Genomic DNA, 124,955 nt, shown 5'->3' with positions numbered 1-124,955 from the left:
TTTTTCCAATTGTTTCTTTTTCCTATGAGAGACATATGCTAACGCCTAAAGTTTAAGGTGTGTCAGTGATCACATGGGTAAAGCAGAAGCAGGACGAGCCAGTGGTGGGTGGGTACCAGGCATTTAGCTCTATGCTTTTTGTACATTTTATTTTTGGGGGGATCGCCAGAATACCCCTTTAAGTCGATGAGTGCCCTTCAATTTTTTTGTTTGTTAATCCTTCCTATTGAATAGAAAGCATCAGCGTAGTGACATATTTGTGGGCTATCAGCTGCGACTTTCCAAGGAGTTGGGCTTTCTGGTTTAAAAGAGTGGGCCGATTGCTGTGCCTTTTTGTGCGTTGATGTAATAAAACACATCACTTATTCAGTGACTTAGATAGATTCTTTAGATCAATAGCTGATTGATTATTATTATTATTATTATTATTATTATTTTCATAATGTAACAGTTGTTTTTTTTTTTTTTAGCTTTTTTTGTCTCCTTTTAATATTAATTAGAACAGCCATAGACATTTACAATTCTATTATAAGCTTTTACGTTTTTAGAAGTCCTCCAGAGTGTGCTGGATGTGTCTTTTTCATCTCTAAGAAGCCGCAGATGATTATTACAGTTTCCTCCATTGGAATCATCCCTCTCCTGTGTTGCCTTTGATGAGGATGTGACCCCTTCCCAGCAAAGTGCGACCAGCAGATGTGACACCATTGGGCGACAATGACAGAGATGACAAGAGGTGATGTATCTTACTTAACACAGGGGCTCCTTGCTGTCTTTTTTGTTTGTCAGTGTTCCCGTTCCTCCCCCTACTAATGTAGATAACAGATTATCTCCGTTTCTAGCTCTTCTTTACCCCTAGGAATGTAATTCTGGGCTTTATAGGGTGACAGCTGTCCCTTTCTCAGACCACCCAGCCTGTGTGCACATTTGTTATGGTCACCTGTTTTCATCGTCCCCCATGCAGAATGTGTCCCTGTATCTATATTGTGTTTGATGTCTGTTTATTTTTAGTTATATGAGATTCCCTGGCGAGTGATCTGAGATGCTATAGATTCCTATTCTAAGCATTATATTATATTTTTCTATTATTCATATATAAGTATGCTAAACCATATAAATATCATTGTGTGCAGTTAAGCTGGTCATACACATAAGACTAACGTCAGCTCAGCTGAACGTTGATATTGGTGGGATCTGATGACCATTTGATGTTCGGCTGAGGATCATTCGTTAATTCTAGGAGAAAAAAGGATTTGGGCATATTGACTTTCAACATTCAATCCCAATCCTTTATTTTTAAGGTACATAAGCAACCCCTGGGGCAGTGTACTCATACTCATTCTATAGGCGGATTATAATGAGAGCAATCTGGGCAACCGTCCGGGGCCCTGAGTTCAGGGCGGCCCAGTGAGATTGCCCCCATTATAATGCCGCAATCAGTTAATACTCGGCTTGTCCCGCTGCATAGTTACATTATGGAGTGGGAGAAGTAACAGTGCCGCACGCCACAGCACTGTGCTCTGGCCCTTTAACTGTGAGCGTTCCCGATGAATGCTCACAGTAAAACTATGCGACAGTGGTGCCCTGACTGGCAGAAAGATGAGTCATTGGCTCTGTACTCTGCCAGTCAGAGTAGGGAGAGGAAGAAGAAGAAAATACGGTGGCCTGCTGGCTCTGAAGCCAGGTGAGCATGTGTGTTTGTTGTTTTTGTGATTGGAGGAGAACTTACAGTGGGATTTTCCTGGGGGGGGGGGGTCATTGCCTATAGGGGGTATCACTTATAGGGAGAATAATGCCTTTGAAGAGGAAGGGCTGAATAGATAACCTTCAAGGGCATCACCTACATGGTGATTGCTTACAGGATGGGGGTCCACAGAGGAATTGGAAGAATGCAGAGGGGCTATTACCTACAGGAAAGGGGGCATGTAACAGAGAGATTGGCGGGGGGGTTGCTACTATAGGGAGATTATCTACACTGGGGATACAATTTACCAGGGGACATAGCTCCATGTGAGATTGCCATGGGGGGGGGGGGGCATGTTGGCAGTACCACCTATTTGAATGCGCAGTAGGACCAACTAGTATATAGAGGCTATTTGGAGATACAATAAGGTCTAACTACTATATGGATGCACAGAGGGGGCTGTACTATTCAGGTGAATAAAGGTAACTATACTATACAGAGACACAAAGAAGGCCTATAATATACAGAGACACAGAGTACACCTATAATATATGGGGTGGCCTGACTGCTATTTTGGAGCCACATATTGGGCATACCTGCTTATATGGGGGGATCAGAGGGGAAATTGTTACTATGTGAAGCAATACACATAGGGAGTTTGTATAAAGATGAGGATGATGCTGCAGTGAGGAACCTAAAATGGTTGGGGGGGTTGGTTGGGGGGGCAATTTCTGATCTGCCCGGGCCCATGGTACCCTTAATCCGCCCCTAATTCATTCAGCAGGTTTGCTTTGATGGATGGAGAGATAAGTAGCTGTTGTCCATGCCTGGCCCTGCAACTTTAGTAAGTATAATTTACAGTTGAATAAGTCAGGGTCTGAGTGCAGATGGGGTCCACCCTGATTTCTTAAGGAACTCCGATCTGTGATTCCTGTCCCCCTAACAGATCTGTATAACCAATGTTATACCCATCCACAAGAAGGGTAGTAGAGAAGATCCCAGTAACTACAGGCCAGTTATCATAGTAATATTGATGTTAATGCTTCTGAATAAGAAGATAATGGATCACAACTTGATAAATCCAAACCAGCATGGTTTTACTGCAGGCAGGTCATGTCAGACTAATCTCATGGATTTCTTTGATTATGTCACAAAAGTGCTGGATGAAGGTGGTGCCGTGGATATCGCCTATCTGGACTTCGGCAAAGCCTTTGCTACAGTTCCCCATAAAGAGCTGATAGAGACGTTAGAGAAAATTGGATGTAATCCCTGGATAGTTCAGTGGATTTGTGGTTGGCTGAAGGATAGATATCAGAGGGTTGTTAGTAATGGTGTATATTCCGAGCAGAGACTGGTTACAAGTGGTGGCCGTAAGGGTCTATTCTGGGTCCTATTCTTTTTAATATGTTTGTAAGTGACATAGAAGAAGGGTTGGTAGGTAAGGTTTGTCTGTTTGCTGATGACACAAAAGTGTGCAATAGGGTTGATATTCCTGGAGGTTCCTCATCATTAGGAATGTTCCAGGCAGATTGCCTCCTATTCCCCACCTGTGGCAGCCCGGCACATGGGCTGGATCGTTAAGGACCTGTGCAATGTTCAGCATGGAGAAAATGTTTCAGTGGAATTTCTAATGCTGAAGAGGGTGGGGAGGAGGGTGGTGGTGGTGGTGGTGCAAAGTTAGGGCACATATACTCCCGTTTGGCACGGCTTCAAGTTTAAAAGTATTTTTTTAGGACAATAACTGCATCACCTTCCAAACGGACAATTGGACAGATCTTGGATTAAAAGCAGTTATGGGAAGGTACAAGTGGTTTGGGGGGGTCAGATTGGGGGTACAGAGTCACTTTAAAGTATCCAGCGCTAGAAAAACATGGCCACTTTCTTCCAGAGACAGCACGACTCTCTACTCCAGTTCAGGTGTGGTTAAGCTCCATTCACTTTAACAAAAATGAGTTTTAAAACCTGCACCCAAACTGAAGACAAGAGTTGTGCTGTCTCTGGAAGAAGGTAGCCATGTTTTTCGAAACAGTCTTTTACACAGGCCAATTGTGACACTGATCAGCTGAGGATGGGGAAAACGCCTGATCCTCTGCTAATTGGGTCATTAGAGCAGGCTTTAAGGGTCTGTCCACACGTACAGACTGGCAGCGTAAATCTCGCTGCGAGTCTGTCAGGTCCTGGCAGGTCCCTTTCACTACATACTTGCAGCGGGATTGGCTGGGCGGGAGAGCAGGACCCCATGCAGTGAGGACAGGTAATGTATATACAGACACAGCCGGGCGCTAGCCGATGGGGTTAAGGGGCCGGCAGAATTACATACACGCAGCGGTCGTTCAGAAAGCGACCTGCCAGGACCTGACAGACTCGCAGCGAGATTTACGCAGCGAGTCTGTACGTGTGGACAGATCCTTAAATTTATCGTTGTTGGGCACACATCGTCCTCAATAAACAGCCTGATAACGATAAAAGAAAACTGACAGCACAGATTTGTATATATACAGTGGTACCTTGGTTTAAGAGTAACTTGGTTTAAGAGTGTTTTGGTTTAAGAGCTCACAGTTTTTCAAAATTGTGACTTGGTTCAAGAGCATCGCCTTGGTTTAAGAGCTCCCTGTACTGGGTGGGAGCGCGAGTGGGGGAGGGGCATGGTCTGCATAGCGGGGTCTACAGCACTGTACTCTGACCCAGGAAGTCTTACCTCACCTTCCAAATCATGGCAGATCCACTTCAGGCTGGGGCTTGCATCAGGGGACAGGACTGTGGAGGTCATCTCTTCATAGCTATAACCCCCCTCTCCCCGGACAGAGAGTGCTGCATGTATGTGCCCACATCTGTCCTGCTCATTCCTTCATGCTTCCTGCAGTCTCTGTCAGCCCTTGTGTTTCCCATCCTCTCCATTACTGTACAGTAACTTATAATATCACATATTCTGCTGTTTCTGAATGTTTGTTTCATTAGATTTACATGTTATTCTGAATAATAAATCATTATTTTGGGGGTGGGGAACCAATTGTCTGCATTTCTATGATTTCTTATGGGAAAATGTGCTTTGTTTTAAGAGTGGATTTGGATTACAAGCGCCGTCCCGGAACAAATTATGCTTGTAATCCAAGGCACCACTGTATATATATATATATATATATATATATATATATATATATATATATACAGTATATACACTGTCAGTTTAAAGATCACAAGCTAAATGATTTACAGAATGATCCTCCAGAATGATTTACAGGTGGAGAAGGCAGAGCCTGAAGATACAACTGAAGATACAGCCGGCAGACTAAAGGAGATGTGCCAGCTCACAAGACCGTGGTGTCCTGGCCGTGATTGGCTGAGCAGCCTGTCACTTTGGAAAATGGCTCAGAAATTGCAGAAATGCAGAATGGCTCACCTGCAGCTGCAGGGGAATGGGAAGAAGCTAGAACACCGGGGGGGGGGGGGGGCGTGGAGGTAATGTATAAACATTATTATTTTCTGTACACACTCATCAGCCGTCGGCTGCACATCGCTATTACACGTGCAGACAATGATTTTAGGTCAAAACCAAAAATCACAATCAACCAAAGATTGTTGTCTTTATTACACGTAGTGATTTGGCAGATTATCACTCTGTGATTGACTGTAATTTGCTGTTATCTGATGCTATGAATAGGGTTTTTTTGACTTCCCCTGGATCAACTTAGTAGGGTTTCTCTAGGTTGAACCTGATGGATGGACTCTTGTCTTCTTTCAAACTCATTAATTATGTTACTATGTAAGGCCCCATTCACACTACGGAATCGGTGCTGAGATTCCGTGCGGAAACCCTTACGTGCGGACTTGCCACCGAATCCTGCCTTCAATCTCTTTCAACAGGGGATCGCTCAAGCCCTCCCATTGAAAAACATTGAAGGCAGGATTCGGTGCTGATTCCCTGCGGTGGGGGTTTCAGGCCTCACCTTGCAGGTTTTGGGGATGTACCATACAATTTATAGTTAAACAGAAAACTGGATATGGCTTGATTCATACTTGGTATTTAGTTACTACCTGGTTTTCTTTGGCGGTTCCACTTTGGCTAAAATTAGTGACCAATATATTAGGTGTGAACCCAGCCTGAATAAAGAGCTTATGTTTAACACATCAAAATAGGGCAGGACAAATCTGATTAGTGCAACACTTCTGAATACTTCTTCACATGGGCGCTATCTACCATTATTGCTTCTTCCATGTTCCTACAGATAATCGAATAGTGAAAAGTTCCAAGGCAATCTGCGAGCCTATGTTTATGTGTAAACAAAGGGTTAACATGTGCATGTAATGTTGCCCTGGGATGGGGCAGGAAATAAATTTCATATCCAGTGGGACCTGCTCCATACATACAGAGCCCAAGGGCCTGTCTCATAAGATACAGCTGTGGGACATGACTGGAAGTTTATCTTACATGTTTCCAATAGAAATGAACCCTGTGACGTCCCTCAAAGCCAGGTATGGAGAAATCATGTAAATCTGGATCTCTAAACTATAACATGCGGTTTGTAACTGTATCTTGTTAGCTTCCAACAGAAAATTATGGAAGGATTTTGGAAATTACCATGCAACCTGATCGTGATTGTGGTGGATCTGGATACTGTTAGACCAATAGAAGGTCTTTAGAAAAGTTTTAGGTATTTGGGGCCTCTTGCAGAACGACTTTTATTAGTGCGGTTAGGTGAAAGGCGGCAGGTGTGTGTAACACAAGTATAAGTCGTGGTTGTGGTCATGTGTGAGAGGGAGGAGGAGCAGCGCAGAATTGGGTAAACGCGGGGGCTCGAGCTTATGAGGGGATCCAAGGAAGCAATGAATAATAAAGAGTTGTGGGGATCTCTAGGGGAAAAAGTTGTGACACAGGTCTCTAGGGGTGTGTAAGGGGTGGGGACCCAGATGGGGGTGAACAGCTGGACATGAAAGAGCTGTGTGTCTGTGTTTAAGTAAAACCAGGTGTGGGGGGGATTTTTACTGGAAAGTAGGGAGGGATTGGCAGAAACTCAGGAATTTGGAGAGAGGGAGAAAAAGAGAGAGCGAGAGATAGAAGTAGTGGGAGCTAGAACACACAGGGTGGGACTTGGTCACTAGACGTGAGAAGTTAGAGCGTGTAAGACTGTGTGAGAAAGGGGGAAAGGAGAAAGAGACAACTCCTGGCAGAGTGCGAGAGAAGGAGGGGAGACAGGCGCACAAAGAGGAAGTGGACAAGGGAGACATTTAGTGCAGGAGAGAAGAGCGAAGAGGGGGGAGTGTCGGTGTAAGGAGAGAAGGAGAAAGTGTGCAAGTCAACTGGCTGTGCTCATTCATCATAAAGAACTGTAAGTACGCACGTCTCCCTGTCTACATGATGTACATTATATATACTTGTTCAGTGTAATAAATTATATCTATTCTATCTGTCGGTCTTCTTCAGCAGAGAAGCTCATAAAATATCCCCCAACAGCTTCCACGTAGAGAAGGTGAAAGGGACTTCACCTTTAACAGAATTTAGTAAAGGCTTCATTTATAGGTCCAAAGATTTTCTATGTAATGTTATCTCACTACTAACAATACGCTGGCTGGGGTGTAAGGGATTGAATTATACCTGAAATTACTGTGGTGTTAAATCATACCTAAGGCAGAAAGTAGAGTCCGTAACATGATGGGTTTAGCTCAACTACAGTTAGAAGAACTTTTAGGCTATGGTCACTCAACAACTTTTTATGTGAAATAACAACCATTGTTTGATCACGACGGCCATAAATAAGGTTCGTGAACTTTATTGACAGCCGTCATTGGAAAATAAAGTCCATTATTTTGCATAAAAAGATGTTGTGTGAACATAGCCTTATAAAAATGTCATAAACCTTATGCAGAATTCGATTACCTTGAGAAATTTGTGTCAACCGTGACGGAAAACTGTAAATCTTCAGAATCAAGTATTTTGTGTTAATCTTTTTATATATGGATGAACTAAGAGTCCTCATGCATTGTTCTGTATAAGTTTCCTACCTCCCTACATGAGGATCATTGGTGATAGAGTCCATTATACTGAACATGGTGCACATGCGGGTCCAGTCAGTTTTTCGTGATTGGTAAGGTGTCAGATGTTAAGTCTAACAAGAAGGTGAAAGTCCTGGCAAGTGGCCAAAGTCTCCCTAGTAGGAACTGTTGTAGTAGCTGCTCACTCCCTTCCCTATTTCTTCTTATCGAATGGACCTCTTCTTCTTCTTGAAGACATTGATTCAGATAAAGTTTATTCCCAAATAATGGTTGTTAAACTGAAAGTATGAACAGGGCCAAGACAAACAAATGTTTTTACTCAGCAACTTTACAAGTATCTCAAAATCTCTTGGAGGAGCAGAAACACCCAACACGTGGAATAGTTTTTTGTTTTTTTTAGGGGTTTCAGAGTCGATTTCATTATAAATGGCAAGTAATGGTTCTCTCAGCTAATATTCACCTGTTCTTGTTCTTACAGAGGATGTATTTCTTATTACTACTTTGTGTCCTCCTGGTTCCCAGCATCCAACAAGAAAATGAAGAGGCAAACATCTTCACGGTAATCTTTCGTCATATATACATATATAATGAAGTTGTATAACATAGGTAATGGCATAACATTGCATTCCCCTGACATAAGCTATAGGGGGGAGGGCTGGGTCTGGACAAGATCCATTGGTACTGAAGACAGAGATTTTAGAATGAACCCCTCACCCTTGCTTACTGATCTTCAGCATGGTGGTTGTTACATGGACTGAAATTAATAATTGCACTAAAGGAAAGCTCCCAGCAGACCATGTAACCTACAGCATTATCGCCTACTGGGACGCAGCATCGAACTGGTCGTGCAAAAGTATCTAATAGCAGAGCTCTATTTTTTCTTAGTCCACAATTTACACCCTCTTAGTGGTACCATTAGGAGCAATCTAGCTCTCATCCTGTCCATGGTTAAGGATTTGCCAGTCTTTGTTGAAATTAGGCTTCTTTGAACTCCTGGCACCCTTACTGATCAGCAGCTTAAAGGGGCCACAGTGGATGTACTACAGTGTTAGGGTCCTATTACACTGAGCGATTTTTAACCATTAACGACTAACGATAAACGATCGCAAACGAGATTGTTTATCGTTAACCTGGAATCGTTCACCATATTACACAGAACGATAATCGTTAGTTACAATCGTAATTGCGATCGTTACTATGATCGTTTATTCCTTCTGATCCCAGAAAAACAATGAACAATGTGCTATTACACTGAACGATTAGTGAAAAAACGTGGAACTTGAGCAAATGAACGTGGAATTAAAGCGAACAATTAACGATAATTTTAGGTTCAGATCTAAATAAACAATCACCGACATACAAACAATTTCTCGATCGTTGCCTGCAATTACACAGAACGAGTATCATTTAAATTCGAACGATTTAACAATTTTTCGCATGATAATTGCCCCGTGTAATAGGGCCCTTAATCAGCACTCATTCCTACCAATAGTAGTGGCAGTCCCTTACACTGCCATCACTTATAGTAGGTAGAAGCACTGGTTAACATTAAAATGAATGTTTAGCTGGTCAGAATGTTCACGTGTATTGGGGGGATTGGGAAAGATTTTGAAAGTGTATGGCCACCATTATCTCAGTTAGAATGATATGAATAATTTTGAATTGGTCAGATTTGGGTTTAGGCAGGAGATCTGCTCTATCCTAACAAACAATAGAATAATGCTGATTGTGTACAGAGTGTAAATTCTGCATACAGCGATGTTGTACATATAAGAAGGCATGATATTACAGGGTCATTCTGACATGGGACGATCTACATATCAAGTATTGGTTTAACTGATTACAATACGGATCAGTCAGGGATAATAGAACCAGTCTCACTTTAATAGAACCAATCTCATTCTATGTAAAAGTAGATTTTACCATGTTATTCTATCCTAAGATTAAAGTTGGCCAGATGAGATGATCAGGACAGAATCTGGTTAGCAGAGAGCTGAGTGCTTGTACTGCTTAGATGTCCTTGTAATACTCTGTCCTTTGAATATCATTCTATCATTAAAAAAGTAAAGACTGTGTACAGCTCCTGAGGTATATGGGAATCTGAATGCTTGCTTGCTTTAAGACAGCTTGATGTCTACTTCTCTATAGACAGCATACAAACCAATAATATATATTATGACGCAGGCAGAAGATAAACATAGTAAAAAAGTTATCCCTTGAAACCCTGACTACACATGGGATATAATCAAGGCCAAATAAAAGTTTACAGGCAGGTCCTAAACATGTGAATCACTTCCTGTTTCTACCGTGTAGCTATATACTTGTATAAAGTTATGTCAACAGCGTAGTCAGGAAACGTGTAGACTCAGTGGAGTACTGAGCTTCTGGACTTAGACCTGTCCTTAATATGAGATCATGAACAACATGAAACCGGTAACATTTCTAAAGCTAGGTACCCTTGTGGTGTATTGATGTCTTACCATATCTAGTGAGATGGACCTGCAGTTTGCGTGTTCTGTCTGCAGACCCTGTAAGTCTTGTGTCAGTCCTGAACTTTTCCAAACAACAAGCAAAATAACACAAATTCATTTTTTTTTTTTTACTTTTTAATTAACTAAACCCAGTGCTCAACCTTATTTATGGAATCTAAGATGTATATATGTGCCCCAGACCCAGCATTTGCTGGAGATACTTGGATTGGCTGACCCCTCTAACCACAGCTATATAGGTACAACATGGTGGTTAATGGAGAATCACATACAAGGGAGGAAGAGGAGAACAAGTTACCACTAGAGGGAGTTTCTGGCGCTATATACATTTACTGACATCCTATAAAATTAGGACTAGTGAGTGTGTCCACCACAGAAATGTGGAGAGGGACTGATGTGGGTGATGACAATCCGTGAAGAGCGCCCTGGAACATTCTGGAGCTATATAAACAACAGGAAACATAGAAGGCGGCTTCCCACCACAATCACTAATGGTATATCTGCTGGAAAAGTGATAGATGTCTGATCATTGGGGGTTTGCCAGGATATTTAGTAGCATAAATGTGTCAGTATAAGATCTTTCCAGAGGTTCCCACCTGGGTGTACCCTGGATGTTTTGGAATCCCTTACACATATTTCACAGTAAAGAGCATTGTACTACTGAGCCACCCCTATTATATTTCCCATCCATTGTCTTGTCTATCACGTCAGGCCTCAGTCCTTCCTGTTTTTCCTTCCTTAAGACAAGTTCAGGTGACCATGAGATAAGAGCTGTAGGAATATTACTGTTGTTTCCCTCTAAAATGAAAATCGTACCTTATATTTCAGTAAAGATTATTATCAACTTTTCTCAATGTATTAAAGAGAAGTGATTTGGGTCCCACCACTCCGATATCTCCTGCTGTCGTGTTGTTTCCTCCCTGACAGCTGCCGCCTGGAAATAAATGGGAATTCTCAGTTCCAAGGGTGTATGTGGGCCTCATGGAGACATTCCTAACCCTCGTATATTAATCCAGGTGGTTTTAGAAGGCACAGGGTTATGTCGATAAAATGAACAAGCTGGGGCAGGCAAATGTTGTCATGTGTTATCATGACTGGCTAGTCAAAGTCGCCTCTAAAATGACTGCCTATGGTTGCAACCTATGGTTCACAGTTAATGTATAGAGAGCAGCTATGGAGCTGAAACTGCTGCTCTAAGACACCTTTAGAGAACCCTAAATGTACGATGACAACCCAACAATGCAGTAAAAAATTATCTTCAGGTGCCAAAATTTATAGAAAGTATATAGGGAAATTGGAAATTTATCGCAGAAAAATCAAGAGTAGACGAGGGTTCACAAAACTGCATATGAAACAGTAACATATTATGCCGATTGGATGTTTAGCTTAAAGAGGAATGGATAAGGGGGTTAAATAGAAAAAAAACCAATACATATCTCTTGCCCCTCTGCCATTAACACTGCCACATATAACTGTCTATATAACTGTGTTTAGGAAGAAACACTTTCCTGTGTCTGCGTTGGCACAAGGACCTGAGCCAACAGAGCCACAAGGATTGTGGGGTAATAAAACATAATCTCTCTTAATTTCTCTTAAGCTACTAAGCTTCTCTTAACTAGTCTCTACAGTTTGCTACAGGTGCTCTGCCTTCTCATAGTATAGTGTTCATAGCCTATGCGATTCCCCCTAGAAAATGACCTTTTGTGACCATCCACACCCTATGTGAGCTGTCCTCCAAGGAATCTTTCCCCTCTGTCTACACTCTCAGCTGGTGTGAAACTCCCTCCCTGATGCCATATCTAACACTGATAACTCATTTTACATTTAGAAAACAAATAAACAATAAAAAAAATTCTATACAAAGATGTCAATAGCCCTTAATATAAAAACACAAAGACAAAAGGCCACTGGCGTCTGTCAAGTACATGGACTTTTAGATTTTGTAACTTACACTTTTCTTCTTTAACCTTTAGGAATGCACAGATGGATATGAGTGGGATGCAGAAAGGCAGCATTGTAAAGGTACTGTATAGGGTCTCCCTATAGTGTGTATGTGATATTGAGTCATATACAACATTTTGACATCTTTGAATATTTTGCAGATATAAATGAGTGTTTGACCATTCCTGATGCCTGCAAGGGTGAAATGAAATGTATCAATCATTATGGGGGCTACTTGTGCCTCCCCCGCTCGGCCTCTGTGATTAGCGACACCAATACAGACCCTGGGACTGCAGGGGCACCAAACACAGGGCTTGGAACTGATCAAAGGAACAACCCTTGTCCAAGTGGTTACCAGCCGGATGCTCAAGGATTAGGCACTTGTGTAGGTAAGTGATGTACGTCTGCTTCACATATTAGGATAATGTGAATTCTAGGCAACGCTAGTTAGAGTAGTCTATAGATCTCAGTGTGTTCAGTCAGGTATTAGCAAACTGAATGGTGTGCCAATATTCATCCCAGATCAATTGATTTTGATGAAACAAACAGTCCAATAGGGACCTGCTGAGAACTAGAAAGAGAATATCTGAACGGTGAACCACCAGAACAGTAGCAGAGACTAGTTCAGTGGTGCTCAGTGTAAAAGTAGGAATTTCGGCCAATCTTGATAGTAAAAAAAGTTCTAGGCACTCACCTTTAAATTTGTATCAAGATAGCGACTGTCCGGTCTGTTCCGGATGGCTGACATATGCTAAATGTAATGTCATATTAGATGTGAACATAGCCTGTAACAGTGGGAGGTGCTCTACACAGAAGAAGCAGGAGACACTTATAACAGTATGGATGGTGGGGCTTCTGATCCGAATGCAATCTTAAGAAAGTACTCCCAAGTCTCCATTTATTGTCTATGTGCTGCTGATAGCATAAAGTGCTCTCATAGCCAGTGACTGTGTGCACATAGGACTGGTGCTCTATTACCCCATTATTATATACTGACAAGGGAAATAGTGTCAGAGGAACTAGACAGCAGAGACTGACAGGTAGCGGTAGCATATAGGACATATAGCGGCATTAGTACTCTGCTTCTGTCCTTCCCAGATATAAATGAGTGTGAATATGAAATGGACGACTGCCTGCCCAGCCAAGAGTGTGTGAACATACAAGGCGGATTCCATTGTAAGTGCCCAGAAGGCTACAGGAAGATTGGAAATGAATGTGTAGGTGAGTATAAGACTGGGTGTGTTACTGCTCCATCATAGTCCTCTAGTCACTGCCATGTCCTTTGCATCCAGTGTCGGACTGGCCCAACGGTGGGCCCCGAGCCTTAGAACCTGCACTAACCCTGACTGACATGTAGTTTCTCACTGGTTCTTAATTGGTGGGCCCCCAGGTTCCTTCCCTCTGGTGGGTCCCAGATACCCCAGTCCGACATTGTCTGCATCTGCAGCTTATTGCACCTTTTTCTAATTGTTGTTTACTTCTCCTTCAAGTTAGGTTCATATTGTAGTTGATTCCGACCCTCTTTCCTCATACAGCATTCAGGCATCTGTGCATATTCTATAGATATTCTATTGCTATCAATCTATACAGCACTTCTATACAGCATGCCATGCTGACCCTACTACTGTTAGTTAACTTCATGGTCAAACGTGAAGATAGTACATAACATCATCTATGGACACCAGGCTATTTATGCCATTTCATATAGCCTTTTAATGTTGCGGGAAATGACAGTAGTGGAGGAAGGGACATGACTGTGAGCTTCAATCGCTGCATTGAATTCTGGAAAATATATATAACACATGGCTGAAAGTAAGGTAAACTCTGGCTGCTCAGCCCTAATCTACATAAAGAGTGGAAGAATTGTAGATTGGATGATTCTACAATGTAATTTGAAGTTTTATTTTGGCTACAGTCTCACATTAGTGGGGTGAACTATAGGGCTGCACTTTCTGTGATATCTGGCTAAAGTGGTAAGAAATGTCACCAGCGAATCTGTTACATGTCAGACAGAAACAGCGCCTGACAAGCCCCATTGACTTTAATGGCATCTGTCAGGTTTCCCATATAATATCCGGCGTTTTACTGGCCCAGTGCAGGATATTGGGCTGTTTTGTCTGATATGTTTGACAGGAGCCTCCAACACAGATGTGAATCCAGACTAAACATAAACCCTCCCGTTTTTCATGAATCAGCAAGGTGTTCTCTTTTTTTGGATTATTAACAAATTGTTCAGTGTTTTCTTCTATAGAAGTATATTGATGAATGCTTATTCTTCTCTATTATTCCAGACATTGATGAATGCCGGTACAGATACTGCCAGCATCGCTGTGTTAACTCTCCCGGATCTTTCACCTGTCAGTGTGAGCCAGGATTCCAGCTGGCGTCCAACAACCGCTCCTGTGTAGGTAAGGACCCCAGAACAGGATATTGGATCTTTATAGGATATGACCCTAGGCTTCAGGTGGGCTAGCACATGACCCCCTCCAAGCCCTCTTCCACATTTTATAGGCGTTACAAGTCCACCCATAGAGATGGTGGAGTATATATTATACTTGCCTTTTAGAGAACAATGCCTCCATCTAAACCAGATTTCTTTGTGATTAATTCCAACTTTCTTATTGTGTATTGGCCTCTTCTTTGCTAATACTCCCCAGTAGGGATGGTCCGAACCTGCTTCGGTTCGGGTTCATATGAACCCGAACGCTCGGCTGTCTGCCCGCTCCGTGCAGCGGGTGGATACAGCGGGAGGACCGCCTGGAAAACTTGGATACAGGCTATGGTTATGGCTGTATCCCAGTTTTCCAGGCGGTCCTCCCGCTGTATCCACCCTCTCCACGGAGCAAGCAGACAGCGGGAATCATTGGCGAGAGTTCAGGTTCGTACAAATCCGAACCGAAGCAGGTTCAGACCATCCCTATTCCCCAGTCATGTTTCAAGGCTCTTTAAGAGGTGGTACTAGAGAGTGTGTGCTGTTCCTTCTGCAGGACAACTAGTTATTCCAGGTCCTATAGAATGAGGCCTACTCTTTGCATTTGCTGTCCACTCTTGCACATAGTAAGGCAGCCTAAGTGGGGAATTCTCCTATATAACATCCATATGCCTTCATAGGACATATGGATATGATAGAGGCTGTGAACTGATGATAAAATACCATGGCTAATTATAATAGCCATACTAGTAATGATAATAATTCAGAGATCAAGGAGGGACGTTTATCAAGACTGGCGTACAAGTACGCCAGTTTTAAAGACCCGCCCCTTTCCCTGGCCGGATTCACTAAGAGGTGTACACTTCCCCCCCTTGCCGCACCCCTTCCCCCCACCCTTCAGGCAAGGGATGGTTACAGCTAGCATATGCTAGGAAGAAAGAAAGAAAGAATCTGCGCCTTCTACCTGGGGCGCAACATATGAAAATCTCCCCCACATGAAGATGAGCCTCGGACTTGAGCAGCTGAAAAAGAGCTCAGCGCCAGGAAAAGTCCTCATAATGGGCCTTAGGGGGATCTGTAAGAGGAAGATTGTGAAACCTGCAGATAATGAGAGGTATAATAACGTAATAAATACATAAATAGTTAACTGGGGAACCGAAAAACTTGTTTAACCACTTAATTGTTCAGATCAAAGTAAAGAGAAGAGTTTAATAAGAATATCTTAGTAGAATATATAGGATGCTTATTACATTTAACCACATGTTTTCACCTACAGATGTCAACGAGTGCTCTATGGGTGCACCATGCCAACAGCGATGCTATAACACTTATGGCACCTTTCTCTGCCGCTGTAATCAGGGCTATGAGTTGGACAATGACAGGTATACCTGCAATGGTACGTAATACAGTTTTATGTAATAGATACCATTCATTATGTACGGAGGTATAGCCCAGGGGCAGCAAAACTCATCCAGCCCTCAACCTCGATAATTTATGTATACAACTGCAGAGGTGCATCCTAATAAGTTATACACAGGTTCTGCAGAGCTTATAAGTGATTACAGTGCAGTCACTTCCCATCTACTGATTGGAGTCGCCCACTTTCTCTTTTCTTCTCCATAGACGTCTTTGATTCCTTCCTTTTTTTAACACCCCTTTATCTTTTCCACATCCTCTACACCAACCTCCCGTGTTGCCTCTTTAACAGTACCATCCTGCTTTTTCCCCTCAATACTGTACCTGCTACTTCTAATGCCAGATGATGCCCTAGATTGTTATAGTGGTATTCTTACTAGTATGACTGTAATGTATAACTAAACAGCCAACTGGGTGTTACCAGCTGGGGCGTGTCCCTGCACTTTTTGACACTATCCAATAAGACCTGACGGCTCTAGACACGCCCCTATCCCAGTTGGTTATTAAGGGTATGTTCACACTGAGCAAATACGGCAGAATTCCGCCGTGCTCAGTGTCCCGCTGAGAGCGAATGAGAGGGCGCACGCTCCTCCGCTGCAGCTGACATGTTACTTCTTTGAGCGGAGAGCCCGTGCTCTCCCATTGAGATGATATGACACACTGAGGCAAGCGTAATTCCGCAGTGGAGAGTTCCGCTGCAGAAATTACGCCTATTTTACTCAGTGTGAACATACCCTAAGTCATACATTTCTAATATTACATTGGTTGGGTTCAACTCCTTGTATCATCTCTGATCAGCAGATTGAAGAGGCCCAGGTGCTATTGCTAGTGCTACAGCTTCTATATGTCCTGTGTCTGGTGTTGAAGCTTATCACAGCTTCCAGTCAAATACATGGGACTGAACCAGGGGCGAAGCTAGAAATGGCTGGGCCCTATAGCAAACATTTGATTGGGGTCCCCCTCCCTTCCTGACTGACCACTAAGCCATCAAGTCTAGTCATAATTGCAAGTGCTCGTCAGGCGTGCTTGCAGTTAAAGGGATATTTGCAGAACCTGGAAGGCCCCTTGACTACCTGGTGCTGCAAATGATGACAGCTCAGTGGGCCCAGTGTATTGCAGGAGCAGGGAACGAGGCCCCCTGATGCGGTGGGCCCTATAGCCACCGCTATGGCTGCTACAGTGATAGTTAACTATAGTGAACTATATGCAGGACCCGGAACAGCTTTTATAAAATGTACAAGGCTGTGTCTGGTAATATAGAGGCTGCAATACTCACAAAGGCGCCATGTTTGTTTTAATCAGCTGTTGCTGGGAGTTGGATACACAGTTTGGTAATAATGGCCAATACAAAGCATAGGCCACCAATACTAAAGTCCTGGAAATCCCCTTTAAGATGGCCTTACACATGTGAATGTTAATTTAAAAAGCTTTCTCTCCCAATCCCTCCAAACTTTACACAGTAAACTGTTCCCATTGCGGTATCTGGCTACTCCTCTAGTGTGTATAGGGGCCTGTAAGGTATGTTCCCCCAGCATTCTCCCCAATCCATATACATACAAGCACTTGTAAGCAGATCAGCCTGAAAGTACAGCTAATTCACTTGTCACGTGAATACTTACAAACTCCAGTCTGTTCTCTTTGACATTACTAAGAAACTATCATTGTCTTTCCTCTAGACATCGATGAGTGCAGTTACTCCAGCTATTTGTGCCAGTATCAATGTGTGAATGAACCCGGGCGCTTCTCCTGCATTTGTCCAGATGGATACCAGTTGTTGGGCACTCGTCTGTGTCAAGGTGAGGCCAGCCATTGTAGACTTTACTTTAATATTGTTTGACAAAATATGTGTTTTACAATTCAAATGCATTATATTTCATGATACCACTTATTTTCATTGTTTCATTATTTTACATTGTTGAAATCTCTTCTTCTGTATGGATAAGCATTTCCAAATGGTGGGGACAGTTATGGACAGCTTTAGTGATGGGAAGACAATGACATGACTAATGACTATCATTTTTATATCACGTTAGGCTTAAAAGAGGTACTCCAGCGGGAAAAAAAAATTCTATCAAATTATCTGGTATCAGAATGTTATATGGATTTGTAATTTACTTGTATTTAAAAATCTTAACTCTTCCAGTACTTATAAGCTGCTGTATGTCCTGCAGGAAGTGGTGTATTCTTTCCAGTCTGACACAGTGTTCTCTGCTGCCATCTCTGTCCGTGAGAGTAACTGTCCAGAGCAGTAGCAAATCGCCATAGAAAACCTTTCCTGTTCTGGGCAGTTCCTGTCACAGACAGAGGTGGCAGCAGAGAGCACTGTGTCAGACTAGAAAGAAAACATTACTTCCTGTAGATGATAAGTATCGGAAGATTTGAGATTTTTAAATAGAATTAAAGTACAAATCTATATAACTTTCTGACACCAGTAGATTTGATTGAAAATTATTTGCACCAGAGTTCCCCTTTAAACCGCTAATATAAGAGATGTGAGTATATAAGAAAGACTCATATGTGTAACATACACTAGCAATAACCCTCTTGGCAGATCTAGAGGTATCTGTCTCAAACAAATGTAGAAACCCACAGGGTGTAAAGGCCAAACAAGTCTAATAGCCGTCAAATCAGAGATATTGGAAATAATGGTTTACTTGTTTTGGAGCTAAAACAGCCCTGATGTAATATGTGTATACACCAAGCAACTGTGGGGAACTTTATCTCCATCTTCCTTGTCCTCACGTATAGAATTCCACAGGCCCACTGTGTATTTCTATTAACTGAAGATACTATCTTTGCTGTGTCTAGTCAGATGTTTGGATTTGTCTGATTTTTATCAGAAAGCTGCAATGGATCCTGTCTGTTTGCTGTGCACCTTTTGCATTCCTACTGCCCACTCCGTACACAGAATGATACCGGCACAAGACAGAACAAACACCTTTTTGTGTATTTCTGAGAGTGGCAAATTTCATGTTGAACTTTAGTCAGAATAAAAACACCACCAGCACATAGCTTTACTAGGTTCATTTTAAAAACATTCATCCATATTTATGCATTTTGGACATATTTTGTCCTTATAAATGCACACCATATACACACTGGGGCAAGAAAAAGCTCCAGCTAACATAAATGTACAGTCTTATAACATGAACTGATACTTTTATTCACATACTGTATATTTAGGTGTTCGTGTAACTGGTGGTTCTCAGAACTGGAGATGCACTGTATGGACAAAAGTATTTTTCTGTCTACAGAGCTGTTTAAGGACTTGTTTTTTGCTGGGTGGAATTTAGTATTTATTGATACCATGTTTTTTTTGAGAGGCAACAAGTACATCAAAGACATTCCAAGAAACTAACAAATGATAGGAAGGCGGGGGGTGCGGGAACATAATAAACAATGTATACTTACCAATCCCATGCCCTGTAGTGCCACTCTCATCTCACCGATAGCTACTTGCCTCCTGCAGCTACTTTAGCAGCAATGTCACACACCCGGCTGATGAGTCGGGTATGTGACATGTATGTGGATGTTGCTTTGACACATACCACCTACCTAAACATTGTACAAACTAGAGAAACCCCCCAAAAAGTCCTATCTATGGACGCCTCACCCTTCAACTTCTAAGGGTACTATTACACCAACAGATCTGACGACAGATTATCTGCCAAAGATTTGAAGCCAAACCCAGGAACGGACTATAAACAGAGAACAGGTCATAAAGGAAAGACCGGATTTCTCCTCTTTTTAAATCCACTCCTGGGTTTGGCTTCAAATCTTTGGCAGATAATCTGTCGTCAGATCTGTTGGTGTAATAGTACCCTAAGACTATGGGATCTGCTGCTAATGTCTTGGTTCTAGATACCATGGGACACCTTTTAGAGGTCTTGTGAAGTCCACGCCTTGCCAGGTTAATATCACATGGGGCACTTTATATTAGGCAGGTTGTTTTAACCACTTCCCAACCACTTGACGTAAATATATATCATAAGTATGGTTAAAGAGTATGGAGTGGACAGAGGAACTCCGCTTTCTCTGGATGCCTGCTATGTTATATATTGTTGATGCCTGCTTTGTTATATATCTGACACCTGCAGCCAGGATCGGAGATAACTCAGATATTAGTGTTTAAAACAGGGGTACATACATGTCTGAACAATTATAATACTATAATGTTATTCATCATTCACATTGAAATTTGTAAATGAAAAACCTTTTGCCCCCCCCCCCCCCAAAAAAAAAAAAAAACGAGCCTCCACACAGCCTTATACATACATACATACACAAAGTTATAGGGGTCAGCATACAGCAATATGTGTTAAATGGAGGATATTAAAAAGTACAACTTGTCTCGCAAAAAACAAGCCCACATATGATGATAGAAAAATCAAAAAGTTAAAGTGTACGTGTCTTTAGAGAAAAACTTTTCCCGTCACAGAGACATGTCAACAGTTTGTCAGTTTCTGACCGCTGGGACTATGACTTATCCCTCATTGTCCCTGGAATGAATAGATCACACATGCTTAGTCAGTCTGATTTTTATGGGGCTGACAAAAATTGCTAAGTTCGGAACTCGGCAATTTACCACAAAATAAACTTCATAAAAGTGACCGCCCAGAATTCTGCTCCAACAGTTTGAACTGATTGCAGACGTGCAATATAGAAGAATTATACACTGAACCCTCTGCTGGTGGCCTCCATAGGTGATGTGACACACCACATGAACTGTCAGAGCTGTCAGATGTCTAGATGCTGTGACTCCAGAAATAAACCTTCACTATTTTAGAGCCTTCACCATGAAATGCTCTATAAATAGAGTTTTTACCCTCTAATTTGACAAAAAAGCAAATATTGCTGTAAGCGCTGCTCTCTGCTGAATTGTGGTTTCTCTGGCTGCTGCATTTTCCAAGCTTGCCAGAGCAAGCCTCGCGCAGATCTGCATGAGTGAGCACGGTCAAGTCATAACAGAGTGCAAAGTAACATTACTGATGTGGGAGATTGCAGGAAGCCTCACATCATGGGGCCTGCTTCTTGTGGGATAGGCCTGTCAGTTTGAGAAGACTAAAGTAGTGAAGTATAACATAATGGGCTAGAGCAGAACATAGGCAGAAAGTCACTAGAAAGCATAACACCTGGAGTTAAGGAGAAAGTCACTCTGTGGTAATGAACAAACAGGAAAACTATAAAGGGAAAAGATTAAGAGGCATATAATAACATATGTAGATATCACTGTGTATAGAATGGTTACTGGTTTCAGTGGGAGCTAATAAATCTGCCTGCAATAAGTTTCTGAGCTCCCCCTAGTGGTTGTAGTATGCAGACAGAATTTCTTCTTTTAAAGGCACATTACACATTTTCCTTTTTGCCCATATGATGCTAACACACCAGTAATATAGAAGCAGTGTAATCTGTTTCATTTCAGCTTATAGATCAGATCTGAGGTTACCTTTGGTCTCTATGCTGCCTATCCTGCAGGTTTGTTGTGGCACCATGTTCTTTCCATTTGATGATAATGGATTTAATGGTGCTCTAGGCAATCATTAGTACAACATATGTTATATTGTATAGACAGGATGCCTCCTGTATAGCTGACTTCCTGTGAACTACAGGAACACATCTTTACCTATTAGATCCTCCTGGAAACACTCTGACCCTCCCCACCCAGCTCTGCCCTCCTTGTTGTTTGTATATCTCCATTTCTAAAGAGCTGTTTAAGATATCCTTTTTGCCCCAAGACACTAAAGGACATTTATTACGACCGGCATACTTATACGCTGGTCTTAAATCAAGCCCGTCCCCATTCACACCACCAAGAGTGCACGGCTCTTAGGTAAATCTGGTGGGACCTGCGCCTGCACCACGGTGCATGCAGAAATCTACACCTGCTCAAGCTCTGCCACTATTTACGCCTGCTAGGTAAACCCACCATGCCATGCCCACCCATTAGAATCACTGGGCATACTCCATAGAGAAGACTGATTTTTTTTAGCAAACTGAATGGCCCGCTCACCAGTTGCATGGGTGGGGACACACGTGTCAAGGCAGGGAAGAGGTGTGGCCTAATTTATGCATACGTTTTTTGTTTTTGTTTTTTTACAAAATCTGTGCCTTTTCCATGGTCACACTACTTGTCTGTTCTGTATGCAAATTCTTCAGTGTGTCCTTTAAGATGCAACTTGACAACCTTTTCCTGCTTTTAGGAGCTGACAAACCAGAAAAAAAAAGTTATGTTACCCTTTTAGGATAGTCTCTGGCTTGGTTTGTTGGATCTCCAGTCATGTTCTAAGGCTTTTTAAAAGAGCCAAACATTGACTCGAAGGAAAGTTAATGCCAATAGATGGCACTAGAGAGCTACTTTACATATCCTTCTTGGTATTAGGACTCACACTAACCACCCCTAGATGTCAGGGACATTCACAATTCATCCTTAGATCATAGTTCCCTGTTTCTACTACCTTCTTATCTGGCAGTAGATGTGGGATTTATACTGGCCACTGATCATTTACTGACTATAAAAAGAGGCTCACAAGAATACCATAATCTAGACCAGACAGTCAGAAATACAGCGTATAGACCTTTACTTTGGACTGTAATTTCATGTTAAAAGCGCAATAGCTGTTGCTGAAAGCTTCATACAGAGACGGATCAGAATGACATGTTTCAGCCACAGACAATTCCAATAATCCGACATGATTATATCTCTAATATTTTGTTATTGGCTTTGTTTCTGACGTGCGTTTGATTTTAACCTCTTGAATTTATCAACAGATATCAATGAATGTGAGACAGGAACAGACACCTGCACAGACGAACAGACCTGTGTCAACTTCCATGGAGGGTACCGCTGTGTGGAAAAGAACCTTTGTGTTGAGCCCTATATACAAGTGTCTGAGAAGTGAGTCTTTGCAATAAGACAATTATGATATCTAGAGAACTAAAGGCTCATAGATCAGTCTCTGCCCAAAAAAGTATCATAAATTTGCATTAACCAATAGTACAAGCAAATATACTTTCATTCATTATGAAATGACAGCTGAATTACATCCTATCTTTACAAAACTGACCTTCAAGTCACTCAGAGTGATCTCATGCTGCCCATACAAGTCTATGGAGAGAGGAGGGGTGAGGAGAGAGTTATGGGGGGGGGGGGGGGGGGGGGGAGTTCAGAGAGCAAATGCAGAAAGGCACAGACCTTCTGTGTGTGGGTGCACTGGTGAAAAGTTCTGTATACAAGTTTATATAATGGAAAGAAATAGTGTTACTTTGCCTGTCCATGCATATATGACAGCTTATCCTGAAGAGTTACCTGCAACTTGCAGCTTTAAAGGGAATCTGCCAGCACCCAGACCCTACCTGAGGTGCTGACAGTGTGCTGTAGCTGGCAGTCCCCTAGTGAGCATGGTGACTTTTGGTAATTTGGAGTGCAGTGCATTATGCACACTCACGTCTCCTACTGTAATGAAGAGTCAAAGGGGAGTTTTGGCTCCTCTTGTAACTTTTATTGTTCACAGCACTAAAAGTAACGTTTTGGTCCAGCTGGACCTTCCTCAGACACTGAATACTGTGCTGGGTCAGAAACTGCTATGCAGAGTTGCGGTCCTGAGCGGTGCTCCATACCTTGCCCGTGGGGTGCTGTTTATGGGCGTGACATAGCAGGCCTGCTCAGCCATTCAGTGACAGAGGCCCGACACCACTACATACGCTAAATGGCTGAGAAGGCCTGTTCCATAAACTTGAAAGTGGTAGCACAACAAGGGACAATAACCCCAAAACAGCTGTCTGCAGATGGGTCATTTTTTTCTTTGGAGAGATTTTTGGCTTGGCAAAAAAAAAAAAAAGCTGGGACTCACCTCTACAGATTATGCCGCAATCTCAGGTTCTAAAGGTCCTATAGTTTGTGTCCTACCCATGCCAGCCAATAGAGCTAAGATGCAACTCTAGCCACAAATAAAGGACAAGTGTGGCCTGTTGATGGAACCCAGGCACGCTCTTACTTCAGACATGGTGACATGCACATCTGCAGACAATATCTGATTCAATATGGTACCATTCATTCAAGAAAACTTTTTCGTTTCATTTATTCATTGGGTCCATGTGATTTTTATATTGCAGCCGCTGTATGTGCCCAGGCAGCAACCCACTATGCCGTGATGAGCCTGGTTCAATAGTGTATCGGTACATGAGCATCACATCAGACAGGAGTGTTCCCTCTGAGATATTCCAAATCCAGGCAACCAGTGTGTATCCTGGAGCGTACAATACCTTCCAGATCCGCACAGGAAATGAACAGGGTGATTTCTACATACGGGTAAGTGACACATTAAAGATGATGAAATACATGCCAAGGCTATGTTCACACATTGTTTGTCGAGATTTGCAGCATTTGCAGCTTTTTCTAATGTAATCGAAATGGTAAAACACTGAATAGTTTGCACTTGACCAATTAGGCAGATTTATTCTTCAGGGTCCTAGGAAAGCAGGGTGCAAACCACATAGAGGTGTATATAGAGATAAATCCTTCTTGCTCCTGGCAATTTAACCTTTCAGGATCACAGGAAAGCCAAGTAACTGGTAACTATCTATGCAGAGCAGGGGTGGGGAACCTCCGGCCCGCGGGCCGCATCCGGCCCCTGAGACCTCCCGATGCGGCCCGCGGCTCCCCTGTGATGCGCGCCGCTCTGGAGGAGGAAGGAGTTAAAGGAGTACATTGGCCCCGCCCCTTGATGCCCATTGGTTGGCCGACGTAAAGGGGGTGGGGTCAAGACCTTTCGGCCAGCCTGTTCCAATGGCCGACGAGTAGGTGGGTCCAACTGTGGTGTTGTGGGCGGGGCTAAGTGGCGCTAATGCCACAAGGCCACGCCCACTTAACATAATCTGTAGTTGATAAAAAATTACTTTTTACTTGAACAAGCACCATGACATATGATATAAAATAAGGTATGAAAACCACTAAATTTACCCTTTACACCTGTGTAGAGATGTCAGAATGCAAAAGGGAGGTGACAGTTTCACTTTAAACCCTTTAACGACCGGCCATGTGCTTTACTACAGAGTTATTATACACTCTTGTGACTAAGCAAGTAGCTTATAGTTAGGGCATTAAGAACACTAAGGGGGAGATTTATCAAAGGGTGTAAAATTTAGACTGGTGCAAACTGCCCACAGCAACTAATCACAGCTCAGCTTTCCTTTCAGCGCTGCCTAAAGCAGAGATGTTATTGGTTGCTGTGATCAGTTTGCACCAGTCAAAATTTTACACCCTTTGATTAATCTCCCCCTAAGAGACTACACAGGTATTTGTGTGGAAGTGACATGCCAAAGACTGGCCCAGTCACCAGCCCATACCTCCCAACTTGGTTCACTACACAAACAAAACCTGCACACGTCCTACAAGGGCTCTGTAACTAGGGAGAGAAAAATACACCAAGGATAAGGATTATGTTCATGCACTTTGTTTTATCTGATGAAGAGGACGTATGTCTTCGAAAGTATATATTATTTTACTATATTACTATAACACAGCACTCTGGGACTTTTATTGCATTGTATGCCAAACACGGCAAAGTTTCGATCCCCTCCCTGCACTTGCCCTGGTGGTTGGGTGCTGACGCCTATCACTCATTCATCCCAATTAGAGATGAGCGTTCGGCATTTGATTAGCGGTGGCTGCTGAACTTGGATAACGCCCTAAGGCTATGTGGAAATCATGGATATAGTCATTGGCTGTATCCATGTTTTCCAGACAACCTTAGAGATTTATCCAACTTTAGCAGCCACTGCTAATCAAATGCCGAGCGCTCAGGTTCGGATTGGACTCGAGTGTGCTCGAGGTTCGCTCATCTCTAATCCCAATGTTTCCCCCCTCAGCAATCTGGCGGTTGGTGGCCTGTGAACTGGTCATGCATGCAGGTCCCTTGCGCTCGGCTGCTCCCATAATTCCTATAGAAGTTCCTTAAGAGATTTGTTGATATTAGAGATGAGCGAACCTGCCGAGGTTCGGGTTCGTATTAACCTGAACTCTCGGCGTCTGATTCCCTCTTCACGGAGGCTACAGACTGCGGGAATCAGACGCTAAGAGTTCAGGTTCATACGAACCCAAACCTCGACAGGTTCGCTCATCTCTAGTTGATATATATCCTACCTCCAGCTGGACAAGTCAGTGGTCAGATAATCCCGGTATCTATCAGACTACACTGTTGTCACAGCTATTTCTCTCTATGAACTTGTGCACTTGATGCTGTACCTGGGATTGTATATAAAGTAACATCTGACATGCAGCGTTACCTGTAATGCAGGGTCTATGCACACAGATTTGGGGAGTATATGTGATACATGGTAGCACAAAACTTGTTGATAAGAATAAGTAGTTATTTGATCCCCATTAATGTGAGTAAAACTGTTTTTTCTTACAGCAAATAAACAATATCAGTGCGATGCTGGTCCTGGCCCGTCCTGTCAAAGGTCCCCAGGAGTTTCAACTGGATCTGGAAATGCTGACCTCCAACTCCCTCCTCAGCTACCGCTCCAGCTCTGTGCTGAGACTCACCGTTTTCGTGGGGGCACATCCCTTCTAGACAGCAAGTTTCATTGCCTTACGGGCTATTAACATTTCTTGTCGAGTCCTTTCCATTCATTGTTATTTTATTTTTTATTAAAGTCTATCTTTGTTTTGAAAGAGACAGTGTCTTTCAGTGCAAGGCAATGCCGCAAGTCTCTAGCACTGAAAAGGTGAATAAAGTCCTTGTCTGAAATATAGGATAGCATCAAAGACAGGGCCAGGCTCTCTGTGTAATATAGTGTGACTACCTGACTACACAGTTATACGATCAGGCTTAGCAAAAAGTGACTCTGGTCCAAAATGGCCATATATTAACATCTGTGTTATGGCTGCAGGTCCGGGAACTGCACCTGCTGTGGTTCTACTGAACTGAAAGTAATTGATTAGCTTAGATCTGGGGGTCCTCCATACAGACGACAAAATGCAGGTGTATTATTATGAACATCTGTCGTCAGCCTTAGAGGTGCCAATGGGGACAGACTGCGGTGCACTGGTATTTTAGGATATATGGAAGGGGGTCAGTAGCTGTGTAGTTTCTTGCTTATGTCCTAACTGTAGTATTTATATAAAGAATTTAGTGCTAATGGTAAATGCGCTATTACCGCAATTCACCAGACATATAAACTCTTGAGGAACTAGTTAGTCAAATATTTTTTTTTTTAAATAAAAATGTGTATTTTGCCTTTTTACAAGCTGTTAGTAAATTATAAGATTTCCGAAGGTTCAAGTTTAACTTGTTCAGAGTAAAACGTAAAAACCAATGTGCTGGAAGAGTGCTTGGGTGATGGTCCTTCCTTCCACGGTCAGTGCACAGCCTCTACAATGGGTGTGGATTTATGGTGTATAAACATTGTTTACCGTAGCTGTCTATCTGTATATTACCCCTGTCCTTGTAAATTACTCCTCTTTGTAATACTTTTGCATTGTTACAAATAGTAACGTTCAACAATAAACAGAAAACAACAAAGAAACAGAAATCCACTGTGGTTCGTGATTGTCATTGGGGAATATGCGGGTCATGTTCTGGATTTACCTCATAGCTGTATGCCTGGGGAGGGGGATGAACAAAAACACGTACGTATCTCTCTGGCACCTGCCAGTATTATACCCTGTCAGTGGCTAATGTGCGGACGCTTCTGGGTTTGGGGATGTGAATTAGAAGGCCTACAATCAGCAGCCCTGGCGGTGTCCTGTCCTGATTGATTGGCTACTAACACCTGGCACTAGGGATGGCCCGAACCTGCTTCGCTTCAGGTTTGTACGAACCCGAACTCTCGGAAATGATTCCCGCTGTCTGTCCGCTCTGTGGAGAGGGTGGATACAGCGGGAGGACCGCCTGGAAAACTGGGATACAGCCATAACCATAGGCTGTATCCCAGTTTTCCAGGTGGTCCTCCCGCTGTATCCACCCGCTGCACGGAGCGGGCAGACAGTGGGAATCTGATGCCGAGCGTTCGGGTTCATACGAACCTGAACCGAAGCAGGTTCGGGCCATCCCTACCTGGCACCACTAATAAATCACTGCCACACACAGTGAACTCAGACAGCCCCATACATTGTGTAGTGGCCATGCCGGGTTACTGCAGCTCAGCTTCAAGTGACGGTAAGCCGAGGTGCAATAACCCAACCTGGCCACTAGACAATTTATGGCGCTGTCTGCTTCTGTTCATTGTGTGGTTGCAGGTGCTGCAGAACTAAACAGGTGTGCTGGGTATCAGTCCTCCACAGATGAGACATTGATGGCTTATACCTGATGACTATGCAGGAACTACCACCAACCTATATGACATATGTGTACGTCAAATGTTGTGAAGGGGTTAAATGATACCACTGCATATGCCTGCAACTTCCACTGCATACTTATTTATATAATCAAACTAACTATATAGGTATATGATAAAGGCTATGTGCAGTTTTACAACTATTGTTTATTGCTTCAGTATGTTCAAAAGTTGCAGCTTTGCAGACATGCAAAGCAAGTCAGACCCTGCGGTCATATGTTGCTCACCTCTCTTCTATGTTTGTAGTCTGCAGGATCTTTCCCCAACAGGTATATGGCATATACTGTATAAGCAATATCGTTTCACTGACACGTTTGTGTGAAATTAGAACACAGATACACACATCATTTTATGCAAAACATTTTATACACAAGAAGACGAGACAACTGATCAGTTCACAATATGAGCTGTTAGAAAATTTGCACTATTAAAGTGGTAAATAAAAGCAGCAGTGATATAACCCAAGTCTGAGAAAATGAGGTAGATTGAAGTTACAGTCCAGATGGCTGCAATACACTACACAATTCCACTTAGCAATAGGAATGGAAAGTTGTAGTGAAGTGATCATACTAAGCAATGACACCAAGCCCCAGATCTTTGCAGGTTACCTATAATAGGCTACAGTCAGACAAATCAATGGAAACATTTCCATCCCAGGATCTGGAACCATTTACAATACATACATATAAACCTTAAAATAGCGGCCAAATATTGGCTCAATGATGAATCTTTTGTCAGTAAATCCATGTGAACGCGCACATCAAGGCAGATATTCTATAAAGTCATGCTACATTTAGCTAGCCTGTTCCATAGCTGTGAACTGGATGAGCGTCAGGTTCAAATGATAGATGCTGCACCAAAAAAGTAATAAAGATCTGACAATTACATATTTTGGTTATGTTCCCTCTTCTGGAACATAGCAGGGAAAGGTGGTGGTCTCATAATATAGCGGCCACTAATAACGATCATTGTCACTATTAGCAGGTCGTCTATATTACAAAACTGCCACCTTTCTACGCAATGTTCCTGAAGTGGGAACATAGCCTTATAATTTTAATGACCACATGGAAAGGTTTGCTGCCTTGCTTGTATTGATCATGATCAGGTCTGTGATCCAAACAAGTTTCGGCATCTATGATCATCTCTAATCCATTTACATAATCTTCAGGGAAGCAGACTAGCTGCATTACATTAGCAGGTTGGAGGTTCACCAGTATCAACATTCATCAGGACAAGGCTTCCTTGCTGCAGTAAAGCTGAGATATAGTTTTGCTTAGGACTGGGCCAAGGTTTCTGTAGGAACATTAATAAATTAAAAGATATTATAGCTGAGCTGTTAATTCACCCAACTGCAGAGCTGAAAATATGATGTCTGCACATGGAAGAGGTTTCTGCAGTAAGCAGACACGTTCTTCTCTGCTTCACATTAAAAGAACGCTAAGGCTGGATTCACACGCTGCGTGTTCACTCCATGAGGCACGGACAGTGAATTCCTGTAATGAAGAGCTTCCCTGTCTGGAAAAATGTATCAATATCATGCCGGGAGCGGAGAAACTGGTTGAATTTCCACGGCTCTGTCACTACAGTGTCACAGAGATTTAAACAGTTTCCCCGCTCCCAGCATGATATTGATACATCATGCTGTGCAGGGAAACACTCCAGTGTTCGTAATGTCTGTGCTTCACGGAGCGAACACATGTGAATCCAGCCTAAGGCCTTGCTCACATTCTACAGCATAGATTTATTTTTTTATTCAATGTGTACTTGGAATAAAGAAAAGCAGTGGCATGTCACTTCTTTGACAGGTAACCAGCAGATTCTGCGTTGGGCAGATAGGTTGCTGGCTGGATCCCAATGAATGATGAATGAGGCTAACCCTTGTCTGAAACAGAACCCCCCTTTCTTGTGTGAGGACCTAGAAACCAAGATAACATTACACAAGAAAGCTGCAAACTGTAGAACACAGGGGTTAATCTGCTGACTTGTTCCATCTTCAGCAGGTGACAGGTTACTCAGAAGGCAGCCTTAGAATGTGTTCATACTGTACTGAAGAACGTCATCAGAAATATACAGGCCTGGGGACAAGTTAGCTATTCTCTATCCCTGCACATCTGTAACTTACGTCAATAAAGAATACATTTAGCGAAATGGTGAGTACTGCCACTGACTTTGGATTGGACTGTGTAAGCTCTGCAACGACTTACTAGTCTTTCAACAGCCCACTCCTACTTGTTTCACAGGTGACAGATAAATCGCTATATACATAGGCACTAGTGACATAGTAGTGACATGTCACCCACTTGTGCCCATGTGAATATTATTAGTGTGTTTACAGTGCCCATAAAGCAGGACATACCTCTGCAGCTTCCCACATTTCACATTGGACAAAAGCTTCTCCTTCTCCTCGGTGGATGTACAACATTCATATGCAGAAAGCAAGCTGTTGGTAAAAGAAAGTCAGAAGGATCACCGAGCCTGCATCACATGAACTAGTGTGCAATGAAGTGATAAAAAAAACCTCTCTATCTATATACTGTGCAGATTAGTTGCCTAGTTTGCCAGTATAAAAGCCTAGTTCTGTAAACAGCTGAAATGTTAGGCTATATTCACACAGACGCAATTCGCGGCAAACTAGTGCTAACTGATGATAATTAAACACTATGGGGGGGATTTATGAAGACTGGCGTACAAGTATGCCGGGCTTATATTAGGCCCCGCCCCCTTTTCCCCGGCAGGGCGCACTCCTCTTAGTGAATCCGGCCAGCTGGGTGCCCGAACCTGCGCCCGGCGTACTAAATCTACACCTGATTCCAGCAGGTGTAGATTTGGATCATGATTTACATCTGCGAGCGTAAATCATGATAAATGAGGCGCGGGATAAATGGCGGTGCTTAGGGGGGCCTCCTCCCCGCCTTGTCGCGGCCCCCAAGCACCGCAAGCCCGCCCATCAGGCGAGTAGGGCATACGCCAGGGTGAAAGGGCGAATCTACACCTTCTCGCTGGCGTACGCCTCAGGTGTACATTTCATAAATGTCCCCCTATGTGTTAACTTAGCCTAATCCAATGAATAGCTTAAAGTGTAGAAAAGAAAAACATGTTGGTAGGGCAAAAATTCTTAATTTTAAAAGGGCCAATTTTCCTGGGTTAAGGGCTGAACTTCAGGGCATAGACTGGGAGCGGCTGCTGTCACATACTGATACTGATAATAAATGGGAAATCTTCAAATCCACATTAAATAACTGTACTGCCAAATATATTCCTATGGGTAACAAATATAAACGGTTAAAATCCAATCCCACATGGCTTACAACCGAGGTTAGAAGGGGCAAAAAGGGGCATTCAAAAAATACAAATCAGAGGGGTCAGCTCCCGGCGTGAGCCCTCTCTGCAGCGCGCGGTCCCCGGTTGCTATGTGCAGCCAGGGACCGCGTGTATTAGCCGGCGCGGCCGATCGCCGTGGCCGGCTAATTAACGATTCAAATGCAGCTGTCAAAGCTGACAGCTGCATTTGAACAGTGAATGTGGCCCCTCTCCCTGGTGTCTAGTGGGGGATCTTCCCCCGCGCGATGCGATCGCGGCGGGTAGATCCGTTGTACTCAGCCGGCCGGGGCTCAGCGTCGCTCCGACGCTGTTCCCGGCTCGGTAATCTATTTAGATGGTCTGCAGCAGACCATTATAATAGAGCACCGATCTGATGGATTATTGCTCTATTATATACACAGGATTGATCTCAATGGGAGATCAGTTCTGTGTATATAGAAGTCCCCCAGGGGGCTTCATATTACTGTAAGGGAAAGTAAAAAAAAGTGTTTTTATTAATAAAAAATCCCCTCCACTAATAAAAGTCTGAATCACCCCCCTTTTCCCATTTTACAAATAAATAAATAAATAAACATGTTTGCTATCGCCGCGTGCGTAATCGCCCGAACTATTAATTAATCACATTACTGATCTCGCATGGTAAATGGCGTAAGCGCAAAAAAATCCCAAAGTGCAAAATTGCGCATTTTCGGTCGCATCAAATCCAGAAAAATTGTAATAAAAAGCGATCAAAAAGTCGCATATGCGCAATCAAGGTACCGATAGAAAGTAAACATCATGGCGCAAAAAATGACACCTCACTAAGCCCCATAGGCCAAAGGATAAAAGCGCTATAAGCCTGGGAATGGAGCGATTTTAAGGAACGTATATTTGTTAACAATGGTTTTAATTTTTTAAAGGCCATTAGATAAGTTATACATGTTATATATCGTTTTAATCGTAACGACTTTAGGAGCATATATAACAAGTAAGTTTTTCCATAAGACACACGGCGTAAAGATGAAGCCCCCCCAAAGAACAATAATTGCGTTTTTTTTTTTTCAATTTCACTGCATATATAATTTTTTTCTGGTTTCGCAGCATATTTTATGGAAAAATTCAGCCTTTCATTGCGAAGTACAATTAGTGACGCAAAAAAAAGGGCTAATGTGGGTCTGTAGGTGTAAAAATGCAAGTGCTATGGCCTTTTAAGCACAAGGAGGAAAAAACGAAAACACAAAAAAGAAAGTTAGCCCGGTCCTTAAAGGGTTAAACATTACAAAGTAGTCAACAAAACCTGTAACAATGTAATAAAAGCAGCAAAAATTCACAATGAAAGGCAGGTAGCCATAGATAGCAAAAGAAACCCCCCAAAATTTTTCAAATATATTAATGCACAAAAACCAAAGGTCAGAGCATGTAGGACCCCTAAATATCAGTTATAAGGCACCAAGCATAGCCTACGTAGCTCTGTGCAACACTACCAAGGTTTGCTGATCTCTCTCCAGCAGCAATTAATAGGTCTATATTTTCTTTAATTCATTGTACAGATTTTGCCTTTATTACAAGGTGTCAGGTACAGCTGTAACTACTCACAGTCCTCCAAGACAACACTAATATGCTACTATATTTGCAGCTTTACCATTTTACTAAACTAAATAAAGAATGGAAACGTTCACACAAAGGTAAGAGAGTTCAGTAAAGACATAGTTTGGGGGAGGGGGGGCTGTTCACTACCTTGCTGGGGTACTGTATTTTTCAAGGACAGCTGCCGCCTTCTCACCACTAACCCCACTTATCTGCATCAGCTGTCGTGCAAACACTTCTCTCACAGTTTGTGCCTGTAATTGATATAAAGGAATGAGCAGGTCAAACAAGGAGGAATAAGTGGAAATGCAGCTTAATAAGATACTCTGGTTATTACTTGTAATCTTGAGACCTATTTATACAAGTCTTTTGGTCTAACAGATAAAGAGGTACAAGAATTTTAAAATACATAATATTTTTGTGCACAAGAGCCCATGTTCACTAGAAAGAAATAAACAAACTACAATATGCAGCAATGGCATCTTAGGACACAAATATCAGTGCTACAGATTTCCCCCTGGCACTGGCCTTAACTAAAATTAGTCCATGGATATTCCATATCATGGATGAAAAAAAGACTCACAAACCTAAGACTTATTTATTGTTTGTCTAAACACAAAGCACCAATATTTAGCACTTTTTAGGGCAAATCAAGCTTAATAAATCTGGGCCGGTGTTCTCAGTAAGACCTAATTCCCATGTCCCGTGCACAGTTGGTTAATACAGAAGATGTGCTATGGAACAGAGTGAAGCTCTGAATTAGTTTAAATCTTTCTGCTACTGTACTGACACAGCCACGTGGCTCTATCACTACTGTAACATGAAAATTTAAACGGATTCGGAGCTCCCGGCATCATAATGAATCGTGATTGCAGGAGCTCAATACTCTGCTCCGTATCTTCTGTGGACAGAACGTGAGAATGTCCCCTAAGGTGGTGATACACTTGTGTGCAGCTTGCAGGGCTTTACCTTATTCTTCATAGCTCCCTCATTGAAATCCTTGAACTCTATAAGGATACAACTCTGGTCATCATGCTGAAAGGTACGGTCACATTTATTGGCTTCCTCCTTGGTGCAGCTCAGCAAAGTCTTGTTCTGTAAGAATTCCAGTTAAATATATTTATTTTTTTATTGATGGGTGCCTCAAATATATATCGCAATTTATTTATTTTAGTGTCCTTTTAAATACCAGCAGTTCACATAGGATTATATGTACTATGTTTCTTTGGAATAATAGCTGTAGGCCTATTTCTCAGAGTATTAGCATATATTCAAACATCTGAAATATGGATGAAATGGCATCAGTATGGCATTAATATTGCATCTGTACTTCTGTACAGCAATGTCTTAGTTTGCAAAAATGGATATAATACTGATGCAAAATATGCTCATGTTACAAAGGGCCTAGTTAAGGGTAGGCAGAAAAAAACACATGTACAAAAGGTTTTCAATTAGATGGCTAAAGAGTCCATTTAAGTAGGGAGTCTTCGATCCCTCCATATAAGATGTTTCCACACAGTATTTTTGGTCAGTATTTTGCAACCAAAACCATGAGTGGAGTGAAAACACAGAAAAGCTACGTTCACACACTGTTGAAAATGAGTGGATGGCCGCTGATAATGGCAAATTGCTGTTCTTTTAACATAATGGACGTTGTTTTAAAATAACAGCAATTATTTGCATTAAATAACGGCCATCCACTCAATTTCAACAGTGTGTGAACATAGCCTTTCTGTGTTTTCTATCCACTCCTGGTTTTGGTTGCAAAATACTGAGCAAAAATAGCCTAACAATCAGTTTCATGGGCCAAAGGCAGAGAAGTAAATAGATAGTATTGAATCTTAACCCTTACAGAGTACATTGCCTGCAAATGCCGGGTCATTATGGTCAGGTATGCTGCAGACTCCCGTACATCTTTGGTTCGCTTGACAAAGAATCCATCTACAACCTAAAACAATGATAAATGATGGTCCATTACTGTGATTATCTTCGATAAGTAAGCAGCTGCTGAGTGTTAGATACAAGTGCTATTAATGATAGTGCGGAGATATGTAACATATGGAGACACAGTACTGTGTGTTTATTATACACTCACCGGCCACTTTATTAGGTACACCTGTCCAACTGCACGTTACCACTTAATTTCTAATCAGCCAATTACATGGCGGCAACTCAGTGCATTTAGGCATGTAGACATGGTCAAGACAATCTCCTGCAGTTCAAACCGAGCATCAGTATGGGGAAGAAAGGTGATTTGAGTGCCTTTGAACGTGGCATGGTTGTTGGTGCCAGAAGGGCTGGTCTGAGTATTTCAGAAACTGCTGATCTACTGGGATTTTCACTCACAACCATCTAGGGTTTACAGAGAATGGTCCGAAAAAGAAATAACTTCCAGTGAGCGGCAGTTCTGTGGGCGGAAATGCCTTGTTGATGCCAGAGGTCAGAGGAGAATGGGCAGACTGGTTCGAGCTGATAGAAAGGCAACAGTGACTCAAATAGCCAACCGTTACAACCAAGGTAGGCAGAAGAGCATCTCTGAACGCACAGTACGTCCAACTTTGAGGCAGATGGGCTACAGCAGCAGAAGACCACACCGGGTGCCACTCCTTTCAGCTAAGAACAGGAAACTGAGGCTACAATTTGCACAAGCTCATCGAAATTGGACAGTAGAAGATTGGAAAAACGTTGCCTGGTCTGATGAGTCTCGATTTCTGCTGCGACATTCAGATGGTAGGGTCAGAATTTGGAGTCAACAACATGAAAGCATGGATCCATCCTGCCTTGTATCAACGGTTCAGGCTGGTGGTGGTGGTGTCATGGTGTGGGGAATATTTTCTCGGCACTCTTTGGGCCCCTTGGTACCAATTGAGCATCGTTGCAACGCCACAGCCTACCTGAGTATTGTTGATGACCATATCCATCCCTTTATGACCACAATGTACCCAACATCTGATGGCTACTTTCAGCAGGATAATGTTTCTTGAACATGACAATGAGTTCACTGTACTCCAATGGCCTCCACAGTCACCAGATCTCAATCCAATAGAGCGTCTTTGGGATGTGGTGGAAAGGGAGATTTGCATCATGGATGTGCAGCCGACAAATCTGCGGCAACTGTGTGATGCCATCATGTCAATATGTACCAAAATCTGTGAGGAATGCTTCCAGCACCTTGTTGAATCTATGCCACGAAGAATTGAAACAGTTCTGAAGGCAAAAGGGGGTCCAACCCGTTACTAGCATGGTGTACCTAATAAAGTGGCCGGTGAGTGTAGATAACCTGTGCCCAGTGTTTAACAGTAGAAGTTGTTATCATTTGTTACAAGCAAACCTCTCAAGCATTTGTGAATTTCGGCTAGTAAGCCGCAGCCTGACAATCCTAATAGTTGGAATATTGACATTAGCATAATAATACATATGAGAAACAAATCAGATACTGTACTGTTTGCATTACCTGTGTATTCACTATGGCTTGCTGCAAGGTGCTTTCAGGGATACTTAGGTGTTGTGCTGACCCATAATCCTCTACCAGATAGATTGGGCGACGCAGACCACACCTTTTCAGCCGGAACTACAAAACATGAAAACAAGTATACCTACTAGATTACTTACTGTTGGATTACAACTATATACCTACTGGGTAATAACATGCCGCTATGAACATTTCAGTACAGTCCCATGGAAACAAACACTTCTTAGATGGAGAAGCACCTACAATAGTTATTCAAATGTTTATTAGTTTAGGTCCCCTTACACATTACTGAAATTCTAGCCGACCCCCCTGATTTAACAGGACTACCTAAATATCTCTTGTGCATGCAGCAGGGCTGTGGAGTTGGAGTCGGAAAAAAATGTACCGACTTCGACTCCAGCTTTAAAAAAAATCTTTGAGTTTTGATATGAATATATATTATGAGCAACATTCTAATAGGACACTGGCCCTATTAGATAAGGGTGGTCAAAGAAAAGTTGTCGGTTACTATTTGGCAGTTTGTTTCTGAGCTGGAAGAGTCCATTGTGTGGGGGGAGATCTGTGCTGTTCTCTTCCTGGATGCTGGATGACTGTATATGAGCTGCAGTGTAATATGAAGATATCCTGTGTAATATAGAGGAAGAGGAGAAGACAGAAGTAGTGTAGCAGAGGAGAAGACAGAAGTAGTGTAGCAGTAACCTCAGTCCTGTTCTATGGCTGCAGCTGTGTGTGTGTATGCTATGGCTGCAGCAGGCTGTTTGTGTGTGTGTGTGTGTGTGTGTGCGTGCGCTATGGCTGCAGCAGGCTGTGTGTGTGTGTTATGGCTGCAGCAGGCTGTGTGTGTGCGCAATGGCTGCAGCAGGCTGTGTGTGTGTATGTTATGGCTGCGACAGGCTGTGTGTGTGTGTGCTATGGCTGCAGCAGGCTTGTGGGGGGCGAGATCTGTGCTGTTCACATCCTGGATGCTGGATGACTGTATATGAGCAGCAGTGTAATATGAAGATATCCTGTTTAATAAAGAGGAGAAGGAGGAGAAGACATAAGTAGTGTAGCAGTAACCTCAGTCCTGTTCTATGGCTGCAGCTGTGTGTGTATGCTATGGCTGCAGCAGGCTGTGTGTGTGTGCTATGGCTGCAGCAGGCTGTATGTGTGTGTGTATGCTATGGCTGCAGCAGGCTGTGTATGTGTGTGCACTATGGCTGCAGCAAGCTTTGTGTGTGTGTGTGTGTGTGTGTGTGTGTGCGTGCTATGGCTGCAGCAGGCTGTGTAAGTGTGTATGCTATGGCTGTAGAAGGCTGTGTATATGTGTGTGTGTGTGTGTGTGTGTATATATACTATGGCTTCAGCAGGGTGTGTGTGTGTGTGTGTGTGTGTGTGTGTGTGTGCGCGTGCCCGCGCTATGGTGTGCCCCCACACCCACAGTGACCCCTCTATATCACTATGACGGACCTCTATATTACAGGTATTTGGCATTGTTAGCAGTGTTTCTGTGTGTATGGTAAATATTTAGTTAGAAACATAGAAGATTGTAAGCAGAAAAGACCACCTGCTCCATCTAGTCTAGTTGTGAGTAGTTCAGGACATGGAGGCTGGAGACTGGCTGCATCCACTGCACACACAGGAGAATCTGCTTTATATCTTTTCTCATTCCTTTAGAAATCGCCCCAGGATCATGTAGGGAGAAGCTGCTGAGCCAGTGTGATAAATAACTCTCCTGGTATATGACTGGCCATTTATGAAGGAGCAGGAGTTGGGGAGTCAGACCTGATAAAATTCAGGAGTCAGAGTCGGAGTTGGAGTCAGAGCTGCGGCTTACCAACTCCACAGCCCTGGTATGTAGGCCCTCGGCAGAGGTCAGCGAGAGAGGAAGATCAGGAGATTGAGAGGGTCCAATGTATTCATTGTGGTTAAAAGATGTACTAAGGGATCAGGATGCCGCTGAAATATCTGGTCACAGCAACTGCGTTTTGTTACAACCTCTCTAACTTTATAGTCCTACCTGCAATGCTTTCTTCATACATAACTGTGCTGCTGCTGTATATATTACAACAAATGAGCCATTCAATAAAAAAGGGTGGAGGTAGACAAACTAAATCATGAACCTAGAAGCAGGCAAGGTAGTTTTCCTACTGCCGTATAGAAGCCAAAGCCAGAAAGAATCTGATGACCTAACACCTAGTCTGAGGGAGGGGGCTTCTCCCGTAAAAACAAAACAAAACAAAACAAAAAAACCCCCACAAAAAAACAGCACGCCAGTGGAAACAAACCAAGAAAATCTCTGACATACTGACATATTATACATTGATAGAACTGAAGAACCAAAGTGAAATTTCTCAATAGTAGTTATGTCTAACATTTGATAGAAAAACATACATTCATCAGGGTTTTTCAAGGTGCCGTAGCGATGTGTCTCCATACCTAGCAGAATCGTGCAAACTAAATCCATAATACAACTTGCCTTTTGTTCTCTAAAGCGGCCATCTATAATACTTCCACAAAGGTCGTCCATTCTCTTTCTCTCAATGACATAATCCAGCGCTAGCTCTCGCGCTTGTGGAATTCGTAGCTGTCCTGTAAAAAAATATATATATTTGTAATCCCCATATACAATGCAGATATAGCTCGACCAACTTAAATAGAGGAGCAATACAGTTCAATATTAAAGCATATTTGTCAGCAAAAGAAAACATGTCAATAATTTTGAAGTTCGGGATGAGGGGACTGAGAGGGGAGCAGCGCACACTTTCCTGCTGTCAATCATCTCTGTCCAGCAGCCCCATAGACTTACATTGGAGCCACCTAGATAGAGAATGCTGTGAAATGAACTGCCGAGCACTTTGCCTAGCTAATTCTCCTGACTGAGTGAGATGCCCACCAATTAAAACTCTTTACATGTCCCTGTGACAATGCCCATTTAAAACCAATCCAGTGTTGGTATCAACCCCCAATTTTTTTTTCTCAATACATACATACATACATATATACACATATATATATATATATATATATATATATATATATATATATATATATATATATATATATATATATATATATTATATATATATATATTATATATATATTTTTTTTTTTCACATTTTCATCACCAGAGACCACTAACCTGGCACTGGTTGCACTTTCTCTTGTGCTACCCACATAAAGTCTCCAATGTGTAGCTTGCGTACATCAAAGCTGACTCCATTTCTCTTCAGTTCTGAAACCAGTTCTTGTTTTCTATGCGCTGCACCCCTGAAAAAGTGGATAGGGAATGACTTTTGCTGTTAACTATAACTGCAAGTTAAAGACCATATGTCACAATATTACATTCCCTCTAGGCAACCTGAAAAGGAGCCCTTTGAGTAAACTAGTTATACCTACTACCCCTATACCAGTACAGGCCTGAAGAGGGAGACAAGACACAGACAATGAGAGAGCAACAAAGAAAGACTGGTGTCAAGCATTGCCACTGCACTAGGTATAACTCATTGCTCATTTTAAGGGGTGTCCCCATATGATATTTATGGGATATCCAAAACATGTGGGTGGGTGGGTCCACCTCTAGGACCCCACATATCCCTTGACCTCCTGATCCCTACTCCAGCTATGTGCAGGTTTTTTCATTAACGTTTATGGGAGCTGCACAATGCTCACGTGCCATAAACTACAACGCAGGTGGTCTTAACTTACATTTAAAACTTACATTTACTTTTTACTCCTTGCTGTATGGCTCAAATCAGATAAAACAAGATATATTTCTGGTTAGCCAGATAAGTAGAGCAGAGTTAAGTCACTGAGGCTTATCATTATAACTCGTAGCAAATATACACAGTATAAATGTTCTCAAGGCCTTACCCTGTGGTTTCAATGAAGTCAACACAAAGTATCACATTGAACTGCCCTGGACGCAGAGTAAAATCCGGCACATGGTTATATGAGCTAAGATCTTGTCTTTTGCTGACTGATGAGAAGGTATGGGGGACAGGTTTATGTGGGGGAGCTCTGCAACCAAAAAGGAAGATCTCATAAGACTTGGTAGACAGAATAGGAAAACACATTGGCAGAGTTTAGGGGGGCGGTTATGGAGGGTGGCTCTTGGTCCTTAGAGCCTGGGGGACTGATGGGTCCTTCTGTAACATAAGATGACACAGAGATCATGAAACAGTACAGTGGGCAGCCAAGAAACTTCCTGTTACGCCTCTGGAAGTACCGATAGTGTCCTTCATACAGAATTGAACTACAATCTGCAGCACGTTTACCAATTTTCAAGACGAGTACATTTATGGATAGACTACAAACTGATTTACATGAATGTAACAGAGGATTGAAGAAATCAGGCGATACATTTCAGAGGCTAAGTATTTTTGATTGTACACAGGCCGATATTAAAGGAGCAAGCGAGTGCCGACCTGTCAGATCAGCATTCGCTTGCTCCTTGTTCCCTGCTTGCTGTTGTTGCTATTACACGTGCCGACAGCGAGCGGGGAGGAGGAGGTGGGGATTGTGGGGAGCTGCCTGGACGATCCTTGATGGATTGTGGCCCGGGTGGCCCATAGGAGATAGCGGCCGTCTGCTGCTGCCACTTCTATTACATGGGGCAACGGTCAGCAGACTGTTGCTATTATCACTGTTTTTTTCAACATGTTAACACTACCTATTACACCAAGCGATTATCGCTCATAACGGCCGATAATCGTCCAAATATGGCCAATAATCGCTTGGTGTAATAGGGCCTTTAGTCTCTGCCCTGTTTACCCACATAGAGGCTTGCTGTGGGACACTACATATACATAATCACATACACTACATTGGAAGATCTACAGGAAAATGTTCCCTTGATTTTACTGTGACTGGGACAGGTACACTTATAGTGGTATGGATGTGTATGAGGTCTTGCACCTGTTTTGTAGGCAGTGTGAGGCGCCATTTGCAGCTGGGGCCTTCAGAGCACTGCGGACAATGATTTGTAGCAGTCTGGGTAGTTACCGAAAGAGGAGGGGGGACTGTTTTATTTTCGGCAACCACCCAACCTGCGACAAATCATTGTCTGCACTGCTCTAAAGACCCCAACCGAAAAATTTCACATTTCTCCAGAGAGAACTACATAAATCATAATGGGATATTTCAAGATACAAATGGAAAGAAAGAAATGGGCATTTAAACTACAAAAATGATACAAAAATGTCAAACTTTGCAACATGGGCTCAATATTCATGCCAGCTTCATGTAGGCCTGTGTGTGACCTGTTCTAGCTATGAAAAACATTTATTACCATTTCATAGCAAACAGATCACAGCAAGAGCTTAAAATTCCCCCTGTCACAGCTCAAAAGCTTTAGTTTGTTGACCTGTTGTAAATAGCAGACCCTTCTCTTATTTTTAAAGTTTCTAAAGTCTTTTGATGATCTGTCTAGTGTGTATATACGTCTGTGAATTCAGTTTTTGTATAACATCGTGTCTGATGAAGGGGGATAGGCTCCCGAAAGCTCTTAATAAAATACACTTATGGGGGGCGTGACCAACTATGGCCGTGTGAGGACGCTTCAGCCTGAGCTCCTCCAGACCCAGACTGCAATCCACAGGCATCGGCCTTCTTCACCATGGGGAAGACCGCCAAAAAGAACAGGGGACACTCTCTGACCCGCTCTACACCCCCTCAGGGGGATATCGGGGCGTATTTTGCCCGCCCGGAGACGCCGGCACCCAAAGCAGGCACGGAGCTGCAGGACGCTGAAGATGGCCGCCGCCATGCGGCCGAGACGCCCGACCACCCCACAGCAGCCCGCACAAGGTCATCTGTGGCCGCACTGGAGCCCCGTCACCTACCGAGGTCCTCCGCTGGCACCGGCACATCCCTGCAGCTGCCGGAGACGACTGCCGCGGTCGCCTTGCAGCTGCACACGCGGCCCGGCGGGACCTCCGTCGGCCATCTTGACTCTGAGCCGAGCGGCGTGCAGAGGACCCGGAACGAGCCGGAGGAGCGGCGGCAGCAAGAGGACACTGATCAGAGTGCCCAGCAGGTACCCCCTCCCGCATCGGAGGCCCCGCACTGTGCCCCCCTATCTGTGGCACTACCACAGCGCCGCTCCCAGGCCGACCCCCCCATTGGGCCTACTACCACTACTGCGGCCTTGCCGCCTACAGCCGCACCAGGCCTCAACCCCCTAACAGCACCATGGGACGGCGGTGCGGTGCATAATCCGTGGTTTGCGCCCCCACCACCTGCCCAAGTTCAGATGGGGGACCCCCTGCTCCTGCCCCAACCTTTGCAGGGGGGGGCTTTCTCCGGCCTCCTCATCCCACTGGTCCACGGGATCCTCCTGGAGCAGCTCGCCTCCCCATACCACGGCAGCTGTGACCCACACGGTGGCCCTTATCCATGCACCGGCCACTGCTGTCTCACCTCACGGCCGAATGTTATCACCTAGGAGGCTGCCGGACATTCCCCCCTCCCTGGAGGGCACCCCCCCTATTTTCAGGGTTTGCTCCCCATCTGCGACCTCTGGGGCCCCTGACTTGCCATTTCCACTGACTGCCAGCCGCCCTTCCGTAGTGGATGACAATAGGCCGGTATCCCTGGCGGATCTCAGGGCTCTTACCCAGTCCCTTCCTACTAAAACCGACATTTCCACCCTGGCCAAGCAATTGCTAGATGAATGTAAACATGAATTTGCGCAATTTCGTGCTGAACTCTCCACGGTCTCATCTAAAGTAGATGTATTGGAAACTGCGCAGGAGACTACCTCCACAACCCTGCTAGCCCTCCAGCATGATGTGCAATTACACTCTGATCAGCTGTTTGTCCTGCAACAACACATGGACGATATTGAGAACCGCAACAGGCGCAATAATCTCAGGATCCGAGGCCTCCCAGAATCTGTGCCTCCCTCTGATTTATTTGCAGTGCTGTCTACCATCTTCAATGACCTCCTGGAGCAACCACCTAACACGCACATCGAGATAGACAGGGCGCACAGGGCACTACGGCCCCCTAGCCGAGACAGCCAAAGACCTAGGGATGTCATATGCCGCGTCCACTTTTACTCTACTAAAGAAGAGATCCTTCTGAGAGCCCGACGCCGACGCAATGTTTCCTACAGGGGGGCGCAACTGCTTATCCTACAGGACCTCTCTCGACACACCTTGGCCCAAAGGGCCGTTCTTCGCCCGGTGTTGGACATTCTACGTGACCGCAATATCCCCTTCCGCTGGGGATTTCCCTTTGCCCTCATTGTGCGCTTGAATGGCCGGTCCCTCACCCTGCGCGCACCAGAAGACATCCCGGGATTTCTGAGAGATTTAAACATCACGAACATCTCTATGCCTGAGTGGCCCTCACTACTGACCTCCTCTAGGAGCACCAAAAGGCCTTTCTCGCCCCGATCTCCCAACTCGACGCCCGTGGGGCCCCGACCTGCCAGGCGAGAGGGCCCTCGACCTGCCCCGGCTTCTCCCGCCCACTCCCCAACCCACGCTGACTCTCGAGCCCGCCTTCCCTGAGCCATGGACAGCATCTTGTCTCTAGCCCTATAGTTACCCCCGTTATTGTTTAATCAGTTTCTATGATTTTCAGCCGAGTTATGCCTGTAATTTGTTTGCATTTCATCATCTGGGTCTAGGAGGGAGCCTTAGGTCTATGCCTTTACATACTTAGCTGTCGCTTCCCCCCAATAGATGGGAAACCCAGCCTGGCTAGTTCTGGGACTGGTAGTACTCAGTTTGAGGTTCTTAGAGTATACGCTGCAGTTTTGCCTTTACTGCTGTTGTTGTCTTTGTGTGCATCCCTGTTTGTCTGTGTCTCCCCCTCCCTAATTTTCTCTGTCTCATTTCACAACCCAGTCCCGGACATTCCCAGGAGATCTTCGGCTGTGCCTACCTGCATCCTTCCTGAATGGCGGATTTACATGTAGCAACATACAACGCGAGGGGATTGAACACGCCCCAGAAAAGATCACAGGTTCTCCACCATTTCCACCGCCGGAAGGTACATATACTCTGCTTACAGGAGACACACTTCAAAACAGGCCATGCACCCACGATCCGCGATAGACATTATACACAATGGTTCTTCGCCAATAACCCTGACTCTAGAACCAAGGGTGTGGCCATAGCTATACACAAGTCCCTACCATGTCAAATATTATCCTGCACAGTGGACCCCACGGCGCGATATCTAATACTCACCCTATCCATTAGTGGCCATATCTTTACCATAATTAATGCTTATGCCCCGAACCAAGACCAAATTGCTTTTCTCCTGAATCTAATTGATCTATCCCTCCCCTTAGTCAGGGGGACCGTGCTCTTCTGCGGAGACTTTAATCTCACGTTAGACCCGTCCTTAGACAATTCCACAGGCCGCTCTAGTTTCTCGTATCCAGCGATTAAAAAAGTTAAGAAAGCCCTGCTCCAATTACAACTTTATGATGCTTGGCGTTTAATGCATGCTGTGGACAGAGACTACACCTTTTTTTCTAACCCACATGGGACATACAGCCGTATTGACCATATCCTCGTTCAACACAGTGCATTGCCGTGGTTGGCGACTGCCTCCATAGGCAACATACTATGGTCAGATCACGCCCCTGTCTTCTGCTCCCTTACCCTACCGTTCCTATCGAAAACCGCGGGGTCATGGCGTTTAAATGAGTCTTTGCTTCTGGATACAGTATGTTTGGCTGAGCTGAAGCAAACTATAGCGCATTTTCGCACTGACCATGCTGCAGACACAACCTCCCCCATTATTCAATGGGAGGCGCTTAAATGTGTGCTCCGGGGAGTGTTTATAAAGCACGGCTCCAGGCTCAAAAAAGCGAAGGCCATCTCCCTGCAAAAAGCACTTGCCAAAGTTTCTTCCCTGGAGCTGGCCCATAAGCGTGCCCTGTCCCTACCCATATTGCGGGACTTGCAGGTTGCCCGTTCAGAAGTTAGACGCCTCCTTGAAGCGTCCTGGGGGCGACTTCTCCAAACTTGCCGTAGTAAGTTTTATGAGTACGGCAATAAGTGTGGACGCATGTTGGCCAGAGCCTTGAAGAATCGGATGGCACAAATGCACATCGGATGCATCAGGAATCCAGCACACCACCTCACACATCATAGCGCGGAAATAGCATCCACCTTTCATGCATATTATTCCTCCCTGTATCATCTTCCAACCACTCGGGTCACGACTCCTGGGCCCTTCTCTCCTCCACCCCTCGCAACACGTCTCCCCGATGAGATCATCAGAGACTTGGAGGAACCGTTTACGGCGCATGAACTCGCCTATGTGATTTCTCAATTACCCGGAGGGAAGAGCCCAGGACCAGATGGCCTGACTGCTCAGTTCTATAAAGCCCTCTCGGAATTCCTCTCCCCTATACTGCTCCTAGCCTTTAATTCTATCTCGGATTCTGTCCCTTTCCCACCCCATGCCACCACCGCACACATCACTCTCATCCCAAAACCGGGCAAAGACCCCCAGCTCTGTGGCAGTTATCGCCCAATTTCCCTGCTGAATGTGGACTTAAAAATTTATTCTAAGCTACTAGCCAATAGATTGAATGCCCACCTGCCCTCCCTCATCCACCCTGACCAAGTGGGCTTTGTGCCAGGGCGGGAGGCCCGCGACAACACCCTTAAAACTCTGGATATTATCCACTATGCGCGAACGCGCCACATTCCTTTAATGATCCTTTCCCTAGATGCCGAAAAGGCTTTCGATAGGATCTCGTGGCCCTCCCTGACACAAACCCTGCAACAGATTGGAATCGGCCCCTCCTTTCTCACTAAAATATTGGCCTTATACCAGAATCCCTCGGCTCAATTGAAGGTGAATGGGACTTTTTCAGCCCCCTTCTCCATTTTTAATGGCACCAGGCAAGGTTGTCCTTTATCCCCCCTCCTGTACGCCTTAATCATGGAAAATTTATTGGCTCTGATCCGTTCCGACCCAGACATCACGGGTATCCGCATCGGGAACCGGGAGTATAAATGCTCAGCCTTTGCAGATGACCTTCTTGTCTATATTACTAATCCGCATGTAGCCCTCCCTGCCCTGATGGCTCGGTTGGAACAGTTTGGAACCTGGTCCAACTTTAAAATCAATCTCTCTAAATCAGAAGCCCTGAACGTGTCCCTGGACCCCGCATTGGCTGATACCATCCAATCCAACTTCCCATTTGCGTGGCCTAAATCTGGCATCACATACCTGGGTATCCGCATTCCCCCCACTCTCTCTCAACTGTTTGAGGTAAATTTCCTCCCTTTGCTAACCCGCTTTACCAAGGATCTTGACACCTGGAACAAGAAGGAGTTTTCTTGGTTCGGGAGAATCAATATCCTGAAAATGACTCTGATGCCTCGGCTTCTGTATTTGCTGCAGACCATCCCCATCCACATCCCCATTTCCTTTTGGAAACGGGTTCACCGCTGCTTCACCTCTTTCGTGTGGTCCGGAGGACGGCCAAGGATTAGGCGAGAGACCTTATCTCGCTCTAAGGATGCGGGTGGGGTTGGGCTGCCAGATTGCCGCTTGTACTACCTGGCGTGTGTACATGCTCGTATACTGGACATGGTCCACCACCCCAATTCTAAATTATGGGTTCAACCAGCGCAGGCACAGTGTCCCAGACCTCTCTCCACCCTCCCTTGGACCTGGTCACCTTCCCTGCGAGACGACACTGCCTTATCCTACATCACTCGACATACATTGGCCTCTCTACATTTGGCGGGCAAATCCCACCCCTTGCTCCGGAAACTCGGACCGTTGACCCCTATAACACACAACCCACAGTTTGCACCGGGACTCTCCTCATCCTTCTTAGGGCTCCCAGCCGACAAGGTCCTCCGTTTTCACCAGGTACTTAAACAAGGCGCCTTATTACCCCTATCTGTACTCCTGGATACGACCCTGCCTACAGTAAAGAACTTGTTTGAATATGCTCAATTGCAACATTTCTACTCCACTACTAAACGTACTCACACCTTGCACCAGGAGTTGACAGATTTCGAACGGTTATATATGTCCCCTTCCTGCCCTCCGCACATCATCTCTGTGGTATACCAACAGTTACTATCCTCTAGTTCTCGGCACCTACCGTCCTTCTGCTCGGCCTGGGAGACAGAGTTGGGAAAAAGCTTCACGCCACAACAATGGTCTAAGGCCTTCTTTCTGTCCCACAAGGCAGTACTGGCGTGCAAATCACAGGAAACTAGTTACAAAATAATTTCCCGATGGTATCGTGTCCCCTCTCTTCTCCATAAGTGGTATCCCACAGTACCTGATGTGTGTTGGCGATGTGAAGGGGCCGGGGGGACCATCTCGCACATTTGGTATACATGCCCGCGGCTACGGGGATACTGGTTGACTATCCTACGTACCATACACACTGTCACAGGTGTCCTCATCCCCAACACTCCGGAAGCGGTGCTGTTGTATATGTTCCCCACTGCCCAATCCCGTTTCAAGTAGTCTTTAGCTAGACATCTCCTGCAGGCAGCGAAGACAGTGCTACCCCGACGGTGGAGATCCCCGGAGCCCCCTACATTAGATGACTGGTTCGCTGAAATTGCCCAAATACATGATATGGAGAATCTTATTGCGGTCACCCCGTCAGCTGTAAAGAAATATACAGCCACCTGGAGCCCGTGGTTGCTCTTCCGTTCTACCGATTCTTATAGAACCGCGACTGGCTGAACAACCCTGCTCTTTTCACTGTGGGAGCTGTCCTCCCCCTTGCGTGGTCCATTTTCACCGCCCTATTGGTAGGCACGACCGAAATACTTAGCATAATGAACATCATTAGAGATACAAGCCGTTCAACTAACAACACTCCTTTTCCCCTCCCCCCCCCCTTGTGTTTGTGTCTTCTTGTCTGTGTCTTTTCGTGTCCCTACGTCTCATTTTCATGACAAAGTTTTTTCTTTCTACATTCACTGCTGAATTCATGCAATTATTATTTTGTAGCCAGATTTTATGGCCCTGTCAGGTACTAATCATATTAGTATGACCACATGCTTTGCTTTGTATTGCCTGAATATGGCCTGGTTACTGTGTTTTTTTTTGTTGTTCCTTTGCACCTTATGTCTTAAGTAGGACTCAACGTCCTTTGTTTGTTGTTCTTATTGAAAATAAAATAAAACTTTAAATTTAAAAAAAAAAAAAAAAAAATACACTTATGGTGCGTTTGCACAGGCAGATTTATCTGACCAATTTTGGAAGCCAAAGTCATGAATGGACTTGAAAAGACAGGGAATCTCAGTCATTCCTTTATGACCTGTTCCTGGCTTTGGCTTCAAAGATCTGTCAGATAAATCTCTCTGTGTAAACGCACCATTAACCTCTGAAATGAGTCAACTGATTCCTTCAATCTTCTACTGCTTTCTATGGCTACATTATTCTATTATTCTACATGAATGTAACAGCAATGTTTATTGCTTAAGTCACCCTCCAATAAAAGTCAATGAAAACAGTTCTACAGGTGGGAAACATGCAAGAGATGGAAAGCTGGGTGACTCCACACACCTGAAATTGTGCAGCTGGCCACATATATGGGACTGTGAACAAGCAGAGGGCTATAAATCAATAATAATCCCAAATATAATATGATCTGGCTTACTCCATGCTGAAATAACAGACTTGATAGCACATGTAATTATTAAAAAAAAAAAGGAAGGAAAAAAAATTGACATGTACTTATTTTGGACAGAACAAGTATAGATCTGAACACCCATTACACAGTGTAAACCTAGACTAAACAGACTAAGAATGTGCCAAATTTATCACAGTGTTTGTCTAGTCCAGGGAAGAAAAACCTTGACCAAAATGTTGGCTGTCCAGGCATGATGGGAATTGTAGTTTTGCAACAGCTGGTGGACTGAAGGTTCCCAGTACCTGGACTAGTTTAAGGGCTCTATTCCACGGGCTGAGCAATGATGTTAAAGAGCGCCGATCTGCTAGATCGGCGCTCGTTTACTGGGCCTATTCCACGGCCCCGATGATCGTTAAGCGAGGGCTGCAGGGACATCGTTACCGATGTCCTTGCAGCCCTTGCAGCAATACTTTACCTGTCCGGGCTTCTCCTGCGCTCCGTCTTCCTCCCCGGGTCCTGCGGCGCATCAGCAGCTCCGGAACCTGACTGAGCTGTCAGACCGCTCAGCCAATCACTGGCCGCGGTGGTCCTGGCTGTGATTAGCTGAGCGGTCTGACTGCTCAGTCAGGCCGCACCGAAGCTGATGCTGTGAGCAGGACCCAGGGAGGAAGACGGAGCGCAGGAGAAGCCCGGACAGGTAAAGTATGGTGCTGCTTCTCAAATCGTCGGTCGCCCGCCGCGCACCGCTATTCCACCGTAGCGATACGCGGTGGGGGACCGATGATTTTAGGTCTGGCCCTAAATGAACGATCAGCCGATGACACGATCATCGGCTGATCGTTCTCTCTATTCCACCGAGTGATAATCAGCCGAATAGGGGCCGATTCGGCCGATAATCGCTCCAGTGGAATAGGGCCCTAAGCTTACATCAAGCTTAACACCATCTATAAGTTTGCTTATTTTATTAAAAAATGTTACACGGCAATTCTGCCATATGAAATCACACTTAGGCCACAAAGCCCTGTCCCAATATGAATACTGCTCTGACAGCTCAGACTATAATATTGGATAACTGCAAACTAAGTATTTGCAACATTACTATATAGATTTAATCTATAGGTTTACATATATATATAAGATATAAATCTAACAGGTTTACTTACGATGCATTGGGGATTTGTTCTATACAGTGTAGTGCATCCTGATCCTCTTGATCTTCATCGGAGACTGTGATACATTCTTCACTGACAATATCAAGCACTCCTTCGGCAGCTTGCAGTCTCTGTGCTAGCTGAAGTCCTTTGTCTGTAAGAGAATATCTGCATAAAACATATTTAGATGTTAGAAGGCAGGAGACTGTGGCACATCATAAATGCAGTAAAGCCACACATGGCACTCACAACACGTGCTCATTGTAACTGTCCCGTGATTATGACTCCTTATGACATATTTAGGTTTATGCACATGGTCCTATTAGGACTTTGCTTTCTATAGAGAAATAATAGGCTTCCCATTCTAGTGCATGAGGCCTATAGGGCCCTATTACACGGGACAATGCGGAAAATCGCTATAATGTTCGAATTTAAACGATAATCGTTCTGTGCAATTTCAGGAAACGATCGAAAAATGTTCGTATGTTGTTGATCGTTGATTTAGATCTGAACCTAAATTTGTCATTAATCATTCGCTCAAGTTCCGCTTTTTTTCACTAATCGTTTAGTGTAATTGCACATTGTTCATTGTTTTTCTGGCATCAGAAGGAGTAAACCATCATAGTAACGACTGCAATAACGATCGTAACTAACGACCATCATTCTGTGTAATATGGTGAACGATTTCAGGTTAACGATAAACAATCTCTTTTGCGATCGTTTATCATTAGTCGTTATTTGTTAATAATCGCTCCGTGTAATAGGACCCTTACTGTACCCATGTATGCCTCAGATCCCATATTCCCGTATTCTTTATGGAGTATGGGGCAGACCTATTTGTTTGCAATGAATATGTATGTTTAGGTTAGTAGAAGGGTGTGGCAAGCCCTGCTCAGGAATGACTTGAGCAGTCATGGTCCCAAGGATAAGAAGGACTCATATAACAGTAATGTTTAGTCGCACAGGTAGGAGAGACTGACGTCACTGCAAATAGAAACCGCCTTACATACACACGGCATCCTAGATAGGTCAATGATGTCTGCGGCTGCAACCAGCAGTGGGTGGAAAGTCCTCATAACAACTGTTTTCTTAAGGTCATATGGTAAACAACAAGTCACAATCCTCTCCAGCTTTTAGACCTTTTCAATGCCGTAACAGTGTTGTGACGTTCAGCAGGAATGCTCTGAGAGGCTCACTGTGTTACCTGGCTGGGCTGTGAGTTTTGATGACCAATTCCTTCTGAATTAATGTGCTCACAGAAGACCAAGCTGTGTACTTGTTGTTGGGGTCAGTCTGTAGGAAAGGAGAGATGAAGAAAGGTTTGGTTACACATCTCTTTAATGTGATGTAATAGATGTTTACATCAAGGCAGTGGAGTCGGAGCTAGTTTTGGCTGGAGTTGGAGGTGGTAAAAAAAAATTAATGTACCGACTAAAGGCCCTATTCCACGAAACGAATGTCGTTCGAATTCGGCCGATATCGGCCGCTATGAACGATAATCGTCCCGTGGAATAGAGTGCAACGATCAGCCGACACCATTCATGTCGGCTGATCGTTGCAGTCGCTTGTTTTTCAACATGTTGAAAAACAAGCGACTGATACAGCAACGATCTGCTGCCGTCGCTCTGTTGAATAGGAGCATCGGCAGCAGACGCTGCTGTATCCTATGGGCTGCCCAGACGATCAGCGATCGTTTGCTCCTCTTAACGACCGGTGGAATAGGGGCATCAGACTCCGTTTAAGGGTATATTCACATGAACGGGCTCGCAGCGAGATTCTCGCTGCGAGCCCGGCAGGTCCTGGCAGTTCCCATACACTACATACTTGCTGCGGTCTAAACGACCGCAGCGAGTATGTAATTCTGCCGCCCTTAACCCCTTCTGCTCCCAGCCGGCTCCCCCGCTGTAAGCATACTTTACCGGTCCTTGCTGCATGGGTCCGGCGTCCTGCTCTCCCGTCCGGCCAATCAGTGGCTGCAGCTGGGCAACACACTGATTGGCCGGACGGGAGAGTTCTATGAACTGAGATCTTCCCATATCCATGTGGAGGTGAGCTGACTAGCATTACACTGTTTATTGATCTCATGGTCTTACCAGAGTGAATGACTTGTCGCACAGAGGCTGAGCTTCTCTCTGTAGTTCTGTTTTGGTCATGTAGCCTTTAGAATTGATATTCTTAAAAAGAAATAAAATTGAAAATAAATCAAGTAAGTAGAATGGAATTAAATTCAGCCTGTCTTCATTTCCATGCTGTCTTAACCAGAAGTTCCCTGGTGGCGTCTCTCTGTTAGTCTGACCTTAAAGTGACACTGTCACCCCTTTGTGCATTCTGGTGTAAAGGGTAAATTTAGCGTTTTTCACACCTTATTTCATATCATACGTCATGGTGCTTGTTCAAGTAAAAAGTGTCCTTTTATCAACTGCAGATTGTATTAAGTAGACGTGGCCTTGCGACATTAGCACAACTTAGCCCCGCCCACAACTGCCGTTGGTCCCGCCCCCTTGACGCCCATTGGTTGGTCGACGTAAAGGGGGTGGGGTCTAGATCTTTCGGCCAGCCTGTTACAATGGCCGGCGAGGAGGCGGGGCCAACTGTGGCATTGTGGGCGGGGCTAAGTTGTGCTAATGCCGCGAGGCCACGCCCGCTTAACACAATCTGCAGTTGATAAAAGATGACTCTTTACTTGAACAAGCACCATGACGTATGATATAAAATAAGGTATGAAAACCGCTAAATTTACCCTTTACACCTGTGTAGAGAAGTCATAATGCAAAAAGGAGGTGACAGTGTCACTTTAACTGATAGATCTCCCCATATACTCAAACAGAGGAAGATCTATCAACGAAGGCTGGAGGGGAGGGGAGGTGGAGCTGGGGGAAATGTGCATGCAGAAAATTCTTATTGAAAACAATAGGTGCGCTTTTGCACAACATGCTCCAAAATATGTGCCAAAGCCTTTGAACACAATAGCTTTGATTTAGAGCAATAAAAAGAATATAGGTTTAGGATGTTAGAGACATCCCCATACTGCTTACCGTGCTCTCCTTGTAGAGGGTGAGGAGTACCGCATAGCCTCCTGATCTCTTCTGGGGGACATACTCCCGCTGCTTTTTTCCATCTGTCTTTTTCTTTTTCTACCAAGAAACAAATAAACCAATATGGATCACAATCTCAGGCAGGTGTATGCACAGGTGACCCAGCCAGAAGCAGGGTGGCCCTGTTTATACTATATATGCAGTTGTTACAGAACAAGCCAAAGCATAGATGGTAAATGCAATGGAGAGTTATACAACTGTTAAACATAATGCAATTGTTCACCACTAGATCCTTGTTCGTGGTCAGTAAATGTTAATGTCCAACCTAATGTTCATATATGCATATCGATGTATGAAATGTATGAAAATCTTCACGCGTATTCCTGTTACACTAAGACTTTACATTTGATCTCACTCTTTACACTGAAATGTAATAAAGAACAAAATATAATGCAATCTTCAGGCAGCATGTTAGGGCCCGTTCACACTGTGGAAAGCAGGAGGAAATTCCAAGTGGAATCAATTCCACAAAGAGCCACGGAGAGAGGTGGTGTCCTATACTTAACATTGTGCCAGTGAGGTTGAATTCCAAGCGGAGTCCATGTGAATGGGCCCATGTAGAGCAGGAGGAGCTGTTAAGACTAATAACTTCCAGTATAACTTTACTCATGTAAATCTCTTCTTATTCTGGGCTAAGTGGGTGGTACATTCTAGGGAACGTTGTCACATTTTGGGAGAGCACTTACTGTAGGGGATGGTCCGTCCTGGGGATGTGCAGGTAGGTCAGGTTCTGGGACAGATGAGCTGGGAACAGGGGACAAGGCTCTCTGCTGATTTCTGTTGTTATCATGGCTGCTGGGGAGAGAATGAATTGGTGCATTGGGTCCTGTGGACAGAAGAGAAAGAGAATAGGTTACTGAGCTAGACATGTTAGCTAGCAAGTGACTAATAAATATTAAAAAAAACAGAAGTAAGGACATTTAAAATAGGTCGTATTTAACAATGTCCTACTGTGTGTATACAGATCTATATGGCTTCATAGTACTAGACAACAAGTCATGACCTACTGCAAAGACTTTTTATTTTATAAGCAAAGAAACAAAAAAATAAAAATTGGATGAGAACAAATGTTATAGTTTAGATATACCACAAGATGGCAGGAGTGTTACAGATATGTTGATACTAACAGTCAAAGAGGCCATTTTCATGTTGTTTTAGTCTAGGCAAACAGATTTGGCATCCAAGACCAAGCATGAACATGTCCAGCAATGCTCTTTCACGGGGCCCTACAGCATACAACAAGCCTTCACAATCCAGCAGGAACATCAGCACAAACTTCTCACTAGTACATCATGCTTTCCATTTCTCAGTATATCTAGTAACACCGTAATCAGGCTGTATTTATTGTCATGCTAAAAGAAGTTGACCTGCTATAGGTTAATGGAAAAAGCATTGATCAGATGAGTAAGTATGCACTATACTATACACCACACTATACAGGAGAAAGGCCACACACCGTGCTCAGCATAATGCTTCTCCAGACGCTGGTCCAACATCTTACATATTCCGTCTCCAAAATTTTGCAGGATTTTTGCTTCCTTCCCGTTCTGGAGCGGGAGAGGGTACTTCTTCAGAGAACTAATGGCCTAAGGAAAAGGAAAGACATTGTAAGGCTGTCCGAGATCACAATGTTTCATCCATATTTGCAGCTACGACATGGGAGAAGATATGGCTTGCCAACCATCACAAGTACATCACACTTGAAAGAAATCAAATGCAGACACAGTGACATAAACATTGACCTGTATAATAATTGTTCTGATGCATTTATATGTCTGCACTACAATAGTCCATGATTTCGGGCTAAAGCTACTTATACTGTTTAAACTCACAGCCACGTTACAAGTTATATCATTACACCTGGGAGGAGCAATTCACATTCCGAACTGCTGACATTGTTAGATAGCTCAAGGAGACACATGGTACCTTTCATATATGTGCCTGTGCTTCCACAATGTAGAAAAATGCTTTTCTTCTCCAGTGCAAAGTGTCATAGAGGTTTCCCAAGCCCCTGTACTACCTCCTCTCTCCCCCTCCTATCCCTATACCAGTCTCAGTGAAAGCCGCCAGCATTGAGCCTGGCTTCCAAATTGCGAGAATTCTCTAGCAGGACTGGGCTTCCAGCTGACTGGCAATCAAGCAGAGATAGGGATGGGTCTTTGACACTGTGCGCCAGAGAATGCAAGCCAACCAAAGAAAAGCTTTTTGCGCTGCAAATGTATGTCTTTTTTAGGTTACAGCAAAATCTATAGTGTAACTATACGTAATATGCATTGGGTTTATGGTGCCCTATCTGACTGCAGCATGTATTACATTGTGTAATGAAGCCATTCCTCTTTGAAAGAGACTGAGTGTACAACACTCTCTGGCCCTAAAATGTTAAGGCCACCTTGGCATGTCCGTTACGGACGATATTCACTTGGTGTAATTATGTCAGCTGATCCTTGTCTTACATGTTGGAAAAAACTAAAATGATAGCGACGGTCTGCTGGCCATCACTCCGTGTAATAGAAGTGGCGGCAGCAGGCCGCCACTATCTCCTATGGGCGCCCCGCCCCCCCCCCAAACTTAAGGCCCTATTCTACGGAACGATTATCATTAATAAGTTCGCTCCAACGACCGCTCGTTAACGATAATCGTTTCATGGAATAGCTGTAAACGAGGGAACGACAACTGCAAAATAGTTGGCGAGTCGTTCAAAATTGTTTTTCAGCATGTCGAAAAAAAATCTTTGGTCTTTGAAAGATAATTCGCTAATTGGTTCATAAAATCAGAAATCTTTCAGTTGTTCGTAAAAAGGTTTTAAAAAAAAGTAGGTGTGTCGTATGGTCATGATCACCCCGGCGAACATTTTAAACGACCATGTAACGACCGCAAAATAATCGTTACAATACATAGATTGTTCACGTTCCCACGTGTGTTATCATTTGCTAAAAAAAATCGTTTAGTGATCGTTAACGCACGGTCGTTGGAGCGAGTTTATGAACGATAATCGATAATAAACGTTCCATGGAATAGGGCCTTTACCTGTACGCTGTCAGCACGTGTAATAGCGCAGGCAGCGAGTGGGGAATGAGGATCAAGCGAGAGCTGATCTGACAGGTGGGATCTCGCTTGCTCTTCCAGATCAGCTTAAGGTGTGTTTACACAGATAGATTTTTCAATGCAATTATTGAAGCCAAATCCAGGAACAGACTATAAATAGAAAACAGGTCATAAAGGAAAGACTGAACTTCCAACTCCTACTGACCACACCTGAAGAGTCACCCCCTGCTTTTATAGTAAAATGGGAATCAGACCTTGGGATCACTCTTACAGATGCACAGAGGTCTAGGATTTTTTACCTGACGCATAAATCCTCTATCAGTTCCAAATTTCAAGAAGCCAGCTACAAAATTCTCACACGTTGGTATAGAACAGTGCTTCTCAATTCCAGTCCTCACCAACAGGTCATGTTTTGAGGATTTCCCATACAAAGGGCACCTGTGCTAATACCTGATGCACTGAGTATAATTATATCACCTGTGAAATACTAAGGAAATCCTCAAAACATGACCTGTTGGTGAGGCCTGAGGACTGGAATTGAGAAGCACTGGTATAGAGTCCCTTCTAAGCTGCATGTGGATCCCATCTGCTGGAGATGCGAGCAAGGGGAAGGAACACTTCTGCATGTGTTTTGGAAATGTACGATACTCCAACACTCTTGGTCGGAAGTGATGAGGGTTACCAAAGAGGTAACTAACCTCATGATACAGATAAGTCCAGCCTTGTTTCTTCTCCAACACTACGAGATCTCCCAAGAGGCATACAAATATTCCTTGCTTAGTTTCCTGGTGATGGCGGCCAGGTCATGTATTCCACTGTGCTGGAAGCAAAGTTCACCCCCAACGCTCTCGTTATAGGTTGCAAAAGTGAACGATCTGATGCAAATGGAGGATCTTACCTCTGAACTGCACTCCATCAATAAAAAATTTCATTCTACCTGGTCGCCTTGAATACAATTTCAAGAATCAGATGCCTACAAGTATCTGCTGAGACATATTACCATCCCTCCCTGGAAGGTTGGCACCCAGGCCCTCTAGAGATTCAAGCTAGCGGTACTGAGGGTATACACCACCCCACCCCTTTTTTGCTCCCTCTCCCACCTCTTCCCCTTTCCCAATGTTTCCTCTTATCTGATCTTTCTTTACCGTTACCATTTATTGTCTGTTTTTGTTTGCTTTCTATCGTCCCTTCTTATATTTATAAGGTAAAAAAAAAAAGGTTGGGCAGATCACGTGCCGCCACCCAGATGCTTTACATTAATATAATGTGACATTCTGTTTACATTAAGTTTTTAATCTCCCTTGCCAATTGTTTTGTATACTGAATGTTTGCTGCAAAAGTCGGCTGTTCCATGCATGTGTGGCGGGAAGCCGTTGTGTTTTGTCTGACAACTTGAGGAGAAATAAAGAATTTAAAAAAAAAAAAAAAAGGAAAGACTGAAATCTCTCCTATTCCTGACTTTGTATTCACGATAACAATCGAATTCAAACGATCAAGCGACGAGCGATAAATCGTTCATTTTGATCTTTCAACAAAGTCTCAAATCGTCGTTGATCGTTAGCAAAAAATTTGCAGATTCGTTCGCCGATTTAACCAATGTGTGAGATAGGCTTTAAGCGATCGCAAAACGAATTTCCGTACGATATATCGTACCGTCTAAACGCTGATCGTTATGAAAAAAAATCGTATGTATGGTGAGGTGGACTCGTATACTAAGGACACGTATGGGTAATATTTACTATATGTGGATGGTATATTTTTTTCTGTGTGCTCACCGTGAGTTATATTTATTTCTTGTATGTAGAACCAACCCAGTGCCCAGTATATATGTGTATATATAGGTTCCCCCTTTTTCTACTGTTATCTATTTTGTGATACCATATCTTATGTACAAGAACCTAGTTAATCCACCGTCTTTATGGGGATTTGTATTAGCTCCAGCCCCCCTGTTATGTATTTTTAATTGAAATTTTTTTTTTTTGATATTCTAATAACAATAAAAAATAAAGTATTTATATATATATTGGTCTTGCATTCATAGTTTTTTCTTTTGGTTTTTATGTTGGACAGTTTTGGGTGCGCATAGACCGCACTATTCGGGCCTTATATAGGATTAGATAATCTGTGTGTGTAAAGGGGCCCTAAGGGTGCCTTTACACGGGGAGATTTATCTGACAGATTTTTGAAGCCAAAGCCAGGAATGGATTGAAAAGAGGAGAAATCTCAGTCTTTACTCTATGAACTGTTCTCTGTTTATAGTCTCTCTGTGTAAACGCACCATTAAACAAAAAAACGCACCCTTAAACAAAAAGAGTTGAGCCAGAACTAGGAGCTGGGTGAAAAAACTGGTGAAATCTTTTTATCATAGCATCCCTCTGTATCTATGTGCCGCTCCTGGTTTTTGTACTGTAAACACTGATACCAGAGTTTCAGAATAAGGAGTGGCACAAACATAATGAGCCACACTGTAAGGAGTCACACGTTCGTAGAACTCTGTCCAGTCCACAGAACACTGTCCGTGTATAGATGGAATTCCACAAACGTGTGAATGACACCAGATGGGATAGGGCCTGAGGGTGCGTGCACACTACAGAACTCCCGCGTATGACCCGCGGCAGATTCCGTCGCTTGTACCCGCACGCGGCGGCGCGCATCTCTGCCCGTGCCATAGACACTATTCTATGCAGAGGCGGATTCCGCATTCTGCCGAAAGAATTGACATGTCAGTTCTTACATGGTAATTCCGTAGTGTGCACGCACCCTGAGGGTGGGTTTATACTGAGGAATTCTCGCGGATAATGTCCGCGGAATTCCGCTGTCTGTCCACGCGCACAGCCGCCGGCTCCATAGACACCATGTCACTTCTTTGGGCGGATAGCGGAATACGCCGGCCCATAGAATGGTTTCTATGGAGCCGGCGGAAAGGCACGCGGACAGACAGCAGAATTCCGTGGACATTATCCACGAGAATTCCTCAGTATGAACCCACCCTTACTGTGAAAGACTGCTTGAGAGAGGGAAGGAGACGACGGGAGCACGTATGATTAAGTAAAAATTAAGTAAAGGCAAGTATGGCGCAGCAGTCATACAACTGCACCCCCTTTACCAGAAATAGAATGCTAGAGAAGCCTAAGGCTAAGTTCACATGCAGTAAAATAAAAGCTAAATATGACCGTAATTTTAAATGGGAAAAAAAAAGAAAAAGTTTCAACAAATGAAAAAAGGCTGTATTTAGCAGAAGCAGGTGGTAAGTAATGAACATGTTTATTATTTGGACGGTCATAATCAATTACTGTTATTCTATCTGGTGTGTGCACTGCCGGTCTATTTCCCATTGTGTAAGTGAAGTGATTTATTACCTTGAAAATATGGCCATATTTTTCTCTCAAAATAACGAGCATATTTTACTTTGTGTGAACATAGCCTAAAGCACTGACATGATATAACAAAAGCTGTACAAAAAATTGAGCTGATAAATTACCACAATGTCCAGCACAAAAGGTCCCGGGTGGCGTCACGTCATGGAGGGGCAGGAGTTTCTTCCCACTAAGGGTGGGTCAGCCCACCTCCAGTGCCTCAGCCTGGGCCTGGTGGTACAGTCACTTTAAGGGTGCCTTCACACATACCGACTCGCACCAGAAAACTCCCTGCGAGTTTCTGCTACCAGCCAAGGTCCTGGAAGGCCCCTATCACTACATACAAGCAGTGGTCGGATAGACCGCTGCGTGTATGTAATGCAGCCGCCCCCTTAACCCCTTCGGCTCCCGCACCACTGTCTCCATACATTACCTGGCTCTGGCTGCACGGGGTCCCGGGGTCCTGCTCTGCCGCCCAGCTAATCAGTGTGTTGCCCAGCCGCAGCCACTGATTGGCTGGGCGGCAGAGCAGGACCCCGGGACCCCGTGCAGCCAGAGCCAGATAATGTATGGAGACAGCGGTGCGGGAGCCGAAGGGGTTAAGGGGGCGGCTGCATTACATACACACAGCGGTCTTTCAGACCACTGCTTGTATGTAGTGATAGGGGCCTTCCAGGACCTCGGCTCGTAGCAAAAACTCGCAGGGAGTTTTCTGCGAGTCGGTATGTGTGAAGGCACCCTTAAGGGGTTATCCAATGCTACAAAAACACGCCCACTTTCTTTCAGAGACAACACGACTCTTGTCTCCAGTTAAGGTGCAATTTGCAATTAAGCTCCAAGCTGGAGACAAGCTGGGGGCTGTCTCTGAAAGAAAGTGGCCATGTTTTTGTAGCGCTGGATAACCCCTTTAAATCACAGTTTAGAAACTGCTTGGTCATTTGCGTGATAACAGGTTCTGACTGCTGTGATAATGACCAACCCCAAGAACTTGAACATATTTATCTCTGAAATTACAGTGTATGTGCACAGCCATTGCTCTATTAAAGGGGTTATCTGGTGTAAGAAAATTATATTTAAATAAAACTATAATTCCAAGACATATAACTTACTGATATAGTATTATCACTAGTAGTACTGGCCTCAGTGTGCTTTCTGTGAGCTTCACCCCTGACAGGAAATAGAAAATAGAAGGACTACAAACTGAGTATTGTCTCCAGCTCCCCGGCTCCTCCTTCTCTTCACAGACCAGGCATCATCCTCTGATGTCACAGGAGGCCTGGCTGGATCTTGTCTCTGAGATCTACCCCACCCCTGATGTGATGTTACCACCTCTGACCAGCCCAAATTACTACCCCCCATGATATACATAGATTTTTATTGGGGTGTGCATCTACATTAGGCTGTGTTCACAGTGACTAAAGCTCAAGCAGGAACAGATTATAAATGGAGAAAAGACTGAGATTTCTCCTCTTTCCAAATGCATTTCTTGCTCTGTTTTTATCAATTGCAAAGAAAAAAAAACTTAAATGCCAGAACATACCATTAGGCTGTGTTCACACATGGCCTTTCTGTTGTGTTTTTAAGGTTTTTTTTTTACTACAATTTTTCTGCTGTTCCTACGAATCAGTGGTAAACAACAGCAATTTTTTGGTGCAAAATAGTGAGAAAACTACACTAAAACTAACAATACAGAAGCGGGAAGATTTAAACAGGTTTAGATCTTCTGATATCATAATGATACAAGATGCCGGGAGTTCTTGATACTGGCTGGCAGCTTCACGCTCTGTAGCATCCGTGATCTACAAAGCGTGTGAATGCCCCCTAATGCTGTGCTGCAACCTCACAGATTAGCAGTGAAATTAGAAGTTTTTGGCTAGGAACTGGCAGGGAGGGAGGACAGGGAGAAAGAACTGAGTGAACGCAATGCCTTCTGGGACTTGTAGTACTGAACAACTGTTCAACCTGGATGTACAAAAGCTGAGATAGGAATACTCCTTTATTTAGCGGTCTGGTATTCTGCCTGTGACTCAGGCCTGTCTTACCTTCTGGTACACATATTGTGTCTTCAGCCCCTTCTCAGCAGCAGAATCCCTCCACTCTGTCAGCCATTTCAGAAATAAAGGGTTTGGGCAGGGAGGCAGAGGTCGCTTACGTCCAAATGTTACTTGACCCGGCATTTTCTGTCTTCTACTTTTAGCTGGTTATCAGGTCTATCATCTTCCTAATAAAAAAAATTGACATTACGCCATATTACTCACAAAAGATACCAAAAGTATAAAATGTAAAATAAACTCGTTGCCTCAGATGTAACAATCAGTCTGATTGATAATAGCAACCAATCACAGCGTTCATTGCTCTTTTTTGCTCAGGTAAAATGAAAGCTGATCTGTTATTGGTCTCTGACAGATTGGGCAACTGTATGTACAGCCACCTTAAAAGTAAAAAAGAAAAAGACTATGCCAAGACCCCCACAGATTAGAACTTGCATTGAGAAGTGTGTGGTAGTTTGTTTCATTCCCCAATGCGCAGTTATCTCCAATATCTATGGGACCGCCCGGACAGAGATGATTGACAGTGCCCGGCCATGTGCTGCCTCCCGCTTGTTCTCCTGAATGGTGGCGGCTTCAGCAGTGACACCTTGACTGATTAAACTTCTGACGTGTCAAAAGTTTTTATTTATTTTTTTATGACAGATACTCTTTAAAGGGGTTATCAAGGCTTAGAAAACTATGGCCACTTTCTTCCAGAAACATCATCACTTTTGTTTGCAGGTCCGTTGAAATTAAAGGGGTTATCCAGCGCTACAAAAACATGGCCACTTTTCCACCTCTCGTCTCCAGGTCAGGTGCGGTTTGCAATTATGCTCCATTTACTTCAATGGAACTGAATTTCAAACCCCGCCCAATATGGAGACAAGAGAGGGAGAAAAGTGGCCATGTTTTTGTAGCGCTGGATAACCCCTTTAATTGAGCTGAGCTGTAATACCACACACAACCTGGGGACAGGGGGTGGTGCTGTTTTTGCAACAAAGTAGCTGTACTTTTTCTAATCCTTTAAGAACCATTTTCAACATAAAGAACAACAATGTGAAGTGATGACACAGGATCTCTAAAACCTTAGTGATGGTTTAACCTGTGGAAAAAAAAGTTATAGAAAACGTTTTCAAAAGAAACCGGCCCAGTGTTTTTGCTGTGAGTCTGGCTTCTTCGGTCTACACAGCGTATATATACACACATCAGATTTGTTGCAGAAATTTCAGTGACTGTCCTATTGATTGGAATGGGGTTGCAGAAATCCAGGCACATGCTGCAGATGCAGCCCCATTTAGATACATGTACACACGCCCTAGGGCTATGTTCACACAATGTCTTTTTTATTATGTTCTACAGCCTTATTTTTGGACGGACGTCAAAATTATGTCAGTGTAACCTAGCCCTAGGGCAGGGGTAGGGAACCTTGGTTCTCCAGCTGTTGCAAAACTACAACTCCCATCATGCCTGGACAGCCAAAGCTAAAGCTCTCCAGGCATGATGGAGATTGTAGTTTTAAAACAGCAGGAGAGCCAAGGTTCCCTACCCTTCTCTAGGGTGTGTGTATATGTATCTGAATAGGGCTGCATCTACAGCATGTGCAGTGGGTATAGATTCTCCTAACATGCTAATGTAGCCGCATAAATTGTTGTCTTTTTTTCCTTTTAGTTCTGGCCCTTTAATGTTTCAGAAATAAATAAGCAAAGAGGATATGACTTGTAGCAGGTGTAAAGTATGCTAGCAGAGGAACCATGCAGCTATGTATGAGGGAGCAGTGATCCTCAGCTATGTATGAGGGAGCAGTGATCCTCAGCTATGTATGAGGGAGCAGTGATCCTCAGCTATGTATGAGGGAGCAGTGATCCTCAGCTATGTATGAGGGAGCAGTGATCCTCAGCTATGTATGAGGGAGCAGAGGAACCATGCAGCTATGTATGAGGGAGCAGTGATCCTCAGCTATGTATGAGGGAGCAGTGATCCTCAGCTATGTATGAGGGAGCAGTGATCCTCAGCTATGTATGAGGGAGCAGTGATCCTCAGCTATGTATGAGGGAGCAGTGATCCTCAGCTATGTATGAGGGAGCACCCGGAGCAGTGATCCTCCCCAATGTATGAGGGAGCAGTGATCCTCAGCTATGTATGAGACGGCAGTGATCCTCACCAATGTATGAGGGAGCAGTGATCCTCAGCTATGTATGAGGGAGCAGTGATCCTCAGCTATGTATGAGGGAGCAGTGATCCTCAGCTATGTATGAGACGGCAGTGATCCTCAGCTATGTATGAGGGAGCAGTGATCCTCAGCTATGTATGAGGGAGCAGTGATCCTCAGCTATGTATGAGGGAGCAGTGATCCTCAGCTATGTATGAGGGAGCAGTGATCCTCACCAATGTATGAGGGAGCAGTGATCCTCAGCTATGTATGAGGGAGCAGTGATCCTCAGCTATGTATGAGGGAGCAGTGATCCTCACCAATGTATGAGGGAGCCGTGATCCTCACCAATGTAGGAGGGAGCAGTGATCCTCAGCTATGTATGAGGGAGCAGTGATCCTCAGCTATGTATGAGGGAGCAGTGATCCTCAGCTATGTATGAGGGAGCAGTGATCCTCAGCTATGAGGGAGCAGTGATCCTCAGCTATGTATGAGGGAGCAGTGATCCTCAGCTATGAGGGAGCAGTGATCCTCAGCTATGTATGAGGGAGCAGTGATCCTCAGCTATGTATGAGGGAGCACCTGGAGCAGTGATCCTCCCCAATGTATGAGGGAGCAGTGATCCTCAGCTATGTATGAGGGAGCAGTGATCCTCAGCTATGTATGAGGGAGCAGTGATCCTCAGCTATGAGGGAGCAGTGATCCTCAGCTATGTATGAGGGAGCAGTGATCCTCAGCTATGAGGGAGCAGTGATCCTCAGCTATGTATGAGGGAGCAGTGATGCTCACCAATATATGAGGGAGCAGTGATCCTCACCAATGTATGAGGGAGCAGTGATCCTCACCAATGTATGAGGGAGCAGTGATCCTCAGCTATGTATGAGGGAGCAGTGATCCTCAGCTATGTATGAAGGAGCAGTGATCCTCAGCTATGTATGAGGGAGCAGTGATCCTCAGCTATGTATGAGGGAGCAGTGATCCTCAGCTATGTATGAGGGAGCAGTGATCCTCACCAATGTATGAGGGAGCAGTGATCCTCACCAATGTATGAGGGAGCAGTGATCCTCAGCTATGTATGAGGGAGCAGTGATCCTCACCAATGTATGAGGGAGCAGTGATCCTCAGCTATGTATGAGGGAGCAGTGATCCTCACCAATGTATGAGGGAGCAGTGATCCTCAGCTATGTATGAGGGAGCAGTGATCCTCACCAATGTATGAGGGAGCAGTGATCCTCAGCTATGTATGAGGGAGCAGTGATCCTCAGCTATGTATGAGGGAGCAGTGATCCTCAGCTATGTATGAGGGAGCAGTGATCCTCAGCTATGTATGAGGGAGCAGTGATCCTCAGCTATGTATGAGGGAGCAGTGATCCTCAGCTATGTATGAGGGAGCAGTGATCCTCAGCTATGTATGAGGGAGCCGTGATCCTCAGCTATGTATGAGGGAGCAGTGATCCTCACCAATGTATGAGGGAGCAGTGATCCTCAGCTTTGAGGCAGCACTCGATGGACGTTGCTGGCTGTCATCCGTTTCATCAGCTGAGCCTTCTGCCATCTCTACATTCCTCACTAGAACATGTTACTGCGCTAAAATAACACATTCTTCAACATTTTTTTCTAACAGCGTAAAAATAACTCCGCTGTGTTTCTGTGCTGTGGAGCAGGCTATGAAAGGCATTCCGGCAGCTCCACAAACTGTATTTCTAGCTCTATGGAAAAAACCAGTAATGTCCCCTGGCATTCGTATGATCCAACCACTCGATAGTCCAGAAACTTGTATAATCCGCTATACAACACAAAAAGTTCCATACCTGATCATTATAACCTGTGTGGGGGCCTATATATTATATAGATATATATATACATATACACTCACCGGCCACTTTATTAGGTACACCTGTCCAACTGCACATTACCACTTAATTTCTAATCAGCCAATCACATGGCAGCAACTCAGTGCATTTAGGCATGTAGACATGGTCAAGACAATCTCCTGCAGTTCAAACCGAGCATCAGTATGGGGAAGAAAGGTGATTTGAGTGCCTTTGAACGTGGCATGGTTGTTGGTGCCAGAAGGGCTGGTCTGAGTATTTCATAAACTGCTGATCTACTGGGATTTTCACGCACAACCATCTCTAGGGTTTACAGAGAATGGTCCGAAAAAGAAAAAACATCCAGTGAGCAGCAGCTCTGTGGGCGGAAATGCCTTGTTGATGCCAGAGGTCAGAGGAGAATGGGCAGACTGGTTCGAGCTGATAGAAAGCCAACAGTGACTCAAATAGCCAACCGTTACAACCAAGGTAGGCAGAAGAGCATCTCTGAACGCACAGTACGTCCAACTTTGAGGCAGATGGGCTCCAGCAGCAGAAGACCACACCGGGTGCCACTCCTTTCAGCTAAGAACAGGAAACTGAGGCAACAATTTGCACAAGCTCATCGAAATTGGACAGTAGAAGATTGGAAAAACGTTGCCTAGTCTGATGAGTCTCGCTTTCTGCTGCGACATTCGGATGGTAGGGTCAGAATTTGGCGTCAACAACATGAAAGCATGGATCCATCCTGCCTTGTATCAACGGTTCAGGCTGGTGGTGGTGGTGTCATGGTGTGGGGAATATTTTCTTGGCACTCTTTGAGCCCCTTGGTACCAATTGAGCATCGTTGCAACGCCACAGCCTACCTGAGTATTGTTGCTGAACATGTCCATCCCTTTATGACCACAATGGACCCAACATCTGATGGCTACTTTCAGCAGGATAATGCGCAATGTCATAAAGCTAGAATCATCTCAGACTGGTTTCTTGAACATGACAATGAGTTCACTGTACTCAAATGGCCTTCACAGGTACCAGATCTCAATCCAATAGAGCATCTTTGGGATGTGGTGGAACGGGAGATTCGCATCATGGATGTGCAGCCGACAAATCTGCGGCAACTGTGTGATGCCATCATGTCAATATGGACCAAAATCTCTGAGGAACGCTTCCAGCACCTTGTTGTATCTATGCCACGAAGAATTGAGGCAGTTCTGAAGGTGGCCGGTGAGTGTGTGTGTGTGTATATATATATATATATATATATATATATATATATATATATATATGTTTATTAGAGCTGGATGATGATGGCCTAAAGCAAGATTGAACATAAAACCTTGATTACGATTATTGAACGATTATTATGCCATGTCTATTTTATAAGGGTGCGTTTACATAGAGAGATTTATCTGACAGATTTTGGTAGCCAAAGCCAGGAATGGATTTAAAAAGAGGATAGATCCCAGTCTTTCCTTTATTACCTGATCCCTGTTTATAGTCTGTTCCTGGCTTTGGCTTCAAAGATCTGTCAGATAAATCTGTCTGCGTAAACACACCATAAGCCACACCCATTTGGGCTTCCCTTATGTTTACTTACTTTAGAACAACATTCTCCAGCAGCCGTGAAACTATAACTGTGTTGTAGTTGTAGCTTCACAGCTGCTAGAGATCCACAGATTGGGGGGCACTCCTACACCCAGCCCTAATATTAAAAAAATTTATATATATCACAGCAGTATTTTCAATATAATAATATGCTCCATTGAAGTCAATGGAAAATTATCACACACCGGACAGAATATAGGCCGAAATTAATTATGACCATTGAAATAATTAACATTTTTTTTTTTAGACCTAGTCTAAGGCTTATGGTGCGTTTACACAGGCAGATTTATCTGACAGATTTTGGAAGCCAAAACCAGGAATGGATTTGAAAAAAGGAGAAATTTCATTCTTTCATTTATGATCCGTTTATGGTCTGTTCTTGGCTTTGGCTTCAAAAATCTGTCAGATAAATCTGCCTGTGTAAATGCACCATTAAACACTCTATATTCTTGGTTTATGCTCTGTAACTACTACTTCATGACTGTACTATCAGATTTGCTTTGCCGTATTAAGGAGCCTGTCTGATTGATGGGTACTTTGTAGCTGCTCTCAACCATTGGTGAGGGGTGCAACGGGAGCAGGCGCTGATAACTCCATGCCCTAAATATAGAGGACGTTTACACTGGGTTTACACTGTTTTTACAGGTATTTGTCGATATCTCGCTAAGGACGGGATATCAACATATACAGTGGTTTACAGAAGTGGGTGACATTCATTATGGCCTGGATGAAGTCACTAGGTGATATCTCAAAACAGGGGAAAAAAAGCAGACCACCTTTCTGAGTCCAGTTAAATTAGTGTATACCAGCAGAAAGCAGATGAACACTCTGGAACTCCACTAGGCCCACATAAATGAATGGCACCCCATGCTGTACGTCACTATCCTGTGGTGTAACAAGGTGTTGCGTTTCCCCATCATAATGGTGGATACCTTGGCAGAACCAGATTATAAATCAAAGCAGTCTGTCAGGTGTCATTGGTGTCCACAGTGTGCAGATCCAACAGAGCATTGTGACTTCTGTTTATAACTTTGTATGGGAGACAAAGCAGTGGCTCACCCAAACAACTGTGTGTCGGCACCCCACCAGTCAAATGCTCATGGCCTATCCAGTGGCTAGGCCATCAATGTTATAAACCTGAAAAGCCCCCTTAATAGACAGATGTGAACAGAGCCTAGATCTGTCATAATAATATGCTGTGTTTATATACAACATTTCTAGTCGCCACCTTGCCTGTGATCATATGACTTTATGCATAGGGCTGGTAAAATAAAAGATAAATATTACCAATGTCGGGCAGCTATTGGACATCGTGTTTGGGTGTGGTTTGACCTGCACACAACACATCTCATGTGAGGAAGTATCAGCAGGGATGGACAGATGGAGGAAATGGAGTGCTGGGTCCTCTCTGGATATCCTCTTTAAGGCCATATTTTACCTTTATTTTATGGTGTGTGAACATAGCCTAAAATTTGTCAGCTCCTTATGGAGATGCATATCCTAGCATACAGGTGTTTGTAAGTCCACAGCCCCAAACTGATGGTGCTGAGCTGCAGCAGCGCCTCCCCCTCCCCTCCCTGTCTTACTGATTGACATACAGAGCTGAACACTGTGCCCTGTACATCAATCATGGAGGGCAGGGGGAGGTGTGCATTCTGCTGCTCTGCAACATCAGTTTATCTTTACATGTCAACGAAAAGACACTTTTATAACTTTACCAACAGCAAAAATAAAGGTATGGTTAATTTTATCCCCCCTCGCTACTATTGAAGATCTGTACCTCAAATTGAGCAAACCAATTCACTTCATGTTTTTAGGCTTGCCCTTATTTCTGGGAAGAGTTCTAAAATAAGAAAAGATGATACTATCTAAAGCAGGTGAATGAATAAAATCATGGAAAAACATAAAAAAAACTAGACATGGTCATTTATAGAGGCTAAAAGACAGTGCTGAAAGTACAGGCCCTGCTACACAAAACGATTATCGGCCGTATTGGGGCGATAATCGTCTCATATGATAGAAGACAACGATCAGCTGACATGAACGATGTCATTTGTCTTTTAACAAAAGAAAGAAACGACCAGAATAGCAACTATCTGCTGCCATCGCAATGCGGAATAGGAGCGGCGGCAGCAGACCACCACTATCTTCTATGAGCTGACCGGACAATCTAGTGATCACCCGGGCAGCCCCCCTCAGCCGCTCGCTGCCGACGCGTGTAATAGCATCGGCAGCAGTGAGCGGGGAACGAGGAGCGTTTGCTCCTCAACATCGCCCTATGTAATAGGGGCTTACCTCAGACTGATAATAAAGTCTCTGATGTCACCACTGCTGGTGGTGCACGCTAAGTATTGTATTTCTATAAACCCCAATGGCATCCGTGTACTGTACTAATAATAGTGTATTTTACCTCAGCAAATTGAGATTTCAGCCTCTTAATCATTATGAAGCATTTTAAGCTCCCTGTCAAGGAAATATAACCTTTATAAGCCTGTTCTGAATACATGTAGACTTGAGCCATTACTTTTGCAGTTTCAGTTCAGTCCATTTAATACATTTAACTTTAAATGTACCATCAAGTAAATCACTGCTTTTTTTTGCCTTAATTGATCACGCTGGAATGGTCCTTTTTTGATATGCTGCCCGATTCTCGGGCAGGCTGGATTACGCTGTGGGGGCGGGGCAGTGCTCCCACCAGTCCTCCCGGCCGAAGATTATGCCGATTACCAGTGCGGGACCGGCGCCAAGGAGGAAGGTAAGCCTCATACCTTCCTCCTCAGTGTCCCAGGCACTATATGGGGCAATCAGCAGATTAGATTTGTCTAACCTGCTGATACCCCCCCCCCCCCCCCAACACATACTATACTAGTGAATATGGTACATGTGTATATACCCTTTGGTTTTCTACGGCTTTCTATGATGACCTGTGCAGTGTCCCAGAACAGAGTTCCTTCTTTTGTTGTTTCCTTCAAAGTGTATCTTTATATCTGAGTCAGTCAATGGTATTGCCTCTGTTCTGGAAAGCTATGGTCCACTGCAAACTGTATCATGTGTCACCCCTCTCAGTATTCAGGTCTGCTGTTTTACTCATTTTCATGTATATTTGGTCCTATATGTCCTAATGGAGTGATGATGCAATGGCTTGGTGTGACTGTCCCCTGCTTCCATGGTAACCCCAATGGCCATCGAGCTTTGGCTGGGAATACAATGTGACTTCCTGTCCTACCTCAGTCTTCTCTCCACCTTTAGGGGAGAAGGGTGTGTGTTGCTGCTGCTCCTGTGTCACAAGGCCGCAACCTTGCTGTACCTGCTGCAGCACTGACTAGAAGTGTTCCGGTCCAGTCGGGACCTGGCTGTGTTCCATTCTCAAGTTCTCAAGATTCTCATCCTAACCACAAGATCTGGGTGCTGTCTTCGGTTATTACTCCCATCATCTCTCATCATCAGTAACAGCAAGTATTCATCTCCGCTCCATTCCGCCCATCATCTTATCCTTAGTATTACTACTACTCCCATCATCCAGTATGTTACTCTCACAGCCCATTGCAGCATCACCCATTACGCCTTATCCAAGTCTGCCTTATACCTGGTTGCATCCAGAGAGACTGTTGCTACGAGTTACCACCGTTATAATAAATACACAACTACTGTTATTTCTGAACCTTGGCATTGGTGTAATTATTGGTGCCCTAACTAAAGACAACGAAGAATTGCTCGGCCTCCGCTTGGTCAGGTTCCCGGTCTACAGCTGCTATCCCTCGTGCCCATACCGTGACATACCATCAGGCAATCGGGTCCCTACCCAGTACTACCACCTACTACTTCTCTCAGCGGAGTGGCCCAGCGCATCTACCTATTGGATTATACCTTAATATAGAGCTAAAGCTCAGACACGGAATTCTTTCCTCTCAGCCTGGAAATTCTGCATTGCCTATGTGTGATTCTTGTTCCCTGCAGCTCTAGCCTTCCCAGCCCACAAAGCAAACAGCCTTAAGATACAAAAATAGTCATGCAGTAGGCAGAGATTACCACCATGTACTGACTATTACAATAATACAACAAATCACTTATAAAAAAAAAAAAAAAGTACAATTACAATTCACAATAAAGATACGTGAATGACGTCTACAGTGTATGCATATAGATTAAGTCACATCATATAAAAATGCTTTATAGTTGTTCCTTGGCAATAAACTCTACAATGTGGCACTGTGGTCTTTGCTATTAGGAAAAAGGTGTCGCACTTGCTTGTTCAGGAATGAGCCTGATCCTAGACTTAAAGGGTCATTCACAGAGATATGAGCGCCTAACGTGTCTTCTAAAGAAGGAATGCTGAACGTAGTGGGAACATGCAGCTACTTGTATACAGCTACTACCGAGTACCTCTGTAAAAGGAGAGCTCAGCCATTTACCATAATAAACTAAATGATCGGGAGCTCAACCTTGTACCTCAAAGACTCCAAAAGGAGAATGACAACTATTCTTACATGGTGAAAATGTGTCACAGTGATTATTTTAGGCTTATATAAGAGAGCCTGCTCGAAGGAGAAGTCCTGTGAAATTTTTTATTAAAGTATTGTATTGCCCCCCAAAAGTTATACGAATCCCCAATACACACTTATTAAAGGAAATGCTTATAAAGTGATTTTTTTCCCTGCACTTACTACTGCAGCAAGGCTTCACTTCCTGGATAACATGGTGATATCACGACCCGATTCCCAGAGCTGTGCGGGCTGTGGCTGCTGGAGAGGATGATGGCAGAGGGATGTTCAGTGTCCCCCTGCCATCATCCTCTCCAGCAGCCACAGCTCTGGGAGTCGGGTCGTGACATCACCTTTTTATCCAGGAAGTGAAGCCTTGATGCAGTAGTAAGTGCAGGGAAAAAAGCACTTTATAAGCATTTCCAGATGGGGAATTTTCACACTGTGCTTTTGCAGTATCAGGCAGGAGGTATATGTTGGTGGACTTCCCAGTGTATACCATACAGTAATAATACCTCATAGTGCCATGAATCATGCCTCAACTACCAAGTCCTGGTCTGACCCCGGTGTCATGATCCGATCTGACAGCTCTCAGCTCATCAGAACCTGTGGCCACAAAGCCGTATCTGTATGATACACAGTGAGAATCTGCCCAAGGAGGCACAGGAGGAGGAGGAGGAGGAGGATTGAATGATGTATTCTTTCAGTGGAGAATATAGTAGCGCCTCACAAAATATCCATGGCAGCAATGGCAGAAAGGCCACTTATTCCCAAGGGCAGTATAAATACATGAACTGGGCTTAACACTGGACCTAATGCATTTCACACATAGGGGGTAATTTATCAAAGGGTGTAAAATTTAGGCTGGTGTAAATTGCCCACAGCAACAACCAATCACAGCTCACCTTTCCTTTCACCAGAGCTGGAAGCTGAGCAGTGATTGGTTGCTGTGGGTAGTTTGCACCAGTCTAAATTTTATACCCTTTGATAAATCTGTTATTTCCATCAGTTTTTAGGTCAGTATTTTTTTTTTTACAAAAACCAGAAATGGAACTCAAAGGCCAAAAAGATTTGCAGTTTCTGTGTTTTCAACCCACTCCTTGTTTTGGTTGAAAAAATACTGACCAAAAGACTGACAGAAACACTATGGGGGAGATTTATCAAACTGGTGTAAAAGTAGAATTGTCTTTGTTGCCCCTAGCAACCAACCAGATTCCACCTATCCTTTTTCCAGAGTCCGTGAGGAATGAAAGTTGGAATCTGATTGGTTGCTAGAGGCAACTGATCCAGCCCCTATGCGTGAACATAGCCAATGTGTAGAATTATGGAGAAACACCTATATATATCGCGTAAACATGTGCTTGTGTCACATTCTAGGACAGGGATGTCAAACTCTTAGGCCCTACAGCTGTTGCAAAACTACAAGTCCCATCATGCCTGGCCAGCCAAAGCTCCAGGCATGATGGGAATTGTAGTTTTAAAACAGCTGGAGTTTGACACGTCTGTTCTAGGAGAAGCCATGCTGTTAATATAATCATTATAAATAGAGATAAGCAAAGCCAATTTATTTTGCTTTGTACGAAACAAAACTGATCTGCGCTCGTATCCCCCAGGCTTGCCGATCTGTGCAGAGGGAGGATACCGCCCGGGGAGGGCCTGGAAAATATGGATACAGCTATGACTATATGTTTTGTACGAAGCAAAATAAATCTGGTTCGCTCATCTCTAATTATAAATCATTCACTGACTCCATGGCCAGCACTATAAGAAGTGTTTGTATGAGGGATAAGACAGGGAAATGACTGCTGTGCATAACAGAGCATACATGAAAGCAGAAGCAGGGGCCATACATAACAAGCAGGAGGAAGCAGACATCAAAGGAGACACACAGGGGAATACGGTACAGGAGGCATGTAAGGCAAGGGAGGGGGTTCACTACAGGGGAATCCTATAGGAGGCCGCCAACATAGGATCAATGGGAACTAATTAGAGTCCCAGCTAGACATTAGAGGTTCAGGTGAGGACAGTGACCATACAAGGATGACACGAGGTAACAAAGAGGGAGTAATGTGCTCATCCTCGCTCTCAGGGATAAGCCTTTTAGTGTCTGATACGACATACTACACAGATATACAGGTTGCTCTCCGATGACTCCTGAATTATTGGGTTACAGTCACTGATATCAGAGTCTCTGTTTTTTGTCATTTTATGTGAATCGCTACGTGTAACTCCATGCAGTACCAAAGATTACAGCAATATATGATAGTAGTTACAAAATATAAATTACTAAAAATAAACTACAAATAGGAGAGGATGAAAGATATGCCCACCAAAAGTAGTGCCAGAACATGGTGTTATCCGGGACTTAGGCCACCACGTGAGTCAGAACAAACGGATCAGTCAAGGGATTGCTGTTTAGCAGCAATGAATGCAAAATAATGCGGCTTCTGGCATCAGATTGTCCACAGTTCACATTTACTCTTTTTTTTTTTTTTTTTGCATTCAGTCTAGGGACTATATAATAAAAGATTATTTTTATACATGTTATGACGAGGCTCACTGATGGAGTGGAATATGGATGCATCTGATGACCCAAAATGACAATCATCAATATGTAATTGTGGTCATGTTCGGGCCTTGTGGACCTAATACTGATGCTAAAATGCAACCATATTACACTTGTTTGAAAGCAAAGGGTTAATTCTTTAATGAGAAATTAGAAATTTCTCTGAGTAATGCTGCGTTTACACGGAGCAATAATTCACCCGATCGTACGATTAACGATTTTTTTTTTTATAACGATCAGCAGACGGGAAATATATATATTGTACCGAAAGATCGTTTTGAGTTCGCTTAAGCCTATCTCGCACAAAGGTTAAATCGGTGAATGACTGTTTACACGGAACGATCTGCGAATTTTTTTACGAACGACGATTTAACATGTTGTAAGATCAAGATGAACGGTTTATCGCTCGTCGTTTGATTGTTCACTGCGTTTACACGTACGATTATCGTTCGAATTAGATCGTTATCGTGCAAATTCGAACGATAATCGTTCCGTGTAAACAAAGCAATAAAATGTATTATCCCCAGATCCCACATGGGATTTCCTTGAAGTTTTTTCTTTTAATTTTATGCAATAGAGAAAAAGCAGGATCCTTGCTTCATGTTACATACATGAGAATGAGATTTGTAACAATCCCTTTTATTATTCTGGGTTCCTTGGAGCTTGATGCCCTATTTTTCACCATTGATGTCCATGAGAAAAATATGTTGTTATCTACATAATATCAACCAGTCCAAGTCAAAATTTGTTGCAATATTGTGTCCGCTGTGGTCACAAAATTTTCTAAAAGGTAAACTTGCTTGTCCTGATATCAGTGCAGGTCCCTCTGATTAAACATTTGGGGACATTTGCCCGTTTGTGCGACCAGTCCTTGTACTGCTGTATGATGCCTTAGTACAGTTTTGCCCCAAGTTCGATAGAATATAAATTTGAGAAACAGAACCTTGTAGGATACTGAAATCATCTGGATGTACAGAGGTATATAGACATTTAGCAATTAACACATGGCATAACTTTCTATGCGTTTCCCCCCCGCGAAAGATGGCACTACTTTCTGCTGCATACCCTATAAATGTGTTGTGGATTTTGGTTGTGGAATTTTACAAGGAATACAAAGATATCCAGCCACACTAAAGTCCACAGAAATCCACAAAATCCTAAGCTAAAACACTGAAAAATTCACATTTTTATAAAATGTGATGTGTCACATCCAAACGTGGCCGTGTTCATGAGCTTTAAAGGCAAAGAAATATGGATGATCTCTTTATCAGGCAATATTCCAATATTTGGTCTAGAATCCTTTCTATTTCAGTTTTGGCGGTACCCCAGATGAAAGCGATTCCTCCGCTCCCGGCACGGCTATGTATTAACACAGACGTGTGCCGTCCTTGCTCCCAGAATAGAGGACAATGAGAAGGCGAGAGCTCTCACAACCTCACCTGTTTTCTTTACTCTGACAGGAAGCATGACTCAAGAAGAAATGCAGCAAGCAATTTCCTCGCCGTGATACTCACATCCTGTCAACCAAGAATATTCATTGTGGTCTACATCTTCAGCTGACAGTGACTATAAGTGACGTGTGAATACTGGGCACTGTCCTGTACAAGGTATAATACATGCAGCATATGCTCCATGGTTGTATGGAAACGCTCTACATAAAGTGCAATCACAATAAGCCATCCTTCCTCTTTCAGTAAATGATTACTCAGACACTCCTCACAACACAGCAGATACTTCTCACTTTCAATGCAGCAACATTACTAAAAGGAAGCTGTATGTCACAATTGTACTTAAATGGTTTCTTCTCTCTAGGTGATCTGTAACATATTTGTAATTTTTTTCATTTACCAAAAATGACTTCTTACCCAAGAAAAACAGCTGTGAAATTGTGCCCACTATTAGGGCAGTTCTGTCTCTAGTAACAGCTAGATCAGCAGAGAACATAGAAAGTGATAATGGGCTTAGCCTATGCTATGTGCAGGGGACAGAGCCCAAGAAAGTCTGCGTGTTTACCTGCAAGCAAAGCCAGTCTTCTATCTCACCACCCATAAAGCTCCGCACCACCGTTCCTTAGCCGTGTCCCTTCTTGACAAGCTGCAATGTCATCCCCCATCCTGGTAGCAATATAACGCCTTCTTTGCTATGCTGTTTATTTCCTTTCTGCTCCCATAGCACCTCGCTAAGCCAGTGCATCAGTAACCCTTCTCCTTCCACCACATGCCATCTATAGTGCTGTATTGTGTGAATCATCCCAAAATACAGATTGGCAGATTATCGCTTCCTGTAATAAGCCCCTAAGTGTTCAGTTTCTCTAAAGCTAAACCACAGGGGAAATTACTCATTAAACAGTGCTCAATGAAATCGATGGCTTGTTTGTAATGGAGGACAGGTCCTCCAGTGTGAGAGATTCTCTTTGTTACTGTTCTCCACTTTTACCAGAAGATAAGGAGAACCACTTTGTCATTAAAAAAAAAACAAAAAAAAACAACAGGCACAAGCATTAATTATCTAAAGGGTGGAGGATCCCAAACCAGGGTGGAGCAAAAGGGCAGGTCTAGGCAGTGTTACTGAAATCATAAAACACACAACTACTTTTATTGTGATTTTACATTTTCAATATTATACAGGATCTTTTATTTAAAAAATAAATAAATAAAAAAAAAAAAAAAAAGGATATTTTGTAGGCGTGGGCCCACAGCTTTTTCACATAGTACAATGGAGAAAGGAAAGAAAGGCATTTACTGATGCAAGCCACAAGGTCAAAGAAATGATGCACAGGAGCTTAAAGGGAACCAATCACCTAAAATACCACTATAACGCTATTGAAATGTGCTGCAGCAGCGCCCAGCACACTTCCCAGACATGCTTTTTTTACTTTCCTCCCTGCAATGTATATTTCCCGAACTTACATTATATTCTCGGCGCACTGTGTGAAAATCCACCGCAAGTAGTAATTTGGGCGGTTAGCCTTCAGCATCTAGTCACAGTCCCCTGGGCGTTCCTCCACGTCAATCACACCCAGGGGCGTGATTCAAACTGGATAATTAGCCTGATGTCAATAAGGGGTGCGCCATGCATCACATCGGCACGCCCACGTTCTTACTACGCCGCGCATGCGTAGTACAACGGTCTGGAACCGCGCTGTACTGTGCAGAATAGCCTTGAACTCATTGTTGGATCTCCGGCAATGAGTTAGAGGCTATCCTGCACCAGCGCAGTACAGCGCAGATCAGGACCGATGTACTGAGCATGCACGGCGTGCCCCTGAATGATGCCAGGCTAATTATTACGTTTGAATCACGCCCCTGAGCGTGATTGACGTGGAGGAACGCCCAGGGGACCGTAACTAGATGACGACGGCTCACCACCCAGTTGACTACTTGCGGGGGATTTGCATACAGTGCGCCAAGAAAATAAAGTAAGTTTGGGGAATATACATTGCAGGGAGTAAAGTTAAAAAAGCATGTCTCGGTAGTGTGCTAGGCGCTGCTGCAGCACAATTTAATAGTATTATAGAGGTATTTTAGATGATTGGTTCCCTTTAAATGGACCACAACCAATCAGGAGGCCACGCTGGGAGAAGTCCATCCAGAGTGCATTCTCTCCCAGCTTGAGATGCCAGTGTTCTCTTCCGACGTGACCGAGACATCGGCTTTATGTAACTTTATGAAACCTCACATAGACACAGAGCATGGAGAGAGGGGTGCACTGCAGAGAGCATTTCTCCCTGCTCGTTCTCCTGATCAGTTGCGGTCTAAGTACTCAGCCCTGCCCGATAACATTTTTTTTACGAGTCTCTGACACACTTAGAGGGTGTTTATCAAACTGGTGTAAAGTAGAATCGGCTCAGTTGCCCCTAGCAACCAATCAGATTCTACTTTTCATTAATCTGGTTACTAGGGGCAACTGACCCAGTTCTACTTAAAACCCTTTTGATAAATCTCCCCCTTAGTCCTTTAGTGTACATGCGCACTTACAATAAAATGCACCATTATAGTTAAAGTGACACTGTCACCCCCTATTTGCATTTTGTCTGCTCTCCACAAGTGTAAAGGGTAAATGTTACAGTTTTTAGTACTTATTTTATATCACACCTCATGGTGCTTGTTCTGGTAAAAAGTCGTTTTTATCACCTGTGGATTGGTATATGTGGGCGGGGCCTCGCGGCCTATGTGCCACGTCGCTCCGCCCCTAGCTTCTAATCTGTAACCTCATCGTCGCATAGAGCTTTAGGCTGGCCCTTCCAATGGCTGCTGAGGGGGGCGGGGACTATGCGGTGATGACGTCACGGATGGGGGTGGGGCTAAGAGGTACTAGTGGCTGAGCGATGTGGCACATAGGCCGCGAGGCCCCGCCCACATATGCCAATCCACAGGTGATAAAAAAAACTTTTTACCATAACAAGCACCATGAGGTATAATATAAAATAAGTAATGAAAGCTGTAACATTTACCCTTTACACCTGTGGAGAGCAGTCAAAATGCAAAAAGGGGGTGACAGTGTCACTTTAAATTCTTTGAGAAAATAGTTGAATTTTTAAGTGCTTTTCACACCATGTAAGGGGCCTTATCTGTCTATAGCCATACAGAGAATTAAGAGCCATGAAATAAAAAAAAAAAACGTCAGACAGGCAGGTAAACTCACAATCCTTGTGCTTCTGTTAAACCACTCCCGGGTCCCATTGATGGCTGCTGGATGTCATCCTTGGCCGGGATCCGGGTACGCCATGTACCAGGCTCTTCCATCTGCAACTTCACTGCACGGTTGAGCCATTTCCTGCTTAGCCAGTGAGTGAATGAGAGAGGCACTACTGGCTATGGGGATAGGTACGTTTATTGTTTTCCCGCACCCCCTGCCTGTCTGCCATTTTTCAATTTTATGGGTCTTTGCATTTGCACGGCTGAGCCATTTCCTGCTTAGCCAGTGAGTGAATGAGAGAGGCACTACTGGCTATGGGGATAGGTATGTTTATTGTTTTCCCGCACCCCCTGCCTGTCTGCCGTTTTTCAATTTTATGGGTCTTTGCATTTGCAGTTTAATCCAGTGTTGTAGTTAGGCTGTGTGAAGCACTCAGGGCAGGGTTACCATCCCCAGAGAACCGATTTCCCCCTCCAGTCCAGCCCACCCCTTCTAATGATTAAAAGTGGAACGGGGGGCACTTTTTCGCTGGGACCGGGGAGGAGGTGGCCGAGGGAAAAGCTGTCCACTCACCTCCCCGATTCCAGCGGCAGGTCCCGCATCGCGGCGCTCCGGTGCCCGGCCGCTTCCGGGTGTCTGATGCGGGCCCGAGACGTGACGTCTCAGGTCCGCTCAGCCACTCAGTGAAGAACACCCAGAAGCGGGACCCGCCGCTGGAATCGGGGAGGTGAGTGGATGGCTTTTCCCTCGGCCACCTCCTCCCCGGTCCCAGCGAAAAAGTGCCCCCACGCTGGAGTACCCCTTTAAGTCTTTGACTCTGTAAAGACCATAAGAACAAGGGAGCCACCAACAGGCTATGAAGTACAGCTTAAACACCTTTAGTAAAGGCAGGAGAATTCTTACTCAACGTAATATAATTATTATAGCATGTTAAATGTGGGCTCCTCCTTGTCCTGAGTTATAATAGGTGGATTTACATGGAGAGAGTTGGAAGCAGCCAACACTAAGCGATCCACCCATGAAGCTCGGCAACAGGCATCTGCACACAGCCAGTAGCTACAGGCCAGGGGCTTTCTATACATATTCACCTGCAATCCTAAGAACTGTACAGTATCACACAACCTGCTGCCACAGTGGACAACTACAATTGTATATACAATAACTTAGCCACACAGCAAATGTCTGATGCCTATAAACTATTCTAGTCTCTTTGCATGCTATGCCATAATGATATATGTAATATATAACTACTTCAATGTGGTTATAGCTCACTGTCATCTATTTATATGCAGTTCACTATGTTACATTATGAAGGAAACAAAAGGTACAAATACAATACTACACTCAGTTGGAAGGACTTTGACCCATAGCTGGTCAAGAGTCAATGCACAAGTAATATAAAGGAAAAGAAAGGTAGCACTGACACCTGGGATACGGCTGGAATTTTTCACGCCCTGGGCATGAGCAGATCGAGTTACATTCCTAACACACCCAGTGCTATCTCCCGCTGAAAAGACTGGATACACACACCCTAGCCGGAGCCCTGCGTCACTGTGCAGGTACGTGCAAAGCAAAGAGGACAAAGGGCAGCGGTCTGTGGACCAATACAAACCCTTCTAGGCCTGGGCGACTGTACTCAGAATATACTGCCTTCTATTGGCTAGTCTTACCTACATAACATAGATACACAGATTCCAGTATACTATATTTGCGTAACTATATCCTTTCTTAAATTGCTTAGATGTAATAAAGGGGTATTCCTATCTCAACTAACATAGTTATATGGTATTTGTAAGACTTGTCAAGACCAATATCAATAACACAATAATTTTCCAAATTTGCCCATTTCTCCTGTGATGCTGCTCATTTCCTCCCATTGTTAAAAGCTTCTTGTCTAGGTTACCGATCACCGCTCTGCTCTAAAAGCATATGGCTATAGTAGCCTTTTTTTATATAAATTATACAGTATATATACACTTTGGGGGAGATTTAGCAAACATGGTGTTAAGTGAAACTGGCTCAGTTACCCCTAGTAACCAATCAGATTCCACCTTTCATTTTCAAGAATGAAAGATGGAATCTGATTGGTTGCTAGGGGCAACTGAGCCCGTTTGATACCCCAGTTTGATAAATCTCCCCCTACATTATAGCTATATACACACCAGCCAGACCACTGCTTTCAGAGCAGAGTGCTGGCCAGTAACCTAGACAATAAGAAAGAAAGAAAAATAGACAAAAAAGAAATATACCCCTAAACTTCTGTCGCGGTTGGCACTGCAGTAGTGATGTGGGTATATACTTCTACAAGAATTCTGGGAAATGTCCTCTCTTCCCTCACCTACAGGATATTGCTCTGCTGTATCTGACTTTGGGCCCCCTAGTCATGTCTAGATACTTTATGACAAACTATAGCCAGTCTTTGGAAGCAATTTAGACTGCCCCCTCTGGGCACATTCTTCAAAGGACTTAACCACGTGATGAGGATGGTGAAGCTGCCGATGACTGACGCTCATTCTCATCCTTTATTATATAGTGACTCTGGAATCTTTTCAAAGAATCTGCAGGGTTTTGGTACTGGTTGGCTACTAATTCTTCATAAGCGCAGGTTTTTTTGTGGGTTAACCTATTTTCCTCCCGTTTTTATAAAAATGGCACATGTATATTCACATTACAGCCACTTCTTGGAATAGTAAAGCAGGTGCATGATATAAGGCTACGTTCACACAGAGCAAAAGGGGCGGATTACGCAAGGAAATATTTCCGCCTGAAATCAACTGACGCTGAATTCCGAGCAGAATATAAGCAGAATGTAAGCAGAATCCCTGCGTATTCCGCTAGGAAAGTGTTCAGCTCGTAATCAGCTCTTGACAAATTCAGTGCGGAATACTTGAGGAATCCGCGCTGAATCCGCATGCATTCCGCGCTGAAATTCAGCGAGTATTTGGCGAGTAAACTAGACTATACCATACTACCATACTATACCATTTTTTCCCATTTCCACGCTGATTCAGCGCGTAATTTCCGCTTGTATTACGCTTGTATTCCGCGCTGAATACGCGCGTATTCCGCGCTGAAACTGAAAATCAGAGCCCCATTGGTTTGTATAGGCTTCCGCTAGCGGAAGAATGAACATGTTCATTCTTCTGGCGGAAAGCGGATTAGTTCAGTGCGGAAATTCCACCGTGTGAACTGCAGAGCAGAATTTCCATTCAACGCAATGGAAATTAGCTCTGCACCTATTTTAACGGCTGAAATTTCAGCGCTGATTCAGCGCAGAAATTCAGCTGCTTTTGCTCTGTGTGAACGAGCCCTAATGTTATTTTTATAATTGCTTTGTTTATTTAATGTTTATAGACATATTGCTCCCTTTTTTTGTCTTTGTATCCAGCAGTAATGCTTTGAGTACAAAGCAAATAAAATAATGTAAAATAGATCACCCTCTGGGTAGACATAAAAGCGGAACCAATAAGAGTTTATAATACAGACATGGAGAATAGGAGAGTGTTAGCGGCCTCGCTCCCTATTACCTGATGCTGGGTATTATAGGGGCTCCCAGGTTATCGCCAGCAGCTGTGGAAACAAAAAACAATTTCCTGAGGATTTTGAATACTGTAATAGAGTATTGGATGTAACTACTATTATAGATACATACTGCACCTAAAGGACTTTTCTAGAATTTTGCAGTAATAGGGATGTATCATAAAACATTAGACCCAGCAGCATGAAGGAACCACGGAGGACAATGGCTCATTCACTACACTACTGAACATTGAGCTGCCCATGTCATTGGGATTGTGTCTAAGGGTCCTATTCCACAAAGCGTTAATCGTCCGAATCGGGCAGATTATCTCTCCGTGGAATAGAGACAACGATCAGCCGATGACACAATCATCGGCTGATCGTTTATTTAGGTTCAAACCTAAAATCATCAGGCACCGACCACGCATCGCTGGGTGGAATAGCGATGCGCGCCAGGTGACCGACAATTTCACAAGCACCATGCTTTACCTAAACATGTTGCAGTTCTTCTCCTGCGCTCCTTCTTGCTCCCGGTCCCGCACACAGCAGCAGCTTTGGTGCGGCCTGTCTCAGCTGATAGACCGCTCAGCCAATCACTGGCCAGGACCGCCGTGGCCAGTGATTGGCTGAGCGGTCTGTCAGCTAAGACAGGCCGCACCAAAGCTGCTGCTGCGCGTGGGACCGAGAGGAAGAAGGAACGCAGGAGAAGCCCTGCAACATGTTTAAGTAAAGTATGGTGTTTAAACAAGGGCTGCAACGACATCGGTAACGATGTCCCTGAAGCCCTCGCTAACTATTATCGAGCTGTGTAATAGGCTCAGTAAACATGCGCCGCAGATCGGCGCTCGTTTACATTATTGATCGGGCCCCCATCGGCCTGTGGAATAGGACCCTAAATCGTCAGTACGTAGAAAATGAAAGTGTTTCCATCACCTCCTTATGGACACAGTATAGTTTGCAGTGCTCCACTGTTTACACAACTCCCATTAACCTCCATGAGGGTTATGTGAACTGCGTAAAATAGCCTGTCCGACTGCCTTCCGCTTCTGGCGACCACCAGACGCTTATAATAATAATAATAATAATAGATAGATACAGATCCAACATCTGGGACCTGTACCTATCAGACATTTATCATATCATATATCCTGGGCATTAAGCCATAAATGATAGTAATAAAGTTCCCTAGTTTTTCAGTGCAGTGTATTATAAGCCATCTTGTTACAATATAGAAGCAGCTGACGGGGGGCGTGGTTTAGCTGCTGAAGAGAGCGGTCGCACGCTGGCTGAGCTCCCGCTCTTGTTACTTTTTACAGCGGCTCTGCAGCACGGATTTCCTTTATTTTTGGACTCGGAGGTCTCCCTCCCTACCCACTATTAATCGGGATGAGGCAAACATCCAGGAGAGCGACGGCTGCGGCAAAAAGGAGGATGGAAGCTTCTCTCCCCTCGGCGCGAACACTTCAACATGGCGCCGCTGACTTGGCAGCCTTTCCCTCCTCAGGCAACTGCGCAGGAGACGGAGTGGGGTGGCAGACTGCTCCGTCACCTACTGCCGCTCCGGGGGCTCACAAAGGACTCGCCGCAGCCTGTACTGCTCGCCCTCCACAAAAAGGTAACGATCGGAGCAAGCAACAGGCGCATATCGCCTCTCCCGGACACTTGTCGGGTTCGGACGTGGAAGCGCGGCACAGATCAATCGCCTCTTCTGTCTCCCCCCGATCTCCCTCATCCCCTCAGAGAGCAGACGGAGCACACGAACGGCAGATCCCGGCATATCCTTCAGTCACAGCACCCCAAGGTTTGAGTGCTTCTGCCCCATTGTTTATTCCATCGTCAACCACAACTTCACAGCTATTTCAGGAAGATCCCTTTGACAGCCTTGACATCCCAGAGACTCAGCTGACCACCACATTGCTTAGAAAGATGCTGTTTGCTTTCCGAGACTCTATGCAACTGAGACTGGATCACACCATAGCGGCTCTCCGGAACTCAATGCTAAACGCAGAAAAACGTATTCTAGCAGTGGAAGAGAAAATTGTCGACATGGTGAAGATATTCAATGACCTCGTTGAATCTCATTGGCAACTCGGCGAGGAAGTAACTCAACTACGTGCAACATTGACTGCAGTGGATGACAAGTCCCGTGCCCACAATCTAAAGCTTCGGGGCATACCTGACTCAGTACCACCTGCTGGCCTGGCAGAATATACCTGTGAGTTTATTAAGGCTACACTACCTGACTGCCACCCGAATGATATAGCGGTTGATTGGGCACGCCGCCTGCCGCGGCCGACTCACTTGACTTCGGACATTCCTAGGGACACATTGGTGCGTGTCCGTCATTTTCATGTCAAATCAGCGTTCCTTGCTGCGACTCGCCAACGTGTATCAGTGCCAGCTCGCTATTCGAAAATTGCTGTCTTTCCTGATTTATCTGCAGCTACCCTACGTTTCCGCAAGACGTTCGCTCCTGTAACAGCTGTACTACAAGCAAACGGAATCCCGTACCGTTGGAGAGGCACCACTGGCCTAGTAGCTTTTAAGGGATCGGACCGCGTAGTGGTTCGGGACCCGGAGGAGGGAATACAGCAGTTGCAAGGTTGGGATCTCCCTTGTCCTCTAATGAACAATCCTCGGCAACGACGATCTCCGTCCTCATCACCTTCTCTGATCTCCATTCCTGTTTGAGTGATCCTTCACTGTGACACCTTGTGAAATGATGATGATCACCGTGCTGTGTGACGGACTTTGCCAGTAGCGTATCTTCTCTTCAGCTGATTTAAACTGGACTATGTGCCCCACACTCAGATCGCGAGCATGGGTCATCCCCCGTTGACCTATGCCCTTAGCGGCCCCTGTGTTGTGTTATGTTGTTTTGTCCGTATCCCTGTATGTCTAACCTGTTACCCCCTTTTAGTCTTGTATTTCTCCCCCCTTCATGTTTATTTGTCGGCTACAGTTGAGTAGCAGGTATGCCTACCCCAAGCGACCTTTTTATGGCTTGCCTAACGCACTCTCACGCTGGATGGACATTACTGGACAATATTGCTTGTAAGAGGTTGTAACGAACCGGTTATACTCAAACTGCATGGTTTTCAACTCCTATACTTCTTCTTTACTGCTTCCATACATCTCATGTTACTTTCTTGCTACTTGCTATGTGCTATTATATGGAGGTTCTGATGCTACTGTAATATAATTATATTGTCATGTGTCTTACTACAAGTATACGGATTGAGCACATTTTCTTCTCTATCTTAGGTGACTGTATGTCCCCTACTTTCCCCTTTTGTTCTCTCCCCCGTGTATGTTATCCCTGATCCCCTCTTTTTCCCCCCTCTCTCACCTATCCTTTCCTGCATCGTCTTTCCTCCCCGTCCTTCCCTCCCCTCCCCCCCCCTCCTCCCCTACCTTACCTGCTTTTCCTCTCACCTTCCTTTCTCCCCCCCTTTCCCCTCCTTCCTTTTTGTTCCCCCCACACTTTCTCCCCCTATCCCTGTCTCCCCTCCCCCATTAATATGATAACTAGCCATCACATTTGTTGTCTACGACCATGCCTTTGCAATTCCTTATGCTTTCTATTTAGCTTAGTATTTGCATATCTCCTGTTTACTGTATTGCCTTGTACTTGATATGGCACCAATATTACTGCATTTTTGTTGTGTTTGAAAAATTTGAAAAACCTTTCTTTAATAAAAACTTATTGAACCAGAAGCAGCTGACAATGGATCTTATTAGGTGCATAGGGGTGGAGTGTTATGAATGTACAGATCAGGTCCGGCACATGCATGTTGTACCATAGTAAAATCCTGATTTACGTAAACAATACTACACACCACAAGGCTCCTGTAATGACACCAAGAGGCACTAAATAATGTCACATCACCATGGTTGTTTGTGTATTGTGTCCAGGACTTTTGATGTACCTGCAATGTAGATGTGAACAAGGCCTAACTCTGAACTAACTGGGTGGAAGTGCAGCCTAGGTTTTTGTATCATTTTCTAATGTCTATAAAAGTACTTTGTGTCTGGCTACTGGATCCTGGACTGGTTTATCTGGCTACTAAAGTCTACAGTCAGCTGGCTATGAAGTGCTATACTTCCCATATAAAGGTACGTATGTGACTCTGCAGGATGACTTGCAGGAAGAGAGAATAAGAAAGAAACAACAGCAATCAGCTGAGGAAGAGAAACCTACACAGGCTCATCATTTATGGCATCCTGTACAGAGTGTTTATATGACTGCTATACCATAAGACTTATATGATCTATCAGGGTACTGTGGATGTGATAGATATCAAGTATTCAAAACACCTTAAAGGGAACCTGTTATCACTTTTATGCTGCCTGAACGACCAGTCATAGAGTTATCCCTGCCCTGATTGATGGTTATAGGATGAGATCTAGGCTGGTGGGGTAGGGAGAATGTCATGGAAACCTCCCCATGACTTGTGCTTCAGGCAGCATGAAAGCGGATGACAGGTTCCCTGCTTAGGCTCATAGCAACAAATGGGTCTTTGGTCTAATTTTCTATCATGTAATGGAAACGTTCTGAAACATGAGTTAGACACCCTAAAACGCCCATACCTCTTTGACACACGGGTCATTTGTACAGGGAATAACAATGAAACACCAGTGCCACATCCCCTTCAATCTTTCTGATTGCCAGGACCATCATAACCATAAAGTGATGGCATGTCCCAGCAACTAAATGGGTTATCCAGGGTTAGAGAAAACTGCAATGTACCAGTAACAGCACCACTTCTGTCAATGGCTGGTGTCTGATACTGCAGCTTGTCCTCCTTCACCTGAATAGGAATGAGGTGCAATACCAAGCAAAGCCCATGCTCAAGAGAAGCATAGTGTCAGAAGAGGGGAAAAATAGGTGACAGATATCTGACAGATTTTTGAAGCCAAAGCCAGGATAGGACTATAGATAGAGAACAGAACATAAAGGAAAGACTGAGATTTTCCCATCCATTACTGGCTTTGGATTAAAAAATCTGTCAGATATCATATTTCAGGACTCTTAAAGCGACGCTGCTCCCACAATCTGACCCCCCCAAACCACTTGTACCTTTTGATAGCTGCTTTTAATCAAAGATCTGTCCTGGGGTCCGTTTGGCAGGTGATGCGGTTATTGTCCTAAAAAACAACTTTTAAACTTACAGCCCCGTGCCCTACGGGCGTGGCTTAGAATATCTGTGCCCTAACTTTGCACCACCCCTCCTCCCCACCCTCTTCATCATTAGGAATGCCACTGGAACATTTTCTCCATGCTGAACATTTGCATAGGTGTCTTAACGATCCAGCCCATGTGCCATGCTGACACAGGTGAGGAATAGGAGACAATCTGCCAGGAGCATTCCTAATGATGAGGAGGGACAGAGAGGTTGTGCCAGCCCAATGCATACACAATCGAGGCCATGCCCGTTGAGCATGGGGCTGACAGTTTAAAAGTTGTTTTTTAAGACAATAACTGCATCACCTGCCGAACAGACCGCAGGACAGATCTTGGATTAAAAGCAGCTATCTAAGGGTACAAGCGATTTTGGGGGGGAGGGTCAGATTGTGGGTACACAGTCACTTTAAGCTGTTCATTCATTGGTTCAAATCCCCTGATGGAAATGAAATGTCTATTTTTTTCGCGTTATTTTCTCATTTTTGTACCATTGTAAGGCTATGTTTCAACAGTGTGTGAACATAGCCTTTACATTTGTTCAAAATACTGACCAAAAATACTGCGTGTAAACATAGCATTAACAATGATACAATAATGGGAAATAAAGCACACACACAAAAAAGACCTATATTTTATTTCCATCAGGGGACTTGAACCAAAGAATGAACTTGGCTGGTCTCTAGATAGTTAACCCTAGACCATAGCCCCAACATATTTGTGTTCAGAGATACAACTATCAGGGTGCGTGCACACTACGGAATTTGCGTGTATGACCTGCGGCGGACTCAGTCGCTCGTACCCGCACGCTGCGGTGTACATCTCTGCCCGTGCCATAGACACTATTCCATGCACGGGCGGATTCTGCATTTCGCCGAAAGAATTGACATGTCGCCGCATGCGGGTACGAGCGACGGAATCCGCCGCGGGTCATATGCGTGGATCCCGTAGTGTGCACGCACCCTCAGTGTTTCTTTCAGACATAACCTGCCTACAGAGGACTGATCTACAATCAGAAACACTGGCTGACAGCTGAGTGAGCAGGAGGCCAGGCAGAATTGATTATTTATAAAGAGAAGGGAGGAGAAAGGAGTGGTGAGGTGTGCCAGATTGCGGCACAAACAACTCCTGTTTGGCTCTTCATTACAGTAGGAGACATGAGATTGTGCATAATCCACTGACCAGACAAAATACCAAAAGGCACCATGCTGACAAGGGGACTGCCAGCTACAGCACCCTGTAAGCACCAGGGGTAGGGCCTGGGAGCTGACAGATTGCCTTTAAGGGCGGGTTCACACTACGGAATTCTCGCGGACAATGTCCGCAGAATTCCGTCAGCTGTCCGCCCGCACATCTGGGCTCCTTTCCGCCGACCCCATAGACACCATTCTATGGGCCGGCGTATTCCGCTATACGCTGAAAGAAGTGTCATGTCACTTCTTTTAGCGGATCGCAGAATACGCCGGCCCATAGAATGGTGTCTATGGAGCCGGCGGAAAAGCGCGTGCCCGTGCGGGCGGACAGCTGACGGAATTCCGCGGACATTGTCCGCGAGAATTCCGTAGTGTGAACCCGCCCTTAGGGTACAAACACACACAGCAGATACGCAGCAGATTTGATACGGTGTTCAGTTATTTAGATCTAATCTGCTGCGTATCTGCTGCGTATCGCAGGAGTAAATACGCAGCGTATAAGCCGTGTGTGTTTGTACCCTAAAATGAGTGAAAGTAACATCTTAACACCCAGAGCAGGCAGAAGAGTCCTTCATTAAGTTTGTTTTAGTGACCGGTGTGGTCCCAGCACCCAGACCACAAAGCAGTCTTTTTGCCCAGTATATACTGTACTTTTTGGACCCTAAGGTGCCTATTACACAAAGCAATTATTGTTTCAGCCAATAATCATTTGGTGTAATAGCAAATACTGAAAGGCAATGATCAGCTGACATGCAAGATGACGGCTGATGGTTGTCTTTCAGCATGTTCTATAATTCCGACAACAATAGTGATAGTCTCCTGCCAGTAGCTCTGTGTAATAGGAGTGGTGGCAGCAGACTGCCACTCTTTAAAATGGACCACCCAAATGATAGTCCAGGCAGCACCCCTCAATGTCTGTGTGTGAAATCACACAGTAAGTGCACAGGGAACAAGGAGGAAGCGTGGGCTGATCTGACAGGTAGGTGCTGGCTTCCTCCTGTAGATCGGGCAGTGTAATAGGATGCAAACGGATGCACTTTATAGCAAGAAAACATAAGTATACATTTACATGTAGCAGGTTTACTGCAGATTTTCCACTGTTTATTTAATGATGTAGGTGTATGTTGTGTTCAGTCATTTTTCTACTTTAATTTACAGAGTACAAATTCTGCAGCAAACACTGTACATGTGACTGCACCCTTACAGGTCCCTGCACAATCAGGTTGATGCAGCAGAGCCAGACTGGCAAAGCTCTGAGCCTAATCACTGACTGGTATGTGCAGGGCAGAAGAGGAGGGTGGATGTGATGTGCACTGGCATTCAGCTTCCTACTACAAAAAAAGTTCCCAAGAGGAAGCTTACCTGACTATGGAGAGGACCTTCTGTGACATCAGAGTCATGTGATCAGTCACATGCTGGGAGGAGCCACACAGTTAGAGCCGGCTTTACAACTTGGTACTGAACCTGTGCAGAAACTTGTCATTATTAAAATCAACACGTGTATAGCAGAGCTGTGTGTGTGTGTATTATGGCAGGGCTGTATGTGTAGCAAAGCTGTGTATGTGTGGGTATGTAAAGTCATGGTGCCTATAAAAAAAAAAAATTAAAAAAAATTATATACACATACAGCGGTGCCTTGGATTACAAGCATAATTCATTCCGTGACCGTGCTTGTAATCCAAATCCACTCTTAAACCAAAGTAAATTTTCCCATAAGAAATCACTGAAACGCAGACAATTGGTTCCACTTCCCAAAAATAATGATTTTATATGCCGAATGACATGTAAAACAAATAAAACAATTAGAAACAGCTGAATACGTTAGGCCTAGTTTACATATATCCGGCGATCCAGCGCCGTTTCCATCCGGTGCAGGAGAAAAGCACCAGAGGGAAACACATCTCTGAACTAATCCCTTTGTTTTCAATGGGGCAGTTCGGATGATGCGTTCTCTCATTAATGCCGCCGGACCAAGCTGCAGTCAGTTAGGCTATCCAGCACTGCATCCATTAAAGTCTATGGAGCGCTGAAGGCATGGCGTGTACAGACGCATGCATTATGCACCTCAGGCTTTTTTTCTCCGGCGATCCAAACAGAGATATCCATGTCCCTGCCCCCCTATTGACCCCTGGCCCCCCAGCTCCTCTATACAGGGGCAGAACTATTTAGGACAGGGGTTGGGAACCTTGCCTCTCCAGCTGTTGCAAAACTACAACTCTCATCATGTCTGGGATGTCCAGGCATGATGGGAGTTGTAGTTTTGCAACAGCTTCAGAGCCAGGGTTCCCTACCCCTGATATAGGAGATGTCCCCATGTCCTGACGCCCACAGTAGAGGACTCCCATGTAAGTTGTCCACGATATTATATCTCCTGATCTGGTGCTGCCCCCTATATAGATGGTCCCCTAAATGCTTTATTGGACTAAAATAATGATAACTAATGGAATAAACTGATGGAAACTAATATTAACTGATGGTTTTTCATGAAAAAATGATAGAAAACCTGATGACAATTGATGTCTTTTTGCCATCAATTGTGATATCAGTTGTAGTCAGGTTCATAAAAAAAAACCGGATGCAACCTATATATGTAAACTAGGCCTTATAAGTTACTGTACAGTATACAGTTGTAATGCAACAGCACAGAAAAAAATATATTTAAATATAGAGTGGGTGCACGTCTCACCTAATAGGCCCAAAGTTGGCAGACAATCCAATAGAAGCGAGGAGACAGCACATCCAAAGTGAAGTGGAATTTTAATATCACACCAGTTTGAAAACTGTCTCCTCGCTTCTATTACTGTATAGTATCAGCATGTGGAGTATAATGTATACTAAGTACATAAGAATGAAAATAACAGCAGCAGTTTGAAGATATAGGATGGAACTGCAGATCACTATAATACAGTACAACAGGCTATAGAGAATAGAGAAGCAGGGCTGCTGTCAGAGGTCTGTGTGGTCAAATGACAGCAATGGGGTGGGGGTGTTCAGCATGGACCAATCAGGAAGTGAGAATCACAGAGCTGTGCAGGAGGACAGTGACAGAAACTATACAGTAGTGTGAATGGCTGAGTGTGCAAGCACATTATAACAGTGTGTATAGCTGAGTGTAAGTGTAGGCAGCTTATAGCAGGAATGGAGAGGATGGGAAACACAAAGGCAGAGACTGCAGGGAGTATAAAGCAATGAGCAGGGCAGATGTGGGCCCAGTATAGCAGTGCTCTCTGACCAGAGAGAGGGGTTACAGCTATGGAGAGATTACCTCCACAGTCCTGTCCCCTGATGCAAAGCTCAGCCTGAAGTGGATCTGCTATGATTTGGAAGGTGAGGAAGACTTCCTGGGTCAGAGTACAGTGCTGTAGACCACGCTATGAAGACCATACCCCTCCCACCCAGTACATGGAGCTCTAAAACCAAAGCAATGCTCTTAATCCAAGTTACAATTTCGAAAAACTGTGAGCTCTTCTTGCAAAACGCTTTTAGGGTGCTTCACACCTACCGGATCCGCAGCGGATCTCACTTCTGTGGATTCGCAGCGAGATCAGCAGCAGATCCAGTATCAATTCACCCCTATGATAGCACATACTCGCAGTGGGATTGACATCCCACTGTGAATATGTGCTTTAACCCCCCGCTGTCCGCAGCCCCACCGCCACATCCCGGAACATCTGAATAGCCCAATAGAAAGCAATGGGCTGTAAAATTGTCCGTGAGCACGGACAACTTCCCGGAACGTGTGAATGCAGCCTAAGGGTACAACCCTAAGGGTACACCCCTAAGCTGATGAAGGCCATGCTTGGCCGAAACGCGTCCTTGTACCATATGTTTGCTACACTACAATAAAGAAGCATAATCTACTTGGTGAGTGCCGGGCTCTTCCTAATATCTGAACATTTTTCTCACCTCGAGCACCACCGCCGTCTTCTACATATTTCTAAGGGTGCCGTCTTCTACATATTTCTAAGGGTACAAACACACACGGCATATACGCTGCGTATTTACTGCTGCGATACGCCGCAGATACTCAGCAGATTAGATCTAAATAACTGAACACAGTATCAAATCTGCTGCGTATCTGCTGTGTGTGTTTGTACCCTTAGTCCTCAAAATGCTAAAAACACAACATGAAAATAATGCAAGACGAGGATTATAGAACAATATAAGAGTCACATGACAGGAGAGACATTAGACCAGTTTCTCTGGAGTGTAATATGAGTCATTACGAAGTCCACATTACAAGTCCCAGTCTGACTGCAGATTTATAACCTGAACTGAAGACATCATAGGGATCAATGATGCTGTCATCTACAGTCAAGAAGTGACCTTAGGCCATAATACAGACACAGTAATGTCCCTCATATTACACCAGCCTAATGCAGAAACTACCTATAATAATTTCACTTTGTTTCAGCTAAACTATTCCCCCCTATTCAGCAGATGCCCACCACAATTAGCAGCACTGACCCCCTTATTGCCTCACACCAATAGGGCAGTTTATGTGATATTTTCAGCTGTCCAACCCAGGGCTGCTCCTCTAGTCTGAAACATACGGTAACTTGTATATGACATTGTTAACCAGTTTTCCCCTCTGTAGGCTCCATCTCTAATGGTCAGTTGTCTCTTAGGTTGTAGGTGGAGCCTAGCCCCTATAATGTCTCCATACACAGAGCCCTTCTATATCTGTATAGCAGCAGCATGGAGGACATTACATAGTACTAAGCGGTACAAGCCCAGGGCTGGGATCTAACACTCAAACTAAGGTCAAATGTTGTCCTTCCCCTTTCCATAGACTTTTATGGGCAGCTCATAACTAGAGCCCTCAGTGAGTGAGGACATCTTTTAAAGAATAAACAACGGCCATTGTCCGACACAGCAGAGAAGGTGCAATGTATGTGGGGCGCGGCACATATATCTATAATATATCTGCCCCATTATACTGTTTGTTCTTCAGTTGTAATTTTATGGTGTGTTTCTCAAAGAGCAAAAAAGATGAGTGTGTCCCTATGTCATGTCCAGCCCTGTTCACACCTGTCAGTTAATCCGTCATTACAGCCGTTGCCCACGTGTCACACGTTATCCCTAACAGCCGTGTGCGCATCCTAGGATGCTGACTGTAGCGGCTCTATACGCGTCACACTTCAAATCAATGCATACAACGCTAGACCACATTCATAACAATGGCGGACACTCGCCCACGGTACCGGTGGGCACAATGGCAGAAGTCACCGCCTCCTCCCCGCCCAGTGTGACCGGTGGCGTAATGCGCAGGCGCGGCGCGGGGAAGGTTCAGCGTTTCCAAAAAAGGAAGTGTCAGGCGTCTGGGCCCCCCCTCCTTCCTCGCGCCGGGTGACGTTATCAGACCCCGCCCCCGCAGCCTGCATGCCCTTATTAGGACATATAGGGCAACCCTGCGCTTTCCAGCAGGAGAGAGGACGCTCAGCCCGGCCGGTATAGAGCCCCGCCCTCCGTGCCCGGCCGTAGGCACCTGCTCCAGCACAGCGCGCTAAGGAACCGCAGGCTCCACTAGGTGCCCGCTGCAGAGCCATGTGCCACATACACACTGTGCGGCTACACCACGGCCGCCGCGTCCCTGACAACCTGCACAGGATGTGACGGCTCCTTATATATGTGTGTAGATGTATGTATATATACACCAACCACCATCTCCGTACACAGTGCTCCCCCCATCTGCACTGTGGGATGCTGCACATTCTTCCTGCTCCCCGACCTGTGACTATAGCTGCTGCAGGACTACAACTCCCAGTAACCAGAGAGAGCTGCAGGGTCTCCGAACTACAACTCCCAGTATCCACAGAGTTACAGGGTCTCCAAACTACAACTCCCAGTATCCACAGAGAGCTGCTACAAAACCATGAATTGCCAGCATACCCTGATGACCAGAGATCCTCCAGCTACTGCACTACAATCCCCAGCATACCCTGATGACCAGAGATCCTCCAGCTATTGCACTACAATCCCCAGCATACCCTGATGACCAGAGATCCTCCAGCTATTGCACTACAATCCCCAGCATACCCTGATGACCAGAGATCCTCCAGCTATTGCACTACAATCCCCAGCATACCCTGATGACCAGAGATCCTCCAGCTATTGCACTACAATCCCCAGCATACCCTGATGACCAGAGATCCTCCAGCTATTGCACTACAATCCCCAGCATACCCTGATGACCAGAGATCCTCCAGCTATTGCACTACAATCCCCAGCATGCCCTGATGACCAGAGATCCTCCAGCTATTGCACTACAATCCCCAGAATGCCCTGATGATCAGAGATCCTCCAGCTGTTGTACAACTACAATCCCCAGCATGCCCTGTTGCCTGCATTTATCCAGTTAATAGTACAGCTCCCAGCATGCTCTGACAGCCGCAGATTCTTCAGCTTCTGTAAAACTACAATTCCCAGCATGCCCTGACAGCTGCGGCTTGTAGCATGAGGTCAGGAGGAACACAGGCCTCCATTCACCTCTGGGCAGGGGATAGAACACAGGGCTATTGCTCCAAGTTTCCCCCATTTCCTGGCAGGGGGAGTCCTCCTCCTCCTCCTCCTCTAAGGTTGGCATGAAAGACCCCCCTCTGTATAAGGAGGCTGTATACTGTGCCCGGCACACTGCCTGCTATACACATCTAGTAGTATACAGGCAGGCACATCTCATAGTATGGCTGTTATTAGACCCCAGCATACTGTCAGCACTCATCCAGTCCTGTTACATGGCTTGTCTATTGTGTGCACATTCCACCCTATATATCATACACTATACCACTGATTCCCACAGTGGTGCCGGGTCACATAAGAACCAGCATCCGACTGAGGAGGAGTGACAACCACAGTGACCACACCATGGCAGAGGCACACACACTATGCTGATGGCTTTGTTCACACGACAGATTCCACTCATGTCATGTTTAGCAGCTATTCTTTTCCATCAAAAACTGCAGAAGTGTGAACAGAGACCTATGTAGAACCTCACGACTGTTACCTGTCATTATTCTGGAATATTTACTGTGGCTCCTGATATGTAGGTGGAGAGTTTAAAAAAAGACATAGGGGAAGAAGTCTTAGGGTGCCTTCACACCTAACGGATCCACAGCGGATCTCACTTCTGCGGATTCGAAGCGAGAACCGCTGCGGATCCGGTATCAATTCACCCCTATGATAGCACATATTTGCAGCGGGATTGACATCCCGCTGTGAATATGTGCTTCAACTCCCTAGTGCCCGCAGCCCCGCCGCTTCCCCCCATCAGCCCACCCCCAGCCCAGATCAGCTGAGCGGGACCGGAGCCGGGAGCCTCACTGCAGCCGCGCCGCCGAGCAGGTAATGTATGCTCGCGGCGGTGGCCGGAGATGGGCTGATGGGGGGATGTGCCCGGGATGGGGGATGCAGCGGCGGGGCTGCGGGCACCAGGGAGTCAAAGCACATATTCACAGCAGGATGTCAATCCCGCTGCGAATATGTGCAATCATAGGGGTGAATTGATACCGGATCCGCAGCGGTTCTTGCTTCGAATCCGCAGAAGTGAGGTACGTTCACACTGAGTAAAACAGGCGGAATTCTGCGCGGAACCCCCAACGCGGACTCTGCCTTTCAAATACCTCCTGCCTCAGTGTGTCAATGTGATGCCTCGCGCAACTCGGCTCAAAGAATTGACATGACAGGGCTCCGCGCGGAATTCCGCCTGTTTTACTCAGTGTGAACAGACTCTTATAGTAAGAATGTCTCTTATTGCCCTCAGCAACCAATCACAGCTTATCCTTCATATTCTAATGATCCCTTGTAAAGATTTGATTAAACAAAGAATATTCTTGCTATAAGATAATTCCCCCCCCCCCCCTCCCCCCATAGTCACATATAGTTTCCCTCTAGTAGGTAATAACAACCTATGACGCTGGGTTCACACAGCATCTACATGGTAAGTCTGCATCCTGTCAATAAGGTATGCCGCCATATACATATATATACACATACATATACATATACCTTACACATTAGGCTGGGGCTGTGTTCACACTACGTATATTTCAGTCAGTATATGTATATTTCAGTCAGTATATTTAGGTCATTATTGCAACCAAAACCAGGAGTGGATTAAAAACACAGAAAGGATCTGTTCACATAATGTTGAAATTGAGTGGATGGCCGCCATTTAATGGCAAATATTTGCTGTTATTTTAGAACAATGGCTGTTATATTGAAATAATGGAAGTTATTTACTGTTATATGGCGGCCACCCACTCAATTTCAACATCGTGTGAGGTGTGAGCAGAGCCTTTCTGTGTTTTTAATCCACTCCTAGTTTTGGTTGCAATACTGACTGAAATTTACTGACTGAAAGCAACTCTGTACCCACAATCTTCACACACCCCCTACCCCCCAAACCAATTGTACCCTCAGATAGCTTCTTTTAATCTACGATCTGTCCTGGGATCTATTCACCGGGTGATGCAGTTATTGTCCTAAAAAACTATTTTTAAACTTGCAACTGGCGTAGCCTAGAGTGTCTGTGTCCTAAGCCCCTTGTCCCTCTTCTCTGCCCTCTTCATCATTAGGAATGCCCCAGGCAGGATTTCTCCTAATCACCACTTGTCTGAACACTGAACATGTGCTGGATTGAGTGTCACAGCAGATTTTTTGCAATTTACATTCATTATTGTTTTTGTTGTTATCTTGCTGTAAAACAAAGCTGAACTCACCAGAAATCCAGGTCCCGTCTCCAGAAGGCAGATTTTCTGACTTGTGCTGGTTGAAAAAAACAGACTAAGGGTATGTGCACACTGAGGAAAAGGCGAGGAATTCAGCTTGAAATTCCTCCCGTAAAATATGTACAGAGCAAAGTCCCATTGTGTTCAATGGGTTTTCTGCTCTGTTGTTCACACTGCAGAATTTCCGAGCAGAATTTTCTGCTGTAGATCTGCTAGAGGAATCCTATAGAAGTCAATGGGGGGCTTAAATTCTGCTTGAATTCTGCCTGAAAACTTTCAGCTACAATTCCTCGAGAATTGCTCAGTGTGCACATACCCTAAGGCTACAAACACACTTGCTGGATGCGCAGCGAGACTCGCTGCGGATCCCAGCCCTATTTTTTCAATGGCAGACAAAATCGCAGCAGAGATGTACATCCCTGCTGCGATTTTGTCTGCAGCCCATTAACCCCCCGGCCGCCGTAGATTATACATTACCGGGTTCCCGTTCCTGAGAGAAAAAAAAATCTGAAAAAAGGAAGTGCCGTGTTTTCCATGATAACTAAAAAAAAATAAAATAATGTATATTACAAACTTGCTTTATATCACATCTAGTGTTGATTTCGATTTTGAAAGTTATAATGACAGTGACACTTTATGGCTCATGTGCGGTGTTCAGACAAGTAATGAATAGGAGAAATCCTGCCTGAGGTAATCCTAATGTTGAAGAGGGCGGGGAGGAAGGACGGAGAGGCGTCGCAGGCTTAGGGCACGGGTACTCTAGGCCACACCAATTTGATACAGGGCTGCAAGTTTAAAAGTATTTTTTTAAAGGGAACCTGTCACCCCCCGTGACGGGGTGACAGGCTCCTGACCCCCCGTTAGAGCCCCATATACTTACCTAATCCCGCCGGGTCCCGCTTCTGGAGGTGGTCGGGTGACGGAGATCTCAGCCGCTGCAGCCCCGCGCGCGCGCTGAGAGATGAGTCCAACGCTCATAGAGAATGACGGAGCGCTGGACTCTCCTGTCATTCTCTATGGGTGTTGGACTCATCTCTCAGCGCGCGTGCCGGGCTGTAGTGGCTGATATCTCCGTGACCCGACCGGATCCAGAAGCGGGACCCGGCGGGATCAGGTGAGTATAGGGGGCTGTAGCGGGGGGTCGGGAGCCTGTCACCCCGGCATTGGGGGGTGACAGGTTCCCTTTAAATTCTATGCCATGGCTTGATTTACCAAAAAAAAAAAATTTGATTTACCAAAATTCTATGCCATGGGAAAAAAAAGTCACCTATTGACTCAGAAACCATTACATGTACTTAGGACACATGTTGATTAATGAGGCTAAATCCATTAAAAAAAAAAAAAAAGCAGAATCCACAACATACAAAATAATAATCTGCAGCAGAAATCCATACCCCAGTATTTCTGCCGCACAACTGCCAATTATTCTCTCTGGATAAATCTGCCCTTAATGGTGCGTTCACACCTACAGGATCTGCAGCTGATTTTCTGCAGCAGATTTCATTTAAATAACTGAACACAGCATCAAATCTGCTGCAGATCTGCTGCAGATCCTGTAGGTGTGAACGCACCCTAAGGGTGCGTTCACACCTACCGCATCCGCAGCTTATTTTTCCGCGGAAATCCGCAGGTCTGGTAGTGCAGATTTCAACCTGCGAGAAATCCGCGTATGTGTGCGTTTTGCGGTTTTTCCGCAGCAAGTTTATCGCAACTGAAATGTCAGTTTAAAATGTCTCTCATTCTAAATAGACATTTCAGTTGCGATAAACTTGCTGCAGAAAAACCGCAAAACGCACACATACGCGGATTTCTCGCAGGTTGAAATCTGCACTACCAGACCTGCGGATTTCTGCGGAAAAATAAGCTGCGGATGCGGTAGGTGTGAACGCACCCTAAAGAGGTATTCCAACCTCAGCTAACATATCTAAACTTGTAGAACTCATCAAGTTAAATATTTTTTTGGTAATACATTTATTTAGCTGATATGCTGCTCCTTCTGTACTGTACCTCTTCCTCCGCATCTCAGATCTCGCTGATGTTTTATTAATAAATTTTATTTGGCGTGCGTTGGAAGAGGTGCAGTCCTATACGGCGAGTATATCCCACACATTTTAACTGGAAAAGTTGGGGATCGTCTTATACACCTGGTCAGATAAAAAATCAAACTGGGACAGCACTGGAAAAAGTGGAAAAAAATAAGAATATTTAGATGGAGTGCACGTCTCACCGCACAAGACCCTTTCGTTCAGCTTCAATCTAATAGTAAACGTAGGGGACAGCACAAAAAACATGAATTTTTTTATTCACATCAGACGCAACGTTTCAGCTGGTACTTCAGCCTTGAGAACTTCACGCTTGAGAAAGGCTGAAGTACCAGCCGAAACGTCCCTGATGTGAATAAAAAAATCATGTTTTTTCACAAGAAGTGCTGTCTCCTACGTTTACTATTATACACCTGGTCGTCTTATACGCCGGAAAATACAGTGTATATATATATATATATACACACACACACACAAACACACACACACACACACACAGTGGTTTCTTAACTTACAATAGCCTCAGGTTAAAATATTTTCAACATACAATGGTTCCGTTTTGGACAACTGTAACTTGAGATCACACTCAACATACAATGCTACAGACGAGTGGCCATTTTACTGGTAAAATCCCAGTATTATTGGCTTTCTAATGGTGTCTCTCTACAGTACAGTGTAAGGGTATATTCACACAGGCGGGCTCGCAGCGAGATTCTCGCTGCGAGCCCGGCAGGTCCTGGCAGTTCCCATAAACTACATACTTGCTGCGGTCTAAACGACCGCAGCGAGTATGTAATTATACCGCGCTTAACCCCTTCTGCTCCCGCCGGCTCCCCCGCTGTAAGCAGCATACATTACCTGTCCTTGCTGCACGGGTCCGGCGTCCTGCTCTCCCGCCCGGCCAATCAGTGGCTGCGGCTGGGCAACACACTAATTGGCCGGACAGGAGAGCAGGACGCCAGACCCGTGCAGCAAGGACAGGTAATGTATGCTGCTTACAGCGGGGGAGCCGGCGGGAGTAGAAGGGGTTAAGCGCGGTATAATTACATACTCGCTGCGGTCGTTTAGACCGCAGCAAGTATGTAGTGTATGGGAACTGACAGGACCTGCCGGGCTCGCAGCGAGCAATCTCGCTGCGAGCCCGCCCGTGTGAATATACCCTAAGGGTGGGTTCACACATACTGGATTGCAGCAAAATCCGCTGCAATTTCCGGTACTGTCATCTTGAATAGGTTTACATACTCGCAGCGGAATTTTCATTCCACTGCAAGTATGTAAAGCCTCATCCCTCTCAAATCGCCGCGGCCCAGTGAAGACTTTACCTGTCCACGCTACGGCCTGCTTCTGAGGTTCCTGGTAATGATTGGCTGAGTGGGACGTCAGGGAGCCGGAAACCACAGATGCAGCTGGAGCGCGGGCAAGGAATGTATTTGCCAGGAGGGCGCGGCGGGTTGAGGGGGATGTCGCTTTACATACATTTAGAGCTAGACAACAAGCTGTCAACAATGGGAGGGAAAGAGCAGCATATCAGGAGAAGGAGGCAAGTTTGCTAAATAAATGTATTTGCAAAAATATATTACTTGACAAACCCTTTAAGATTAAAAAGGTAGTGTGGTGCTACACATTTATTCCCTAAATATATACAACTTTGTAATGTGTGTTTTTTAAGTGAATGGCCCCCTTCCCCATGTTCCCTTCACCCCGGAAGTGTGGTGCATTATACTCACCGGATTACTGTCGACCCTGGATGCAATCTTGGGTCGATCGCGTCATCTTCAGGAGGCCGGCCGAACCGCTCCAGCCCTCCCTCATGCCGGCCCCCCTCAGCCGCGTCATCAGCTGCTCAGCCACGATTGGCTGAGCATAGTTATGCCGGCCAGCCTCCTGAAGATGACGCGATCGACCAAGTATAATGCACCACACTTCCGGGATGGGGTGAACACGGAGAAGGGGGTCAATTACTTAAATAACACACATTACAAAGTTTTATAACTTTGTAATGTGTGTTATTTAGTGAAAAAATGTGTAGCACAGCACTACCCCTTTAACTATATTAGTTAAGATGAGATGACTATACAATTCAGATGAAGGTTGACACCCCTGTATACAATCAATGGTTGGCTTGTCCCACCAAAATAAGGAATTTAGATAATTCATCTAGTTTCTTTGGCCACCAATACTGTGACCATCAGCTTGTAACTGCACTATACTACATAGCCTGGGGTCACCTGCAAAAGTAGAAATTCTGAAAATAATCCTATTCTCTATACCAGTGTTGTACAACCTATGGCCCTCCAGTTGTATAGACTGCCATTCCCATTGCACCTGGGGATGATGAGAGTCATAGTAAAGGTTGGGTTACACTACTCAGTATCCCTCACAGCTGATCTCACAGCAATATTACTAGGTTTTCATAGGAGTGTGTCATTTACAGGTCAGCTACAAAGTGCTGAGTGCTAGTGATCTGTAAATATAACCCAGATGACAGGCTTGTATGTGCACAAGGCCTTCTATGCTTTACTTCCTATATTGTAAAAGGCTTACGAAATAGAAAGGTTAGGGAAGTACTCTGATCGAGCCATATAAGGGGATCTCAGAAACTGCAACCATGCTGAAAGCTCACACATCTGCAGCACGGTGCAAGAGATGCTCTTCTGCTCACATAGTGCCGAGCTAATACAATGTCACTCTATTCCTCCTGAGCCGGCACATCCCTAACTGCAAATCAGTAGAAATCCTACCCGGCAATAGCAGGCACAGTAAGGCCTGGCGTATAGAACTGGGTGCATACAATACAATGTGCACTGTGCAAACAAAATCCACATTTTTAATGTGCAAATATCACAATCGCTCAATGTAGAGAGATGGAATCTGCGATCAGATTGAATGAATATGTTACCAATTCAAGGATCAATTTCTGAGCAGAAAAAGCCCACAGCATGCGTGTGAGATCTGTCCCATCCACATGCATGCTACTGTCATGTGCTGTGGATTTTACACTGTAAAATACAAAAACGAAATCCACAGCTTTTTGCTATGCGGCTATTACCCTTACACTAAAGTAAATGGGACTTTACAGGGTGTGGGGTAAAAACATTTAGCCAATGCTATTTTTGTAAAGGGATATTCCATTAAAGAGCTAAAAAATAAAAAGCTCAAAAACCTGGTATTTACCAAGTCCCCCTGAGTATTTTGAGCAATGTAATACCATGTAATACAGCCCTTACACTGTAAACAAAATGTCTGTCTAGCTATCTATCCAGAGAGATGAAACAGCTGTGTTCCCTTTCCCCATGCTGCTCAGGAGGCTGTCACTGTTCTGTTGTTTCCCCACCCCTTGGCCATGTGATCACTGATTGTTGTGATATCAGTGGTGGGTGGAGTTACAGGTTAAGGTACTACAGCTTGCCTGGCAAGGGAAGTGACAGAGATCATGTGACTTTGGTCTCAGAAGGGAGGGGGAGAACAAATGAGTGGAGACAGTGGATCAGGAAGTGAGGATTTTCTGCAGCTTGTGAGTCAGGATGTGCTGCAGACAAATGGGCCAAATCATGTAATAGAAACCTATAACACACAAGATTAGATTATGGGTGGAGATTGAACAGGATTCCATCTTCTTTTTAAAGAGGAAGTCCCATTAAAACTAAAATCATCAGGCGGGGGATGTAAGACAAAATAATAAACAAGGGCACTCACCCCATCCCTGTTCCTCTATTGAGACGCTCCCGATCCCATTCACAGCAGCCGACTGTCATCTTCTGCTGGAAATCCCAGCTTTTGAAGCTGCCACGGTGTCCCGCCCCAGTCACTGATTGGCCAGGCGGGCAATCACTTAGCTGGGCACGTGACGTCGCAGCTAGCCAAGCTGTAGGAGGGGTGAGTTTATTGTATATTATTTTCTCAACGCCTCACCTACCCCCTTGTGCCTGCCACCTGGTCTACACAGAATCCACAAGTAAAAGTGAATCACATTAATGTGTTAGGGTCTTTTTACACAACCCGATGTGGGTCCATGCAAGGACGCAAGCGAGAGGAGCTGTTTCAGAAGGGACGATTAATCACAAGGTTGGGCTGCAAGAACAATCACTGTATTGTTCTTGTGACCATTTAAATGGAATCTGTCTGTTATTCATGTTCCATACAGCTGACGCTATTAGATGGTGGTCAGGACTAGGAGGCACACTGTACCTTTTTATTTACCCTTTAAGGGTGCGTTCACACCTACCGCATCCGCAGCTTATTTTTCCGCGGAAATCCGCAGGTCTGGTAGTGCAGATTTCAACCTGCGAGAAATCCGCGTATGTGTGCGTTTTGCGTTTTTTCCGCAGCAAGTTTATCGCAACTAAAATGTCAGTTTAGAATGAGAGACATTTTAAACTGACATTTCAGTTGCGATAAACTTGCTGCGGAAAAAACGCAAAACGCACACATACGCGGATTTCTCGCAGGTTGAAATCTGCACTACCAGACCTGCGGATTTCCGCGGAAAAATAAGCTGCGGATGCGGTAGGTGTGAACGCACCCTAATCCTCCCCATCCCTACTTGATTGACACCTAGAAGCTGGGTCCCAGCAGGGTCAGGTATAGGAAGGGGGGGGGGGAGTAAGAAGGTGTTACACCTTGCTGCACTTCAGGAGCTAGGGGAAGTCTCTTTGACTTACTACTATATAATAAAAGCATTTTTCTACATTCTGGAATCACAGACAGATATATGAAAGGAGCCATGTGTCTCCCTGACCTAACAAATATCTAATGGTGCGTTTACACCGAGAGATTATCTGACAGATTTTTGAAGCCAAAGCCAGTGACAGACTATTGACAGATAAGGAGGTCATAAAGGAAAGACTGAGATTTCACCTCTTTTCAAATCCATTCCTGGCTTCAAAAACCTGTCAGATAAATCTCTCAGCAGTTTGGAACATGAATTGCAGCTGACAGATTGCCTTTCAATATATTGCTATTTGCCACACACCCCATTTACACAGGGAGATGTGCGGCCCATAGAAGATGCCATCAGCCGACAAGTAGGTGTATTCCTGATCCTAAGCTGATTGCTGACATTTTTACAGGGGTCAAATACCCCCCACCCGCTTGCTGTCGGCGTGTGTAATAGTGCCGTCAGTGAGCAGGCAATGAAGAGCAAGCGAGCACTGATCTGACAGATCGGCACTCGCTTGCTCCTTCAGATGGGCCCATGTAATAGGGCCTTTACCTAAGCATTATAGTGGATAAACTACAGCTGTTCTGACACTTATTAGACGTGCTGCTGTTTTGATTCTCTTTTTTGAGATTGAAACCAAAAAGGAGAAAAATAGTATGTGAAAAAATCATGCGTTGAACATGAATTTCAGCAGGACCAACCAACCATCTAATGTGTATTTGGGTCCCTGGATTCTGCACTAACAAATGGCGCCAGCAACAGTAGGGAGGCTCCCATACACATCAGATGGTCGGTGGTCTCACTGAAATCATCAGATTTGAGTGACTTTGACATTTAACCTTACACCTCTATTACACGGGATTATCGTGCAGAAAATCATTATATCGTTTGAATTTAAATGATAATTGTTCCGTGTAATTGCAGGCAGTGAAAACGCTCATGTGTCGTTGATTTAGATCTGGCCCTAAAGTAATCGTTAAACGTTCACCAATCGTTTGCTGTAATTCTACATTCCTTCGCTGTAATTCCACATTCGTTCACTAATCGTTCAATGTAATTGCACATCGTTCCTTCTTTTGCTGGGATCAGATGAAGTAATTGATCATAGTAACGATTGTTGTAATGATCGTAACTGACGACTATCATTCTGTGTAATATGGTGAACGATTTCAGGTTAATGATCTCGCTGTTCCCGCCTGTTCTTTCCTTACACCATAGGTCAGTTCACAAGAAAGTGTGGGTCCATAATACAGACATATTTCAGATGAAATCACATCAATATTGTGTCAGTATTGCAACCATATAATAATTCCTGTTGTTCTGTCTTCTAGACAGTAAATTAAATTACACCTTAAAAAAAAGATAATAAAATAAAAATATTGCTAGAATACGGATACAATACTGACCAAATACAGATACATTTCTATTTTATTTCATCTCTATAGACTTTAATAGTTGTAGTCCATCTGCCAAACAGATACAAGTAGCCCACGCTGCGGCTCGGACTTTTCTGTGATCACACTGTAGTTGGTAATAAGGATTTTAAATTTCCTAATCAACAAGTGATGTTAGAGGTGTCTTCTAGGACCTGATATTTATGGCCTATTTGGTCTCAGATACATGGCGGTCCAACTCCCTTTACCAGTAAGGCTGGGTCCACACTGAGTTAGGGGTTCAGAGCCACAGTCACGTATTACCGGATAAATAACTGTGGCCCGGTTCCCACACATGGCGCTGCTCTATTACCAGGCACCGGCCTGGCCTGAAGCACTGGAGCTGCGGGGTCACAGAGGGGCGGGGGTTTGCTCTCACTGGGGGTGGGCCGGCCCATCTCCAGTGCTTGAGCCTGGGACAGCGCTCGGTTATAGACCGGCGCGGGAAGCGGGCCGCTGTCCAAAATAAGGACTCTGGCACCCACTTCCCTGCGCCAGCATCGTTCTCTTGATATGCCACCCCATCAGTTACATTCGCTTTTAACTCTGTTCAAATGAGCATTAAAGTCAATGGGATCTGTTGTGCTCCGTTCCTGCCCATTGGGGCAGCAATCCATTTAGCTCTGTTTTTCAGTGCCGATCATAGCCTCTGATGCAGTGTGGACTGAACCGACCGAGTCAAGCAAAGGGGACGTGGATTCTGGTGGATGCTAAAGCCTCTTTACATTATGTAGTGGCTATGCCTGTAGTACCATTCAAGCAAACTGGACTGTGCTGGAACACTAAGCAAAACCAACACAATATGTATGAATGTGTGCCTAATAAACAACGCTATACCTCCACTTTCAATATATTAGTAACATATGTAACATCAAGGCAGCTGTCTGCAGATTTCCGTACCTTGAAGTAGCGTTGTATCTGAGATCCCGAGTTACAACAATCTACTTCCAGCACTGAGGGGGTTCAGGCACATTACCAGCAAGGCGGCTCATTCTTTCTTAGTTAAAGTCATATCATGTGCTTCAAACTTGTCATGTAACTTAATACAGTGGCCAGATGTGCTATTGTAGCAAATGGAATTCTGCACATAATTTACTGAAATAATGTGGTATAAATGCAATACAAACTATCAGACATTAGTGGCATGAACCATCAACATGTCATAAATGGAGCCCTTTAAATATTGCCCTTTAGGCACTGTAGTCTCAACAAACACACTCTGGATAAATGAATAGTAATAATAGTAAAGATTACAGACTTTGTAATGTATCTTATAAGAGAAAAATGATTATTTCTCCATTCCTTCTTCTAACTGTCAAAGCCCCTCCGCAAAGGCAAAATGAACACAACTGAGGGATCAGGTTACAGCTGCCTATAGAAGTCTATAGAGAAGGGAGGGACATAAAGATTACAGGAGCCTATAGTGTTACATTACAGTTCACACTGCTCAGTACTACTATATAATGTCTATAATGCTGCTACTGCTATAGTGATATAGTGGAGGCAGGACACCACCACCCCTTTCTATTTATATGCAGTGTATGGGAGACATCTTAGAGGTTAAGCTCTACCCACTAGTTACCTACTACCCACATACCATAATGTCCTTTGGCCAAGGGCAGCTTCCTCCTCTCTCCGGTCCCTAAGCTAGTGGGTAGAGCTTAACCTCTAAGATGTCTCCCATACACTGCATATAAACAGAAAGGGGTGGTGGTGTCCTGCCTCCACTATATTACTATAGCAGTAGCAGCATTATAGACATTATACAGCAGAAGGTCACATTGTGTTACATTCTAAATATCACGACAGATTGTGGATGTCACAGAAAACTCCATTCTTTGCTCATTGTTCAGGATTTGGGAAGACTTCTTCTTGCACAGCTAAACCTGGGCCCCAATGTTAGGTGAAATGACCCCAATACCTGTGCAGCGATTGCCTGCAAAGCATCATAATACCACAAGGCACAGAACTCCTATGTCAATAACTGAGTGTGCCCACCCACTTGACTACTTGGCTCAGCCCCTCCTGCTCTATAACACAAAGCCTGTAAAATGGACTGCGTTTTAAGTGTGACAGGTTCCCTTTAAGGAACACTGCTCTAAGGCTATATCCACACATATGTTTCGGAGGATCCGACCTCCTTTCTCAAGACTCTTGAGAAAGGAGGGCGGATCCTCTGAAACATGTTGAAATGTTTTATCTCCCATAAGTTTCAGTAGTTTGTGACGTCACAATACCCGGCAAAAGATTTTTGCATTGCAAGTGTTGCACGCGCTACCGGATGGAGCGTGTCCCTTGTGAAGAGGATACTTTAATTGGAGCAAACAGACTGCAACTGTCTCCAGCGATCACTACACCACAATTTGGAGTGAGGATTGCTAGCTTCTTTGCAAACGATCCCAGAGGGGATACAGGTAGTGGATTACCTGACAAACCTCAACTTGGATAGAACGTCTACTTGGAGGTCAATGGATGGATATGATGGTACTGGATGGATTTGATGGTACTGGATGGATATAAGGCCATAATGTAGGGCTTTTTTCACTTGTGTATTTCAGATTCTATATATCATATGCGCGGAACAGGTACAATTACTTTGTTTTTTGTTGGCAAAATAATGCTGTTTACATGTAGTTTTTTTGTATAGCTATTGCAGTGTATTGCATTTTACTTGCATTGTATTTAACGGGGTTATCCAGAATCAGAAAAACATGGCCACTTTCTAGCAGAGACAACACAACTCTTGTCTCTGTCTCTAGTTGGGTGGGGTTTTGCAACTCAGTTCCGTTGAAGTGAATGGAGCCTAATTGCAAATCACATCTGAGATGGAGACAATAGTCGGGTTGTCTCTGGAAGAAAGTGGTTGTGCTGGATAACCCCTTTAAAGGGGAAATCCAGATAGGAAAAATTTAAACTTGTTCAATCCCCACCAACAACCTAAGGTTGTTTGTACTAGGTTTCTCTTGCATGAATTGGTCTGTTTGTCTGCAGCACATCATGACTCACACCATGAAGCTGCTAAAAATTCTTACTTCCTGGTCCACACTGTCTCCACTCCTCTGTCCTCCCCCTCCCTTCTGAGACAACGGTCACATGATCACTGTCTCTTCTCTTGCCAGGCAAGCTGTAATGCCTCATCTGTAACCCCGCCCACCCCTGACATCACACAGTGATCAGTGATACTGTGTTTACTGTGCAGAAGCAGACTGAGTCAGTGGTTGGCAGATACTACTATATATGGTACCCTGGAGTTGGCTCTGAGGTGCAATGCATGATGGGAGATGTAAAGATGCCAGGATGTAAAATTGGGATTGTTTGTGAAAGTGTTAATCTGGTACTAGGAGGAGCATAGAAAAGCGGTATAGGTGATTAGAAGCAATGGAGCCACGTCACAAAAGGGAGGGGGATTTGTCACACTTGGGGCTGGTTTAAAAAAAATAGACTGTATTGAAATCTATGGGAATAACACACACTGTATTGAACAATGCCCGTTGTTCGATACAGCCGTGGAAATAATTGACATGCTGCTAGAGTGTGAACACTGGCCATAGTTCACAATCTGTTCACACATTGTATGGCCATTCTGATGGCCGTACATTGTAGAGTTCTATGGTGATTTGGATCGCATGCATTTTATCATAATAAAATTGACACCACAAACAACAGGTGCTGTTTTTACTAAATGTGAACACAGCCTTGATTTGGATTTAATATGGTCAGTGTCTTTGTCATTTTAAAAAAATTGCCAGGAAATATGTACTTTGCAAAGCCCCCCCCAAAAAAAGGAAAAATAAATTAATAGCTCCATAATTTTTTTTAAAGAGCCTAAAAACGGGGTAAGCAAGCACCGACCTGTCAACCTGTCTGCTGCGCCTCTCTTCAAGTAATAGAGGCAGCAGACAGTCGCTGCACAAATTGTGCTATTTCAAAATGTTGAAAGACCACAATCAGCCGACACCATATATGATGGCTGACTGTGGCCTTTTAACATGTCCTATTAAATCAAAGGATTATCGGCCTGAACAGCCGGTAATCGGCCAAGTACGTCCGATAATCGTTTTGTGTAATAGGTCCATAAGGATAGGTTCACACCAGCTTTGTCTTTTCCAATCAATCAATTATGCAGAACAATAAAAACACTGGCTCATCCGCTACACACAGGCATCTGAAGGAACCTTTACCTTTAATGGGGTCCTCCGCCTTTTTGGCGGGGCCTCCAACAAACATGAACCCAGCATAATAAAGCTAAGTATGGCACAGACCACTGAGGTCCCTGACCTATAACCCCAGCATATACAGGAGCCCAGTATAATGTATACACTATAACCCCAGCATATATAGGAGCATAGTATAATGTATAACACTATAACCCAGCATATAAAGATGCCCAGTACAATGTATAACAGTATAACCCAGCATATATAGGAGCCCAGTACAATGTATAACACTATAACCCAGCATATATAGGAGCCCAGTATAATGTATAACACTATAACCCCAGCATATACAGGAGCCCAGTGTAATGTATAACACTATAACCCCAGCATATATAGGAGCCCAGTATAATGTATAACACTATAACCCAGCATATATAGGAGACCAGTATAATGTATAACACTATAACCAGCATATACAGGAGCCCAGTATAATGTATAACACTATAACCAGCATATACAGGAGCCCAGTAAAATGTATAACAGTATAACCAGCATATATAGGAGCCCAGTACAATGTATAACACTATAACCCCAGCATATATAGGAGCCCAGTACAATGTATAACAGTATAACCAGCATATATAGGAGCCCAGTACAATGTATAACACTATAACCCAGCATATATAGGAGCCCAGTATAATGTATAACACTATAACCCCAGCATATATAGGAGCCCAGTATAATGTATAAGACTATAACCCCAGCATATACAGGAGCCCAGTATAATGTATACACTATAACCCCAGCATATACAGGAGCCCGGTATAATGTATAAGACTATAACCCCAGCATATACAGGAGCCCAGTATAATGTATAACACTAAAACCCCCACATATACAGGAGCCCAGTATAATGTATAATAAATTATTATACATTATACTGGGCTCCTGTATGTGCAGAGGTTATATAACCTCTGCACATACAGGAGCCCAGTATAATGTATAACACTATAACCTGGCATATACAGGTGCCCAGTATAATGTATAACACTATAACCCCAGCATATACAGGAGCCCAGTATAATGTATAACACTATAACCAGCATATACAGGAGCCCAGTATAATGTATAACACTATAACCAGCATATACAGGAGCCCAGTATAATGTATAACACTATAACCAGCATATACAGGAGCCCAGTATAATGTATAACACTATAACCAGCATATATATAGGAGCCCAGTATAATGTATAACACTATAACCAGCATATACAGGAGCCCAGTACATTGTATAACACTATAACCCGGCATATACAGGAGCCCAGTATAATGTATACAGCATATCATGTATGACACTATACAGTAGCCCGGGGCTCAGCACAATGTATAACACTATTACCCCCCCCATCTCCATGACTCCCCCCTCCGCCCGGGGCAGCTCTGACCCCGCCCACGTGTCACTATCGGCCAAGCGCTGCTCCCCAGCCTCGCACAGGCCCCGCCCACTCCCCGCAGCCGCCTACAACTCCCAGCACGCCCCGCGCGCACAGACAGGAAGCCGGCCCCTCCCTCTTCATTGTGCAGCGCTTAAAGAAAGCGGAAGGAGGAGCCAGAGAGGCTTCATTTCGGTGCGAGTCTGTCAGGCAGCTGCACGGCCTTTGCCCATCATCTCCTGAAGACACCGGCTGCCTCCCCCTCCTGTCTCCGTTTCCCTCCTCGCCTCATCTAAACCCGAGTATACAAAATGGTGAGTAGCTTTTCCCCGCGGAGCGGGACGTGTATTACAGACTGCGGAGGGTCTACGCCCTAGTGGAGCCGGGCTGGGGAGGGGGCCGCTCCCTCATGCCGCCATCTTCCCCGACCCCCCTTGTCAGGCAGACGCTATGCTTTCTGTCATGTATTATCCTGCCAGCACCGGGATGACTGCGCAACAACGTGGCCGCCGGTTGGAGGGGAGATGCTGCGGAGGTGACCCGGGAAGGAGGTGGGGGATGGTTGGTGGATTCTTACCGGTGACGTTTCGGTTATCACGCGGGAGGGGCGGGGGCGCGCCCGGTGACGCGGTGTGTGAGGGGGGCGCTGCGCGCTCTCTGCGTCTCTTGTCGGGGAGATGAAAGGGCGGGAACGGAGCGCGCCGGCCGGTGGGCGTGGCGTGTGCTAATTATGGCGCAGGCCCCGCCCCCTGTGCAGGGAGGCTGTGCTGATGCCCGGGCTGGTCATGGCAGCGTCCCCCTCACAAGGCGCGGCCCCCGGCGCTTCCTTCCTGTCTTGTGGCAGCCGCCGTGACTTCCCCCTCACTCCCCAAGGAGCCGGTCGCACCTTACGGTTGGCCAGCTGCTGTGCTGCAGTCACATGGGCCGTCACCTCTGCGGTACCCGGCGTGATGCTAAGCATGTGCGCACAGCCCCTGGATGTGGAGACAGCGACCCCTACCGGCCAACTCCAGCAGCATCGGTCCCTCATAGCGGCCAGTCATGACATGGCAGTACACTGAATTGATGCCTGTCTCTCATAGCAGCCAATCGGGGCGTTTTAGTGACTGAAAGATGTCCTGTGATTGGTTGCTGTGGGCAATAGTCAGTGATAGTATAATCTTTCTCCCAACCAATCAGGGCAGTTTAAGACGTCAAATCAAGCTTCTGATTGGCAGATTTGGGCAACAGTATCTGTCATTATGTTCAACTGTGTTCTCCAGCTGTTGCAGAACTACATCTCCCATCATCCTCACAGTCTTTGGATGGGAGTTGTAGTTTTGCAACATCTACGGACAATGGTAACCATCAATAACAGGCTCACTTTTAACCTGGAAGGATTTCCTTCTTACCTTAATTTTTTTTTCTCTTCTAGGCCTCAGGTGTGATGGTTTCCGATATTGTCATTTCAATTTTCAACGCAATGAAAGTGCGGAAGGCCTGCTCTCCTGAGGAGGCGAAGAAGCGTGTGAAGGCGGTCATTTTTTGCCTTAGCCCTGACAAGAAGACAATTATTCCAGAAGAAGGGAGAGAAATCTTGGTGGGAGAATGCGGTGAAAAAATCCAAGATCCCTACAAGCACTTTGTGGATATGCTACCCCATGATGACTGCCGCTATGCCCTTTTTGACTGCTGCTATGAAACAAAGGAGAGTAGGAAAGAGGACCTGGTCTTCATTTTCTGGTGAGATGCTGCAAAGGACACGGGCACTGCCGCCTTCTAGGCATTCACAAAGTAGTGAGACACGTTGGAGATGCCGATAGATGGAAATACATGATCTGTGGGCGGAACAGACACTACCTTATCATTAGCGTTACTGCACAGGGCAAGATAAACGTCAGACGTATCCATAGGCTACACAATAAACATCTGGCTTCAGGGCACCATGAGACCGGCCAGGCGATCACTGATAACCTGTCCTGTAGGAATGCTAGGAATGATTGAAATACAAAGCCCTAGGGGATAGCACTAGATTTGTGACTCATTACAGCTAAACATACACGTTTTCTGGATGCCACACGTTGCTACTCTGCAAGTTAAGTGTAGCTAGATGCTGTAATGCGGAATCAATGGCACCCTGCGGCCATGTAGATTCCAGGAGACTTAAGCTGGCCACACACTTAAGATAGGTTGTGGCCCAACTGATCTGTACCTCCCTGAACATCGGCACCATAACATAAATGCATGCCACAACTGTCATGGAGTATGTCCAGCTTTGAGCTGACACTTCATGGTGACTATTGGCCACAACAGGGGTCACATGATCAAAGATCGTTGGATCGTGCTGCATTGCAGCTAAGGTCTGTGACGGAGGCCATGTTAATAGAAATCTACACTGGATGGATTTTTTGCGACTGTCGGGTGACTATGGCCGGGTCAGTGTAATGCCAATTATCTTGGCTGCAGTAAAGCTCCATCCACACAGAGGACACAGCGCTCTTTGATTGTGCAGCCACAATTGCCATATAGCACCAGCTTTCTGCCTCTGACTGCCCGCTGGCACTTGCTGATGGGGTTGTCGCTTTTTTTTTTTTTTTTTTAAGCCCTTGGTGAGCAGTGTTGCCCATTCAGTACAGTACACTTGAAAATTTTCTTGCTGTTTGATGTAATAGTAGACATGCAGCATTTAGTCTCACGGCGTGTCGCTGTTGTCACACGGAAGTAACTCTGGATGAGGGTGTGCATAAGGAGGATTGCTTGACTTGTAGAACACAGAATGCAGGGGTGGTCTATGAAGGGGTGGGGGAACTGTGCCTCTGTCCATAGTTTGCTCCTTGTATAGTAGCTCTCCAGCATTAGCTGCAATACCACACATACCTATAGTCAAATGTCATTGTTTGTGCCAAGGTTCCTCTGATTCTGTAGGACTTGGCATGGATACTGATAGAAGACCTCACTGCAGCTCACTAGGGTGTAAAATAACCCACATCAGCATAATCTCCTCACCCAGTCCAGCTCCAGTGCTCTGTTCTGCTCATTACAGCATGGGTCTCCAAACTGCGGCCCTCCAGCTGTTGCAAAACCCCAATTCCCATAATGCCTGGACAGCTAAATGGAGATGATTGAACCGGATTAGTGTTCGAATCCATCCGAACCCGAACTTTCGGTATTTGATTAGCTGGGGCTGCTGAACTTGGATAAAGCTCTAAGGTTGTTTGGAAAACATGGATACAGCCAATGACTATATCTGTTTTCCACATAGCCCTAGGGCTTTATCCAACTTCAGCAGCCACCGCTAATCAAATGCTGAAAGTTCGGGTTCAGATGGACTCAAGCATGCTCGAGGTTCGCTCATCTCTACAGCTAAAGCTTTGGGTTTGGCTGTCCAGGCATGATGGGAAATGTTGTATTGCAACAGCTTGAGGGCCGCAGTTTGGAGACCCATGCACTACAGCCTCTGTCTAAGGATCACCTACATCTCCTTGTATTTGTGCTGAGTTTGAGGTAAGCATGCTACTGTTACTGGTGAAGTTGGGCATTTGGCATCAGCTCTAGTAGCTTCAATGAACCTTTATATTTTATTTTTTGAGGCCTTGACACGTTCTGATATAATGAAAACTATGATGACCATGCCAAACCTGTCCAACAATAGCCACCAATGACATTGATTACCTCCGCCCCAATTGACCTGCGTCATCTCATAGGTTCCATTTGAGTTCTTTTGATAGTAACAATCTGCTTGTCAGGTCTGATGAAATTACCAGTGGATGGCCTTGACTATATAATAAGTTGATACAAAAATGTGGTGATTGGCGTCTGTCCTGAATGAAGGCAGCGTAGTGCATGCTCCTCCTGTGCCACATGTTCATGTATTTGTAAAGGGTTATTGGACAAGTAGCCCAGATCCAAAGTGTTACGAGCACAAAGCTCTCACCCTTTAAATACAGTAAGTGGCTCACTATTAGAGGCCATGTACATCTAGGGCATGCAGCCATTCGCCTTTTGGTGCACGTGTAGATTAGAAGTTTGTTTGGCCTCGTGTTGGTTCCTGTCCACATTTGTAGCCAAACATTGTCTACTTTGTCATTGCTTTGTCTACCTTTACCAACTGGAAATAATGGCTTGCTCTCGCTAATACATAGAAACTCGCTTGTATAAACAGTTTTCATTAAAGGGGTAGTTTGGTCATCGTAATATCTTGACATCTGGTCTCTTGGTTTCCATCATTCTGGTTTATAAAAAGCAAATATGAAAGACCCTATTCTGTAAAAAAAAAAAGCATGTATACTTGCCTGAGCTAAATGGTTTCCTTCCTAAACATTCAGAATGCTTTCCTGTCTGGTGGCTGTCTTGAGGCACATGCACTTGTTGCAGGTTTGTTAGTTTCATTTCTTAAAGGGTTATCCAGCGCTACTAAAACATGGCCACTCTTCCCTCTCTACAGTTCAGGTGTGGTTTGCAATTAAGCTCCATTTACTTCAATGGGATGGAGTTTGAAACCCCACCCAATCTGGGGGGAAAAGTGGCCATGGTTTTTGTAGTGCTGGATAACGCCTTTAATATCTTGTGGCTACACAGGTTCAGGTTGCCTGTAACTACTTGTACTAGTTCATCCTTGCACTCTTGCACCGCTTGGTCATCTGTATTGTTGCTTGTATGATACTGCTGCTTATTTAGAACATGCTAGTGCTCCACGTTAGTCACTTTCAGAACATGTATACAGCCTCCATATTATAAGCCATATGGACTAGAGACGACAGAAATTCTCTACATTCTGTTATAGATTCTTATGGATGTCTCTGTGACACTTGGACCTCTTTCCCTAATCCTTTGCAGTTCTAAGCATTTGTTTTGTGCTTCCACAGGGCTCCTGATGAGGCTCCACTTAAAAGCAAAATGATATATGCCAGTTCTAAAGATGCAATCAAGAAGAAATTCACAGGTAAGAACCTGAAGCAAATTCTACCATAGTCACTAAAGTAACATCTAAGCCAACCGCAAAAATGGGTGACTCTTGAAATTCTCTCCTCAGGTTGTAAGCACGAGGTGCAGGCGAACAACAAAGCTGACATTAAGGACCGCTGTACCCTTGCTGAGAAACTTGGCGGCAACACTGTCATCTCTGTGGAAGGAGTACCTGTGTGAAGACCTCATTGCCTCCACTCCCAGTGTCTGTGCCACTTCTTAAAGGGGCTTCCATGTTATCACCCCCCAACAGTGTCTCCTCTGTTACCCTCAAACCTACACCCCCTCTCGATCAGGAAGTCACTCATCCTACAGGCAGGCTTCAAGCCGTTCCCTCAGCAGGCATAAATGTCCCCGTAGTACGTTTGTTTTTCCAACAGAGGCAGCTTTCCCATTCTAGTTATGAACTTGTTCCCCTTGCCCCTTCATTGTTCACTTGCCTCCCAAGTTGAGTTATTTTGCCAAATGCAACCTGGCATCCTACCCATTTTCTTCCTACTGCTCAATAGCTCCAAAACTGGGCTCTGTAGACGAGAATACTTTAGGGGTGTGTGCACACTACGGAATGACGACGGAAAACCCGTTGCGCTTTCCATAGCACTCACCTGACGGGGGACAGATGCAGACACACACGTCTCCGCCTGTGTCATAGACTCCATTCCATGCACGGGCAGATTCCTTCATCCTTTGAAAGAATGAACACCTTTATTCTTTAGACGGGTGAAGGCGTCTGCCCGTGCATAGAATGGAGTCTGACACTGGCGGAGACGTGCGCGCCCGACTCAGTCCACCGGCAGGTGCAAGCTGCGGAATGCGCAACTGGTTTTCCGTCGCCATTCCATAGTGTGCACGTACCCTTAATCTAGATGTTAATTATGATGTAAATTATGGATCAAACTGCAGCCCATAACACTCTGCTTGTGGGTTAGCCTCTTACATTCCCAGAACAGTCTTTCATTCTACAGATGAGCGCACCTAAAACTTCCACTTTCTGCAACATTCCTCTTGTTCTCCTCCTGGCATTTGCAGGGTATTAAGTACTTGTAGTATTGTTAGGAAACCTCTTAAGAAGCTTGTAATGGCACCTTTATTACTTAATTTGTAAACCTTCAGTAGCACAGAATTCCTTTAACTTAAGCAAAATATGGGACACAGCTTTTTGCTCCAGTCCAGCATTCCATATTTCGTTTTTGAAATAGATGGCCGCACATTAAAAGTATGTTTGCCAATTTCCTCAAATCTGACCCTTATTTTGGCACTTGTGTATTTTAGAGGTCTTTTGGGAGGGTTATGAAAGATGACTGAAGCCTTTCACCACCTACAGCTCCTTTCCCTCAGTCACTTCATTGCGGTCCAACTCCTTTTGTCTTGCGTTACTAATATGGAAGTCATAATGGCAGATTCAACATTAATAAACCAATAAAGGAATGGTTGTTTCATGTGGTAATTTTTTTTTTTTTTTTGAAGGTTGATGGAAAAACTGTGGTCTTAAAATACAGGTTAATAGTCTTCTGGGGCTCTAGGACATTGTTAATCCTTGTTCCTGGGTGCTCCAGTTGCCAATGCTTGATATCACTGGGGTAGATACTTAGATATGTCTGTGGAGCAAGGATAATCATAACCCAACAGACCTGAGGTCTTATGGAGTTATGTCCGCAACCTCTGAGCTAGGGCATAGAACCCTTCATTTAAGATGGGATTTTTTTTTTTTTTTTTTTTCCCAGTAATCTGGCTGATATGAAGCGCACCTTTTTGAAAGCTTTGTTTCTGCTTGGCTTTCCTTAGTGTGGATGCTCTTTCTAATAGCGATACATACTGTCATGGTGTCTGTACATGGCTCTGATGAAAACTGAGCCCTATTCCTTTTTTTTGTTCTAGCAACTAGTGGTGGTTCAGCAGCCGGGCTCTCACCAATCACCAAGTTTCTAACAGGTACTTGTCACAATCCCAGTGCAGATTGACAAGCTGATGACAGGAGATTGTGTTGGCAAACAAATCTGCATCGAGACTGATGGTCATGAAGTCAAAGATCACAAACAGACTGAATTGATGCAGGGGTGAACTGCTGCCTTCCTCTTTACCCATTTTGGGATGCATTTATACGTCTGTTATGTACAGTCCTTATGCTGGATGTTTCACAGACTGATCTCTTTACCTCTTACAGGACTCCCTTGATCATAATTCGTAGTGCAATGAGCCATACGCTGCTATTCAGACGTGTCGGTTTAACAGAGATGAGCGAACTTGCCTAAGTCTCGTTTTACACAATCTGCATTTGAATCTCGCGGCCTGAGGACTGCCTCCACCTTCTCCAGGCATCTGAATTCAAATGCTGATTGTTTGTGTGAACCGGAGATCTTTGCAAGTTTGCTCATCTATAGAATAGCCTAATGTTTACCTGTTCCAGAGCTCACTATCATTTTATAATGGAGGTACTCACTGTGTATAATCGACTGAATATCACTGCAGCCTAAGGTTAGATTTACATTTACTTTTTCCTCAGAAGTAGAGATGAGTGAATATATAGTAATAATGAAGCAAATTGCCGGCTGCCTTTTAACTCTGTGCTGGTGGTTCCTGGGTGCCTGGAAAAGCTGCATCCAGTCCATCCTTCCCAGCACCTGGAGCGGCACTGAATTAAAAGGCAGCGGAGCTCGGCCAACACAGCGATTTGCTTCATTACTGTATATTTGCCGATCTCTACTTAAAGGCTTTAGCCTAAAACTAGTGGCTTGTGAAACTCCTCAGTTTCCTCCATTTAATGTTTAAGGGTGCGTTCACACCTACAGGATCTGCAGCAGATTTGACGCTGTGTTCAGTTATTTAAATGAAATCTGTAGGTGTGAACGCACCATAAATGTTTATTTTATCTGAATTGTTACACATCTGCATTTTTCCTGAATACTCTAAAAAGTTAAGTCACATGCTTAATGAAATGGTTAAACCAGAAGAAGTCCATCTGTGACTCCTAGTCACATGGTCTGTCAGTATATACACTCTCTTTTTCTGAAAGGCCTCACAGGCCATTAAAGGGAATCTGTCAGCTGTAACTCACATTCCAAACTGCTGACTATTACATCAGGGAGACTACCTGGTACCTTTCATCTATCCAGCTGTGGTTCCAGAATATGAAGGATACAAATCTCCTTTAAAGCGACTCTGTACCCACTGATTTCCCCCCCCCCCCCTCCCCAACTACTTATACCTGCTTGTAGCTTATCTGAAGTGCTGTCTCCTGGTATGTTTGTACTTTCTTTCGGCTGAAAAACAAAGGTTACTTGAGTATATGCCATGTCTAAGAGGCGGGGCCGAGGGGAAGTGCTGCCTGTGTGGTCTTCGGCTTGCCTCACCCTGCCTTTCGTTCCGCCCTCTGCGCCATGGTTGCTGGGTCGGTGACGCCTCTGTGGTGGTTCCCTGCACCGCCTGCCATGCCTGTGTGCGGCCAACACCCCCACCCCACTTATGCTGTTTACGCACACTTCCTAAGTCCTCTTCTCGTCTTCCATTGTGTGCAGGTGCGAATGTAACGCAGGCGCAATGACCAACTAGACTGGCCGGAGAAGACTGCTCGCATCAATGCGCGGGATACGTTCGCACCTGCGCACAACGGAAGCTGAGAAGAGGACTCAGGAAGCAGACGTAAACAGCGTAAGGGGGGTGGGGGGGCAGGTTGGCACACAGGCATGGGAGCTGGTGACGGGACACACCACAGAGGCTCCGCTGACCCGGCAACCATGGTGCAGAGGGCGGAATGAAAGGCGGGGAGGCGAGTCCAAGACCACACAGGCTGTGCTTCCCCTGGGCACGAACGCTCTCGGCCCCGCCTCTTATACACGGCGTATACTCAAGTAAACTTTGGGGACAAACATACCAGGAGACAGCACTTCAGATAAGCTGCAAGGAGGTATAAGTAGTTGGGGGGGAATCAGTGGGTACAGAGTCTCTTTAAGCACGAAGCACCACTAACCAAGCAACACCATGAAGATCAAGGAAATCTCCAGACAAGTTCAGGACAAACAAAAGTGAAGTTAGAGTTCGGTTATAGCCCCCAAAAACATTCTAAATCTCTGCTGTTTCCCCGAAGCACCTTCTGTTATCAAGTGGAAAGAACGCAGTACCACCACAAACCTACCAAAACTCTCAGAATGGGAGGAGAGGGCATTAGGCCAAGGCCAAAATGGGCTAAAGGGCGAGTTTTAAACTTTCATTGGGGTAGAGGCTTTGGCATTTTTTTTTTTTTTTAAGTGTTTTTTGTTTTTACACTTAACTCATCCCAGGGGACTATTACATGCAATCATTGGATTGAATACTGTTCAGTGCTAAGCATAATATTGCTCAGTGTTATCGGCGCTCTTCTCTATGAGAAGATAACCGATCGGACCACCCAGAAGTAATTGTAGCTCCCTGAAGTCAGGGAAAACTACTGGGACCCCTGCAGTCACACTATGGAAATCCCAATTGGTAAGTGACATGAGCTGCTCCTGTCACTAAGGGCCCTATTACACTGACAGACTTTTACAGCCAAAGCCAAGAATGGATTTGAAAGGGAAATCCAATCTTTCCTTTATGACCTGTTCTCTTTTTATATAGTCTGTTCCTGGCTTTGGCTGCAAAAATCTGTCAGATAATCTTGTCCGCTATCTGTTGGTGTTATAGGCCCTTACACTTATACGCTGTGATGGTTGCAGTATAATAGTTTTATCGCTACATAGCAGATTATGGGGATGGCATAGGTCGTCTAGGGGTTAATAAGAGAGGCAGCACAGAGACCAAAGTTACCCTGAAGGAGCTGCAGAATTCCCAAGCAGAGACACAAAGTACACGCCATAGACCTGGGCTTTGTGGAACAGTGGCCAAAAATCAGATTGTACATGGGGGAGACCCTGTACATGTATGGAGAAAGGGGCTCTGGTCAGAGGAGACTGAAACTGGCATCAGGGAAATGCTACCCCCAAGAACGCCATCCCCACAGTGAAACCTGGTGGCAGCATCATGCTGTGGGGATGCTATCAGCAGCAGAGACTGGGAAACAGGTCGGAGCTGAGGAGAAGCTGGGTGGTGCTAAATACAGGGATATTCTCAAGCTAAGCCTGTTTAGGTCTGTCAGTGATTTGGTACTGGGACTGAGGTTCACCTTCCAACAGGACAATACAGCAAGAGGAACACTCAAGTGGTTTAAAGGGGTTATCCAGGGCTAAAAAACATGGCCACTTTTCCCCCTCTCTTGTCTCCAGGTCAGGCGCGGTTTGCAATAAAGCTCCATTTACTTCAATGGAACTGAGTTTGAAACCCCACCCAATCTAGAGACAAGAGAGGGGGAAAAGTGGCCATGTTTTTGTAGTGCTGGATAAACCCTTTAAGGGTACAAACCCACACACCGTATACGCAGCAAATACGCAGCAAATACGCAACAAATACGCAGCAAATACGCAGCAGTTTGATGGTGAAGATTTAATGCTGAGTTCAGTTATTTAGATCTAATCTGCTGCGTTTTTGTTGCGTATTTGTTGCGTTTTTGCTGCGTATTCGCTGCGTGTCGCAGCAGTAAATACGCTGTGTATACGGTGTGTGGGTTTATACCCTAAGCTTTATTCACTTCAATGGAACTGAGCAGCAAAACTCCACCCAAGCTGGAGACAAGAGTTGGGCTGTCTCTGGAAGAAAGTGGCCATGTTTTTGTAGCACTGGATTACCCCCTTTAATCTGAATGAAAAGTGGTCATACTTGAAAATTGCTCTTCTTCAGCGGAAACCATCTAATTTGAAGGAGCTGGAGCAGTTTTGCCCAGAGGAATGGTGAAAAATCGACGTGGCAAGGTTATCCGAAGCAACTTGCAGCTATAATTGCCGCAAAAGGTTTGCCTCACAGTAAAATAAAATGTTCAGAGTTGTCGGCATGTTCTTTACATGAAATGATGCAAATCCTCCAAAAAAAACAAAACTGTTTTAGTTCCCATTACGCAGGCAGTGGCCACACTATGTACCAGTAGGCTTTAGGCTATTGACATGAAAAATAAAGCTGCATGTCAGCTCAGTTTATGTTGCAGTGATTGCTTCATGATCTACACTACAATTTTTTATACAGGCTACAATGAGTTAAAGGGAGGTATCAGAAAGTTAGATTTGTAATTTATTCTACTTAAAAATCTTAACTCTTCGTTAGTAGAGCTCGAGACTTTTTAACCACAGCCTGAATGCCAAGCAACTGGATCTCATTCCTGCCTACAGATTCTGGCAATTCTCCTTCGGAACAGGGACACAATGGGGGCGGGCGTGGTACTGGGTCTTAACTCTTTCTGATGTGCTTACTGTGACCTTATAACTCTGGTAATGTTCTTGTTTCTGTTCATATATGAAAACAATAAAAATATGTTTAAAAAAAAAAAAAATCTTAACTCTTCCAGTACTTATCAGCTGATTTATGTCCTGCGTGAATTAGTGAACAGGTTGATTCTTTAAAGGGACGGTGGAATCCGCCCGACCATAGAATGGAGTCTATGGCATGGGCGGAGATCCGCACGGCCGTGAGAGGGCGACAGAATCCGTGGTGGGTGGTCCGCCTGGATTCCTCAGCGTGAACATAGCCTTAAGCAGCATGGTGTAATTACTTCTCACTCTCCCTAAGACTGTTCACACATGACATTTTTATTGCATTTTGTTGCTGTTTTCCCGTTATCTTGCCGCAAACTGCACATTTGTGGCGAGATAGGGCAATTTTTGCCACAAGTTCTTCAAAATTGTGACCAAAAAAAAAGTTACAAAAACATCATGTGTGAGCACAGCCTAAGGGTGCCTTCACACAAAACTCAGCGCTGTTAACCCCTGTGGCCCCGGAGCATACATCACCTGCTCCACACTCCTGCTTGCTGTGCTGATGCGCTGTGTGTGAAGGCATCTTAAGGGTAAATGCAGTATGGCAACAGTACAGCACTGAAACTCCAACGTGTGTGAACACAGCCTAAAGGAACGTTTACACATTCAGGTTTAATTGCAATTAAAGGGAACCTGTCACTCCCCGTGCCGAGGCAGAGCCCCGCCGACCCCCTGCTAGAGACCCTTATACTTACCCCAATGCACTTAGTCCCGCTCCTGGAGCCACTCCCGCCGCCGAGATATCACCATCGGGAGCCCGGCACGCACGCATCAGAGATGAGTCCAATGCCCATAGAGAATGAATGGAGCCGTCATTCTCTATGAGCGTCTGACTCATCTCTGATGCGTGCGTGCCAGGCTTCTGACTGTGATATCTCGGCGGGAGTGGCTCCAGGAGCGGGACTAAGTACACCGGGGTAAGTATAAGGTTCTCTAGCTGGGGGTTGGCCGAGCTCTGCCCCAGCATGGGGGGTGACAGGTTCTCTTTAAAGTAGAAGTCTGGCAGTGGGAAAATTTTCCTCTCCAGCACCAGATCGCCACTCTGGGATATCCTGCAGAGCCGATGTCACGACCCGGCTAATGGAATGCCTGCTCAGCCAATCAGTGACTAGGGCGGGACACACTGCCGTCACTGATTGGCTGAGAGGGCTGTCCATCAGCTAGGACGGGTATTTTCCCATTTCACTACAACTTAGATGATGCCTTGTCTGTGTAGAGAGGGAGGAACCGGGGAGCTGGAGACAACACTCCCTTTGTAGTCCTTCTATTTTCTATTTCCTGTCGGGTAAAGCTTGCAGAAAGGACACTGTGGCCAGAACTATAAGTGATAACACTATATTAGAAAGTTATATATTTTGGGTGATAGTTTTATTTAAAGTGACTGTACCATCAGGCCCAGACTGAAGCACTGGAGGCAGGATGACCCACCCCAGGTGAAAGTAAACCTCTGTTACTCTATGATACAGCTCCATTAGAATCAATAGACCTGTATCATAGAGGGGTGGGGGTTTCCTCCCACTGGGGGTGGGTCGGCCCACTTCCAGTGCTTCAGTCTGGACCTGATGATAAAGTCACTTTAAATATATATATTTTTATACCCTTTTTATACCCTTTAAAATGTAAACCCTACAAGAACTGCCGCTTTAGGCTATGTTCGCACTCAGTATCTTTGACTTTTTGCTGCTCTGCATGTTGAACTATTCATCCACTAGTATTTAGCTGTAGTTGCTCTTTGCTGTCATCTACTGGTGGGAATAGGTATAGTTCCAGAACACTTAGAAACATTGTAGGAAATAAGTAGTCTATTAATACCAGGCCAGGCTGCTAAATCATGTCCGTTATTTTAGACTCAAAACGGAGTAGAAAAAAACGTTGTGTGAACATAGCCTATAAATAGGTCCATGGTTTGTTGTTGTACCTGTTTGCTCCATGAGAGAGGGTTCTACCCTGTTTCCCTGAAAATAAGACATCCCATTAAAGGAGAAGTCTGGTGAAATTTTTTTATTAAAGTATTGTATTGTCCCCCAAAAGTTATAAAAACCACAAATATACACTTATTATGGGAAATGCTTATAACGTGCTTTTTTCCCTGCACTTACTACTGCATCAAGGCTTCACTTCCTGGATAACATGGTGATGTCACTTCT

At 44.6% G+C, this 124,955-nt stretch overlaps 3 protein-coding genes across 8 annotated transcripts; 2 read left to right on the top strand and 1 right to left on the bottom strand.

Annotated features, from left to right (window-relative positions):
- The first annotated feature begins 6,722 nt into the window (after positions 1-6,722).
- Positions 6,723-27,478, top strand: EFEMP2 (EGF containing fibulin extracellular matrix protein 2). The gene is made up of 11 exons (XM_069965407.1): positions 6,723-7,008; positions 8,151-8,231; positions 12,135-12,183; positions 12,264-12,491; positions 13,201-13,323; positions 14,394-14,510; positions 15,810-15,929; positions 17,626-17,745; positions 22,718-22,844; positions 24,062-24,257; positions 26,362-27,478. The coding sequence occupies exons 2-11, from the start codon at positions 8,154-8,156 to the stop codon at positions 26,521-26,523; spliced, it is 1,320 nt and encodes a 439-aa protein (XP_069821508.1). The 5' UTR covers positions 6,723-7,008; positions 8,151-8,153; the 3' UTR covers positions 26,524-27,478.
- A 515-nt stretch (positions 27,479-27,993) lies between these two features.
- Positions 27,994-112,295, bottom strand: MUS81 (MUS81 structure-specific endonuclease subunit). Of its 6 annotated transcripts, XM_069965399.1 has the most exons (19): positions 112,071-112,294; positions 90,402-90,503; positions 82,673-82,715; positions 61,905-62,083; positions 54,918-55,047; positions 54,148-54,287; positions 53,402-53,500; positions 52,460-52,540; positions 51,571-51,659; positions 50,379-50,534; positions 40,500-40,646; positions 39,769-39,896; positions 39,106-39,218; positions 36,630-36,746; positions 35,028-35,123; positions 34,145-34,270; positions 33,326-33,429; positions 30,645-30,728; positions 27,994-29,581 (listed from the first exon to the last, which is right to left on the bottom strand). In XM_069965399.1, the coding sequence occupies exons 4-19, from the start codon at positions 62,037-62,039 to the stop codon at positions 29,515-29,517; spliced, it is 1,812 nt and encodes a 603-aa protein (XP_069821500.1). In that variant the 5' UTR covers positions 62,040-62,083; positions 82,673-82,715; positions 90,402-90,503; positions 112,071-112,294; the 3' UTR covers positions 27,994-29,514. The 6 variants fall into 6 exon arrangements, with proteins under 6 accessions (XP_069821500.1, XP_069821503.1, XP_069821501.1 ...); XM_069965402.1 differs by lacking the exon at positions 82,673-82,715 and having other exon boundaries at positions 112,071-112,295; XM_069965400.1 differs by lacking the exon at positions 90,402-90,503.
- On the top strand, positions 111,658-117,865 carry CFL1 (cofilin 1). The gene is made up of 4 exons (XM_069965406.1): positions 111,658-111,807; positions 112,908-113,215; positions 116,338-116,414; positions 116,505-117,865. The coding sequence occupies exons 1-4, from the start codon at positions 111,805-111,807 to the stop codon at positions 116,615-116,617; spliced, it is 501 nt and encodes a 166-aa protein (XP_069821507.1). The 5' UTR covers positions 111,658-111,804; the 3' UTR covers positions 116,618-117,865.
- The last annotated feature ends 7,090 nt before the right edge of the window (positions 117,866-124,955 follow it).

Source organism: Dendropsophus ebraccatus, chromosome 4 (genome assembly GCF_027789765.1).
Source record: "Dendropsophus ebraccatus isolate aDenEbr1 chromosome 4, aDenEbr1.pat, whole genome shotgun sequence".
In the NCBI taxonomy this organism is placed as follows: Eukaryota; Metazoa; Chordata; class Amphibia; order Anura; family Hylidae; genus Dendropsophus; species Dendropsophus ebraccatus.
This window is presented reverse-complemented; position numbering and strand designations above follow the sequence as displayed.

Bases quoted from the DNA above. Each gene is read 5' to 3' on its own strand.
- EFEMP2 (XM_069965407.1), top strand. From the start codon at position 8,154: ATGTATTTCTTATTACTACTTTGTGTCCTCCTGGTTCCCAGCATCCAA. The intron at 12,184-12,263 runs GTACTGTATAGG...AATATTTTGCAG, and splicing joins AGAAAGGCAGCATTGTAAAG to ATATAAATGAGTGTTTGACC. The intron at 17,746-22,717 runs GTGAGGCCAGCC...ATTTATCAACAG, and splicing joins GGGCACTCGTCTGTGTCAAG to ATATCAATGAATGTGAGACA.
- MUS81 (XM_069965402.1), bottom strand. From the start codon at position 62,039: ATGCCGGGTCAAGTAACATTTGGACGTAAGCGACCTCTGCCTCCCTGC. The intron at 39,897-40,499 runs GTAAGGCCTTGA...CCACTTTTTCAG, and splicing joins GACTTCATTGAAACCACAGG to GGGTGCAGCGCATAGAAAAC. The intron at 30,729-33,325 runs GTAGTGAACAGC...TTTTACCAACAG, and splicing joins AAATACAGTACCCCAGCAAG to CTTGCTTTCTGCATATGAAT.
- CFL1 (XM_069965406.1), top strand. The intron at 113,216-116,337 runs GTGAGATGCTGC...GTGCTTCCACAG, and splicing joins GACCTGGTCTTCATTTTCTG to GGCTCCTGATGAGGCTCCAC. The intron at 116,415-116,504 runs GTAAGAACCTGA...TTCTCTCCTCAG, and splicing joins AATCAAGAAGAAATTCACAG to GTTGTAAGCACGAGGTGCAG.